General features: G+C 41.4%; 10 protein-coding genes across 11 annotated transcripts; 4 read left to right on the top strand and 6 right to left on the bottom strand.

Moving 5' to 3' along the window:
* Nucleotides 1–9,239: 9,239 nt before the first annotated feature.
* Nucleotides 9,240–45,961, top strand: LOC138593454 (cytohesin-3-like). The gene is made up of 13 exons (XM_069664468.1): nucleotides 9,240–9,563; nucleotides 25,671–25,753; nucleotides 26,042–26,106; nucleotides 27,910–27,976; nucleotides 28,133–28,251; nucleotides 31,136–31,216; nucleotides 31,317–31,429; nucleotides 34,170–34,318; nucleotides 34,455–34,566; nucleotides 38,940–39,016; nucleotides 41,615–41,686; nucleotides 41,797–41,951; nucleotides 44,668–45,961. The coding sequence occupies exons 1-13, from the start codon at nucleotides 9,545–9,547 to the stop codon at nucleotides 44,738–44,740; spliced, it is 1,185 nt and encodes a 394-aa protein (XP_069520569.1). The 5' UTR covers nucleotides 9,240–9,544; the 3' UTR covers nucleotides 44,741–45,961.
* A 1,448-nt stretch (nucleotides 45,962–47,409) lies between these two features.
* On the bottom strand, nucleotides 47,410–58,105 carry usp42 (ubiquitin specific peptidase 42). Of its 2 annotated transcripts, XM_069664786.1 has the most exons (18): nucleotides 58,045–58,105; nucleotides 56,131–56,380; nucleotides 55,469–55,675; nucleotides 55,218–55,328; nucleotides 54,892–54,991; nucleotides 54,271–54,338; nucleotides 54,081–54,151; nucleotides 53,890–53,972; nucleotides 53,674–53,785; nucleotides 53,411–53,551; nucleotides 53,110–53,210; nucleotides 52,824–52,989; nucleotides 52,027–52,722; nucleotides 51,857–51,933; nucleotides 50,622–51,731; nucleotides 48,747–49,060; nucleotides 48,602–48,665; nucleotides 47,410–48,494 (listed from the first exon to the last, which is right to left on the bottom strand). In XM_069664786.1, exons 2-17 carry the CDS (start codon nucleotides 56,369–56,371, stop codon nucleotides 48,604–48,606), a joined length of 3,660 nt encoding a protein of 1,219 aa, XP_069520887.1. In that variant the 5' UTR covers nucleotides 56,372–56,380; nucleotides 58,045–58,105; the 3' UTR covers nucleotides 47,410–48,494; nucleotides 48,602–48,603. The 2 variants fall into 2 exon arrangements, with proteins under 2 accessions (XP_069520887.1, XP_069520888.1); XM_069664787.1 differs by having other exon boundaries at nucleotides 47,410–48,665.
* A 611-nt stretch (nucleotides 58,106–58,716) lies between these two features.
* Nucleotides 58,717–70,251, bottom strand: eif2ak1 (eukaryotic translation initiation factor 2-alpha kinase 1). The gene is made up of 15 exons (XM_069664387.1): nucleotides 69,871–70,251; nucleotides 67,171–67,338; nucleotides 66,924–67,060; nucleotides 65,935–65,975; nucleotides 65,730–65,829; nucleotides 65,559–65,639; nucleotides 65,379–65,472; nucleotides 65,214–65,262; nucleotides 63,833–64,184; nucleotides 63,646–63,754; nucleotides 63,445–63,551; nucleotides 59,790–59,904; nucleotides 59,611–59,690; nucleotides 59,256–59,489; nucleotides 58,717–59,029 (listed from the first exon to the last, which is right to left on the bottom strand). Exons 1-15 carry the CDS (start codon nucleotides 70,037–70,039, stop codon nucleotides 58,904–58,906), a joined length of 1,962 nt encoding a protein of 653 aa, XP_069520488.1. The 5' UTR covers nucleotides 70,040–70,251; the 3' UTR covers nucleotides 58,717–58,903.
* On the top strand, nucleotides 60,596–63,433 carry LOC138593391 (ankyrin repeat domain-containing protein 61-like). Its single transcript, XM_069664388.1, has 5 exons — nucleotides 60,596–60,856; nucleotides 61,117–61,223; nucleotides 61,447–61,618; nucleotides 61,723–61,923; nucleotides 62,741–63,433. The coding sequence occupies exons 1-5, from the start codon at nucleotides 60,683–60,685 to the stop codon at nucleotides 63,368–63,370; spliced, it is 1,284 nt and encodes a 427-aa protein (XP_069520489.1). The 5' UTR covers nucleotides 60,596–60,682; the 3' UTR covers nucleotides 63,371–63,433.
* A 529-nt stretch (nucleotides 70,252–70,780) lies between the features above and the next one.
* pms2 (PMS1 homolog 2, mismatch repair system component) lies at nucleotides 70,781–76,277 on the top strand. Its single transcript, XM_069664262.1, has 15 exons — nucleotides 70,781–70,920; nucleotides 71,239–71,378; nucleotides 71,646–71,732; nucleotides 71,820–71,922; nucleotides 72,005–72,188; nucleotides 72,624–72,791; nucleotides 73,103–73,200; nucleotides 73,286–73,385; nucleotides 73,501–73,585; nucleotides 73,677–73,829; nucleotides 73,934–74,756; nucleotides 74,846–75,013; nucleotides 75,103–75,203; nucleotides 75,289–75,458; nucleotides 75,936–76,277. Exons 1-15 carry the CDS (start codon nucleotides 70,907–70,909, stop codon nucleotides 76,077–76,079), a joined length of 2,538 nt encoding a protein of 845 aa, XP_069520363.1. The 5' UTR covers nucleotides 70,781–70,906; the 3' UTR covers nucleotides 76,080–76,277.
* A 505-nt stretch (nucleotides 76,278–76,782) lies between these two features.
* rsph10b (radial spoke head 10 homolog B) lies at nucleotides 76,783–82,693 on the top strand. Its single transcript, XM_069665056.1, has 18 exons — nucleotides 76,783–76,985; nucleotides 77,074–77,149; nucleotides 77,619–77,687; nucleotides 77,861–78,034; nucleotides 78,111–78,196; nucleotides 78,276–78,396; nucleotides 78,497–78,673; nucleotides 78,777–78,882; nucleotides 78,975–79,090; nucleotides 79,164–79,353; nucleotides 79,448–79,547; nucleotides 80,470–80,549; nucleotides 80,719–80,867; nucleotides 80,945–81,049; nucleotides 81,123–81,302; nucleotides 81,822–81,912; nucleotides 82,166–82,391; nucleotides 82,648–82,693. Exons 1-18 carry the CDS (start codon nucleotides 76,783–76,785, stop codon nucleotides 82,649–82,651), a joined length of 2,253 nt encoding a protein of 750 aa, XP_069521157.1. The 3' UTR covers nucleotides 82,652–82,693.
* Nucleotides 82,694–82,806: 113 nt separating this feature from the next.
* dlgap5 (discs, large (Drosophila) homolog-associated protein 5) lies at nucleotides 82,807–89,070 on the bottom strand. The gene is made up of 19 exons (XM_069664753.1): nucleotides 88,978–89,070; nucleotides 87,964–88,210; nucleotides 87,654–87,841; nucleotides 87,486–87,557; nucleotides 87,366–87,402; nucleotides 87,216–87,281; nucleotides 86,993–87,085; nucleotides 86,764–86,838; nucleotides 86,616–86,653; nucleotides 86,282–86,529; nucleotides 85,993–86,166; nucleotides 85,803–85,891; nucleotides 85,503–85,663; nucleotides 84,807–84,908; nucleotides 84,434–84,680; nucleotides 83,702–84,303; nucleotides 83,454–83,619; nucleotides 83,190–83,233; nucleotides 82,807–83,067 (listed from the first exon to the last, which is right to left on the bottom strand). Exons 2-19 carry the CDS (start codon nucleotides 88,199–88,201, stop codon nucleotides 82,960–82,962), a joined length of 2,748 nt encoding a protein of 915 aa, XP_069520854.1. The 5' UTR covers nucleotides 88,202–88,210; nucleotides 88,978–89,070; the 3' UTR covers nucleotides 82,807–82,959.
* A 649-nt stretch (nucleotides 89,071–89,719) lies between these two features.
* On the bottom strand, nucleotides 89,720–102,662 carry ccz1 (CCZ1 homolog, vacuolar protein trafficking and biogenesis associated). Its single transcript, XM_069664499.1, has 17 exons — nucleotides 102,536–102,662; nucleotides 100,573–100,647; nucleotides 100,374–100,470; nucleotides 100,193–100,290; nucleotides 99,703–99,796; nucleotides 99,530–99,610; nucleotides 99,407–99,454; nucleotides 97,944–98,027; nucleotides 97,342–97,517; nucleotides 96,766–96,847; nucleotides 96,532–96,593; nucleotides 93,740–93,851; nucleotides 93,366–93,399; nucleotides 93,139–93,256; nucleotides 91,043–91,201; nucleotides 90,377–90,504; nucleotides 89,720–90,257 (listed from the first exon to the last, which is right to left on the bottom strand). The coding sequence occupies exons 2-17, from the start codon at nucleotides 100,584–100,586 to the stop codon at nucleotides 90,202–90,204; spliced, it is 1,443 nt and encodes a 480-aa protein (XP_069520600.1). The 5' UTR covers nucleotides 100,587–100,647; nucleotides 102,536–102,662; the 3' UTR covers nucleotides 89,720–90,201.
* Nucleotides 102,663–103,430: 768 nt separating this feature from the next.
* On the bottom strand, nucleotides 103,431–108,836 carry pvalb9 (parvalbumin 9). The gene is made up of 5 exons (XM_069664076.1): nucleotides 108,626–108,836; nucleotides 107,381–107,448; nucleotides 106,803–106,935; nucleotides 106,436–106,545; nucleotides 103,431–103,705 (listed from the first exon to the last, which is right to left on the bottom strand). Exons 2-5 carry the CDS (start codon nucleotides 107,439–107,441, stop codon nucleotides 103,680–103,682), a joined length of 330 nt encoding a protein of 109 aa, XP_069520177.1. The 5' UTR covers nucleotides 107,442–107,448; nucleotides 108,626–108,836; the 3' UTR covers nucleotides 103,431–103,679.
* Nucleotides 108,837–111,963: 3,127 nt separating this feature from the next.
* LOC138593124 (parvalbumin alpha-like) lies at nucleotides 111,964–113,143 on the bottom strand. Its single transcript, XM_069663985.1, has 4 exons — nucleotides 113,083–113,143; nucleotides 112,518–112,650; nucleotides 112,159–112,268; nucleotides 111,964–112,071 (listed from the first exon to the last, which is right to left on the bottom strand). Exons 1-4 carry the CDS (start codon nucleotides 113,141–113,143, stop codon nucleotides 112,046–112,048), a joined length of 330 nt encoding a protein of 109 aa, XP_069520086.1. The 3' UTR covers nucleotides 111,964–112,045.
* Nucleotides 113,144–115,083: the final 1,940 nt, after the last annotated feature.

Genomic DNA, 115,083 nt, shown 5'->3' with positions numbered 1-115,083 from the left:
AGCAGATGGCTGAAAGCAGATGACACGTTGGCATTTGCGCGTCTGCTATCTCCAGTTCCCACATGATCAATTTAAGCCTATGTATCGCTGTAAAAAGATCCTGTAGATAACTGGTGATGCTATGAATCATTCAGCAGCTCGAACCATGACATATGATGGTTTATCAGAAAATGTATCTTCGGAAGCGAGTCTGATTAGGGCGCTGCAAATGTTCCTTTCTGATCTGATAAAAGACTTTCATAATTTCATGTAACATTGTGCCACCCATGATGGCCTTTCTACCAATGTCAGCAACTCCTTACAAATTTTAAATACACAAAAATAGTCAGTATTTCTAAGCTATATCTCCATGTACAGCTGCATAAACAAAACAAATTCCACTAAATGAATTCATTTTGAGTCTTTGAAGTCTGTGCACGGCCTCTGGATGCTCCCTGCTAGCTTCCTCTTATCCTGCACGTTGAGCTGTGACAGAAGGAAATTCAGCTTACTTCAGGTTGCTTTCAGGCTCTGCTCAGTTTGTTTATTATCCAGTGGCAGCAGATGTGAAGCTCCCTAAAAATAACCTTCACTTTTGAAGAAGTCCTCAGTCTGCACTCACAGCGACATGCAGCATACGCACAGGTTTAGTCATCGCATGAAACGGGACTTCTGTGTGTGCAGCGCTGGTGTCCAGTCCCATCTATTTGGATTCTTTTTTTTTAGATGACATTCTGACTATCAGCCATGAGTTATTTCTGAAATCAGATTCGATCAGATGCACCAGAGCTGAGTCACATTCTGCTGTAATGGACATGATCGGAAGTTTTGCATTCTTCTCCCTGTTGGAAAGATGTCCCACGTGTTTCCTTTGACCTCCATTTTCAATCTGTGCTTTCTTTCTCCAGTTTCTCTTCCTGCCTGCTCCACTCTCTAAACCATTGTGTGAAAGGAAGTGTGTCACGTTACTTGTGTGTTTGCTTTAGCAGGAATGTGTGTGGGACTATTGCAGATGGTTTTCACAGGATTCAGGAATTCCTCGGACACTCGACAGGCTCAAGTCTTGGCTTAGAGTATCTATTTGTACATCGATAGATATTCAGGGTCATATTTTCATAACCTATTCCGCATATTTAATTCGCGGCCATCTTCATTAAATTTAAACTTAAGGGTGGGAATCTCAAATGCTGCTATAGTCGTTTTGTTTTCCAGCTTGTAATTCATATAAATGCAGAAAATCCAAAAACCTTTTAAAATAATTTCATCGCTTTTTGTTTGATCAGAAACTGAGAATATATTAGTGAAAATCCGGAGGGAAATCACACAATGTTTAACAGTAAAACAGCACATTTGATAACTGGAGCTACCATTAGACAACAGTAACAGTAACATGAGCATTCAACGAATTATAAGCTAACATTACCATTAGAAATTTCTAGCTACCATTTCCGTCAACTAGGAGTTTCTAACAATTCTGGAAGCTAGGAATTTGTATCGTGTTATACTGTCTACTGCCGCGAACATTTTCGTTAGCTAGGAATTTGTATCGTGTTCTGCTATCTACTGCTGCAAACATGTCTGTTAGCTAGGAATTTGTATTACGTAATACAAACAGTAATGTTAGCTAGGTAGTGGTTGAATGCTAACATTAGTTTAACGGTAAGTAGGTATCAAATATGTTGTTTTACCTTGTAACATGGCTTCATCTCCTAGTGGATTTTTTCCTTCTCCATTATTTTTTTAGTTTATTAATCAGGAAGCTTTGAAATGTTAATTTATTTTTCAAATCCCATTGTTTATATGATTTGCAACCTGAAACACAGCAGTGCAACATAAGTATAGCATTTTAGCTTCCCACCATAAGTATTACGTTGGAGGAAAATAGCCATGTGAAAATGGTGAATAGGTAGTTGGTACTTTTCTCAGTGACACACAATGTTACTCAGCCTATGAATAATCAGTGCATCTCAATAAAAACAAATCAGACTTTAATACAGAGTACTGAAGCTGTACGGCTCAGCATTTCCCTCATTATAACAGTACGGGTCATGAAGCAGGTTACGTGCTTACAAGGCTGCTGTCGCACTACAGCAGCCAAAAGATGCACTGGATGAATCCGGCTCCTCGCAGCACTGGGTCATTTCCTTGATGAGTGCAGCAAAAGTTCAGGGCAAAATAATTTGGGATGATCCTGTTTGGAGGGGAAAAAAACTTGACAACCGCAGACTGAAGAGTAGAACTTGTTCTATGCTCTTGCTGTGGGGTAAAATCTGAGTGTAATAGCAACAATTTTCTGTTTCAGGTAAGAATAAAGTGAGAATCCACATACACACAAAGAATGTCTCTTTGATTGTTTTTTGGTCTATTTAAGCTGCTGTAATGAGAAAAATTGCATCTTACACTACAATATAGGCAAAATCTCAACATGATACACCTGTCTAAATTTGGCCACTTATGAACCCGAAGAGAAAATTCACGTTACATCACCATTACCTTTTTTTGTATAACTTTAAGGATATTTTTATGTTAGCTTTTCCTTTAAGGCAGGGTTAACTGAATTCTATGTTGACAAATTGTTTTTACAACTATGTGATTGATGATTTCAGACGTTAATGTGTCCCAGAAGACGAATCTTTCGGACTTTGTTGATCTCTGACTTTTAATCTAATGCCAACATGAGGTTGGCATTTAAGGCTCAGAGTAAAATGTCTTAATTATTTGATGGATTGCCATTAAATTTGGTAAATACATTTATGCGCCCTCAGGATGAATTGTGATGAATTCGGTGATGCTCTGACTTTTCCTGTAATCGTTGTCAAAAGGAAAATTACACAGAAAGTGCAGTAACTGTAGAAAATTGTTAACTTCTGAGGACAGCGTGCATTCAAACGCATAGATGTTGTAGGGAGACGCCATCGCAGTCAACTTCCTGTCATTTCCCGGATTAGTGTATTGGCGCCCATATTGTTTCCACATTAAGACTTAAAGCTCATGAACATATCAAAGTTGGAAGAACAACTTTCCAACTTGGGAAATGGGACCATCCCAAAAACACATGTCTCCAGGATCAGATAATATTTCTTGCTTGTTTCTTCATTGTAAAAATGAGTCAAGTCATGTCGTTAGTTGACTACCCACTTGATTTTCATTTACAAAGACATATCATCCAACTGCCATAGGAGCCTAACCCTATAGCTCTCACATGCATGCACACAGAGTGTACAAGTACTGTATTCAGACTGCAGCACATGCACGTGGTCGTCCACTCACCAGGGCTCCGAGTCAGTCCATCCACTGCACACGAGATGTTTTAATTTGGCTGACATATGCTGCCTCATCGGGACCCGCTTCCAGTGAAATATGGAGTGCATCCATGCAAAGTTTCTGCTGGCTTGGAAATGGGGAAGAATAAATATAACTATTACTAGCGCAGGCAGAGATGACGTCAAGCTAAGGCCAAGTTTAGGGGTCAGAAATTAATCAGAAAGGCCAGGCCAAGAGCAAGAACTTCTGTCCTTCATGTCTATTTCCGAATAACTTGGTAGTCTGGTCTTCATTTTGAAGACAAATACTTCATTTCCAAATGTTCCTGGCAAACACTCTGCGCATTGTAATAAGCATGAATTAACTCAAGTGTTTCATTGATTGGAGGGAAAATAATTGAATTGAAGGATGGAGAGAGAGAGCTCTTGCTGGACTCCACCCTTTCTGTTCCATTGAAGCTGGAAATGGAGCCTCTTCCTGTTCTGGCCCGGACGTCTGCACTCAACAGCGGATTATTCCCAAAACTGGCGTCCTTCACTTCCATAACACACACACACACAAACACACACACACACACAAAACCCCCTTTACTTGTTTACAGGTCAGAAAAAGTCGAGAAAACTAGAGCTGGTGATGAAGACATCATGTGTCTGATCGGGTTCTCTCTGGAGAGATGAAGCCGGCTCTGTTTGGTTCCTAGCTGCAGGCGGGCCTCTGAGGGTGTGTGAGGAGGAAAGGCTTCATGGGAAAAGCCTGCAAATTAATTGGAACTACAATTCCTGTTGAGTCATATTTGTTTATGCCTCAAGCTTTTAAGGGGGGAAAAAAACATGAGACCATGAATATTCTGTTCTAGGAAAGAGAGGACGTTGGGTTTTACTGTATGTCTTCATTCAGAACATTTAAGTGAGAAGGACAGTGTTTGAGGACATGCAGAAAACAGTCGTCTCAGTATCATGATCAGATCGTAAGACTTGGACTTTATTTGGGAGTGAACTAATCAATATTTAAAGATCATCACACCGTGGCAACCCTGTGAGCTTTGCCCTTTATCATTTGACCTTTACACGCTGAAGAACTGAACACTGTGCTGTTTTTCCTCGCTTTAACCAAAGATAGATTTCTAAGCATATTACAGTAAGTCATCATGTCTTTCCAGTATCCCTGAGGTCATTTATGGCTTATGAAACAATGGACACGCATCAGTTATGTCAGCGTGTCGTACTGCCAGTAGGTGGACTTTGAAAGCAGGAGAGGTGAGCTGAGCGTGGACCACAGAGAGGAAGAAGTGTGGGAGTGGTGTACTAGTTTCCATACTTGTTGCGTAACAGTTGAAGCTTTGCATGAACATAAGGAAAAGCCAACACACTCATACTTGCACTGTATAATTCACAGCTATAATTAGACGCTTTAGCATGTACATACATGTTTATGTTCATCACTTGCACTTACAATGAATACATAAATGAGTCTAATGAACAGACCACACTGTAGTGGAGAGGCAAAGCCGTGTTGGCTGTGATGCTGCAGCTGATGAGTAGTGATGCTATCTCCTCTCTAAGTGCTTGTACAACTCGACATACAGAATCATGACTCCTAATAAGATCAACTCATTACAGTTGCGTCTATTACAGCAGGAGTCAGGCTTTTTTAGAGGCCGCAAAGGTAAATATCGTACTTCACATGGAGGACAGCAGCAAAACATATACATGTCATGTTAAAAGACCAGATAAAGGTCAGTATTTTGTTACAATGGGCTCATTTGGGTCAACTTCTGCTTGCATGATTAGGGGTACACTATGTAACAAAATAACATCAAAAGGACACTGGTTGGCCTTCAGGTCTCTTGGCGCGTTAATTGGTCTGTTGTGCCGACAGAGGTACTCATTACAAATCCTGCAATTTAAGTATTATAACCAAAATGTACTTCAAAGGAAAAGCACTTATTTTGCAGAAAATAGGCCCCTGTGATTGGTTTACTGAATTACAACTAGGGGCGGTTGTTGCTCAGTGGTAGAGGGTCGTCTCTCAATCAATCCCCGGCTCTACATGTCGAATTGTCTGTGGGCAAGACACTGAACCCCAAATTATGAATGCCTATAGCTCCTGATTGGAGCTTTCTTATCAGTTAGGTCTTTCCCATCAGTGTGTGAATCGGTGAACGTGACATGTTGTGTAAAAGTGCTTTGAATGGTCGGAAGACTAGAAAAGCACTATATAAATACATTTTACCATTTACATTATTAATGCATACATGAAGGATTGCAGGAATTTACTGTCTACTTTATTAATTTGGTTGTTTAATCTGTTAGTTACCAACCTGGCCCCTCCAGGGAGTCACAGGATAAATCTGAAGGGTTAATGAGATGATTAAGAGATGGGGAAAGATGAAAAAATAAAACTTGGACATAGGCTTATGTCATATTTTGGACTTTAATCTTTGCTTTTGGGAAATATTGGAAATATTGGAATTTCACCTCTTTGTGCTTGTGCTTAAATCATATGAGAAGTTAAAGTGGTAATCTTGAGGATCTCAGTTTCGTTATCTTTGGCGGCACCTGTGGTGATAAATGGTAATTGTGGGAGCACACTTCCCAGATATCTTAACATTGTCGCATGTGTGACGTCCACAGTTGGCTCCGGTTGTCTGAGCGTTGAATTTGTTTCTTTTTCTTTGGATTTTCACTTATTGTTGAAGTTGTATCTGTAGTCATCGATCTTTTCTTTGTTTGTTCAGCCATAGTAGATTACTGTTTACTCGCAACACTTGCAGAGACCGGAAAAGCAGCCGCTTAGCTCCGCCTACCCTCTCTGGCAGACCAACCACTGCTGGCTGATGGAAAACGCGTCACTGACTGGGCGTCACTTGTGATTTTTTCAGCGAAAGTTGCCACAGACACCCAGTCTGTAGTTCTGCAAATGATAGATAGTGACTTAACAGACATTTATCTAAATGAAAATCTTTGAGATTATTACTTTAAGAGCAAATAGGTTGTAGAAGAAGAATGGGAACTGCTAGTTTCATCTAAAACTATATGTTCTATTTTAATAATTTATCGTGTGTTTTACTGTGTAACAGTTTATTCTGAAAGTGTCCTTCTGTGTAATAACTACTTGCAAATAAACAGAGTAAAGGTACTATAATCTACACTGAGTCAAAAAATGAAATGAAGAACGAGTACATCAAATAATAAATCGTAGGTTGCAGTTCTTAAATAAATGTACTGAGTAACATTCCACTTTTGGAAATGATTTGACACAGGTCAGATCAGATCTTATAATACAGTTTTTGGTGGATGAGGGCACGGGATCACATCACTTCCTTCCTGTAACTTTCCTCCATTGTCCCTCTGAAGAGCTGAACAATGAGTCCTCAGATCACCTCCCTTCCTGATCTCTGGACCACATGCTGAGTCCTGCCTTCATATTCCTCCTGCAGCGCTTCATCACTGCTGGTGCGGCCGGGTTCATCCCTGGAAAAGCCTCAGTGAGTCATGAGCTCGGCTGGGCAGGGTGGTACGGATGGGAAGTACCGCGCTAGAAAGCTTTAAATGGTGACATCATGCCTGCGTCGCTCATCAGGAAAGAGAGGCGGACTCATGAGGTCAGAATCAGAGACGCACGATTAACATAGAGTCAACTGAAGGTGTTCAATAAAGTTTTTATACTTTAAATATTGTGATTCATTTTGAGCCTAGATCTGAATAAAAGCAAAGGCATGTTTCCTGTCCTCATCAGTTCACCTTCACATCATTGATTAAGCTGTTTAACCCCTAAACGAACTTCAGGAGTCTGACCTTTGACCTTAAAGAGGCCCTAAACACAGGCTGGAGGTCTTGGTGTTTTGACAGTTAGTTGCAGATGGATTTTCTTTGCCGCCATTTATCTTGCTGTATCACGTCTGGTTTGTTATATCCATTTTAGGTAATGAATCAAGATGGTGACCGACAACAAATGCTACATTACGACTCCACAAAAAGCTTTGAATCGATTGGTATTTATGGTCAAAGTTGACAGGCGACGGGTGTTTCACATTCACAGATGATAAATTGTGCCATTGTGCGTGAAATCCCTGAATTATAGTCTTCACAAACCAGTGGCTACAGCTCACTGTGCTGCGTCGGAGAGGTCAAAAGTTCAGCCCATTGATGTCAACAATGCCTTGCAGCCATTACAGATGAAGTGTGGAGGTATTCTTCAGAGACATGATAAATTAAGTACTTTAAAGAGGAAATATTGTGTGCAAACATTCAAAGGTCTTGGTAAAATTAAAAATAAACATTAAAGTAACCACAGTCAATGGCACATGTAGGAAATATTGGCTATTTTAACCACTGCTTAGTTCAGATTGAAGATTCATTCTTGACAAAACAAACTCGTCTTAGGGTCACATAGGAGCTGTTTTCGGGCTTTTGATCATATCACGATTGTCCTCAGATGTTCACTTGCTACTTGTCACTAAATAGTAAATGCTAGAATGTTCTCGTTAGTCTAGGAAGATGTGATAACAAAGAAACAAGGATGAATGAATTACCCCGGGGTCTTTGCCTACAGGGTGGCTAAAGAGGTCAAGTAGGGGGCCTTAAGTGACTGTTAACACTTCTTGTAGTAAAGTCAATGAAACAGCACAAAAAGACCACAAAGAGATGAAAACAAACATGCACAAACAATGACAAAAAGATACAAAATGACAACAACAACAACAACAACAAAAAAACAACCACAAAGATACAAAATAACTAAATTGTAAAGTGTATTGAGACCATTTTGCATGGTGATTTTGCACTTTAAATAAAATCGACTGATTGGACTACAAAGACAGAAGAAACAAAACGCAAAACGACCAATCATAGACAAAGAACAACTTCAAAGAGACATAAAACAACCACAAAAAGAAACAAAACAACTACAAGAAGACACAAACAACTACACAACAAAACAAAACAACTACGAAAAGAAACAAATCAACTACAAAATGAAACAAAACAACCTTAAAGAGACATAAAACAACTACAGAAACAAACAAAACAACTACAAAAAGACACAAACCAACAACACAAAGGAACAAAACAACTCCAAAGAGACACAAAATAACAACACAATGAAACAAAAAAACCACAAAAAGCCAAAAAAAAAAGAAAAAGAAAAAGCTGATGTTTGAGGGGTGAGGGGCCGTGTCATGTCTTGTGTTTTACTTGTCTTTTAATCCGTACATGGATGTAAAGCTCCTGAACAGATACTAATTTCAACAAATACTTAATGTCAATGTTGGCCTAAATATCGGAGAATCACTAATCCACAACATCAGAACAAAACATTTACAGCGCATTATTTCAGTATGTCGTAAAAACTTTATTGTTTTAAAGCTAAGTTAAGGGACTCCTATCTTTTATGATATTTTTATTCATCAGTGCTTTCTAGTGCTCTGTCAGTGCCGCAGATGCCCAGGAAAGCTGTAATTCAACCATCAGTGTAACCAAGTTATCTGAATCTAGTTGCAAATAAGGGGGAACAAATGCAAAATGCAGCCACACAAGTGCTCTGTGAAATCTATTTATAGCTAATGGAGTGGGAAATAATTAACATACACCTTTGTGTTCAACTTCCAAATTCTTGATTAGATCATTTACTTACAACGTGCCCCTTTGAAATCTGATGTAACGTTTTAGCGTTAAATGTCACTGAAAACTATACAACTAAATTAAGTTTTTTAAAATATTTTTTAATAAACAAAAAACATTTAGTAAGACACGTTTTATGTAAATGTTAGGAGAGGTTCTTAATTACAAATGTAAGCATGGTTGGTATTTTATTGGTTGTATTTTTAGAATGAATATACTTAAATTAGACTACTTTTAGTGCTCCCTCCTTAGTGTGTGTGTGTGTGTCTGTGTGGGGGTGTTATTAGGAGGGAGGGGCGGGGCTTCATGACGTCGCCGCGGTTGCCGTGTAGCTCATGTGAATGCAGACGGAGCAGCCGGAGGATGGAGCAGAGACCAGAGAGAGAGATGTCTCACATCGCGGGCAGACACATCTGAAATATCACAGCTACAATTAGGACCCTGCCCATAATTTACACCCACACTGCGGCTTTTTATTCTTCTTTTCTCTCTTTTTTAACCATCATTTAACCGCTGACACATGCGCACGAGTCCACTTCACATATCTGTCTGTCAACACACCAGCTCCGGCTGTTTGTCAAAGAAAATCCCGTTGAAAATCAGACAGTAAAATTCATTTTCCGCGAGGTTTGAGTCGGACACACCTTCTGCCGGACTGCCCTGTCACTGCTTCAATCAACATGGATGAAGACAATCACGGTAAGGCTGTTTTTCCCTTTCCACATTGGTTTCCTCTCCCCCCCTACAGCCCGTGTGCATGGATGGATGGATGTGTGAGTGAGGGGACACGGAGGTTTTTCAGGATGTACCTTGAAAAACAACCAGAGTCTGTTGTCATGATGTAAAACCTGACAATAAAGCAGCATTTCTCTGAATAACAGTGCGACTCGCAGGTGAGAAAGAGTCTGTCTTTCCCTGTGCAGGAACATGCCCAGAAACGCTGAAGTCACGGTTTAAGCAAAACAAAACAAAACAAAAACTCTGCAATATTTTTTATCATGCATGCAGCTTCACCATCTGTTTGATGTCTTACTGCAAGGCTTTGAAGTTGCTCTCACTATCTCTTCGCTCTGCTGGAAGCCTGTAAACTGGTGGAAATTGATAAGAAATCTGGCTGGCAGCCTTCCATATGGAGGATAGACCGAGCAGGGATCTACTTCCTGTTGCAAAAATATAAAAACCAATGAAATGTGCGTCTCTATTGTCCTATTTTAGAGATTAACCCACTTTAAGACATGATAAGGTCCCGGATTTACTACAAAAGCTGCAAAATAGTGCAAAATATTCTGTGTGCATCGATACAAATGAAGTTCCTTTAAGGTCAATAAGGTTTCCTAACTATAGGGATGCTATAGGTGGAGGTTAAGTCAAATAAAGTCACATTGGCTGCTATATAAAAGCTACCAAGAAATTACTCTTAAAATATACTGGAACAAAAGCATGTGGTGCCTCAAACCTGCCCGTCTAACCCGGATTACTGCTCACATGGTGGCTGCTCTCACAGTCCCGTATCAGTTATCATATGATAGTGCTGCTGAAACAAGCACACAGTTTGCTCCTGAGCAGATAATCCAAACCGCCTTGTGGACTGAGGGGCCTTGAAGGCAGTGTAGTGTAAACAAATGGTTATAGTCTGATAAGAGTTTGTCAGTTAAACTGTGAGAGATTAGCACAGACGCTCATCTGGACTTCCACCTCTTACCCCCATATTGGTCTCATGTCTGAAGAGTCTGAATATACCTCAAGCGAGACGACTTTTCCTGAATTCAAATGAAAGTGGGAAACGTGCAGTTTGACCTGCTTTAGTGATCTTAATTAATAGTTAGGCATTCAGGGGCTATGATGTAGTAAAAGCTCTTTAAGTCTCTCTATAATCCTCCTTTTCATGTCCGTAGATTATTATACACTCTACATGTTCAATGGTTTTTGGATTTCTTGAACTATGCTGTGTTAATTCACGGTCCCCAGAGGATGAGCCTAAAGCTTTTGATGGCTCTTTGCTTTTCCTTTAAAGCGGCCGTATCTTTTAAATGGATATTCTCATATTTTGCATGGGTTTCACATTTTGGGGTGTTTATTGTTCACAGTGAAAAAGTGTGACATTTTTAAAAAGGTCGCCTCTGAAATGAGCCGCTCAGAACAGCTGCAGGTTTCTACGTAGAACCTCGCTTTCGCTGAAATCGACCAATCGTCATTCTCCGTCATTCACCTCAGGCTGCCTTCTTGCACTCGCTTGTAGTCAAGTTGTTGTCAAGATTTCAACCTACCATTCCTATACCTCCTGGCGATTCCGGTTCATACATATGAGGCAGAATAACCTATGCTAGAGCAGCCATATTTTCTACACCTTTGGAGTGGGGGAGGGGCTACGCGGTCACTCCAAATACTGTCAGCCAATTGTGGCTAAGGTCAGACCTTCGCATGGCAAAACAGCTTGTTCGTTTCAGGAGGAAGGAAGGGGCTCCGAAAAATAATTAAATTAAAATATGTATGCAATTTTTAAAACGAGACAAACGTTATTGAGAAACATTTAAACAATACAAAAATTGAATTGAAATACGGGCACCGGTTTAGCTCAGTGGTTTAATCACACATCCCATATAGAAGCTACAGTCCTCGAGGCTACACTCCCACCCTCGGCCCTTTCCCACACGTCGTCCCCACACTCTCTTCCCCCGTTACCCCTACAAACAAACAAGTGTAATGGAAATATAGGCATGCAAATGAGTGAGAATATTCATGATCCCGGGAGGAAGAACCCTTCATGTTTTGGACACTTAATTGGCTTTATTCCGTTAAAACGAAGTGAACTTGCACAAGAGATCTGAAACCACAAAGATTCTCACAAAAGTACGCTACTAAATTATGGTGTTGGATTGTTCTACTTTACCTGATCCCACATTTAAAGCACAATTTAAGCTGAATCTGAGACGTTTCCAACAGTTTTATCTATATCCGAACAACTCTTTTTCTATTCATTTGTGAGTGTTTCAGAGGATTGTTGAAAGTAATAGGATTCAGAAAATCACTGTTTAGGATTTGAATTATATCCTCTTTGTAATATGGATCATAAGGACTCACTATAGGCATAAATGGCCCCTCAGAAAATAAGTGAATCACATGTTCTGCCTGCACACCCGCCATACATGAGGCCGGTCAAAGAGATACTGAATCATGTGACAGGATGTCAGAGAGCGGCGGAGGCACGCTGCCTGTGATCAGGCTGGAAACATACGACACACACTCAGACAGATTATGTGCAGCCCTGCGCCGTGTGTGAATTATTCAAATAACTTACCATAAATGCTAAAGTAATTAAGTGCTAGTTCGCTCACTGACACCCTCACTGCCTCTCGCACACACAACACTTAACATTTTCACACGCACACCTTGATACGCTGCTATCACAGCGCCGCCACTTAGAGCTAAATTTGTCTCCAACACTTCCAGGAGCTGAAGTTACACCTTCATCAAGAGAAGATCAAACGACATGAGTACAGGATGATGTCAGAGCGATTTCTTTATGACCTGAATCCAGCTAATGACAAGCTTTGCTTATTACTCCGAGGGCCTTTTTCTGCATGACAACAAATGTGCACATTAGCACGTTGTGTGTGCATTAGGGACGATGCTCTCACGCCTGCCTGTACTGTATGCATGCAAACATGTGTGCAAAGTTGGGGCTATAATTTGTTCTGCATCATTGCACGAGCTGAGAACAGCAGAGAAAAGATCCAACAGATGTCATGATATCCTTTAGGATTAATAAATTCTACAACTAGATAAATCTCCCACAATCCACCACTCCTGAGGCTCAAACAGGGACGGTGAAGTTTCAGAACTGAGAGGGTTTTGGAGATTAGAAGTGGACATCAAAGCTGCTTAAATGGGTATTTTGACATTAACAATGAACAACAATTTCATTAAGAAACATTACTCGTGGAATAATGGAGCAACGCTGCACACATGGCTCACATATCTCAGTTAAACGGAGCTACACACTGAGTGAAACTATAAACTAAAACATGGAATTCATTAGTGCATGTTTACGGCACTCGCTAATCAGACCTCTCTGCTCCGGTTTTACACGCCGCGGAGCAGACAGGGCCTGGTTGAAATTTAGCAACAGGCTCGAAATCCTACAAGTTTTTATTACTCATGGGGCTATTTTTAGCATCACCGTATAGCTGGATGGAGAAGTGGAAAGAACACAGAAGCAGAAATTGGCTGGAAAGCAGTTCGCTGAGCGTCTGGAAGGAGGCCCTGGATTTTTAACACTTGGCTTCTTGTGTTTTCTCTTCTTTATAGCGGCGTTGTGACGCTTCAGCCAGGGGATAAATAAAGGCAGAGTACAGGGCTCGACTTTTAGAAATGTTTTGCACCTGATTAAAGACATCTGTGAGGACTGAGGCTCCTAAACAAAACATGCTTTATGTTTAAAGGTAGTTACAGCCAGGGGCGTGTCCAGGAGATGCCCTGGGGAGGCACGGCCCCCTAAAATCAGATTGGCCACCCCAAGTGCCACCCCATAATCCTCAAGGACGTTAGCTATCTTCCTGATCAGATGCGCAACTTAATTTCAAACCAAGATGGGAGATGCACCGTTTTTTGTGAGTCCTGCTCACGGTGGTGCAGTGGTTAGCGCTGTTGCCTCACAGCTAGAAGGTTCCTAGTTAGAAGTGGACCTATCTGTGTGGAGTTTGCCAGTTCTGGGTTCCCTCCAGGTACTCCGGCTTCCTCCCACAGTCCAAAGACATGCTAGTTCATTGGTGACCTGTGATAGATTGGTGACCAGTCCAGGGTGTACCCCACCTCTCTCCCAATGACAGCTGGGATAGGCTCCAGCCCCACTGCGACCCTTTACAGGATAAGCAGTATAGATAATGGATGGAGGAATGATACCTTGATGATGATAGTTAAAGTAGATATGAACAGTGGATCTCATGAATCTCATGTCCCCCCTGCATGGGTTAGTAATGCAGTTGGGCCACCCCAGTCCAAAAGTCTGGATACACCCCTGCAGACGCCACCAAACGCGCTAAAATGTTTGTTAATGGTGTCCTGTGAGGTTTCCTTGACCATATTTCCTGTGTGAATGTCTTGATAACCCCTCTGTGTCAGTCAACACTCTTCTGTCTCTCTGACCGTGGGAAAGCTGAATGGGAAAGGCTTTTCCTTCAATTCTTCTCTCTTTGGGCTGAATGTGTGAGTGCGTGCTGGAATAACAAACCATATCAGACTGCAGCTCCGATGTTTTGTCTGTCAGAGGATTTAAATGGTGCACACACGGCCGTGTCTGTCCAAAGGATCATCATTGATCTCTACTTTCAATGAAACACCTCCCTTAGAAAGAGAAATTCTGCCTTTCTTCTCTGCGTTTTCGTCATTATCTCCTCACACTTAATGGTCATCTGAGTGTATGCAGTTATTTCATATCACATTCGCCCCAGCAGGCATGAAACCCAAGCTAATGTGGCTTTAGAGAAAATGTGAATAAACATACCGTGTGTGTGATTTCTTGGCGTCATTCTGAGGGGGATTAGTCGGTAAGAAGGGGAAGTTGATGTGATTAGGATACGCTCTTTGTTGTGGCTCGAGGCTGAGTGTGTGAGAGGACATGAGGCAGTCACTCGAGGCGAGATTTGGATGCTCTCTAGCTACAGTTCGCCCTGGGAGGCTGGCTAGCTGAGTGTAAGTGGTCGGTGCTGAATGGCTAGACAACAGCCGAACTGAGCTCAGACATCTGTGTCTGTCTGCATCTCTTTCATCTACCTAATGTCGCCCTGTAGACACGCTGCAGCGCTGCATACGGAGACGGCTTATAGGTCAAATGCATTACAGCTGAAAGGATGGTTAACAATTAATCAGGAACTTTTCTGGGGAAATTCACTGGTTCCAACCTCTTAAACATTTTCCGGTCTCATTAGTGTTTTATTACAGTTAACTAAATATCTTTGGGTTTGGGACTGTTAATTACACAAAACAAGCATCTTGAAGGCATCACCGTTGCGTCTTGAAGCTCTTGACGCATTCAATTTCTGACACTAACTATCTAACACTGAATCAATTAATCAAGAAAACAATTAAAAGTAAAATAATCCTTTCCTACAAATAATCATTTTATGTAAAGTAAACGTCCTTCCCTTCGTAGTAAAGTTGCTTTACAAATAGTATTTTCAAGGTCGGGTATTTACCTCCACTATCAGCTGATAGTAAAGAATAAGATGAGAAAAACAATATAAGAGTTTCAGTTACCTGTAGAAGCTGAAACCAGGGCTGTGACGGTAACCGCATTACCGCAATACCCCGGTTATGTGATGGCAACTGCGGGATTGACCCAGTGACCATCATCGCCGGAATGCTGTCAGGTGTCAAGTTAACAGGACAAAAATCAGGAGAAGCAGCAGTTGAGACACTTCTCCGTTGACCCCAAGAGAGGGAAACAAAAAAATAAAACCGAACCGATGTCCGAGAAAGACGCTAAAAGGCTGGTTTGAGTAAATGATCAGCACTAATATGTGTGCGTGGAACCACAGCACGCGAACACGGCAGCTCAGAGTTTCCGACCGTAAGTTGATCAAGATGAAGGACAAAGAAATTTACACCACAGTTTAGCGATGGTAATAAAGTTTAAAAAAAGATAAACATGTTTTCTCCGTCTCTCAAGCGAGCAGGGGTGGGGGGGCGGTGGTATGACCGCAAGGGGGTGTTAGTGTTTTACCGTGGTTAGAAAAACTACCATCAGCCTTAGCTGAAACAGGGACTTCTTTCTTGCGGTAGGTAAATTTACACCACAAACTGTCCAAACATACTGTGGAGTACCTCAGGGATCAATGTTGGGACCTCTTCTGTATACGCTATACATGTTACCATTGGGAAAGACAATTCTTCGACATCTCCGACCATAGCTTTGCAGATGATACACAGCTGTACCTGTCTTTTACACCTTCTGACACCAGTTCGTTCGCTTTTCTACATAGCTGCCTAAATGACATAAAAATGTATTTCCCAGAACTTCAGCATTTGCCGTGAAAACATCCCAGGCTATTACAGCCACTCCTCGGCCCCCTCACTCCCAACTTAACTTTAAAGTCAGCTCCAAAAAAATCTGGGTGTAATTCTTCATTGTGACTTGAGCCTGGAGCAGCACGTTAAGAAAGTAGTTGAGTTGTGTCGTTCAGTTACATACATACAGATACAGACCCTGTGTGCCTAAACAATTGAGCTATTGGGTAGCAGAATAATTTCCACATATCAAACCCATTTTGGCTTCACTGCATTGGCTTGTACAATCCATTTTAAGTGCTCTTAATCATACAAGACTCTGACTGACCTGGTGCCAGAATATGTAACTGAGGTCTTTTAAAGTTGTGTTCAGGCAGAAAGCCATACAAATTTTTGAGTTTGGTACTATTAATTTAATTACATTGGTTTAACCCTGCCAGATTAACATTTGCTCTTCCAAACACATTGTTCTAGTGTCCTGGTTCATAACGTCACCCAAAGGCACGCACAGCTTGGCTATTTTCACCGCCCTCTTCAGGGTCTGTCTCTGAAACTTTACCGCCACCTTCTGCAACTTGAAGGTGACCAGTGACCTGTTTGAGGACCATTAAGCTAGCCTGGTATTAGCCGAAGGTAACCGGAAGCTAGCCAAAGCTCGCAAATGTTACTACCACTTTATATCCTGGTTGTTTAATTCTGACAAAAACAGGTGTACAAACGACTTGATGGGTTTTTAGGGGGGTTATTTGACTGACGATTACTCAGCAGATTTTGTGACAGTTCCCCCAGGTTTATGCTAAGCTAACTTTAGCAGCTAAAGCTTCATTACCATAAAGATAGGGTCTCATTAAACTTCTGGAAAGAAGTATTTTTTAAAATAATAACTGACCAGTAGCAAAACCACAAATACATGAAAATATAAGAGTGTCTTTAGCTCTAAATCCTTTGTTTTCATGTGAATGTCGTGTGTACTTCACATCTGTTTTATTCACCTGCAATGCCCCAGAAAGAATTCCCCCTCAGGTATAAAAACATTGGGCTGGATTGAATTCACCGTTTCCAAATTTCCTGCAACACCCCAGTAGCCAGAAACAAATGTCTGCAACGGTTTAGACAAAATGTGTCTCTTATGCGTGTCGACAACCAATGCCAAAAAAATGTGCTAAAATGTGCGCTTTACAATGTCGTCAGTTGACCCGGCAGGCTGGCGGTGTTGTTTAAAGGCTTAAGGGGAGATTTGGAAAGAACAGAAATTCATTTTGACTGCCAAGATTATGGGTTTCTGTGGTGCAACATTAGAAGATTAAACATACAGTACATTATACCACATGCAACGAGACAAATACCCAAACACAGACAGGGCTGTGCAGGGATTGAGCCGAGGCTTGTAACAAAGTGCATGATTTAAGTGAGAGAGAAGACTACATATGGACCTGATTAGGCGCGAGACTGGGGAGGCTTCCCGACATGCTCCCATCACCATGGTAGTGTGTGAGTGTAGTAGTCTGTCAGTAAAGCAACATTTCTGCTGGTGAATAGAGGTACTCTTTGCCTGGAATTATTCCTGGGAGCTGTCGAGAGGGGATCCCTTTAAGTGCGAGACAGAGAGCAGATGGGAGACAAAAGGAACGGCAAATTAAATGAGCCAGAGTCAGGGAGGAACACAGACAGACTTTTAGGGCAGCGGAGATGTACCGTGTTCGAGTAATCCACACCTTATGTCAGTGGAAGGAGGGGTAAGAGAAAACAAGGTCCAGCTGACTGTTCAGACAGAGCGAGGAGGGGCGAGGCGGGCTGTAGACGAGTGTTTCTTGGCTTCTGGCTCAAAAGAAATGGAGAACCGCACCAACGCCCAGCTCCTTCTCACCTTAATAACATTCCCTGGCCATTTTTCATTTCATTTCCTGCTCTTTTTTTCACAATAAAGTATTTTCTTCTGCTCTGTTTCAAATAGACTGGCTGAGGACAGAGCAGCTTTTAAACAGAAGCTCTCTGATCCAGCAGGCAGCCATGGGAAAAACTGATATTTAAAACGATCTATGAGGAGCTGAAGTGGACTTACAGTCAAGACGGACCAATTTTGTAAACTTGTGAATGGGATCAGGGTGGTCCGACAAAGTTAGTGTTTTTACAGGCAGGCGCACAACCATCACAGAAACAATCTGGACTTGTGGAGGCCGACATGTAGTTTTACACTGAAAGGTTTGGAGTCAGTGCCAATCACCCAGGCTGACGCTCTGCTCTCTGAAGATATCAGAACTAATTTCCTCTCATTCATTGTCTTATTCAAAATGAGATGTACCAAATACAGACGGAATCTCTCCCAAGGTAGATATCCATCGCAATAACGCAGGTGTTCACATCAGATAAAGCATCACATTCATTCCGCTTCCTGTCAATCAGCTGACAGCAGCAGGAAGCAGCTGCGGTGTCTGGTAATCACCCCTCAAATACACTACTTGTCATCTTTTTACATTTATTGTCTTCCATTCATGTTTGCTGAGACAAGGATTATTTCCAAGTTAGGTACGACACAACACATCTTGAATTATGCAATTATAAAAGCAAGGGAATACTGAAATGTGCAGGTCTGTGAGGTTGCACTTTTGCTTAGAGCTAAATGCTAACGGCTAACAAGTTCCAATGACAATGAGATCTGCAAGTGTAATGTTTGCCTATGTTTAGCATGTTAGCGTGTTAGCATGACAACATTTGGTTGAAAACAAAAACTGTTGCGGTTTGAAGTCATAATCCAAAGTAGAAGACAAAATAAAAACGTTTAGCTCGTTACAATACATATCCTGTTTCTACCATAGACATGTATAGGAAGTTAACAAAGCAACTGTGACGTTTAGCAGCCTCGAGTTTGACATCTCAGCAGTCGCCCTCTTGGTTTTTTGGAGCCAGAAGTGACCATATTTGGACGAGAGGGTGCCCATTGCTACGTCTCATTCCTGGTTGACCGGTAGCTTTAGTAGTGACTGTCAATCATATGTGGCCACGCCCTAAAGCATATACTGCTTTATCTTCTTTTATTTTACTCTACATTGGACCATAATTTAGAAAATATTCATCATTCTGTATCAAAAAAGTCCTGAGTCGAGCAATTGAGACCATAAACTAAAATGTTTCTGAGTTAATAAATCAACTAAGAAGAATAAATCAGCTCTTCAGCATTGGCTACACTTGTGAAACCAAGAACGTCCAATTCTTATGAACAGGTAGTGGGTTCTACCAAATCTTATCCAGTTCAGACCAAAGTTGACGGCCGGCATTTTTGTTCCTAGCTAGCTAGCATTCTTGCTAGTGAGCATTCCTCTTACTTGGACTGTAATTACGAGAAACAGGGATGCAATAACAATCACATAAAGCTACTCTTTGGAGAATTACCCACCAAAAACTACAACAGAAGTGTCAACAAATGGTTGGCAAAATGGCCGCCATTGCTGGAACCTTAATATAATTCAATATTTAAATTAAGTGAATTAGATGAATTAACGGATCGGTTTGTTTGTCCCTGGTTTCACTTGTTTATGAACCACGCCAAAGCTAACCTACAGCTAACTTATTGGTATGGCTATTAAGCTAGCAGTGAGGTCAGCCATCTTGGAATAATCAACAAACAGTGGCATGGACTAGATATTGATATTTAACAGGTTTAAGCTCTATGTTACACCAGTATTCATCTCCTATGTGCTAAATTTTAGATATTCTAGCCCCGTGAGAGGGAACAAGCGAAAAACATAAACATGGATGCTTTTACAGCCCCCCTCGTGTAAAACCTGGATGATCATTCGCAGAGCTACTTGGACCGTACCCAGCTCGTGAAAGCCTCTCATCCTGCCCAGTCTCCAGGAGAAACAGCATCCATCTAAATCATTCTCAGGCCGATCATATCATCAGATTATGGTTGCTTTGGCTGCAGCATATGGCCGTGGAAACCCCCTCAGACTCTGCTGGCTGTGTTCATCGAATCAAATATTGACATAGTGCTGATGCTGAGCAGATGTGTGATATAAGGAGGGCAACATGTGCAGACCACCTCCTAAGCAACCACACACTCACACAAATGCACTCACAGCAGGAGGTCCCTCCCAAAAACTGCAGATTAACCAGAGCAATCAGTGCGAGGGCTCTTCAGCTCCCCGAGCCCCAGATTCTCCTCATGACCCCAGCGGTAGTTAAAAACTAGAAGCCATATTAGACCCCCAAATCTGTCTTCTCACGCGATTTCAGCCGTGAGTGTAGTCTCTGAATTATTACTGATCAGGCCTCTGAGCAGTGTACTGTGATACTGCAAGATTTCACAGGCGCAGATACTACACACAATGCACAACAGAAACATTAAGCAGGAATCTACACAACTTCAAAAGTAGTAATGTGCGTGTTAAGACTACAAACGTAATTTATTTATCATAACAATATTTTGGGTCTTCTTTATTTTGGTCTGTGAAACACTTTGGATTAAGTGTGTGATGTACTATGCAAATGAAGGTTATTTGAATTTTCTACATCTTTATTTGGCTTTTTTTTTATCACGCAATTATCTAACGAAAAAACTAAAAATCATTTGATCATTTGAGCCTTTTTTTAAAGCCAAAAAAGGCAAAGATTCTCAAGTTCCTGCTTCTGAAATTTGAATATCTGTATGTTTTAGACGACAAATCAAGCAATTTGAAGACATTTCTTTGGCTTTAGGAGATTTCAATCGTATAAACAAGCAACATCTTTCCCCGTGTTTTCTCATGTAATTGACTGAACAATGAATGCTTTACGTAATGTTTAACTGAAAAGAAAAACTGCAGATTACACTGTCAAAAAAGTTGTAAATTACAAGTCTAATCGAACATTTTCACTAGAAACAAAAATTGATCTGAATATTCATCATTCGATATCAGCTGGCCAGTATCATTGGTCCGATACAGGACCACTACAGATATATTGGTATCGGCGTATGTGTACTCATATGTGCGGATATTAAAAACCCTTTTTTACAGGATAAATAATGCAGAAAACATTGCTTTAGGTGATTTAGAAATGGTGTCACTGTGTCCAAATTCCATGTAGCAAATCATGGACTGGCTGCACGGTGGTGCAGTGGTTAGCGCTGACGCCTCACAGCTAAAAGGTTCCTAGCTCGAGCCCCTGTTCAGATGAAGTGGGCCTTCCTGTGTAGAGTGTGGTACTCCGGCTTCCTCCCACAGTCCAAAGACATGCTCGTTAGGTTCACTGATGACTCTATAAGTGAATGTGAGCATGAAAGGTTGTCTGTCTCTATGTGTGTGGCGATCAGTCCAGGGTGTACCCGCCACTCGCCCAATGACAGCTGGGATAGGCTCCAGCACCCCGCGACTCTGAACAGAATAAGCGATATAGATATGACATTCACCAACGCCTATATTTTCAGCTTTAATCTAATATCTCTACACCGTCTATGCACACGTATTAAATAAAAAACAATTTTTGTTTTAACAAGTTTTATCCTTGTTCAAACTTATGAAGTTCACCATGTGACATTTGTTTTGTTCCAGGGCTGAAAGTTTGCATGATTCCAAATGTCAAAGGGATTTTGAATGAAGACACCTGAAGTTTCACTTTATCTCTATCGCTGCATGGCTGCATCTCTTTTCCACACGCCTGTCTCCTCCTGTGCGCCTGGCCTTTCACCCTCTGTATCATAACCTCTCTCCTCTCGTTGGCCTCTCTGCTGACGTCCCAGAATTCCTGCTCCGTGGCTCTGAGCCAAAGTGCCTCTGCAGACAGCTTCACGCAAGACTCTCCGCTGCTGCACACACTGTCACATTATTTCACCCAGCATCACTGAGGCGAAGTAGGTTAAAGGCAGGCGGCGGCTGGTCGGCGGCAACATCTGTGCATATGCTGTTATACATCACACTTCCGCTCTGGCAGACTCGTGGTGGGCTTACGGAGCGGCGGGGAGGGTGAGTGTGTGGGATTAGTGCCAGCTGCCTTTGGTGTGTATGTGCTCATGTCCACATGTCTGACTGTCTGTCTGTGTGCGACCCAGAGCATGTCATCGTCTACAGTTAGGGGGATTGGGAGCGGCGGGTTTCAGATTAGAGTCTGGATCTAGAGGACGTTTCCTTGCTTTCCTTTCGTGTGTCCCAGTGTGCTGCACGGCCAACCGGGGTAACAGGGTTATCTCTTTCAAAGCTCACCCACTTTCAGAGACATTACAGCGGGTAAAGTCGCACTTTAAAGCCACTCGATCTGGGCAAATCCTCTCTCAGTCACACCAGTCACTGAAAACTGTGCGGGACTGCCGCCAGTGTAAAGTGAGCGTGGGATTTTCCCTCTGAGCTCCATGTGAATACCTCGCTGCTGGATACTACTCGCAGGGAAGTCCTCGATTAAAGTCTCAAGGCCTGGAAATACTCCTTTTTTTCTCTTCTATCTGCCATGTCTAACAAATAGTTAATTTCAACCCAAAATAACATTATAAAAGTAATAAAAATGTAGGTTGATGTAGCCTTGGGTGGGTTTTATGTATGCCAAAGCGTCCTTGCATTAGTTTAAATGCCATCAAAGCCCCTGGTTTCAGTGGGAGGCCGGGGACAGTTGTTAGTTTTGGGTGTGAAGAGCAGCAGGGGATTTAGTCCTCAAAGTAGATTTTGAGGGATTTTGTTTTTTAGGGGGGAAATTACTGGAGCTTTCTTTTTTTCTGTGGCGCACATGTTGGCGTTTTAAACCCTTTGGACCCTCTCAACCCAACGCTTGATACAGTGGATTTTGATGCTTTCAGATAGCACTTCATATAGAAGTCACAGAGGTTAAATGGTTGCAGAGATAAATCTGTGCCTTGCCAACTACAGCCACCCCACTATGAGACCCTCTGACCTCCCCAAGGTCTACTGTTTACTATGAAGCAATGACTCACACCAAACATGATTTTAGTAGATTATCATCGGAGCGTGTGTTTGGTTTGAGTCTGTATGGCGGTAACGACCGGCCCCATGACTCCCTCTGTGCCTGCTAAAGACACTAAACTCGTTTCCTGAATGAGTCACAGAGGGTCACAGGGGGAAGTGTGTTAATAATGTAATTGGTGGACCACCTCTGAAGAAGACCCCCCCTGTCCCACCCCACCACCACTAAACAAGATTAACCACTGGACCAGAGACGTTAGCACAGGTTTTATAGTCATATATCTCAGGATATCCAGTAAGAGAGACCTGGATTGGAGGATAATGGAAATCTTTTTCCATTAATGTTGGTGGGCTTTTATTAAAGGGGACATCCTCTGCTTTCATTTGATTTGTAATGAATCAAGAAAGTAATCATGCACACTGTTACAGCCAGAGGATAGCACATCTCCATTAGCTAATGCACGGCCTCAGGCAAATTGGAAACATGGAGCTGTTAGCTGCTGGCACATCATCGTCCTCTGAGCAACACATAAAAAAACAAAGGGAAGTCCTTATGTAATTGCTGATATATAGATTTTTCACATTATTGATTAACCTGCGGCTCATTTCATTTCTCGACTTAATGGTTGAGTCCATGTCAGGGACTCAATAGGCTATATATAATACCCCAAACAAAATTGTAAATTCAAAGTTGTACTTTGACATTCAAAAGAAAATAAGCTAATTAAAATAGGCCTATTTACATTAGAAGCACTGAAGCCATGTTTTTTATTAACATTTTTGACAAGCTAGCAGCGTTCAAGACTATGCAGGGACAGTGTTTTGAGCTAAATGCTAATGTCAGTAAGCTAACAGGCTTATAATGACAAAGCTAACATGTTCATTATAACAGGTAATGTTTTCCATCTGTTTTTAAGCTAGTTTAGCATGTTAGCATTCTAACATGGGCTAATTAGCACCAAACACAGCTGAGGCTGATGGGATTCAGGTGATTTCTGCAGGTATTTACATACATTTTAGCTACCTTTTGATTATTGTGCTACATGCTCGTCTAAGCTATCTCTGTTACATCAATTCATGGATGAATTTAGAAATTATACCTCAGGTTATTTTGTAGGTACTAAGATGTGTATGAATGTTTTATAGAACGTGTAACAGTGTAGTGGCAGTAGCAACCTTTCACAGTTAAAGATGTATCTCCTCAGGTGATTAACTTTCTGCCTTAAAAATGTAAAATATATTACACCTCCCCAGACTTCATCACAATGTGTCTGGTTTCTTCTGAGTCAAGCCTTTGGACATCTAATTTTAATGGCCTCTGCGTTTTAAAGAGTACTTTCATATAATTTTAATGTCCATTAAAAATGAGGCTACAGTCAGCAGGCAATTGTTTTCTCTAAGCTAGGATGTTTAGCGTAGCTTAGCGTAAAGATTGGAAATGAAGAATAGTTTGTTGGCTTGTCTGAAGGTAGTTAAAATCTTACCAGTGCTTCAGGCTCAGTTGTTATCATGTTGTATTTTATGTTATTTGTATGCTAGGTTAAGCTAACTAAGTGCTAACTGGAGCCCTATATTTACTGGATGGATAAAAGAGTGGTGTCAGTCTTCTCATTTAACTCTCTACAAGAAAGCTATTTAGCTTATATCCCTGAATGTCAAGCTACTGCTTTAAATTTTGACTCCTAAAAGATAGTGTGGGTCTCAGATATCATGTAGGACAGAGGGAGATAATTTAACTGCCTGTAGGTCCAAACTGTTGAAAACGTTACTCATGTAGAAGATTAAAGAAATGTGTAAAATAGCTGTGTAACTTTTTAAGAGCACTAATTGGCTCGAGACCCACGATCACAGAGCTCACAGTTGCATTGCGTAATCGTGTGAGATAGCCGGAGGTTAGCAGCGCTAATTAACGTCTTTATTTTGATACTTCCAGTCAGTGTGCATTTATACCCCCCTCTGTTGTCTATTAAAAACATGGCCCACAAAGGAAATCCCTCAGCTGTTTCTCCTGCTGTTTACCTGACCCTCATCACGGCGCTTCAGGATTAAATAACTGGGTTAGGAAGCGTCTTTTGTGTCTTAATGTGAAGGCTATCTATAACAATACTCCCCTGAACGCAACTCCTTTACAAGCTGTTGAAGCAAAAAAAAAGGCTGAATGCTTCCTCTTAAACCCAGTGACCTTATTTTACTTTAATTGGTTCTTCTTCCCCGCCTGCGAGGGGAAATAACAAGTGATTTTTTTATATATATCTCTGATTTAGCAACATGTAGGCTCAGAGCTGCAGCTGCGATAGTAGACGTGCCATTTTCCTGTTGAGAGATTTGCGTTTTCTGCCTCTAAGCTGGCTTAATGAAGCGAGATTGCACACAGGCTCGTCTTTGCTTCGGAAAATAAAGTGTGCGTGGGTGGAAATGAAACAGAGAGAAAGAGAGGAGTGGGGTAAAAGATTGAAAAACAAGATTGAGATGTAAAGTGAGAGGGAGAAAAAGTGGGGAAAGTCGTCCTCCACTCCTGTGCTTTAACGCCTGGAGCTCTGACACCCTCACGGCCTGGGAATCAGGGTCGTGGGCCGTGGTAAATTCACTTTTAATGAAAGAAAACTTAATCTGGATTGGTTTTATTAATAGAATTTCCCCCCTGAGCCAAATGCAGAAGGAGGGAGGGAGCAAAACACTTTCAAGTGGAATAATTAAGACCCTTCGCCTTCTCTCTTTCTTGTTAATTAAGGCGATACATGCAGCCTCTTGATGTGTGTTGCTGCAGCTGAACAAGGTGAAACAGTCAATGCAGCAGCAGCAGCAGCCCTGTCACTTTACTTTTGTCTCTCATCTGTACCGAGCTGAGTGGGTTTAGGGATGTGAGCTGTGCACAAATGAGAGTTAAGCTGTGTTTTCCCATCGTGTGTTGCAGTTCCTGAGGATCTGTCCCTGGAGGAGAGGGATGAGCTGTCAAACATCAGACGCAGGAAGAGAGAGCTGCTCGACGATATTGAGGTGCGAGTTTTGACATATGATTTAATATAATACGGTAAAAGAAGCTTCTCTTTATATACTGTGTTGATAGCAGATCATTAAAATGTGTATATTGGGTTTTCTTCTAACCTTTTGCCTATCTCCTGCAACGCTGCAGCTCCATTTGCATGCTGTAGGTAATGCAAATAGAGCCGCACAGAAAGTGATACATCTCCCACTGTGTTCAGAGCGTCTCTCTCCTCTACATCCCTTCAGGCGTTCTCCTGTACTGTATCCTCTTTTAACTGTGACATGTCTTGTTTCTCTCAGAGGTTGAAGTTTGAGATAGCAGAGGTCATGACGGAGATCGAGCAGCTGACGTGTGTTGGGGAAAGGTAAGACACTGAAGTCAAGATGTCTTTACCGTGCTTTCAAGTGCATTGCAGCTGAAAATACTAATAATAATCCTTGGCACGCTATGGCAGTCCAATGCAACAGCTCTGCTTTAATAGCAACCTTACAAAGCAGAATTTTACTAACTGAAATCATTATTTTACTAAAGGGGAAAAAATATTATGCCTTATAAAGTTATTATATATTAACACCTTTTAATGTAATTCAGCCCAGTAAAACACCACTTTTTATACAACAGTTAGTTCTGAGTAATCTGATTGGACAAGAGGCATTCCACGAGTGCTGATATAGAACACAACATCACTGGGACTTTTCACTCTGTGTATCACTCCGCCTCAGCCAGGTGTTCTAAACACTATTAATTAACATCACAGCAGACTATCAAGCTGGTACCTCTGAATCACACAGCACTAGTTGATGATAAGTTAAAACAAACAGATGAATGGACATGATCAGAACAGCTGATCTGTGGTAACCTGTGGACACAGATTGCAGGAGAATGTTTGGGTTGCTTGGCAACAAAAGTCCAGTTTCAGTCAAATTGAGTTGGTGCAAAAAATTATCTGTTGTTCATTTTTACTACTATTTGCTGCTTGTATAAGTGTTGTGATGTTATACTGAATATCAGCACGGCCATGCTGATATTACAGGTTGATGAGAGAAAAAGGTGTTGTGTCGGACGCTTTCCGAAAGTTGTAAATAGCCATGTTTGAAAAGAACAGATGAATCGTGGTTCGTAATGATTAATGTTAGGTTATTAAAAAGCTAATTCCTATTTACTAGGCTAATTCTTATTTTGAAAAAGAAAGTTGAACACTGATTTTTGCCGTCGATTACCATGGCAACGATTGAAGCCCTCGTAGTATGTCTCTCTCCCTACAAGGCAGTCTAAAAGGCTGTTTTAGAGACTTCTGCTCTTTGGCATAAATACATGTATTGTAAGGAAAAACTGAACCTTGAAAAAAGTCTAAGATGATAACAAAAGAATAATGTGTAACATAAATTTTAAGAATGTTTTCTGCTCTGCAAGTCCCTGAAATTTAAAGAGAAGATGACCTCTACAGCCCTGAATAACACAAGTACAAAGTTTGCCTTCAGTCATGAATAACCAGCTCCAGAATTATGACTCTAAGTTGACTCATTGCCTTTATCTTAGATGTCTTTAGGATTTGCGTGTCAGTTTGGAAAGTCATTACACAGGGTTGTTATGACATGCTGACATAGACATATAAATAATGTGACTTTATGTGATAGTTCATATGTCGTGGTCATATCTACCTGGTCGTTCATATGGATCCAATGTTGACTTATTGCACCTTCTGTTTGTCAAAATGTTAACAGCATCATTCTGTACAATATCCTGTATACACACAGGCTGGGTGTGTCGTCCAACACACAGCTGCATTAAGCAAACAGTGACAGTCAATGTGCGGCATGTGTGCCCATTATAAATCAGTCAGGCTTGTTCTCCATACATAAAGAGTTAGGTCAGGTCTGCTTTGTCCTCTCACCTGCCACTTTATCACCTGCATGTTACACGTACACACACACACACACACACACACACGTTCTAAGTCTGTAGACAATGTTTTTTAAGTTGAGTGTTCGTGCATATGTTTTTCAGATTAGGCTAAAGCATGTACACACGATGGGTAAAACAGATGCTGCTTCCATAAATAGAATCTATTGTTGTGTTCGACATTCAGGGAGTTATTTTCAGTGTTTTTAGATTACATAAATGGACTTCCTCATTAAATGTCTACATTTATGTGTCTGTGTTACAGCAAAACATCTCAGAGAAACAAACAGATCGCCATGGGCAGGAAGAAATTCAACATGGATCCAAAGAAGGTACCGTGTGTCCTCATGTTGTATCATAAACCAGCACAGCCTCCAGTGCATCTGCAGCCTCAACGTGATCCCTTCTCAGCCATGAATCATTTTCCATCATCCCTCCTCAATTTAGATGAACAGCCGTCCTGTTTTCTCCCCCCTCTTCCACTCCAGGGAATCCAGTTCCTGCTGGAGAACGACCTCCTTCAGCACACTCCCGAAGACATCGCGCAGTTCCTCTACAAAGGCGAGGGCCTTAACAAGACCGTCATCGGAGACTACTTGGGAGAGCGGTGAGAGAAAGCCCCCCTCCTTAAATTAGATTGATGCTCCCGCTGTGATTAAAGAAGGACATTATGGGCTGCATTTATTACATGATTGACCCCCTACTCGAGGTCGGATCTTTGAGGCAGTGCTGGTGTCCTGTCATCGGCCAACCATGTGGCCTGGTCGTAAAAGGGGAATCTCAGCCCGGACTGCTGGATAATGAAGAAGAAGGGAAGTCCTCCAGCCCGTGAGATGGATGTTGTTATGTGAAGGTCAGATTAGAGGTGAAGAGGGACAAAATGCACTGAATCAAAAAGCAGGAAAAGGGAGCTGCACATCAAAGGTTTAGTGATTCAAATTTAAAGGCAGCTTCGTCATGTCCGACTTGGTCCATCGTTTGTATTTAATTAGAAATGTTTTGTGCTGAAGTGGGAAACATATATGCTGAGAAAATCACATATTACATAATATAAAGTATTATATGGATAACATCCATGTAAAGCTTGACAGATATGTTATTTGTGAGGCCGATACAGATACCGATATGAGAGGGGAAGTATTACCGATATAGTCGCTGATATAATCAAATGTTTTGTCATTAAAATAGATCTTTTCCATGTGGATTGTGCTCCAGTTTTGCAACGATATAACAACGCAAAAGTACTAAGAAGGCTACTGTCCTAAAAAAATAATCTTATTTAAGAATATTTAGCATTATTTATAATTGTTAACCATTTTAGTATTGATAAAATTATCTATACTGACACATAGAGACAGACAACCTTTCACACTCACATATACACCAATTTTAGAGTCACCAATTACTGTATAATCCAAAATACACTACCAGTCAAAAGTTTGGACACACTTTCCCATTCACTTGTATGAGAAAATGTGTCCAAACTTTTGACTGGTAGTGTATAAGTCGCACCGGAATGTAAGACGCAGTCCGTTTTTGGGGGTATCTGAGAGGGAAAAAGGTTTTCTACAGCTATTTATTAATAAAAACGTGTATACAAGTTATTTCAACACTATTTCAATTTATTTTCCTTTGAAACACATGAAAAGACACAAATTAAATACACAGAATTTTATGGTAACCTAACGAGAACATGCAAACTGCACACATAAAGGCCCACTTCATCTGAACTGGGATTTAAACCAGGAACCTTCTAGCTGTGAGGCGACAGCGCTAACCACTGCACCACCGTGCAGCTGGCCCATGATTTGCTAAATGGAATTTGGACACAGTGAATCCATTTCTAAATCAGCTAAAGCAATGTTTTCTGCATTATTTATCCTGTAAAAAAGGTTTTTAATATCGGCACATATGAGTACACATACACTGATACCAATATATCTCTAATGGTCCTATATCGGACCAATGATACTGGCCAGCCGATATCGGTCAGGCTCTACATCAGTGCTTTTTTTCCTGCATACATTATGTCCATATTTCTCTATTTTCTTTATGTGAACACGACAAATTTAATGTCATTTGTGGCATAAAAACATTGAATAAAAGCGCTGATTTGGCAAAAATATAAAGATTTTAATTAAATACCAAATTTCTGGTGTTTTTCATGGACATTCAAAATATAAGAAAGGGACTACAACTGAACAAAAGCCGTACTGTCTGAACTCTTTCTAGGCAGGAAATCACATCAATTACAGTTTGTATTATCTTACCTGAGTGCAGGTGCTGACTGTTAATCAATGCTAGATAAACAAACGGAGACAATGAAACACACACACACACACACACTGTGAATGAGGCTGAAGGTTGGGGAGGGGGGTTCAAAGGGCTTTATTCATGCAGCGTGATCAAAGGGGCCACCTACCCGGTGAAAATCATACTTAAACACAGGCTGAGGGTTTACGCTCAGTAATTATCACTAATTGAGCTTATGCAAGGAGCAGGAAGCTATCATTACACGCTGAGCGGAGCTGGAGAGGAAGAGGAGGGAGGCGGAGAGAGAGGGACACACGGAGAGGAGAAGGAGGCAGTGAGAGGGAGAAATATAGCTGGAAGGAGGAAAGATAGCGGGAGATGGAGGCCGGCTAAGAGGGTGACTGACTCCTTAATTATGCTATTATTGTTTGTCACATACAGTACACTCCCTGGGACACATATACTGTACGTAGTTCCTTGTTATAAGCAGCAGGCCAAACTCAAGTTTCTTTTCAATATATTTTCCCTATAAGCAATAATATATAACCCTCCTTGGACAGCATTCATTTACTCTGGCTGCCAGTATAAGGTACGATACAGTCGCTGACGCTCAGCGGAGAAGAAGAACCGCCAACTACAAATAATCCACGACTGTTATTGCAATAGAAGTTTATTGTTTGTTTTCTGCAAGCCAGCTCTCTCTGTTCTCCCCTCACCTTCAAAGAAAAGTCTGAAAATTCCTGCTTTCATTTGAACAACACACAACCCAAGGACCTGGATCACAGACCTTAGAGTACAACAAACATTATCAGAGACGCTGTGACCGCAGCCTGAAAGCAGCTGTTGACTTTTCCTCCAAAACCCCCCTTTCCGATGTCCAAGCAAACCTCTGACAAAAAGGAGCCTGTGTTGGTTTCAGTTTTAGCTGTTTTTCATCAGTCAGACGCACCATTTCGCTCCCCTCAGGGCGGAGAGACACTCAGCATCGGCCAGCTGTTTAAATTGCTTCCAGACTCAGCGTCCGGTATGAATAAGGGCACAAACACGACAGGAATGCAGAGAAACAGGAACTCAGGTTGAGAAATGCTTTCATGGAGGAAATATGGTTTTCCCCTCCCTGTCTTCTGGGTTCACTTTGTGTTTTACATCTCCTGAATGGTCTTCTTTGAAAAAAAAAAGCTTAGAGGTAGAATAATATTGGAAATCTGATGTTTCTCATCCTTCTTTTTTATCACCAGGGACGACTTCAACATCAAAGTGCTGCAGGCTTTCGTCGAGCTGCACGAGTTTGCAGACCTCAACCTCGTCCAAGCACTGAGGTCAGCAGAAGGATCATCTCAAAGAAAGATGTCCCGTGCACCATGACTCCCTGCAGCATACAAAACAATTAAACCCGCCCTCCTCTCCTTCTGATTGTAGGCAGTTCCTGTGGAGTTTCCGTTTGCCAGGTGAAGCCCAGAAGATCGACCGTATGATGGAGGCGTTTGCTTCGCGGTACTGCCAGTGCAACCCTGGAGTCTTCCAGTCCACAGGTCAGACACAAAGCAGGCTACAGTCGTTCAAACCAGTCGTTCCAAACCTTCTCCATCAGACGTAACCATTCAAGCCTGTCAGGATATCTTCAGTGTGCCCTCATTGACCCTTAACCTTCATGTTTCATTTGAAGTGATTTTAAAACTCGATCTTATTAAGTATTTAACCCCCTGAACACGTCAATGTGGCAAAAAGAGCAGTCACGCCTGTGTGTTTCTTCTCTGAAACTGTCAATTAACACTCTCAAAAACACGGATTCAGGACGTCATGTATCCATTCAACCTATCTCATCAGCTTGTGGGTCAGTGCTACTGCAGAATGAGTGGTGTCAAAAGTGGTGTGCAAGACTGTTACACGTCTGTTATGCCTTGTTTTTAATTTAAAGCCCTTTTTACACTTCCCTTTTACGCCTCAACGCCGGCATAAAGACAACCCAGTGTGTGTTTTTACATTGCGTTCCTGCATTGTGGAAGCAAACCGTGCCGGCTCGGAGGCGGAACGACTTTGCCCCACCATTCCGCCTTCGTGCGTAATAATCCCGCCTTGAACTGGCCGTGTAAAAAGGGGCTCAAAACGCACAGACACAGAATGGTGGGGCGAAGACGTTCTGCCTTCAGATGCCTCTGAGTCTGCTATAGAAACACTCCCACGGGGGCGGCTTTACGTTGCTTGGTTCAGTGTAAAACTGCAAAAGTGGTGTAATGTGGCGCAGCTTCATTACAGCTCTGTTTAGGAATTGCAAAGTTAAAAGGGCTTCAGAGGTGGGGGCTTTTTACATATTTAAACCTGCTCATTCTAAATGAGGGTGAAGGTGTAGAGTTGCATCAAAGCCTGAAGAAAGAAAACTTCTAAATATGTAATTTTAAAGACCAGAGATGAGTGTTTAGTGGTTTAATGAATACCAGAGGAACTTGACATTACAAGTTAAAGTGGAAATCATAACTGTATTTTTTCCCGTACAGTATGAGTATCAATGTTATGGGGAGGGCAGGTCCATTCATACTACTGCTATTGGCAGCAGAACCACCATGATTCAGCCATTATCCATTACCTATATAGTTTTAACTGTGTATTAACCATTTATTCAACACTTTTAGCCATAAGTCCATTACTTTTAGTTAACTTTTAAACAGTTTATAAATTACTTTTAGCCTATTATTAATTACTTTGTGTTATTTTCTTATAACCCACTTTTCATGCACTCTCAGTCTCCATAGCGATGATGTTACAACTGACTTGATTTCTTTGTGTTTAAAGCAGCAAATTCAGTTGAGCTTATCTTTCCACGCAACCCATGAAAACCGATAAGCAGCCCATAGGATAGGTACCCAGGGGGTATATGTATGAGCAAAGTGTGAAATCCAATATGTCGGACAAAGTCGATGCACACAGCATAAGCTAATGTACCCACAGACACACAGCCTGAGGCTTTTGTAATGCATTTAGTGATGGCCTATTTTTTATTTAATGCATTCTAATCATCAAGCCGTAAGAGTTGCTGTAAGTAAAGCTCAATGAGGATTAACAGAATCACTGTAACTACAGATCACAGTTTACTGCAGCAGATGTGTTGAGAGTAAACAACCAGCAACAAACAAGAGGCATCCATTATTCAGGAGGAGTCCACCTGGCTGAGTGATACACGGTCGTGTGATAAACAAAGCCTACAGCTACAACAGTCACCTGTAAATAATTAAAGAGGTTATTGAGCAACTTATTGTGTACAAGATTGTTGAGGATGTCGGTGCCCCCCGACGAGGAAATAATCAGTTTCCCTGCTCAGGTTTGAAATACCATTTAATTAAAGGTACTGTACTGTAATGACTTGTGGTATAATCTTACACACTATTTTTGGACATATGTGTTATACAGACGGCAACAATATGCAGTATCTTTCAGTTGATGTGTTACTTCGATACACGTATGTAGCAGTATCCGCAAATTGCACCCATAAAAACACAACATAACCAAGGACCTTTAATTACCAGGGGCATAAGCAACCCTTTTGTCTCTACTTCATCCATCATGCTCATCAATTTCTTCATTACACTAACATTCCTCTGGCACCTCCTCCCCCATTGTGCACACTGTGTGTAAAGCTCCTCTATCTTTTTATAGAGAATGTGCGTTAGCAGGCAGACAATAGGCAGCGCGGGACAGCCAGAACCAAAGTGTGTCAGTGAGAGGAGACAGACAGAGGGGAATGAATGATTCATTTACAGGCAGCCACTGGCCCGTGTGCGTCTGAACATTAACACGGAGACGAGAGAAAAAGCCCTGCCTCCCCCCAACATGGCGTGCCAGAGTCTATAAGTGATGCACTTATATTATGAATGTCCCCATGTCTGTCTTTCTTGTCCCCTACCAGTCTGGCGTTAGATAAATTATGGAAACCTAAATTAAGTAAAATTAGGACCAGCAGGGTTACGGTTATTTTGTGTGAGAAAAAACTTTCTGAACATAAAATGTCCCCATATGCTGATGATGTCCTGTTTTATATATGAGAGTCTAAATTGTTAGACTACAAAAGCTAAAAATAATTTGTTCCTAGTCATACAAAAACTTCAGTTTAATAAAAAAAACTTAAATAAAACCTGATATGTTTAAATCTTGTACAAAAGAGGATGTGTCACTTTCCAGTAATACATTTGTTTCCTATGGTAAATGTCTTATTTTTGGTCATATTGGTAGGAAAAGGCACACTTGTAATCTATTTTACGCCCTTATTGTTCCTCTCAGATACCTGCTACGTCCTCTCATTCGCAATCATCATGCTGAACACCAGCCTACATAACCCCAACGTCAGAGACAAGCCCCCCGTGGAGCGCTTCATCTCCATGAACAGAGGCATCAACGAAGGAGGAGATCTGCCAGAGGAGCTTCTCAGGGTGAGGATTTCTCTCTAATGACTGCGTGTTAGATGATTGATCTCTGTGGCCGCTCTTTCACGCCTACCCCATAAGAATGATGCATTTCCTCCATCGTTTTCCGTTTTGATTGATAGTCTCCTTTCCTTTTCTGCAGAATCTTTACGACAGCATCAAAAACGAGCCCTTCAAAATCCCGGAGGATGACGGGAATGATCTGACGCACACATTCTTCAACCCAGACAGAGAGGGCTGGCTCCTAAAGCTTGGTATGTGCATTCACTGTCAGATCAGTGTTCTTCATTTCCCTGTTTGTGTTATTTGCCTGTGTGGGACTTGTTTATAATGGGATATCAGGCAGCCATAGTTGTCGGTTGACAGCTCTTGGGCAACAATGAGGGAGCAGACAGAAATTAACAATCAAAAATAAAACACTGCTCCACCGAAGTAAAAAGTGCTTCATTAGAAATGTGGCATGGTCTGCGTGAGACATGAATTAGTCAACAAGGACCGTTTGCAAGTTAATTTTGCGTTACCGGGTACTAATTCATGCCATTTTGGTTGATTTAACCTGCTCTCGCTGGTGATTCAGCTCGAGCTGTTAGCAATCTGTTTAGGATCAACATTTAAGCATTGGGTTAGCATGTTAAGATGTCAATGTTAGCATTTAGCTCAAAAGACTGCTGGGCTTTTCTAACACCAGTAGCATAGCTATAGACTCTTAGCTTGTTTTTATCGGTGGTCACATCAAGGTTAAACTACATATTTGATTATTACTCATTGACTACAGATGGCTAAGATGCAAAAAATACGTTAGCATCAAATCTGTTCCTTGCTAACATAAGTGTCTGCGAATTAACATTACCAAGAGCCATGAATTTATGCCTATCCTTTCGGACCGTGTAACACTATCAATGTTCCAACTATCAAAGCTAGAAAGTGGTTGAATGCTAACATTAGTGATGTCTAATGATAGCTAGGAGCATTCAGTCCCTTTAGCTAGCTAATGTAATTCAGGTTAATAGAGCAGAAACGCTATGGTTGAAAACCTTTGCCTCATAAACTTGTGATGTTAGTAGCAACATTCAATAGCTCTACTAAACCTTAGTTAGCTCATGATTTCTGCCTATGAAACCCAATTTTTGCCAAAAAGCTGCTGAACCTTCATGATGGTGCTAGCTAACATTGCTTAAAGGTCTGTGTCTATGTCTCTATTTTTGTTTGACATGGTCTCTACTCTCATTCCTCTCCTCTCACCTAAAGCCTGCTCCTTTTTGTGATGACACTTTCACCTCATGTCTCTCTGGCCTGTTGATTTTGGGCTTTTGTGTCTTTTTTGATTCCTGTGTTTTTTGTTCCTCCCTCCTCTCTTTAACTTTTCAACCTTTCAACTTCTGTTCTTTCATTCTGTTCTGTGATGGCTGTTCGTTCTTAACTCTCTGTATTAGGAGGTAGGTAACGCTCCTTTCTCCATGCTCTCAGTTCATCACAGAGTCCCTCATACTGGCATTGGCTGCCATTATCTCCTTAGCACACCTGGCCCCTGAACATGCTATCCACCTCATTTAAGTGGTTTATTGTAAGAGAGCTGTTATTGGGCAAATAAGAACAGCATAGTGAGGTGGTGGGTTATCTCATTCAAAGGCAGGGCAAGTTGGAGGTCAGTGGTCTCTCTCATTCTGCATGGGGATTGGCTGGTCTCTTGTGCCTCTGGAGGAGGCTGGATGACTCACAGGGCTTGTCTCAGTTGGTGCACAAGCAGGTCACTAATTTTTTATCCCAAGTAGCCTTTGCATAAAACATAACTGTTGACCTCATCAGAACACAGTGCCACGTGAAAGATCCTCTTTTATATCTTGCGTTTGCACAAAAACATACCTTGTTTACAGAATTAAGATAAAAGTAACATATGTTTTATTTGGAAGAGAAAATTAAGGTTAAGGTTTCTTTAATTTCACTATGACCTACTGTATTTACTGTAGCTGCGGTGCATGCAGTTTTACAATGCAGTGGACAATTATATTGTATATAAGGTGCTTTCACTTTCCAGTTAACTTCCATATTGATCAAGAAGACTGAACAACTGTTAGCAGCCATTTAGCTTAGCTTAGCACAATAACTTGAATTGTGGGGAAAAGCCAAGTTTGTACAGAGGTAACAAAATCTGCTTGCTAGCATTTCTAAAGCTTACTAATTAACATGTTTATAGTCGTTGTGCTAAGCTAACCAAGCTTATAGCCTTTATATAAGCTTAATTTTTAGCATACAGACATGAGAGTGTAGGGTATCGATCTTCTCGGCTTACTCTCGGCAAGAAAGCTAATAGAATATTTCACCAAAATATTGCATTTGTTCTCTAAAGCTCTCAAATAAATGTATAGTACAACCTTAAAACATTAGCAAATCAACTTACTGACTAAACCAAATTCTTCATAACGAAACTGCTGCATGCTTCTTAATTGTTTTCCCAGTAATGCTGATATGCACTGCAACACCTGGGGGTCAGCTGATTAGACCACCTCTCCTAATGTGTTATTCAAAACCGCCCTGCGTGTCATACAGCTCCTGTGTAGTTTATCTGCAAGAACACGTCACGCTCGAGCTTTAGTGAATAAGCTGCTTGAATGTGCGCTGTGGGAATGCCTACCTGAGTGGCTGAACATGCAGTGAAGTAAAAGAGACCCTTCTTTCTTCTCCCTGTGCTCCTGTGCTGCAGGCCTCCGAATCCCACACTCCTCTCTGCTTCTCCTCTTCCTGCACAAATCCAGCTCTCTTTTTTTTTTGCTTTTTATCCCACCAGCTGCATTTGCCACATCATTTATCTCATTAGTAAATTCCACACTAATTTTAGCTCCATCAGCAAAGTCCCTGCTTAATGAGAGAAGATTCCTCTTTAGTTTGAATGAAGCACTCTGCTGGCCTGTCAGATTGTTCAATATGACATATTGCTGCACTGCTATGAAGCTCTGTAAGCTCTCTTTACAACACAATAACAACCAGGACTTAGCCTGCTGCTATGCCTGAATCCTCCATCATCCAGTGTGAACAGCATGCAATATAATTCTTTAGACAATGTTGTATATAAACAGGCTTACTATCTAAAGAGGGGTAACATATACAGTAGCTATGTTGGTCAAGGTTTTTATGGTACAATGTGATTATTCACATGAACGAAAGTGACTGATCCTGACTGGTTTCTAATTCGTTTAAGCTTCCAGCATATAAACTGACAAACATAGCATCTAATCAATATTCTGATCAGATAAATGACTGCCCGGTTTGCAGTGTTGTTGCTACTCTGCCTACGAAGACTAAATTCATTAAATTAAATTAGATTAAATTCATCCCAGAAAATAACCTTTTGTCTAAATTACACACATGGGAAACATTTTTATCCTTTGGTCAATAATACTAAGTGATTGAAGTAACTACAAGCAGCCATTTAGCTTAGCTTAGCACAATTATTGGAATTGCAGGAAAAAGCTAAAAGCTAAAACTGGCTGGGTACAGATGTAACCAAATCTGCCAGTGAGAATCTCTAAAGCTTACTTATTAACATATTATCAGTCTTTGTGCCATGCTAAGCTAATAAAGCTAATAGCTTTATCGTTAGCTTCCTTATTACCATATAGACATGAGAGTGTAGGGTATCAATCTTCTTAGCTTACTCTCGGCAAGAAAGTTAAAATAATATTTCCCAAAAGTATTCAGTTTGTTTTCTAAAGCTGTTTGCAGTATTGTTGCTATTCTGCCTACAAAGACATGCAATTCATCCAACAAATAACCTTTTGACTAAATTACACAAATGGGAAACATTTTTATCCTTTGGTCAATAATACTAAGTGATTGAAAAATAAGCATCTAAAAATGAAAAATAGTCCGGACATCCATGATTTGAGGATGAAACTAAAAAATATGGCTAAGGGGGATAAACTGCCACATGGGGTACAGTAGCAGAATAAATCCTATATTTTGTATTCACCAATCAACAGTAGACTATATTTTATTTTGAAAATCCATTTTAGTGAGTATAATCCATTGGATGCATCTGAAAGGAAACATTCCTCATATATAATGTAGATGTTGCATTTTACTTGAGCTTTCAGTATAGAATGAAAATCTGGGTCAAGTGAACATTACATATTGATTACATCAGTAACGGCTGCTCGATGCTCGTTCTGTGAAGTCAGCAAACTTGTTATTATGGTGCACATGTTGCAGGCAGTACACTGACATCAGCCACATTATGCTTGTCTGATTACAAAGATAAACTACTCGTTGAATCACCAATAATCCCAATAATCTACTTTTATCTGAGGGTAGAGGCAGATGGAGAGATTGTGTCTGTTATAATATTATATTGTTCCCAAGATCAGATGTGTAACCGTACTCGCTCCTGCCTTAGTTGTAGCATGTATGTGGTGTCTGGGAACAGTTTTCACTGCACAGCCCTCAGGCGTCAATCTCCTGAGACTGGGAGGGGGTGCTGGAGGGAGAATCCAGCCTCTGATTGAGCCTAATAACGCAGAGAGCTGATGATCAGAACCAGATGTGGCACGTGGAGCGAGGTCTCCAGCAGGTTAGCCTCTACATGTCCCCGCTCCTCAGTTTGAACTCAAATGTTGTGTGTTTCTCTTTGCAGGCGGCAGGGTGAAGACATGGAAGAGACGGTGGTTCATTCTGACCGACAACTGCCTCTATTACTTTGAATACACAACAGTAAGTCTGCGTACTTATGTGTGCCAATGTGTGTCAGAACAGATAACACACATAACAGCTACTTTTGATTTGGGTTGTTAAAAAGACTGCACATTACACAAATACATCGTTCACAGTAAATATTTTTAACAATGGAATGGATCATTAAACAATAGTTTTGCAACAAAATAAATTAGCTTTGACACTTTTCTGGGCAAAAGTTACATATGAAGATTGATTCCCTTTTCAGGTCTGTAAAATGTGAAGCTGAAGCCTGGAGACAGTTAGCTAATTGCTATATACTAACCGGGACCTTATGTGTCTCCTTGTTAACATATGATCTGTTTTTATGCAGCTATTTAAAAATATAACAGTGAAAACGACTATTTTGTTTGTTTTTAAGGTGTTCTGTGTGAGCTGATATGCGTTATTTCTTGGAGTATCCACTGGTTGCACCTGGCTAATTAAATATGTAGCACACAACCCCCCTATAATATAGGTGCTATATAAATATAAACCATATTTTACATTAGTTTTTTCACATTTTCATATTTCGAACATATCTTTGCTAAGCTGCGCTAACGAGCTGCTCGCTTTGGCTTCACAGTGTTATTATATTTTAAAATGTTACAATATTTGTAGACTAGCTAAGTGTCTGAAAAAGCTAATATGTAAATTTAGTAGTATGTTTAGAAAAATGAAGTGCAACAGGGTTACAGGTAAAGTGGAAACATAAAAAGTTAAGGGCAACTGTGTGTCTCCGTCACATACTTAATACACACACACACACGCACACACACACACACATATTTTAAAGACAGTCTGAGGTCTATGCCTTCCAGCTCTGCCTCTTTAACAGATGCAGCCCCTTTGACCTAAATGAACCTCACTCCAGCAATTACCATGAGGCATCATGGGAAACATCTGCAAGGTCTACATCACACATCTGGCCCCGCTAAGCCGCAAGCCAAGTGCCTCCCCCAACCCTGCTGCCTGTCACCCCATGCCTTACCCCAGAACCCTGCAAACCCCCCATAAAAAAACACCCCACATACATACATGCGCCGTCCCTCAGCACACGCAAAGGCACTATAGAGTGGACACACACACGCGCACACACACATATTTGAAAAGGCACACACACAGCCAGCTGTGAGCAGCTGTCCCAGGGCACTTCCTCCCCCTGCTGTGCCCCCTCATTAGTAAGAAGATGACAAGCAGGACACGGGGCTGTTCCTCAAGGAACCCCCCAACACACACACACACACACACACACACACACACACATACACACCCTTCACATCTGGCCCCGCAGACACACAGCACTCACTGGAGGAGGATTGAGGGTCTGGGTTTACGTCTCCCTCGGGTGCTGTCCCCTACGTGACCAGGATATATAAAAATCCCCGGTGTGCTTTTATGACCACCTTGTTTTATACTTTGATGCTGTCGGACTGAATATGTTATTAAGATGATAATTTAAAAACGTAAAGGTGCTGAATGTAGGATCCAAAAAATTTAACTGTATCAACATTAGTATTTCTAGTTACTATTTTGTTGCTCTAAAAAAGCCCCATTTGAAATTCACCTGGAGGGGAAATAGTTTCCTTTCAACAGTCACATGTTGAGAAAACAGTGTGTTATGTAACAAGAAATTTACAGTATATTTTAACACTATATAACAATAAAATATATATTCAGCTTGTCCTACATGCATTTACTTAAATCTTGTCCCACCAACAAACAAGCAAGAGTCTACGGCCACATAAGCACAGTGGAGCTAAACGCTAAAAACAGGATGCTAACAAACTCAACATGACAATTCTAATATGCAGACACTCGCTTAACAATGATAACATTGCAGTAGCTAGCAGATATATTATTAACCATATTCACCACTTTTTAGTGTCCTTGCATTTGCTCATTGGCACTAGACACAAAGAACAGCTAATTGCTAAAATCGGAATGCTAACACACTCAAAATGACAACGCTAACATTGCAGATGTCTAGCAGGTATATTATTAACCATGTTCACCATTTTAGTACATTTGTGCTAGTATCCAAGCATGCTAGCAATGCTAACATCAGGACACTGACAAAGACGCTTCAAACATGCAGATGTTTAGCAGGTTTCATTTTTACCATGTTAACAAGCTAAGGTTTTGCTTGTTAGCATGCTAGCATTTGTTAATAAGCGCTGGACACAAAGAAAAGCAGAGTTTTGTAGATATTTAGTCATAAACCAAAATATTGGACACAATAAATGTTATACCCGATGCTATTTTAGTTTAAGATCCACAGAAAAATCTCCATATTGTTCATTATTTTCCACATAGAGGAAGATCTTTCACTGGGAAAGTAAATGACTTTTTGCGGACGTGCATTTTAATTTAGAGAAACACCAAAAATAGCGAGACAGAGCTGTTTAAGTTTTAAGAGGCTAACAATGATTTCAGTCATGAATATTTAGAACTTTTAGAGCTGGTTTGAGAATGATCGGCTATTTAAGGACACTTCAAAGGACAGTTTCTTCACTGAATTGAGTGTGTGATATCATCTTTTCTGGTTCCTATCTTAGAGAATGAAGCTGATTTCTGTCTCTGTCTGCGTGTTTTCAGGATAAAGAGCCTCGTGGGATCATTCCTCTGGAGAACCTCAGTATCAGAGAGGTGGACGAGCCAAGGAAACCTGTAAGGAGCAGCTCCAGACCTCCCTGAATCCATCTTTATCTCTTTAAATTTATACAAAGAACATAAACTTCTGTATAATTTCTATTTTCCCTCTCCTGATGTCTCCCTAGAACTGCTTTGAGCTCTACAACCCCAATCACAAAGGTCAGGTGATCAAGGCCTGCAAGACAGAGGCAGACGGGCGAGTCGTGGAGGGGAACCACGTGGTGTACAGGATATCAGCCCCCACGCCGGAGGAGAAGGAGGAGTGGATCAAATCCATCAAGTAAGAGAGCGTGTGTTAGCGTGGATCCATTTACACTGAGAGGGCACTTAGCCAACGCCGGGCCGCTCCCATGTGGGACGTTCTCATGTCTGACCTTGACTGTGAGACCCCAAAACACTCACACAGACTCGGACACACTGAGCTGCAAGCTTAATCAAAACCACACACACACCGCTGACTGTATTTCTCACACTTCCACACAGATAACACTCAGAGGTGATTCCTGCTCCGCTGGAAGAGCTCACTTCCCTCTGATTAGCAAAGACAAACACGCACACACACACACACACGCAGTTTGGCAGCCTTTACACCTGATTTGTCGTGTCCAAACGCTGCCTTGTTAACCAGGATCAGAGTGCAGCAGTAAACTGGACCCAGAGTGTAATTGATCAGCTGGCTGGTTATCGTCCTCTCAGCTGCAGCCTCACCAGCAAATATGATCAATATCACAGCAGAAATCATATTACACAATGCTTCCATGGCTCTAATGATATTAATAAACCACTTAGCATTGACATATGTGCATCCATTAAACAAAGTGATGGCTTTAAAGCACAAGTTACGGGAAATCTTGCCAGGGTGAGGCGGCTTCATGTACGGTTAAAGTGATAAAGAAGAGGAGGGAGGTGGTTGGACATATAGGTAGCTGACCTTTAGACGACATGCTGTCTGTATTACACTTCTCACACCTCTGCTGCAGCCCCACGAGTGCTTTTAGTGCAAAACGTGTGAACCAGGAGTGTTTTAGTCCACTTACACGTCACTTCCTGTCACTGTTGGAACGGAACAGATCACAGATTGGACTCAGCAGGTCAGAGCTGTGCTGCCTCAAACACGCTCGCACTTGACTCAGCGGCCGGGGCGGCAGACTATCCCGTGGTCAGCAGATTCACACACACACGAACACACACAGAGTATCAACAGTGTCCCACCTGACTCATCTGCAAGGCTAGAAACCGCTCTTGCGGTAACTTCTGTGCACACACATGCGTAAGACTGGTGCTCTCAGCAGGTCCGCTGTTCCTCTGCTGGGAAAGCTGCATGTTACTCAGAGTTATTCCCGTCCTCAGTGTGTGTCAGTGACGACACTTCAGGGTGTGAAGCTTTGATTTTCCTATAGGGAGCATGGAACGCTGTGGAGCTGCAATAACACACACAACAAATTGAACAAATTAATATATGTTATATATTATATATAACATCATTTACACTTGACTCTTCAGTTCTCCCCTATCCTTACCCATCTCAAAGCATTGTTTTGCAGTCTGCAGAAGGAAAGGGTCGTTAGCAAAAAGGCTCTGACAACAATTCACTGTATGCTACGTGCCTAAAGAACATACGTTTCCCTTTGGAGTCGGTGGAGGCCAAAAATAGAGCAAAACGTTCCAAAAAGAGCCAGAGTTGCGTCATAGAGATCGGCGGGTGGAGCCGCAGTAGCCACTTCCGCTAACCAGAACACACACTTAACTTACCGAAATAAAGGTCCCTCACGTCGGCGTGTTTAACAGCAGAACAGCTTCTTGTGTTGGTCTGAAACAGACGTTCACAGATATGGATTCTTCAGTGACTGTCGTGATTGTTTTAGTTACGTCTCCTCTCGCCGTTCCTCCTCTACTCTGCTAATCAGGAACAGATCGGCTGCAGGAGCCAGATTCGTCAACAGAGCTGTCAATCGTGCTTTTAACAGCATCAAATTTAAATTAAACTTAATCTAAAGAAAAATTAACACTTGGACGTTAAATCAGCATGATATGAACTAACTATAATGACAGAAACCATGTTTGAGAAAAATGTATTTGACATGTATTTTGATTTTATAGTTTGACTCATGTCCCATCTGTTAAAATGGAGGAGGCGGGCTTTATGACCTATACTGCAGCCAGTCAGCAGGGGGCGATAGAGAGGGTTTGGCTTCACTTTTAGGGAGCTGTCATGTTGTCCATCTTTTTCACAGTCTGTGGTGTAAATAAGCAACTGTTTGCCAACATGTCAGTATATAAATTTAGAGGTTGATAATATGTCCACAGCTTATTTCCTCTGTGGCCAAAATGCAGCAGTTAGCTAACAGACTGTAGCGCTAAAGATGAAATCCAACATGAAATGCTGTTAAAATTAGAGGTGTATGATTTGTTTCAGTCAAAGTGGTCATGTATAAAAGACTTCTCTGGTGAAGATATTGGACATCTCATCCTGAAAACGTACACATATCGAGCATTGTTGCACTTTCCCATCAGTTTGATTGATGACCCTCTCCTCAAAGCTTTAAATGGACTACTTGACAACATTTTTGATGCATTACTGGCTGCATTTTGTCGCTTTTGTTCTGTGGTTGACCCAAATATTGAGCTGTCGAGAGGATCTTTAAAGTACAGCGAGTGTAGTTTGATTGACGGCCAGACGTCTTCTGAGGTGTAAGGAATCACTGTAAATGTCAGGTTTTGGTGCAGAAAACGCAGAATCAAAGCAAACAGGGTTGTTTCTAGATCCCCCAGAATGCACTGCAGACATAAGGCATGATGTGTTTTTGGTAGGATGACTGATGGAGACGAGACAGATTAAGGTCAAGTTAGTACACAAAGAAATGCTTGGATCTAAGCCTGAAATGCTTAAAAATCAATGACGTTTAAAAGTGTTTTTCTTCCCTTTGACTTATAAACTAATCCTCCCATAATTTGGACAAATTAGTGACTCATACTTTTGCGTCCTCTTTCCACAGAGCGAGCATCAGCAGGGATCCTTTCTACGACATGCTGGCCACCAGGAAGCGGAGGATAGCCAATAAGAAATGATGACCATCCACCTTTAACCACACGTGTGTCGCCACCATGCCTGCGACCAGCGCGGGCCTCCTGTGTGTGTTAGTGTGTGTGTTTGTGCGTGACGGGAGCCATGAAGACCTCCTGTTTGTTCTTTCAGGGCTGGAGGGCGAGCTGCGGAGACGGGTGGGAGTGAAACGGATTTTCTGCACCTCTGGTTGAAGTGAATTTGAAGGTTGTTTAAATCCGGCACAGACTTTTGGACGGACTTTGTGCGCAAGAATCTTTACCAAACTGGATGATAAAAGGAAAAAGGACTGGATCTTTGCTTTGCGTGGCTGTGACGAGATCGCCCTCTGCTGGACGCAAAAGGAATTATACCTTCACCTCACACGTTTGAAAACTGCCAACGTCTTGTAGCTCTGCTTAGCTACATAAAGCCTCAAGCTTTTAAATCAGCGGGTCTGATTGTAAGCCATCAAGTGACTGTATCTGTATATGCAAACACAGATTTACTCTAGCAAATGAAACATAAGCTCATATACCTTTTCATTTAGAGTACGCTCCCTTATTACCTCCTTTAAGGCAAAGATACATTAATGCAGGTTAGAAAAAAAGTGTAATGACCCTTTAAAGATCCACTTGTGATTAAATTCATTTCTTTTGTATTTATTTTCTTATTTGTTTAACAAAAAGAGGCAGCCCCCCCCAAATTACATTATGCATGTATAGTCGTATATAGTGTACATACTGTTTTTTTCTCTGTTGTGTTTATGTAGCATGTAAATCATAACGGCCGTAGCCTTTACCCGTTCACCTTTTTAGTTCAACAGCTAACAGTTTACAAGAGTGGAAGAGAGGGGCTCTGTGCAGCAGCGAAACCTCCTCACGCTGTGTGATTCCTGGAGATAATACATGATGTTATATGAACTTATGACAAGAGAGTACAGGACACAAGCGGGGTTTAAAATACCTTTGAATACTGTGCGACTGGAATCTGAGGACTGTTTCTCCCAGACAGATCAAACCACCTCGCAGACTCATCTTTCATAAATAGATGCAGCTCTGAGGTTTAAAAATAGTTTGATCTTAATTTGGGAAAACGTCTACTGATGATGATTTTGAATAAAAATACATGCTGATTAAAAAACAAGATGTGTGTGAATGTGAGTTCAGTGAAACTTACCAGGGGGCTATACTGCGAAGCGAGTTCAACATACCCAGGGTGTCTTTTCCTGACCTGGCTTCACTTAACCTGACGGAGGACAGCGGCGCGGTCACACGACGCTGGTTATTAACTCAATGATACCCCTTTGCCCTACCCGCGGGTTTTTCAGACCCGAGAAGACCCGCTAATTATAATACTCTTTGGTAAGCAGCATGGAAGCCAGTAAAGATGTTACGGGGGTTAGGTCTTTATCGTATCCCTTACTCATTCAGTCTGAGCATCGCGCCGGAAAGGGCGCTGAGATTAGCGTGTCGACACAGGTTTTGTGTTCCCATCATTGGCGATCGGAGCCGAGGCGGTAATTACGGGTCTAAAGACTCTGCAGTAGACCCGGGTCTGAATGCCGATTTTAACCTTTCCCACTCAGCGGGTGTTAGTGAGTTTTTTGACCAGTAGGAAAGGGGCTTGTGTCAACTCGGGATTTCTATGACCAATCACACATTAGGACAAACCTGCCGTCAGCTGATCGGCATATTTAACAAAATCTGAGTGAACTATGATTTAAGAAAGATATGAAGAAGTTAACCAAGACTTAAATCCACTCAGCTGCAGCTGCTGAATGCAGGAAGGACAGCTGGCAGAAAATGACTGACTGCGTAAATGTGCAAACTAAGTGTATAATATCACTGCTCCATCATTAGAGCACCATTGACTATAATGATGCTAATGTACAATATTAAATTAATATGTTGCACAGATGTATTTTTGTTGCGTCTGGCAGATTAAGCTGTATCCGGATCTATAGAGCAAATAAAACTAAATATAAAACCACAATTTAAAGCAGTAAGAATGCTCACTTTCATATAAGTACAAGTACAAGGCTTCAGTGCTGTGATCGCTCGTTCTCGATGTAGATCAGTAAATTTCATTAGAAATGTTATATAAAGAAATCATACGGTAAAGCGGAAGTGTTGCCGCTCTCTCTCCCTCCTCCCTCTCACAATCAAGCTCACAGAGCTCCTGAATCAAGACACCTGATTGGTCAGTTTGTAGCGTTTAGTTCCGGTTGATCTCTTAACTTCAACATAACCTGCTTCGGAGCAGATTAGGCGTGGTTACCATGGTGATCTACCCCGGTAAGATACGTGAACTACCTTTGTAGTACTGAAAACTCGGAAGTTAACCCTGAAGTTAGCTCGATAACGTGCTTCGTAGTATACCCCCCGGGTCTTTGGTTTTTGAAACATGGGGACTGTTGTTGTGAAATATAAAGTGAGCAGATGAGCTAGAAAAGTTTGTGAATACAGAAGAGCTCTCTGAATGTGTCTACATCCTAATTTAACTGAAGTGTGTTAAACAAAAGGCTCGACTACAGTCAGTCTATTAATAGAATATGAAACAAAGGCAGACGGGAGCTTTTAAACATCCCCGTCACCTCGTCAGTCATCTCGAGCCGCACTTTTCATTCATCTCCACGCAGCTTGTAAACAAAGACCAAGAAAAAATTACAATTTCTGACATAACAAATGTATTTTAAGGCTTTTTACCTTATACAATGTATAAATTCTGACATGCTAAACTAAAGATATAACAGCAGTGTTTCAACTTCTGCCTAAAAAAAACAAAACAATCAAAAACAAAAGCAAACCACACTACCAGACGTGTGTCCAGAGAGTACGGTCAAAATGAACATGAGTGTCTCTAAAAACAAAGCAAAACAAAACTACTGATAACCCTGATACAGGATTCTTACGTATAAAAGTAACTGATAGTACAGTTCAAAATTAAAATTCACAGTATTTTTTTATGACGCTAGAAGACACAAACTGTATTTTTCATTAAAAAGCAAACACAAAATGGTCCACAGCCATGATAACAAAGTTTTCAATGCGTTTTTTTTTCTTTAAATGTTTAAAAAGAAAAAGAGTGAGAGAGGAGGGAGAGGCATGATCCAGAGAGAAAAAAAAAAAAACCTCCACATGTTCGGTGAAAAAGTTTAAAAATTACAGAGTGAATCTTAGGCTTCAGAGAGAAATGGAAACTTCAAAAGAAATTTAAAAAGCTGGGAAATGTTCTCAAGTCTGTCCAGGGTTTAACGTGGAGGTATCAGTCAGCCTCACTCAGAAATATCTCCCTCCGTTAGTTTGTTCGCTCCAAAAAACACCCATCCCGGCTCTGCAGATATGGTGACATCTTAAACCCCCACAGTTTCTCTCCGAGGAACACGTTTCCCTTTTGTTTCGTTCCGATCCGAAGCGGGTGGATATCTGTGATGGATGTTAACAAGTTTTCAAGTCCTGAGTTCCACTGAGCAGCAGCTGAGATGTTTAAGCTCCAGGCTTTTGTTTGTGTTCATACAAGTATATATTAATATTTCTCATCATAAATGTTCAAGGTGACAGTTTTTTTTTAACCATTTTTTTTAAGAAGAATTACGGCAAACAACTCAATGCCTTTAAAAAGAAAATCGGAACATTTAAAACAAGTCAGTTGCGGTAAAAATACATTTTATTCTCATTTAAGGAGCACCACTTCAAAAGGTTGTCGATGTCATTCCTCTGCTGTTGTTGAAATGGTGGCGATGGGTCTGAAACCAGAGCGAAGAGGCCTCCACAGTATCTGTTTGAAACAGAGACATTTGCATCTATAATAAGAGCTCCCACTGTGTATTAGCAGTGACTGTGCTGGAGCATTCTGTTATGATCATAGGAAGGACGCCCACTCACAGTCAGTGCTTCAAGCCACTGGAGAAGCCGTGGGAGTCGCCGTTGGTTTGGCTGTAACCGTTGCCTGCAAAACACCATCAACATTAAGTGAGCATTCATTTAGCATGTAAGTGATTTTTGCCTGTGAAACACCTCATCGTCCTACCTGTGTGCCCGTTGAGATGGCGATGACATGAACCGTTTGTGGGAGAGGCGTGATGGGAGGGGGGTTGATGCTCGCCGGCGTCATCAGCGTAGTCTGTGCGCCGGCGTTTTTCTGGTGAAAATCCGTTGTCGTGTTTGGTGTCCTTGGGTTCATAATAACGTCTCTTGCGGCTCTCCCTCTCCTCGCTGCTTCTGTTCTTGTGGCCGCGAGCTGCCGCCGGGCTGTGCTGCTCGGCCTCGCTGTCCCGCTGCCGCCGCTTTTTCTTCTTCTTCCTTTTTGTTTCGGCGGCTCTGTCGGAATCAGCGTCGGAGCTTCTAGTGGAAGACAGACAACACACCATAATTAATCAATGTACAGGTAAATCCAGAAGTGATTGATGTTAGTCTTTGTCATCACCTAAAGAAGTATGATGTAGTAGGGTCGTCACGATACCAGAACATTAAAGCTTGATACGATATCATCAAAAAATTATACATGATACCTCAAGAAGAAGAAAAAAAGTTCCATCTTTTTCTCCTTTGAATTACAAACCTGCACACAGTGCAACCCCCAACGAGTGTGAGATTTCCCAAAATACACTGTATACCTCATCCAAAAATCATCCCGCGCAATCATCACTTATGACTGTAAACCTTTGGGCACCGCTGTGGAGCGTCCCACCATCATTTCCTCTCTCTCCTCTGTTCTTCCCTGTCTGAAAACGACCCTTCAGGGTGCCTTTTGCGACCGAATGAGACACCAAACGGCTGTGACAAAGCATCAGTATTTGAGAGACCTGCCCTGTCATGGCCGTATTACGGCTGGAAGAGTGACAGAAGTCAGAGGGTCACAAGTAGCGGGAAAGCTTGCTGCATTTACAAAAAAAGCCGATACCTTTCTACGGGGTTGTGTTCAGAGCTGTAAGTTTAAAAGCTCAATAATGTTTCATCTCTGATTCAGCTTGGTTTCCTATAAAGTCTTCTGTCACTCTCTAAGTCATTGAGTCACCGCTGCGCTCTCTTTTCTCAAATCACAGCTATTAGTTGAAAATCTGTTAGAAGATCTGTATTCATTAACAGCTTTGGTAATTTCCAATAAAATATAATCTGAATGAAGATTGTCTAGTTTTAAACACCTGGAAGCAGAACGTATTCATGAGTTGGAGAAAGAAGTTGAATGTGAAAAAGTTTGTTAAAAACTGAAAATGAATGAATGAATTGTGATAAAAAAACAGATTTATTTGATTATTCAAATTAATATTCGCTGTGAAAACAATTTCTGCACTACCGCAGCTGTCTCTCGCAAGCTCTCACGTGTTTTCATATGTCCTTGCACGCACTCACTTGGTTACGAGGTATCTTTGCATGCACACGTCACTTAATAATATGGCACGTTAATAATTAACTCTAGTCTCGCTGAAACGAGCCACAACAACAACCGTGTGGCGTGTGGTAATGATGGCGGAGAATTTAAAGCCCAGCCTGGCTGGAGAGACAGAGACTCTCGACCTGAGCATAACAGATTGATACGGTAGGTATGTTGATTTTTTAAAAGACATTATGTTTAAATAAGTACACCTGTCACAGCACAGATCGCTTGGAGCACTGAATGTGTTTTTTTAGATGGAATAATCGGCATTTTTAGTTGTTACAATCTTTTAGATATGAGAAGCTGAATACAGAGACGCGTTTGCATTTCTCAGTTTCTATCTCAAAAAATTGCTCAAACAATTAATCCTTAAATAGTTACAGATAACTTTCTGGTTATTGACTAATCGCTTCATCTGTAAAAGGATGGGAATCAAACTATTCACTGAGTGGAAAACAATGGTATCCCAAAACACTATTTTCAGACAGAAGCATCATGCAGCATCGAGGCAAAGATATCGTGACTCACCCGCTCTCACGGTGTCTCTCTTTATCCTTTGACTTCTTCTTCTTCTTGCTCTTTTTGTGTTTCTTTGAGCGACGGGCCTCAGAGCTGTCCTCCCTCTCCTTGCTTCCACTCCTCTTGTGATTTTGATCCTCCCTGTTTGGAGCAGATTCAAACGGGGAGAGACGATCCCGAGCTGGCGAGCACTTGGACTTTGAGGAGTTTTCTTGCGCCGCGGCAGACGAAGAAGTCTCGCTCTCTTTTGATGGATAATAATCTCTCTCCCTGCCGTTGCTCTTGTCCTTCATATCCCGGGATTCCCGACTTTCCTCCTGCCACCTTCTGCGACTACTAGACTCATCCCGGTAGGGATAACCGTGTCCCCTCCGCCCTTGCTCCCAGTCCTCTCTGGACCGGTGGTGGTGGCGGCGGTGGTAATGGTTAGAGCACCTGTCACGATCACGCTCCCTGGGATGGGGAGGATGTCGCTCCCAGCGGCGCTCAGACTCCCAGTCCCTGTAGTATCGATCTTGATGAGGCAAACGATCTCTGTACGAGCGGTGGTGATCTCTGTAGTCCCGTCTGTAACGGTGACGATCACCGTCGCTGTCTCGCTCTGAGCTCCTGTCCCTGTAGTGTCTCTCTCGGTCTCTGCTCCAGTCAGAGTGCAGCCTGTCTCTCTCCCTGTCTCGGGAAGATTGCCCATCACTGCCTCTAGAACTGGGCTTGGACTGGTGTTGCTCCTTAGCATCTGTGTGTCCATCAGACCCTGATGACCCACCATTAGTCTGCGGTAGATCCATTGCTTCCTCTCCAGCCCTGCTTGCCTTCTCCGGAGCAGCGGAGGGCCCGTTGGTGCTTTGGGAGCAGTCTGACAGGGAGGATAAGGCCGAACTGATGTTGCCGTTATGCGCAGAAAAGGACGCAGAGTCCGTGGATGTGACAGAATGAGTCTTTGAAGCTGTAGCTGAGGATGGAGAGCTGACAGTGGAGGATGGCGGATGCTGAGGAGGGGGTTCAAACACAGTTTTAGCCCTTGTGTCAGGAGTGGAGAGGTGCTGGCTTTCACTGGCAGCAGAGTGGATGCTCTGTGAAGAACTGGCGTGTGAGGAGGCAGCAGTATGATCCTCTTTGCTGGGAGAACAAAGGAATAAAAACATGCTTTAAATCACATTTTCAAGGTGCTATTAGCTGCTTAATATGTGATTGGCAAGTGCAAAGCCCTTTTCTCCAGGGCAGTATTAGAGAGCTAATATTACCTTGTATGACTATAGTCACTGTCCAGTCCGTTAGCAGTAGCCACTGAGGTTGAACTGCCATGATTAATGCCAGAGCCCTGAGAAACACAAACAAAGCATGATTATTAATTAAGACACAAAATTTGCTTCATGAAGTTGTTTAAAAATAAAGCACAAAGAAGTTAATTTACTTTATCAGGGTTGTTGTGTCCGTTCACTTTGTGGTGTCCATTATGGTGCCCGTTTTGACTGGATTTAGAGACCCCATAAGTCGCTCCATTTAATCCGTTTCCATTATGGTGCACGGCAGACTCTCCATTTGTGGCTTTAGGAGGATTATTAAAGACCTCTCCAGTTCTTTTGTTGCCGTTAAGGTGAGACTTTCCTAAACAGCCGTTTTCCAGCATGCCACCGTTCTCCTGGTCCGACTCCTCTGAGGACTCTTGGCTGTACGGCACCAAAAAAGAAGCTCCGTTCCCTCCAGCGTGGCGCTCTCCGTTACTGCAAGATGTGCCGTTAATGCGGTTAATCTGACGTGGGACAAAGCGAATGTCTGAGTGGGCGTCTGAGGTAGACTGTGAGGAGGATAAAGAGCTGCAGGAGTAGGAGGAGCTGCTGCTGCTGCTGGCAGAGGACGGCTGACTGTAAGAGGACGAGGAGGAGGAGGAGGACGGGCGGTTCTGTTTGCCTTGTCCGATGAAGAATGAAAGCTTCTGCCGTTTGTCGTGATCTGGGATCATTGTGGGCCGGCTGATCGAGTGGGAGATGGATGACGAGGAAGAGCCCAGTCCATGGTTAGGTTTTCCCACAACACTGCTGCTGGTGCTGGGCTTGGAGCTGGTGGGATAATCCCTCAGAGATCCGTTTCCATTAACGTGGAGAGAGCTCTGAGAGGGACAAAAAGATGTCAACAAAAAAGGCTTTAGAGTCTCAAAAACTGTCTACATGTTTGATAATCAGTGTTAAGACGTGAACAAGTCTGCAGTACCTTGGTCATGTGTGGTGGCAGCTGCGGCCCGATGAAGCCGATGTTGTTGTGATGGACGCTGGTGTTGATGCGTGGAATCACCACCGGCCGTGGAGACGACTGACCAGGGATGCCGGGGTTGTGGCCCATGTGGCCGTAGTCTCCCGTTTTCTTCACATCACTGGACCTAGTTACACAAAGAAAACGGACATTGGCATTTTAAATTACCTTTTACGCGAGACGCTAAAAAGTTTGAGACTTTAAAATGATTCTTAGACAAGCTCACTTTTAAACCTTGAGAACTTACTTGATATAGAAGAGGACATAGGCCTGCTGGTTGAGAACAGACCTGATGTCACTGACAGACACAGAGGAGTCGTTCATCTGATACCACTGACCATTGCTTGCCTGCAAACACAACAAAAAGAGTTTGAAGGTTTTTAAATAGCTGTATTTTCTGGGGATGGACATTTAGAGAAAAAGCTGTGTCTGCATCAAACTGTTCTTGAAAGTTGTTGAGAGGTGTTGGAGAGACAAATGTGAGCATGTGTTTTGGCAACTGCAGCGTCCTGACAGATTTTAACAGTAGTCGGTAGCAGTGCCAGTACCTTAATATAGCAGAAGTAGTGCCCAGCATGACAGCTGAATCCAGAGTGGACCAGCACAGCATACAGCCCGTAGACCAGGGGCTCCCCCTGGGACTGAGACATGAAGGGCCGCAGGTCCAGGTACTCTGGATATTTCACATCCTGACGACCAAAAGAAAAACAGCTTATGATGTCATATTGCTTTGACATGAATCAATAAAAGCCCTAAATTACATGTGCTAAATTATAGTTTAATGGTGTTTTTTTAAGACTTGTTATGGTACCTTTGTGATTTTGCCTCCACTAAAGTTTGCAAAGCGTTTGAGCGACAGGGTGAGCACGTTGGAGCTGCGGTGGATGGTGAATCTCTTTGAGGCTGTGACCATTTTTTTGCACCTAAAGGGAAACAAATTTTCAGTTATTTATTTGAATTTAACAAACCACAGAAATCTAGTAAACGAGAAATCGCTGGTGTTTTTATCCAACTGTCAAAAACGTACTTGGTGCATTTGTAGGCATTTTCTCCATCCAGCTGTTCTGGCTTGACAAACTGCTCCAGAGCCTTGGAGACACTGGGAGCCGTCTGCATGGAGAAATAAAGATTTTTGTATTGTTCAGAAGATCATTGCATGACATGAGTTTGATGTCAAAAGAGTAACAAACACAAAGTTATAATGTTTTTGTTAATTACCTTAATTTCCAGAGTAATATCCAGAAACGGGTCAAATGTGTCAGAGACTGCTTTGCAGTTTAAACATTTCACTGAAAAAGAAACATTGTGTTTATTCTTTAGTCTAGAAAAGCTGTAAAAGAAAAACAACAACAACAACAACAACAACAACCCCACATTACGTAGAAACAAATCCACACTAATAATTTACCTCTGGACCTCAAGTGCCCGCCAAATACTTGGTGGATGAAAGTGGTTGCCTGCGTTTGCCTGTCCAATCTGCAACACAGATAAATAGGAGGATGAAAAACAACCAATAAGGTAATGGCATAATAGACTAACTGCCAACAAACAAATGATGTCATTTTTACATAGTAAAAATATAACTACAGTAATCTGAACTGTAAAGTCAGATACTACAGCCAGAGAGCAGGAGTGAGACAGAGAGGAATTAGAGCGAGAGTAATTAGTCAAAAGGTCACATGTTACTGCAGAGTAAGAATGGACTTGATACTTTTTGTTCCTAAACAAAAAACTAAAAGTGAGAACCACAAAGGTCAGCAACAAGTATCTATTAAACATGAATGTAGGCTTTTTGTATGTTTACGTAACCTACTTGGCAGTGGCCCTGTACTGACATCAATAAATCTACAAACAGTTATTAGGTTATATTTAGACTAGAGGGCCTTTGCACAGTGTTCAGTGGATCAGTACAATACAGAGCACAGAGAATAAAGCAATGTTTCCAGACCTAATTAATATTAAATAACTCCCAAAGTGATTTTGTGTTATCCTCAGCTGTGTGGGGTTTTAAAAGGTGGGTGAAACTCACTTGGTTCCAGGTAAGCAGGACTTTTGCATAGCGTCCACTGTGTACCGCAGGAACTCATGTGCATCCTCCTGGCTTCCATAGCGGAAGTGCTTTGCAATCCCTGTGTGGGGAAAAACACACAAAATGGTAAGAAGCCGGTGATATCACACTTGCACATCGATGTAGAGTTGAAAAATATTTTCAAAACTGACTACAAAGTCCCATCAGAACATTTCCCTCCAAAACTGAAAAGGTAAACAGCCGGACAGCGCCTCCTGTCACTCATTTCGGGTAAACATTTTGTAACAACGTACTCAAATGTTTTTGCGCTACAGGCAAGAACTTACTTTTGAGCTCATTGAGCACACCGATGGGCTTAATGACATTCCCAGAGTTGGCAAAAACCTGAATGATGTGGTTTTGCATGGTGCACATCATACAGAACCCCGGCTCATGACCTGCAGCGAGACAGATGGACAAAACAGCAGTTTATAGGTACTGATTAAGAGACTGACATTGGTATGATCACAATTGCATGACTGCACAATTACACCAGTACTTTCTCGGTGTAAAGATCCATTATAAAACACCCACTTACATGTTTTGGAGTGCTCCCTTGTCAGCATGTAGTTTGCAAACGGAGGGGTGTAGGTGAGACACTGCAGGGCTGAGTTGAGGAAGCAGGTGTTCCCCATGTTCTGCAGGCCTGCACCAATGCGGTGAACCTGGGTCCACTTTAGGTGGAGCCGCTCTGGAGGGAAGAGGACCTTCTGGGGCAAGTCGATGCCGTCATCACAGCTTATCACTGCACACACAGCGCCAACATCATTACAAAAAGTAGATTCAATGCATTTGCCATGTCAAGGACATCAACAAGTATCTTAACATGCTGTATTGCAAATGTAAGTGCAAACTGGCAAACAGTAAAGGGACATCAGTATCCTACAGTCATTTATCAGAGTAAACAGTTACATAAATGACTGCAGAGGAAGAAACAAGCAAGAGGAGGACAGACAACACAGAATTTGCTGCCTCTGTTTTTCCTGCTAAAGTCAGGCTGCTGATCTTTATGTCAAAAAAATTGCATCACAAACTCAAGTGATTGATCATACTCTCACTTCAAAACTGGCATGGTTATGTAACTGGATGAATGAAAGTAGAGCGGCAGCAACAAAACAACGCCCACAAAACCAGTTGTGTCACTCTCTCATACAGAAATAGCATTAAAATGTTCCTCTTGATTAGTGTTACTAAACAAACCTTGCTCCTTCGGCCGTTCCACAGAGGAGGGTGTACTGTTGTAGACTGCTGCTCCGGGCGTTGGGCCCAGGCATCCTCCTGGAGCCTTCAGCCTCGGAGAGTCACTGGGCATGGTGGGACCCACTGCCCAGCTGCTGGAACAGCTGCCGTCCATCCCCACGTCTCCACTGGTGAAGGGAGATCGCTTACACCCGACTGACTCGTGGTCAGACTTCTCTGAGGATCTGTCAACTATGGTCATTGTTCATTGCTGTAAGAGGGGCAGAGACACAAAAGTACATTCACAACAAGTACAAGTTCATTGGCAGCAGACAACACAGAATTAAACCTTTTACATGTAGACACATCTGTGTATGGCACATAAAATAATCGAAATGTCTTGGCCTTTAGAAGCTGTATTTTATTACAGTGGTGAAGTTTTCTCTAGTCTTTTGACTGTTTTGAATAAGTGAAAAGCACTCTAAATTAAGCATGTCTTATTGTTATCACAGACCATACTGCCCACGACTAATTGAGATAGCATTACAGTACATTTAGATTACAACCACTAAATGCAACAGCCAAGTAATCAATATTTATCCCCACACAAAACATTTTCAGATACATTGTAGAATTTGAATTAGCTTGTTTCAAACCGAGCTAGTGCCATCATCTAACGTAAACAGTGGATGTTTTCACTCTATTTGAAAAACTAGAGTACTAGAGAGAAAGTTTCTGCTCTGTCCAGGTGATGTCCAACACTACCAGAGCAAAATAATGCGAGCAAGAGAATAAAGATTATTTATATACAGTATCAAAGTAACCACACTCTGTGAGCACTGAATTTATGACTATACCTTGCATCTAGGATATGACTAAACAGGAGACCATATTGGCTTGATGTGGAAAAAAAAGCTTGGCTAACTGATCAACTTTATCAAATCTATATATTAATAAAAAGCTATATATATATATATATATATATATATATATATATGAAGTAAAGCAGGGACTATAGCTGTGTTAAGACAGTTGGTATTCAGCCTCGGCTTTAACGCAAAAACAACATAAGCATAGCTCTAGGGGATGTCCACTTTTTGGCGCCTTGCAAGCTCTGCATTAAAAGCCAAATTTAGAAAACGCTCGGTGTTTATTGCATGCTATTTGACATATGTTTAAATCTACCAACTTCTGTGATCTAACATAAAAAATACTGACCCTTGTCACAGAAACAAAGTGGACTGTAGTAGTTTAAAATTCGGAGGAAATGTCCTGCTTGGTCGGAAGCACGTTTACAACAACAGCTGTTCCCTCCCACCTGCTCTAGCAGACTGGCTCACATTGGCTAACAGACGGCAGCTAGGCCTTTAACACGCAGTGCCGCTAAACCTCAACAAAACTCGCATTAAACCTTCGTTAGCCCCTGTGGGAGACAGAGCATCGATTAAAAGCTCACCTTTCTTTTCGAAGAGTGGAACAGAATGATTGACAGCTAGTGTACGTTCCGCGAAGACACCGACTCCATGGAAACCGCGAACGTAACACACAGCCCCAGAACGGAGCTAACATTACGTGCGGCGGCGCTCGTGCGGCAATACAAATGCTAACGCTGCTAGCTAGCTTGGCACGATGGAAGCTGACTGACATGGCGGAGAGCACTATAAACATATACTATGTATGTCAAAAAGCAGTGTTCAGTTTCCCCTTCGAAATACATTTCATTTAAATGCGCGGACATGAGTAACCGGGCGTCTAGCTAGCTTAGAAAGGAGGGGCTCGACACCGGTGGCTGTGTGTGCTCACTGCGCTGCTCTCCGACATGACAGAGACCCGGTGTAAGGCTACTACAACAAATCTCAGCGGTTCAGGCCTCCAAAAATATTACAGCTGCACAGTTAAGGTGCCACGTGACCGTAAAAGCAACAATACACTCACCTGGAATCTGTTATGAATACGTTAATAGCTGTTGTAAATCCATTCCTTATTTCCAGCGGGTGTCCGGCGGTGAACAATGACGTAGCTAATTGCCCCACGGGTACATCCGGGTACCTGCGATGAAACGAAGTCTCTGATTGGCTCAATCGGCCGTTTCTCTGAGAGGAACGTGTGTCGGGAAGATCCGTCGCATGTACACACCTCTGACCTTCGTGTACATGATGTACAATCAACATAGTGTACTTTATACAAATAATGTCACTCTAAGAGTTCCCAGCATAAGTGTCTGACTATTATTCTGCTTATTATTAGGACTTAAAAATAACTTGACAGCACAGATTACCACCTAATGGCTGAAATACTGTACCTATTTATAAAGAGATTATTGAGTTCTCAGAATATGAGTGTACTTCCTGTGGCTAGTAACTCATCCCCCAAACCACAGTCAGATACATGTAGCCTACTGGCAAGAGAACAAGGAAATGTGTACTATTGCTTTTCAGTTTTGAGACAATAGGCAGCTTAGCTTCTTCTTCAAGATCAAGAAGCTGCAAAACCATAATAAACATGGTCAATTTAGCTCATAGGTCAGTTTTTCCATTTGTTATAAGTGCAATACATTGAAAGTAACATCTCAAATGTTCAAAAATCACATATTGCTTCTTCACAAGGCACAGTAGAAATAGGTTTAATTAGCTAAGTGAAGATGAATAATTACACTCTTACATCCAGGTGTACAAGACACACTCAAATGCTTACACACACGCACACACACACTCCACTTGTACATGTTAAAATAAACATAGTACAGCAGTGGTTGAATAAATCAAGTCTGACAGTCTGTGTTGTTCTTTAAGGCTCATGTGTTGTCCGGCTCAGAGAAATTAACTGTGACTTGTGAGCTCTGAAGCCGACTGATCTGTCTCCTCAGCTGCATGATCTCTTCCTCCTGCTCTTCAACTCGTCTTTGCAAACCATGTATCACCTGGAAGCGGGAAAAACATTCTTCAATATACTTTAAATGAGTTTGCAATCATGTTATAACACAGAGTACTTTCTGGTAACACGTGGTAGTACGTAAAATAAATTCACAATTGTTTAGAGAAATTAACACAATAAATAATGTAATAATTACTTCTTTTTTTTTAGCACAAAAAGTTAACTGGGGGTTTAGTATTTTAACATCTAAAATATATCCATATACAACGTACTATGTCTTTACTGAAGAAGAGTTCACTCTGTAGAAGCTGGCCGGCCGTGGGTCGTACACCAGGCTCTTTACTCGTCAGGTTCAGGATGTACTTCGTCAGGACTGGCCACCTTTGGCTAAACGAGTCTGGGATTTTCCCCTCTCTTAGGTCCCCCAGGGTCCGGACCCGTTCCATCTCTGTCCCAAAGGGCTGGAAGAGCTCCAGAGCCAGGACTCCGATGCTGTACATGTCTGACTGGAAGGGCAACAACATTACAAATAAACTTTAGCCTGATAATTGTGGGGAAAAAAAGTAAAGCGAGAAAATATGTGTCTTGTTAAAAGCCAGTAAGCTGTCATACTATTAATAGGTTTACCTTTGAATCATAATGTGAGCCCTTCAGCTGTTCTGGTGCAGCGTACACAAACGTGCCAACACCTGTAGTATGTGAGGAATCTGCAAAATACACCAGATATGTGACTTTAAAGCAAATAGCTCCCTCTAATGGTCATTATGTGCCATAACAACACAACAAGCAAAGAGGTGAAGTATTACCACTGCAAAGAGAGGTGGGGCTTTTATGACCGTCCACTATCATATCCCTGCAGGCCAATCCAAAGTCCCCAATCCGAACATGGCAGTCATGACCGTGGAGGAAAATGTTCCTCGGCTGTGGGAAACCACAAAAACATGAAAAATTGGTTATCTGTGTGTAAGGAAGAGGATGTCTGAGGCTTTTGCAAAAGAGATAAGTGTTTCATAAAGAGTATTACGAGCATAAATTCAATTTTAAGATGTCAGACTATTGAAAATTATGTTATAAACCTAAACATTTCATATATTTTTATATATTTTTGCCATAAGAGCTTTTATGGGGATCTTTAGTACATGACTATCAAAATGTTACTGAATGAAGCCATTATTAAAAGTAGAGAAGGCTCAGAATAATCCAGCTGCTTCACAGCATGTAAACTTATAAAAAGCAAAAATATCTGTCCCTTAATAACTGCATATAAACAGGTGGATTGATAGGCATGAAGCTTTTGCAACGTGATAATGAAAGTAACTCTGAAAGTAAAATATTGAACACTGGAACAACCCGTAAACATCTCAGAGGGGTCTCTCCTGCCCCCCATATTTGGCCCCGTACACAGAAGTTATCAGTTGTAACAGGAAGGCTGTGCATCAAACTTACACACGTATTTCTCAAGCCTACATGATGAAATCGGGCTGTAAACACCCTACACAGTAAACAGAAGTAGCTGATAAAACTACCAAACACAGAAAGCAGAAGGAGCTAAAGAAACTATCAAACACAGGAAGCTGAAGTAGCTGCCAAATTTACAGGCATCATCATGAGTGCTTGTTTCAGCAAACCAGAATAACCAGATTCAAAGAGCACAGACCTTCAGGTAGGCTGAACGCAGAGAGCAGTTAAACGCAGTGTGATGGAGGAGAGCGAAGAGCGCGAGGGGAAGGGTGGTAGTATCACGCTTTACAACAATGAATTCTATAACGCTATTATGGACGAAGACTTGGAGTATATGGAGGGTGTGTCAAGAAAGCATGGGAGCAACTTTCTCATACAGATACAGGGATCACCTGGAGATGTTTTCTGGAAGGTAACTCCACCATTGTTTAAAATAGTTTGAACTGAAAGAAGTTGGATGTAAAATAATAAAATAATCGAGGGATGTAAACTTTGTCACTTGCGCCATATCGTACACAAATTGTGTATTTATCGGTAACTTAAAGATGTGATCTTTCAATGTGTGAAAATTAAAGAAAAAGGTTGAACAAGAAAGGACTTCCTGCAATGTTTTAAACATATTTGGGTTTTTAAGTGTTCCAGTTTGTCTTGTCCTGTCTTGTTTTGCTTAAGGGTCTGGGGTTGGGCTCGGCAGTCATTCCTCTTCATCTGGCCGCCTCTTACAGAAGAGTAAAGAGCATGCAGATGCTGCTGTCAGCTGGGGTGGACCCTGAAATTAGGTGTGGACAAACACACGCCCTTACGCAAACACGTTCGTACATGAGGTTGTTTTTCTAGTGATATAATATAGTAGTGGTTAGAGCCTCCTTTTAGTTTTGGTGACTTCACAACTTCCTGTTACAACTTCTGTGAATTAAACTCAAAACTATGCAACAAAACACATTTCCCTCGTCCATCATATGTCTAATATTAATCTGTTTACTGTCTCTACCTCCCTCGCAGGGACCAGCTCGGTCGAACCACTCTGCACTTGGTGATCGCCAGTTGGCCGAGCATCTGTACTAGATTGCCAAATCCCGGATCCAAATTCCCGACGGCTATGATGAGTGTGCACAGGCGGGCAGAGGCCTGTCTTCAGCTCCTCTGTGAGCACGGCGTGAACGTCAATGCAGAGGTAAATACAATTCGTGTTTAGCTATATGAAATTCAACGGATTAGAAAAACATGTTCTCATTTCTCTTTTGCCTAAGGTGTGTGTTTCTTGTGGTTCCTCGCTAGGTGGAGGGAGAGGGTCACGAGACGGCTCTCCACCTAGCAGTACGCTACACTGCCCTGTCTGCTGTCCACATTCTGGCCAGCTATGGTGCTAATGTTAATGCTGTGGACAGCAGCGGGATGACGCCTCTGCACATGGCTGCTGGGATGCTCCATAAGGACCTTATAGCCAGCTTGATAAAGGAGGGAGCGGATATCAACACGGTTCGTGCTACTTTGTTGGCATTTGATGTATTTTTTTCTTGCCTCAAATTTTCCAACAAATCACAAAACACCAACTCATAAGACTCTTTTAAAGTGGCAATCTTAGCATCTAATAGTTTTCAAAGCACAGCTGTAATAAATTACAATTAAAGGGCCACTTCGCCGATTTTCAACCTCAGTCCTATCATGCTATTATGGGGAGCTAATGCTATTTCGCTCTGTGCCTTTGGAGGGCGCTATCTGCTTCTCCAACGGACCCTGGAAAACCTCAGCCAGACTACGTAAAACGTGTCATCTGGTGGAGGCCAGGGAGCTCGCTGAACTACACTTCCTCAATCTAGGACGCCCACCTCCGATGTCACGTCTCGTTCAAAATCGTCAGGTTAGAAATGTAGACTGCAGACCTGAAGATTTTTTAGACGATCCACCGGTATATTCTTGTCATATTTCGGATTCTGTACCGCTCTGAACCATTGCCTGCAGCGATCAATGTCCTCGACTGGGAAAGGTTAGTATTTCCCTCCAGCAGTTCTTTCAGAGGGAGCGGCGCAGTGCACACTGGGTGTTGTAGGAATGTAGAATGGGTGAAACCACGAGCTGTTTGTACAACTTTCTCCACAGCTATGGCGCCAATTTCCAATATTATTGCTTCTATTGATTACAGAGAACACCAGCTTGATGTTTGTAACAATGTGCATTTCCTGCTATAGTAAAATTCCATAGTTTTTGCAGTGCTCTTTATCTTGTTAAAATACGTGCATAAGTGTTCTATATCTGTCCTACAATAAATCCAAGTGAATTCTCTGCTGTTTTTCAGGGAGTGCACCACTCTGGGATCACCCCTCTGCACCTCGCTGCTGTAGCAATGGCCATGAAGACCACTAAAACCCTGGAGGACGACATGAGCTGCGTCTCTGAGCTGCTCGAGCAAGGAGCCGAGGTCGACGCAGTGAACAGCGCTGGTTTGACACCTTTACAGGAGGCGTGCAGCATGAGCAACAAGGAGCTGGTGGAGCTGCTGCTCAGACATGGAGCTAACGTCAACAAGCTGAACACAGCGGGGGAAAACTGTCTGTTCCTGTTCCTGAACCACAGGCCGAACGTGAGGAACAGCTCTCTGCTGGTGAAACTCATCAGTCTGACGTCTCCGCTCACCGTCTACAACCAGAGTGGCCGCCTGCCCTCCACCCTTATGCTGCCGTGTTTCTTTAAACAGAGAGACCAGCTCCTTAAACTCAGTCAGCAGCCAAGGAGGCTGCAGGATATCTGCAAGATTGACATTTATCTAAAACAAGCTCAACGCAAGAGAGGCGAGGTGAGAAAAATGCTGCCGGAGAAGCTTTATGACTTTGTGTACAACAGCTGGGAGAATTTACACAACATTTCCTTTGAGACGGATGATGAACAAGAATTATTTAATGACCTTAGTGGTGTTACTCCGAGCTGACACCCGTTTGTTAATTTAATGAGCCTCAAACATACAAACACGCTGATGAAATAAAACCCACCAAAGCACCTTACCTTCAGGTCTCTGTGCATGATTCCTCTGGAGTGAATGTACTCCACTCCTTCAAGTATCCTTCGTAACAGGCTGAGTGTGGGTTCTGCATCGACACACCAATAAGGACCTAAAAATATAAAAGTATAATGTGTTTATATTTAACAAAAGTGTATCTAAATCTGCAATGCAGCTGTTGAATAATGCATGTGTTAATCATTTACATCTTGAGGTCTGTTCGTCTTTGGGCTTGTTGTTCCTGTCAGAGATCCAGTCCTTCAGCGAGCGCTCACACAGCTGCATCTGGATGTAGAGCATCAGGTGGAACTGGACCTGCAGGTTCAGCCGAGCCAAAACTTAACATCAGAATATTTTCCAAACAAATGCTGAAAAAAAATCAGGCCTACGTACCTCTTTAGAAGGCTTTGTTTTGCATTTTTCATGTCGTTCCTTGTCCAAGCAGGAGTTGTTGTTCAGTTCGATGCTGCTCCTGCTGATCTCCTCCTGAGCTGAGCTGCTCCAGTCTGTAGCGGGACATTTGGAGGCGTTCATGGGACCCCGCTGTCCCAAAAACACGCAGGGGACGTAGTTCTCAGGAAGGCGGCGCATCGTCTTGGGACACACCACCTGGCCCTTCTCTTGGGTTGGGACTAAAGCTTTGACTGGCTGAGGTTCTGGGGGGTCAGGAGCTTCTGGCGGTGCCTGACTGAGGCTCTGAAACACTATGGAGGAGCTGCTGCTGTGGTCTGGACTCTCATCAGAACTGGAAATAAAAAGGTAGAGGTAGATGTAGTGTTATTAGACAGGATTATGACTATAATGCTGTTATTAATTCTTATTTGAGCCGGACAGATAAAGGATTCTTGAGGCCGATACTTATACCAAATTTAAATATGATACGATATGGTGTCAGATATAGTGATTTTTTCCGCTAGAATTAAAATAGATATTTTCTATGTTCATTGTGCATCATTTTTGCACCAAAATGAATATGCAAAGGGATTTTTTTGGAGGCATATAACTTTATCAAAGAATATTTAATATTATTAAATCTGGATCAATGGACCGCTGCAGTTCGGAGACACAGCTGGAGTCCAGGCACTAAGACGTGGATTTGTGTTTGCCACTTTATGTCAGGTATGTTGGCTTTGTGGGTGAAATTATACCCACATTGTACTGACTATAAATCATTTAAATACCCAGCATCTTTAATTTATATTCTGTGTAACTGAAAAGTTAGCATTTATTAAAAATCATCTGATGATGAGCCTTGTGTTCTACAAACTAAAGGGGTAACGGGAGGCTCCACAAAGCTAGAATCATTTCCCCTTCTGAAGGCAGCCATGTTGCAGGATGTTTTGCCACCCAGTCCGACTGAGGGGGCATGTTCCGGCAGGAAATTGACCCTAGCGCATACCCTCTATTTTAGTATTGTCCGCGGTCTGCTCTCAGCTCTGCTACATGTGCTGCAGACAGTGCTGAGAGGATTGAAAATAATGGAGGCAGTGTACTGGACATGTTTTCTTAATAACCCAAAGCAACCCTTTTCTGCATTAATACCTGCCCCTGTAGAATAAGTGTTCATATCAGTGCTATCAGAAAACATGTAAGCTGATACCAATATATCTAGAATAGGCTGATATCAGTGTGATAATATCGGCTGTCCGATATATCGGTCTGGCTCTAATTATTATTCTGATTAGTGACAATAAAATACTTTTATTATTTGGAATCAAACAATGACAGAAAAAAAGATTTCAATAATGTGAGATGAGTTAACGCTGGATCCCACCTGTCTTGAGGTCCGGGTGATTCAAGTGCAGGGACAAGAGAATCAGCATCTGCAACAGAGAGGTTTTTCACTTACAGCTTGTCTTATTATAAAAACGGTGAGTTAAAAACACAGTGAATAAAAGCTCCCAACAAACTTGTCCTTGGAAAGCAGTTACATACTCACATGTGGCAGGCTGAACATGCTCCATCCACGCAGTGTGGTAGCCCACAACATTTACATGCTGCAGGCTGGACAACACTTTGACTTCCCTGAGGACCTGCAGCAAAACATAATAATGTCATTAATCATCTTTTGTATCTCTTCAGTGAGGTGTCGAAAACAGATTAGACACATATGCCGCACCTTCATGCAGTCATCCTTTGAAACCTTTTTGATGAGGATTTTCTTCACAGCATAACACTGGCCATCCAGCTTGTTTGTGACCTAAGAGATAATACCATTAACCATTAAGCTCATGCTCCACTTTATAGGATTTTGTTAGAATATAGTTTGGAGTAAAATGAATAAAATTACTTTATAAACATTTCCATAGGATCCTTTTCCAAGTCTACATGTTTCCTCAAATTCACCAAGATACCGGGACGTCTGCGCTTGAAACAGTCCCTCCTTCGGTCTGTGGGGAGGGGGGAAAAAACATCTTTTAATCAGTACTTACATTCTGGTTTAAAGAAAAGTAACATAATAAAACTCATTTAAAACTGCTCACAGCAGAGCTTACCTTACAGCAGGATTGTGTGTGTTTGTGCCGAGATGTTGACCCTGCAAAAAGAGGATAAAAACTGTTACCACGAATATTATTGTTTGAATTAGTGTCCAGTTTTACATAATTTTCAAGCAAATAACTCACTTTAATTTTTGTGTTCAAAAACTTCTGGTCATTCAATTCACAGGGTAACCTATGGGTGAATCTATTCTCTACAATAGCAGTGAGAAAGCAGTTCCTCGCATCATTTTTGCCCACTTTGGAGTGTTTTCATCACAACAATTGCAAATGCTCTAGCAATGGTAACGCTGCTAGCGCTAATTCTTCATTGCATTGGAAGTCAGTGAAACCTTCCTTATTTAATGGGGGGGGGGGATATTATGCTAATTTCAAGCTTCATATTTCACTCTGTTATACCTGTGGAATAGCTTAGCATAATTTAGTCAAAAAAGCTCCTCATTTTTCTCACACTGGTGCTCTGTGCAGACCCTCATACTGAAATGACTCAGTCAGCTCTGTCCCTTTAAGAAACCCCGCCCCTACAAGCCCACTTTCTTCTGATTGGCCAGCTCTCCAAAGCCTGCTGAGGCTGCACTTTGTGACGTCACAAAGTCTGAAACCTGTCGTTCACAGCAGCCTGCAGACTGAGCTGAGAAACCTGGAGATTACTCCAACATACTTTTACCTACAGATTTAAAACTTCACCCACGTTTAGTCTGGACATCCAACATTGTAACATTATATATGTCTTAAAATGTGAAACAGCATAATACCCATATTTAAGCAATTGGTTATAAAACTCTGGGCCCCCTTTATAGAAATTACTGAGAAAAGTGAGATAGCTAAGTGGATCAAGTTATGCCTAATGTTATCCTATGCTTCAATTTTAAACACTACATTCTTTTGCTTTATTATATTTCAATATATTGTTTTATATATTATTATTATAGTTTTTACAAACTACAAAAGCAGCTAGTGGACATATTGCTGCTTTGTCATGCTACCTGTGGGTATAGTGAGGAGCTGGCAGCATGTAGCAGCTCAGTGAAGGCCCGGTTGTGCTGCAGTCTGACGGTGCTGAACTCATCACTGATGGCCAGAGGGGAGAGGAGGTTGATGGCTGCTAAACGTTGGCCAATGACTGTCAGAGGGACGACAAAAAATATTTTAACACAATAAAATAAAAATATATACAAAAATAAATAAGAATAAACTCAAAACTTCCCACAGCCTAATTAAGGGACGGTTTACCTTTAAACAACATGCGTGAACGAGCCGGATTGCTCTCGTAGACGAAGCACAGGTGCTCCAGCAGAGACCCCAGGAGAAGGTGGTTGGGGATCGCCGTGGCAAACTCCTGGATGGATGTGTAATGTTTACCAGCCATCATCACCTCACCGTTGCTTTTTGTGTCAGAGGCTGATTGCAAAAGACAAAAGAGGAAGAGGAAGCTGTGGTAACTTACAAGGAAAGGTTTCACTGTTTTGGCAAGTTTCACTTTTGTTAAACCACCACTTAAAATCAAACACACATGTAAACATTTCTTCTCTTCAGTCTTACCTTCTTCAATAACCTTTGCTATCATTTCAACAATGTTTTTGTCTCCTAGGTCCATTTTTTCTGAATAAAAACACTTGGTCCAATATAAAGCACCCAGAGCAGCACTAATGATTCACCCTGTTCACCCCCAAGGCAAAAAATGATCTTGTTTATACATAAAGGGGCGTGCACGGCAGTACAGCTTATCTGCCTGTTCCAGCGGACGCCAGCCTCCTCCACCTACTGAGCTCTGTTAACATAAAAGAGAACTGAGGCACTCGGTCAGAGTTACAGAGGGGAAATGGGGAGCTGCGCGGTGCTTCTTCTCTTTCATTTCATCTTACAGCAGGATGTGTGGAGGGGCAAGTCCTGACATGTTCGGATGCATAAATTAATCCACTCCTGGAGATCCTGATGATGTCACTAGACCCATGCAGGCTTATTTGAAATATTATATTAACAAAATGTAAAGGAACACTGCACAATACATTAATCATGGAGCTTAATACTCAACCTGAGAAAACAGTTGAATAAACTCCACTGTAGTGAAGAATTACTAAAAACTGAGAAAATAACACTGACGATGTCATCAGGGTAATCCCGAAAAGATAGCTGGAAGGGAGGGTCTAATGGAAGATGCTATTCAGTGGCATTATGGGAAATGTAGGATCAACTGATTTTAAACCTTAAATTATACAAGGGACGACAAGTTTCGCTATCCAAGCATCTGTTGATTCAATTTCTATTTTTAAATCTTTCTGGCACACGTCCTCCAACTATCACGTGGCTGGATTGCCCCTTCAAGCCTGCTGGACTCCAACTTTCTTCTAATAGTAAATAACACAACAGTATAGATAAATAAATATACTGTGGTATAACACAATAAATGCCAGGTTGTAGATGCTTTTCAGAACAACACTAACAAATCTCCTGATCCTTTTTGTGAATTAAGGGGCGTGACTTCCTGCCGCCGCATCTGTCACTGAACCGAAACCGACGGTTTCCATAGAAACGGCCAACCCCAATCCTCTTTTCGGTCGGATGATCTTTTACACCTCAAATGAGATAATATTATCATACCACTGCCTTGTACTATCGAGGGATGGGAGGAAGACCTTAAGAAGTGGCCTCAGATAACGTACACTAGCATAATTAGCTACTTCATTGACCCCATTGCTCAAACGATGAAGCTATAAACGATCTGAAAAGCCTTGAGGCGTACTAGTACTTCCACAGCACGCCTCACGTATCTCAAAGCAGTCCTACATCACTGGGCCTTGGGTTTTAGTTTCAGCGTCATATGAAATACAGCTAGGTGCGGTGTTGCAGGACCAGGTCGACCTTGCAGCCTACAAGGTATAAATGTTGTCTCCTGATTTATTATTGTAATGCGTTTTGTAATGACAGTTTTAAGATGACTTCTGCTTTGATTTAATTGCTGAATGTATTTTATAATGGGCAATTTAGTAGCCCAGCCACAATGTAGGATTCAGGTCGGCTTGTTGTCAATGAAATGAAATGAGCACACATAAAAAGTTGTTGGTGGTCTCTTCAAGTTCAGGTTTTTCCACCACATTCTTTTGGCTTCCTCATCAGAAGGTAGGCGATGGAAACTGTACCAATGGTCACAGCAACAACCCCTTTTTGTACTGGGTGCATGTTCAAAACACTTTAGATCAAGCCACAGATTTAGCTTTGTCTGGTTATCAGTACAGTCACGAACCATGCAACAGGTGCCAGAGCTCCACAAGAACATTTTAGTAAAGCCAGTTCTTTGTTTAAAGAAAAAACAGAGTTGTAATCACTTAATTCGAAAGAACTGGCGTTGTCCATGAGCCAGCAGTAACTAGCTTACTACTATTACTTCCGCTATCACACCGGAAGTTGTACCCATAATTTTATCTACAAAAGCGCCCCTCAGAATAAGGTGGATAGAGTTTTTAAATGGTAGATGGCTGATCAATGCAGGGATACTATTTACAGCCCCAAAACTATAGCTAACACAAGTTGTGGATGATTTTGATGTGAAAATGCAGGTTGTACTCATGTAGACAGAAAATAACTCGGCTTTATTAATAATAAAGAAGATGTCACCTTGACGTAGAAGCATAATTAAGCAATAAGCTGTTATTGCCTATTTAAATGTTCAGGATATGTCCGAAATGTATATGTAGACAAATGTTTTTCAAAGCTGGGGTAATGGTCAGGTGGGTATAGAGGGGGGCTTAAAGTCATGTTGTTCGCATGGCCAACGATTCATTTTCTACGCCCCTGACAGTTTCTAAAATCAAGACAGTCTTAAAATGTTCACAATCTGATGTCTTACTCTGAAAACCTTGTTTGTGGTTTTAGGGCAAACACAATAAGGATCATTACACAGCCGTTATACAAACAAGAAGAAAAGCTGCTTACTGTCAAACAGAACATCATCGTCCTCTTCGCTCGCAAAACTTAACAGACTAACGTTAGACTCAACCTCACGTCTCCTCATGTGGTTAATGTTTCGGTGGACAAGAAGGTTACTGCTGCTGCCAGAACAGTCCTCCCGCAGGGCTCCGTTGTTAGATGTTGAACTGTACATTTTAATGTGTGAGAAAATGATGACTTGACAAAACAAAGTACTTATTTAAAAATGAGCTCCGATTAACAACGGCTAACCCATATCGGCAGGACGATACGTCGAACCTCGCGTTATATCCAAGTTTCCGAAATGTTTACATAGTATCAAACTCTAGGGAGAGACCGTTAAAGCTTGTCCTGACAAGTCCATACGGTGTGACTGTGAACAGGCAGCCATGATTCCATAGCAGGAGTAGAAATACAGGGACCGTCTGACAATGTACCTGCTTGACTTGACAAGTTAACGCATATATAAAATGTTTTACATATTGAAACAATATATAATACGCATAGTTTTGTTTATTATAATAGATATATATCACTCTTTGGCTTAAAAATATTAAAACTCACCCTACATCAAAAGGCGATTTATTCGTTTTTACAGTATAGGGTAACTGAACATGCGCCCTAACATCTCCTTAGGTAAAAGATTCCGGTTGGTTTGATGATGTAATCCTACACCGTTTTAGGCAACGGGTTTTAAAATACTACAGCAATATTATATGTTTTCATTTTTTTATCACTCTTTTATTTTTGCGTTAGTATCGTGGGGTTTGTGCTTTCATTCTCAATATTTTATATAATTACTTTAGCGATTCCAACTGCGCAGTTTTTACGCACAAGTGATGCTCGCGAACAATCTACAAACACGCGCGGTACTGCTACACTTATGTGTTTACAAGCCACGATGTGATGTTGTGAAGCAAAACAATATATCATTTGCATGCCTGGCAACATGTTAGTTGATGTCTTGTCCCTTCTTTGTTGAATATGTTGTCATTTTTCACAATTTGAATGACTTCCTTCTGAAGCTCTTCAGCCCTTGAAGATGTCCGATGCTTGGTAAGTAAGCTGCCATGGCGTTTATTTAACTTGCCTGCAAATATTTGTTCTCCACACTGTGCACGTCTTAATGTTGGGCTCTTATTACATTTTAGCCCCAGTCTTTTCGTTGTTACTTAAACTTGTAACGTTACAACACTTAACTGAAATAATGTATGTATAGTTGTATATCTATTTAAAGGAATACATTTGCTGACTTCCTTTATGTTGGACCAGTCTACAGTTTGAAATAGCAGCCAGTCCAACTACTAAATATGTCTGCATTCAACATAAGGCAAAGTTATACATTATTCCTAATGAGTACTTTCTTCTCAGCAGCTCTGAACCTGCAGGAGCCATCAAGGCCATTGACAAGCACTCAGTGCATCAAATCTGCTCTGGGCAGGTGGTGCTGACTCTGGCCACTGCTGTCAAAGAGCTGGTGGAAAACAGCATCGACGCAGGGGCCACCAATGTTGGTATGTTTTTGATGCACACTAAGACTATTTGTGAGAATTGAGTAATACGATATGTATCATGATACAGGGGATACGATTTAATATATATCGATACTGTACACAAGGCAATGTATTACCCTGTTTCATAGGCCTGTGTTCCCGTGTTTATGTTTCTTACCATCATTTTATTAAGTGCTAAAAGTATGGACAGACGTTTAAGGACTTTAAAGAACCATAAAATAAACCTTTTATGGGGAAATAGCAGCACAACATTGTCTCATGTTCCAGATGTGAGGCTGAAGGAGTGTGGAGCTGAACTAGTAGAAGTGTCAGACAACGGCAAAGGAGTAGAAGAGGCCAACTTTGAAGGACTGAGTAAGTGTCAGCTTTGTTTATCCATTTTGTCATTAAAAAAAGGTGTGCCAAATCTTTTTGGTTAAGGGGAATTTTTTTTAATCACAGCATTAAAGCATCACACGTCAAAACTGAAGGACTTCTCTGATCTCATCCATGTGGAGACATTTGGCTTCAGAGGAGAAGCCCTCAGCTCTTTATGTGCTCTGAGGTAAAACACAGCCACATTGATTTCGCTCATAAACTTGAATTACTTGCCACCTCATTAATTCCCTTCTGACCTCCTGCTGCAGTGACCTGGGTGTAGTGACGTGCCATGAGTCCAGCCAGGTGGGGACCAAGCTTGTGTTTGACCATAAAGGTCACATGGTGCAGAAGTCACCTCATCCCCGGCAGCAGGGCACCACAGTTAGCCTACAGCAGCTCTTCTACACGCTGCCTGTTCGACACAAGGAGTTCCAACGCAATATCAAGAAGGTTATTAGGTTCTTATTGCCATTTATATTTTATGAAATTGTCTTACATTGATTTGCATCAACAGTGAAACATTATTATTAAATGGGTAAGAGTGGTGGTGCATTCTTTATGTTGTGGGAACATTTCATAGCGTCACTGCAACTTTCTTGAGATAAGAAGCTTTCAAATTCACATCATACTTATGAAAGAGTCTTAAGTTTTCTTTAAGATTTGATTTTCTGACACCCAAAGTTGTGACAGCATCAATGTTGTGTGGATGTTCGAGATTTCCATCAGCACATGAACACACCACCCTGAGGGCTTTTTAATCACAGTCTATGCTTACAGCTGTATCATTACAAAGTTATGACATATTCTGAATCATTGGATAATTAATCTATGATTGTCATTTTAAAAAAAACAAAACCCTAATATTTAATTCTACTGTATTTTCAGGAGTATGCCAAAATGATCCATGTGCTGCAGTCCTACTGTGTCATCTCTACAGGGGTGCGTATAACCTGCTCCAACCAGAACGGGCAGGGAAAGCGCAGCACAGTCCTCAGCACCAGCGGCAGCCAGAGCATGAGAGACAACATCGGGGCCATATTTGGACCAAAACAGGTTGGAACAATGGATTTATTCTACTTCTGACTGTATTGTAAATTGAAGTCTGCAAAAAGTGTCAGTCTGACCATATTGATGCTGTGAGATGACTGTCTTGATTTTTTCAAAGATACTGCTAAGAACAAAATAAACATTTTTTTTCTATCTTAATGTTCATTGTTGAGTTTTTTTATGAGTTTAATTGATTTAAAGAAACCCCCCAACCCTTCTTGGGACTGTGTAATCCCTTAATTAATGCCAATATTTTATCAATTGCCTTATTGGGTTTGCTAAATATTAACTTTAAATTTCTGTTGTTTCTTCTGCAGATTCAGAGTCTTCTGCCTTTTCAGCAAGTGTCTCCTACAGAAAATATTATTGAAGAATACGGACTCAAAGATTCAGATCTACCCAAACAACTTTTTACGTGAGTTAAATTGCATGGACGTTATGTGACTGACTTCTCTAGAAACAAATGACATTTTTATATATTTTAAACTCTTCTTTGGCAGCATCACAGGGTATGTGTCACGAGGAGATCATGGTGTTGGGAGGAGTGCCACAGACAGGCAGTTCTTCTTCATTAACAACAGGCCATGTGATCCCCTTAAGGTAATTAATGTTAGGTTTAAGTCTCCTTTTAAGCATTTTACAGATGTATAGCTTTTAACAGTTTACTATTTCAGTTTACTATTTACTATTTCCTCTGATTATCTCCAATTATCAGGTGACCAAACTTGTGAATGAAGTGTATCACATGTACAACAGACATCAGTATCCGTTTGTCGCCTTGAACATAGCTGTTGCCTCTGGTAAGAAACAGCTGATCTGAAGTTATTTCTAAACCACCGCTGTCTTTTTATTTAACACATGTCATGTTAATGTTTCTCATTGTTGTTTCAGAGTGTGTGGATGTGAACGTTACACCAGACAAACGACAGATTTTCCTTCAGGAGGAGAAGCTCCTGCTGGCTATTCTAAAGACCTCTCTGGTCAACATGTATGAAGCTGGAGTCAATAAGATCAGCCTGAACTTTACACCCACACTAGGCTTAAGTAAGAACTGATCATCTCATTGAGTCTGATATATAAAATGATGTTGTAGCTGAGAGATTTTGAGGAATAATCTTTTATTTTGACATCTTGTCTCTTGTCTCTAGACTCAGTGTCTTCATCAAGCATCTGTAAGGTGGTTTCATCTAACGAGAACATGCCAGAATCTGGAGAGGAGGCAGAACAAGTGTCGCCGAGTCCAAAGGTGTCCGTAAACCTGGCCGGGCTCAAAGCGGCTTTTTCAAGTCAACAACGCTCCACTTCTGGGAACAAGTCAAGTGAGGTGAAAGCTGCCAACTGTGGCCCAGCACAGAAAACACTGCAGTCTTTCTTTAAGGGCTCTGTCAATCCTCCTACCTGCACTTCAAGTGTCAAATCTTCAGTGAAATTTACAAGAGACGTAGCTAAGAGCTCTCCAGCGGGAAAGTCTGTGCTGGATGGATTTAGATACGGAAAGAGCAGCAGTAACACAGACTCTAAAAGAGACAGTGCTGTATCCAGCAGTGACATGGAAACACCAGACGTTCAATCTCCTGAACCAGACAGATTCACTGTAAAGAACGAAACATATGAAGAAATGTCCGACAATAGTCACACTGTTCTCAAAGAACCAGAGTCACAGACTGAGCCGTGCACTTCCAGCGAGGACTCCGCTGCGAGCCCGGATGCCAAGAGGGCCAGGAGAGAACATGAGTCAGACACTTCATCAAAGTTCTATGAGAGATCCTCCTCATCTGTGGATGCTCCAGTCTGTGTACAGAGGAGGGCAGTACCTATACAGTTCTCTTTTGAGGAGCTGGCGGGGAAGATGAAGAGATTAAAGGACCAGCAGAAAAAGACAGGTGAGGATCTGTGCTACAGACGCTTCAGGGCCAGGATCAACCCCGGAGACAACCAGAGTGCAGAGGAAGAGCTCAAGAAAGAGATCAGGTAGGATTTTACTCTACTACTGATTCAACTTGCCAATATCAAAGTGAAATTTCCACAGTAATAGGCGATCATTTCTTCCTGTCTTTCAGTAAGGACATGTTCAAACAGATGGAGATCATCGGCCAGTTTAACCTCGGCTTCATCATCACCAAACTCAACTCGGACATCTTCATGATCGACCAGCACGCCACGGACGAGAAGTACAACTTTGAGATGCTGCAGCAGCACACTGTGCTCCAAGGACAGAAACTCATAGTGTAAGAGTCTAAAATAAGATGATAGATGTTTCCTTGTGTTGTTTATAATCACTTTGCTGTTAGCTGATCTATTTTTGTTTGTTTTCCAGCCCTCAGAAGCTTCACCTCACTGCTGTCAGCGAAAACGTCCTCATAGAGAACATCGAGATCTTCAGGAAGAACGGCTTTGAGTTTCTTGTTGATGAAGATGGTGTTAACTTTATCTCAAATTCATAACAGTTGTTTTTCATTTTCATTATATCAAATACTGACCCACCTTTTTATTGTGTCTGCAGCTCAGGTGATGGAGAGAGTTAAGCTGGTGTCTCTGCCCACCAGTAAGAACTGGACATTCGGCCCGGGAGACATTGAAGAGCTTATCTTCATGTTGAGTGACAGTCCGGGGGTCATGTGTCGACCGAGCCGTGTCAGGCAGATGTTTGCCTCCAGAGCCTGTCGAAAATCTGTGAGTTTACACTGATTATAAACACATACTTCCCTGGTCTCTATAAATATATATACTTATACTTCATAAATATACAGTATATCGGTCATTGTCAGTATGTTATTTTTCCACTCATTTACTAGTTAAAGGACGAATATGTAACATTGACAGCCAACGTCTGAAAAGGGTACTGCAGTCCAAATGCAAAACACTGGAGAGTCTCCCTCCGCCTCCTCCCCAGATTCGAATGTTAGCCTTTCCTGCTTCAGGAGATGCCACTAGCTCCGGGGCTAACTCCCATGACTTTACACACACAGCAGTGAGCAGGAAGCAAGACACGGGAGCACGGCTTCAGTCTTGAGGAGTGTGTGGCTTAATTACAGCCTTACTGTACAGTCGTTCTGTTATTTTAAGTTAGCGATAACTTTTCTGACCAATTGAATAACATTGCTGTGGTCCTGATACATTTTGTATTATTTTGGTTATGTCCATCTTTAGGTGATGATCGGCACTGCTCTGAGCGTCACTGAGATGAAGAAGCTGCTTCTTCACATGGGGGAGATTGAGCACCCATGGAACTGTCCTCACGGCCGGCCCACCATGAGACACCTCGTCAACCTGGACGTCATCTCACCAGACTGACCACGTCAAGGAAGGAACTGCTGAAAAACTAGCTTTACACTGGCTCAATATAACTGGGATGTGCTTTTACTCTAGTTTATTTTTGTAAATCATCACCATTGCTAATTCTCCAGCTGACTCCAAACCATAAATACTGTATATCTGTATTGTTTATATTGTTTGTTTTGTTCATTGAGTGTTTTTTCTGTAATATCTGTTTAGATAACTTCTGATTTTATTTGTATTTTTGCATCAGAAATAATTTTATACAATGTACACCTCATTAAAGCAGGTAATAAACAAGATATATTTCAACATGTGTTGCCACTGTCTGTTATTGTTACTGTTTAATGCAGTGGTGAAAGAAGTAATAAGGTCCTTTACTGTAGTAAAAGTACCAGTTATATCCCACTGTAAAAATACTAACAGTACACTATGAGTCAAAATCGTGCATGCAAACCCCTTTGTAAATAAAATAGCCTATGTCGATATAAGCAGCAATTAGCAGAGTTTTATAAAAGTAGACAAATTAAAAAAGAGGTTTCAACGAATTTTTACGTGAGTACACCAGTCTACATGTGTACATTTCCTTTAAATGCACTTGGTTTATTTAACAGTTTTACATTTTTTGGGTGATACAGGCTGCCGTAGTTGTAGCGTCCTTTCCTGTTACCATGGAGAGGATCCGAGGTGGCAAGGGAGATACATAACTAAACTGCGCAAAATGACACAAGGCAAAGAAAATAAGAAAACTACCATAAAATACGATAAACAGAGATACAAAGAGACTCTTACAGCGGAGGAAAGAGAGAAAAATAAGTTAGCCAGCTGCTCCGCAGGTTGGAAGGGGAATTCAGCGGATGTGGAACAGCCGGAGAGCGACGACTTTCATCAACTCCCCCCACTCATTAGCTTAACTGTACAAAGGTAAATCACTATTAATAACAACTGTTATATAAATATTTTTTTGAGTACTCACACGGTAGTAATAACCAGTCTGGTTTGTCATTGACAGATATGAAGGAGAAACCTGTGAAGGCCAGTTTCATGGAGAAGGGCTCGCTTGTTTTGTAGGAGGCCATGTGTACAAGGTACAACTGCAAATAAAAATACATCTTAAAATCACTGTGAAAGACAATATTTTTAATTTTACTGCACACTAAATAAATACTTTATGAGCATTAAGTAATACTAAGCCGGTTTCAGGCCATTTTGTAACACAAATTTCAATATACTTACATGTAAAATCCATATATCTTACTATAATCTAAGCTAATAAATAAATACAATTAATTTATTATTTACACTGGAAACATTTCGATAATAAAATTTATTTTTCAAATAATCTTCAACTACATAAAATTGTATTAGTAATATTTTCTTTTAATGAAATCTGTTGCAAAGACAGAAAAAAACATAAATCTGTGTATAAAATGCATTCTGACAATTCACCAGAAATATATTCAAATCTTTTTAGGTGCCAAAAATGTGTCTTAAAAATGTCATCACCATAAGGATATACATAACTATATAACAAAGTCACTATTTTTGTTTCTCAAGGGGATGTTTTCAAAAGGACTCATGGATGGACGTGGTGTTTTCACACGGGCAGGTGGTTTGAAATATGAGGTATGGTACAATTATGATACAGCATATTATAAAGACTGTAATAAATTAAAACTTTGAAGTGCTTTGCAAACATGCATTCTGTACACATACAAAATAAAATAAAACAGAAAAATGAAGGGTTCGACATGTGTAATACATTTTCTCAACTAATCTTGTGATTTCTTACCCTGCAGGGAGATTTTATCGGCAACCAGCCCATGGGCGACGGCACCTACACCTGGCCTAATGGCAGCTTCTATAAGGGCAGGGTGTACAACGGTATACGACACGGCACTGGAACTTACACATGTGCTGACAGTGGTGTGACATACACAGGGGAGTGGGATCAGGGCAAGAGGCACGGAAAGGTATGATCCACCAATTTATATCAGGTATTTTAGTTTTTTTTAGATGTCTTTATTTAATTGGTTGTGTTTGTGTTAGGGTGAAGTGTATTACAACCAGGAAAAGACCTCCTGGTACAAAGGAGACTGGGTGAGGAACAACAGAGAGGGATGTGGAGTGAGAGGGTATGTTTGGAGTACATGATCTAATCTGAAATCTTTGCTGCCTCTGAACTGCTCCAATGAAACATCTATGTCTTAACAGCTACCCGTCTGGTAACATTTACTCCGGTGAGTGGAAGAACAACCTGAGACACGGAGAGGGCGCTATGAGGTGGCTAAAAAGTGGAGAGGAGTATGTTGGGATGTGGCAGAATGGAGTCCAGGTATAGAAGCACACCATGCATACATACCAAGTTATTCTGTGGTATTATTTTAGCTCCTTAAAGTGTTGTTGTGCATCACATGAGCTCTCCTCTCTTACAGCACGGTCGAGGCACACACACCTGGATCCTGCGGCGAGCAGACAGATCCCAGTACACCCAGAGCAACCAGTACACAGGGGACTTCATTCAGGGTCAGAGGCACGGACAGGGAGCCTTTTACTACGCTGGTGGTGCGATCTATGAAGGGGAATGGAGGGACAATAAAAAACACGGGAAGGTAAATCAGTGATACAGTATTGCATACAAATTATTCTGTGGGCAACATTGGAATGGCTTTATTTCCCTTTTTAAACTCTCAATACAAATGTGTGTATTTACAGGGGAAATTCACCTACAAGGACGGGCGTGTTTTTGAAGGAGAGTTTGCGGACGATCAGATGATGACAGATAACCCGAATGGGAAAAGAGCTCCCACTCCTTTTTGTGGTAAACCCCTTCAGTACATCAGCTCTATTCGAAATGCTACCTGCCATCAAGGAGAGTACTAACAAAGCTCACAATGATGAATCTTTTTTCAGGTCCATCTCCCCTGCCTGGTGGTGGTTCCTCCATCTTAGGACCGGATATGGCTCTGAACATTGAATGTCTTCTGGATAAAATCCCAGAGCGAAACCGTGACACAGAGCGCAAACAGGTAAAACATGGCTTCACACTGTAAAGCTGTAAACATGAGATCTCTTCCCTAACACTTGTCTCATGTTTAACAGGTGGAGTTTGCGGTGCTGAGGCTGGCCACAGAGCTCAGGTCGCTCTATAGTTTCTACAGCAGACTCGGTCAGGCCCGCTCCCCTGACAACACCTTCCTCCTGTCCCGCCTGCAGCTCTGGCGCCTGCTCAAAGACTGTTACATCCACCATCAGGGCATCACTCTGACACAGATCGACCATTTGATCAGAGGTAAGAAAGACTAGCATTCACTGTGTCTCCTCTAACATACAGGCCAGTATTTTTATGCTTAATGTTTTAACTCTGTGTGTCTCATTAGGTGCAGATGCAGAAGAACTACACTCTCCTTTTACCCCCATTCTTCTTCATGGGCTCCTCAGGTGTCTAGTGGTCGTGGCCTACCACGTTTACCATAAGGACATGGTGTAAGGAATGATTCCTATAACTTTAGTACCAGTGGATGAAACACTTTAATCTCTTACCATTAGTGTTTAAGTATCAAAGTAAAACTTCTTTTTTGCCTATGCCTTTATTGAGAGAGCGAGGACAGTGGATAGTGTCAGAAACAGAGGGAAGAGAGAGTGGGGCCCGGGGCTGCCGCAGCGAGGACGGTAGCCTCTGTACATGGGATGCATGATTTAACCATTGAGCTAAACTGGCGCCCCCAAACTAAAATATTTTAACTGTTAACTTGAAATTTTATGGACATTTATGTTCCCCAGAGGATAAATCCTAGTGTCTCTTGTGATCCTCTGAGTTTAATTCTGGCACTACAAAGCTCGCAACATTAATGACTCTCCCATCAGCCACAGCTGTACTTTCGTAAATAAATGTATTATCACATTAGCACAAAGTCTTTGCAATCCTTAAAGATGAGCACACTATGACTTGCCAAAACTTGCTGTGTGATGTTCAAGGTGCAATGCTTTTATGCCAAACTAAGTTGTTGAACATAAACACTATAAATGCTTTGTCATTGTTAGCATGCAGTCTTTAGCATTTTGCTCAAAGCACCGCACTGTGGAGGCTCGCAGGACTTTGTTCCCTTGATGACAATGAATGACCAACTTTGTCATTCATTCATTTATTCATTCAAACCTTTATTTAAGCCTCGAAAAGCCCTCATTTGCAATGATGTTGAGAAACAGAAAATGACATTTGCAAGCTCATATTTGAACCAATTTGGAGCGCTGAGGAGAACATAAAATACTCTCAGGCTATAAATGAGCACTGAAGATGGAAAAGATTTTCACTCAGAAAGCAATATTTAGGATGCTTAATAACTGAGGACACAATTTGTGTATGAGCTTTTTTGGCCTCTGTAACGTTTTTGTTCTCTTCTCACAGGTCACAAAAGAACCTTCTGGCTGCCTGCTTTTCCAAACTGATGACAGACAACATCCTTCCTAATGCTAACACTGTAAAAGGTGCGAACAATATACTATTGTAGGGCACTGTGCACATGTATAAGATGACAGAGGAACCTATAAACTCATTTTTAACAGTGTTTTTGTCTGGTGTTTTTGCATGTTTGTCTAAGACTACACAGAAAGAAATGTGCAGTAACACCTTACTTATTAACCTTTGCTGATGCAGGCTTCCTCTTCAGGCAGCCAGACTGTGCAGTGGCGGCTCTGAGCTACTTAAAGAAGTGCTGGGAAATCTATCAGACTTACTGCAAAGTCTTTGCAGCCCCCAGACATGAGCAGACCATGACCTGCAGACACCTGCTGTGGATGTTCAAGGTGCAACAGGCTGAAGATTAACATGCCTAATGCTGTCTAACCTATTTATGACATACTGTTTTTTCAACCCTGTGCAGGATCTCCATCTGCTGGACAATAATCTGACCACAGGGAGATTACTACAGATCATCACCTCAGAGAGCAGTGACTCCAGCAACGTGTCCTCCTGTCTGGATCTGGAGGTTCGTCTGAATGGACTTTTTTTTGTGTGTATTCCTTTCCCCCTCTGTGACACCTTTTTTGTTGCTGCTGCAGATTACATTCCTGGAGTTTTTCGAGGTTCTTCTGGGCTCTGCGGAGGTGAAGTGTCAGCAGGTGTCTGCAGGCCTGGAGGAGCAGTCAATATCCAGCCCTGACGCTGAGGACAGGAGAGATCTACCTGAGGTGGAGGCCGGCGAGAAAATCCTGCAGACAAACAACAGCCCGTCCCAGTCGGTCAGAACCTTTCTCATGCATCTCATGAGCATGCAGCCCTCAAACACTTTATGTAAACAGTGACGTTGTTCCAGCTGACGGTTAATAAGTTGTTCTTAGAATAAAAGTGTTTTTTATTATATATTTCTTTAACATTTAACAAGTTAAATAAATTGAATCATTCATATCAATGTGAAAAGATAAGAAAGACATCCAAATATCCAATATTGTTAAATCCCTAGGAAAAAGAGGGATATCGAGTGCTCACGGTAGGAAGGTGTTAAGCTCCAGGTGAATGCCAGGTGCTGTTGAAGGCTAAAAGTTAACTGTCAAGGGAGGGATATCACTGCGCTTCCTTCAGGCACCTCTCGTAAAAAAGATCAAAGAAATAAACGCCTAAAGTGTGTGCCTGAAGAAAGCCCAGTGGCTTCCCTCTCTCGATTGTTACATCTCTGCTGTTACTAACAAACAAAAGTGCAATGAACCAGGCTATACGGCTATGCTAAAATCTTTAATAATTGGATTTCAATCCTCTGACAGACAGGGAAATCTCAGGAACCATCAACTGCTCAAGACACGGAGAATCAACAAGATGTAAAGACTAAAGTCAGCGAGACAGCTCCGTCTGCAGGTTTGTTTGTTGGATTTGATCTTCTACTTATTTAAAATAATGTACGGTACATGCATTAGGTTTGTTTCATATGTATAAATTGTAGAACAAGAAAGGACTTCACCAGACTTGTGTATGCTTGTTCAGAAAGAGCAAGCACACTTCACTGCTTAGTGAATATGCACATAATAAGGAAATATTTTTCAAGATTTGACTGCACATCTGACAATTTGACAAAATCTGTAATGACTGACAACAGTTATATTTCCTCCAGTGCACACAGGAGAGAGTAGAGGTGAGGAAGGAAAGGGACTGCAAAGCATTGAGACGGGGGCCAAAGGCTGTGAACAGGAGCTCTGGATGCAGACGGTGCATCAATTCTTCAACCACTTTTTCTTCCCGATGTACGAACACAACCAGTTAGTGTCCAGAAACATGAAGGAAGAGAGGATTCGCCAGGAGAACCACAAATGCGTCACTAAGGCCGAGCAAAGAGTCGGGTAGTTTAAGATTTGTTCATTGAAAACATTGATATTTATTATATTACAAGTGAATGGGTAAAATGTTTATTTATTGAAGTGCTACCAACATTTCTGGGTTAATATGAATATTTTCTCATTTTGTGTTGAAAATCAAGCCATGCTTCTTATACATAAATACAACCACCAGGTGGCATCTCTCTACCTAAGTCCCAAGTTGTACTGCTCTATTACTCACATGATTGTGCCACAAACACATCACCTGTTTGTGTTACAGGTAGAAGAAGCATTCAGAGGTTCAGCTCAGAAAACCTGGACTCAGGATGAAGCAAACCGGTACCCGAGCTATCCAAGCATTCAAAAACCTTTAAATAAAGTGAGTGATAAAAAGTGTTCTGGTTTTGCTCTTGGATGTTAATGAAGACGACAAGCTGTGTCACTGGTGTAACTAGAACTTTAATAAAAACATCTTGTCAGACAAAACTATTTTCAATCTAAAAAAATTACCTCAGAATCACTCAGATATAGTAAGATACAAAAGCAGTTAATACAAAGCGAGATATTTTGAAAGAAAAACTCTGCTGCACATTTAGAGGGGAGGGGTGAAGACCATGAGGTCACTCGGACAGACGGACTGCCGTATCCGGTCCTTCAGGTCCGGGGTGAAGAGGAGCATCTCCGACTCGGCTGCCTGGACCTGAAAAACCAGAAACAGGAAGATTATTCGCCAGTGCAAAAAAATAAGTTATTGTTAAGAGCCATGTTAATAGTTTTTAAAGTAGATATTGTGACGTAAAGAAAAAGTGAAAAAGCCCTGACCTGTGGTGACTGAAGAGTTAACAGGGAAGGCACCGCTGGCAGTGCTGTGGTGAGAGTGAGCAAACAGTGAGTAAGACAGTAAAATGTGTTAAATAACATCACTTTAAAATAAACCAATACCAGTATAAACTCCACCCTTAATAACACTCTTATTCTCCTCTTTTAAAGTCAAGTTTTGTAAGGCTAATTTCAAGCCTGCTGCAGCTTTAGTTTCCATCTCTGTTGTGAGGTAGAAAATGCAGCACCTATGGGCCCCAATCATACCTGGTTCCTGCTGAGTAATCATGTCTTCTGATTGACCTCTGGGACTCTCCATCTCTACATCTACTGCCATGGGTGACAGCGTCTCTACTGCAACCGCCATCCCCGGAGACACGCTGCATCTCTGTGAAGGCTGGAGGTATCGCTCGAAGTCCAACCCTGGAAGCTCCTGAAATTAGAAGAGAAAAACTTGTTTATGTGTGGCGAGGAAATGTGTTTTTGATAAAAGTACTCTTGGAAATGTGTTTTACCTCAATGACTGAGCTCTCTGGTGATTGACACGCAGACTCTTGGGCCTCCACAGCAGCATTGGAGGAGATGGGAGGCTGGCTGGGAGTCACGCAGGGCGACAACGTGAAACTGAGAGAGGATGAGGGCTCCAGGGCTGGAAGAGGGGTTTTGCATGGAGAGAGGGAAAGTCTTGGAGATAGAGGGAGGTCATTATCTTTCTCAGCTGGTTCTTCCTCCTCCACTATGGCAATAGATGGAAGTGGATGTGCAGGAGTTGCCGTGCTTTCCTGTTTGGAGACCGGCTGCTCAGGCTGCGTGTCGTCTGAAATCACTTCCCTGACAGGTGTGAAGCAGAGAGAGACGTTTACAGTGTCCCGTCTTTTCTGGGATGACTTGGGAGTGCCTCGCTGAGACTTTGCCATCTGTGCTGGGGTTTGGTCGAGGGTGAGGCGGAGGAGACCGGGAGTGTGGGCGTACTCAGCAGGAGAGGCAGCAGTGTGAACAGGGGTCTGTGCCAGTGCGAGGGATCGTCGAGTGACTCTTCTGGGGGAGAGGTAGTTGGAGCAGGGGGAGGCCTGAGGGAGGACGGCGGCACTGAGACGGCTGGATCTCCTCACTGAACCTACAGAGACAATGATATGAATATTGCATGGTTGCTTTTCAAAATATAAGAGCTCAAACTGCTTGCAAAAAGGGGCAGAAGAAAACACTGATACATGACATTAAGTATAAATCCTTAAGTGATCTCTTACCTGATGGTTTGGCTGGGCTCTCCACCTGGAAGAAGCCTCCGTCAAAGACCACCGTGTCAGCCTCAGCTTGGGGTTGTGGTTCCTGATTGTTTAGATTCAAGTTATCCTCATTATTCTCAGCATCCTTTGCTGCTTTCTCGGCCTCGGCCGCCTGCTGTTTCGCTTTCATGGCCGCTTTCACTGCAGCCAGGCGAGACTTTGCTGCCGCTTTGGTTCCTGCTGGCTTGGCAGGTGCAGCTGACGGTTTCTTTAAAAGGACATGACAGAAAAGATGGCTTAACATTTCATATCATGGATGAAGCTGCCTGATTAAAAAAAGAAAAAGTATATTATGCAGAGTCAGTCTGTTTTTAAATGCTTAAACACTGCTCACCTTCACTACTTTCCTCTGTCTTGGTGGTGGCTTGTGCTCTTCCACCCACCCGCGGCTCTCAGCTTCCTTTAGAGCGTCAAACTTCTTATTGACGTCCTCGACCTGAAAGAAGAAATAAATTAGGGATAAATCGTTTAATCCACGCAATATACACATACACGCAGGACGTCAAGCGGCTATACCAGCAGCGCACACACACATGGCGTAAGGATGTGTGTGCCGACAGGAAGTAGGAGACGGTGAGCTTTTGTTTCCAAAAGTTACTGTCCCCGGGCTGATCACACATACATTTGAACAGCGTAAGCAATGGTAGATGATATACCGTATAAATAACACAACTGCAGCCCAACAGGTCTGTTTGGGTTTATTTTATAAAGAAACGTGTCGCTCCACCTGAACTCTCTCGACCATTTCATGCGGGTGTCAGAGTCGCTAAAACAAGTCTGGCAAAGTAGGAGAGGGGTTTTGTTTTGTCCCCAAAAAAGTGTGATCGTTAATTGTTTATATGTACATAAAACCACACTGGATTTATCTGGTATCACTTCCTGTATTTTTTTTAATGTATTGCAAAAAAAAAAATCACAGAACAAAAATGATCACGTCACGTTTTTCAAATCGTGCAGCCCTAAAACAAATTGGTGATCCTCTTCTTTATGTGTTTGGTGTCTGTAACTTTGTATCTTACGAGGCTCTCACCTGGTAATACACCATGTCCCAGAATCCCTGCAGGTCAGAGCAGGTGGTGATCTTCTCCCCAAGGCCCAGCTCGCAGTTATCGACCAGGCCGCTGAACTGCTTAAAGCGCTCCTTCATCAGCAGCCTCGCTTGGCCGACCACCGTACGAATACTGTCTCTCACTAAACAAGAGAGCAAGAAACACTATGAATTTCAAATTGGCATTTCCTCTCCATTTAAGAACACTCTTATTTTATATCACACATTTAATACAGTCAGATTCAGGATGTTACTCTGCCCTTGGTGGAGAAATACACTCACTCTCTTCTGGGATGGATTCATCCTCCACTTTCGGCTCCCAGAGGTCATTCAGAGCCATCAGCCTGTTTGTCTCATTAACAATTTCTGATCTGAATAAGATACAAAAAGGAAAATTGTTTTAACATTTTAATTAACAAATTCATCAGAAAAAATGAACAGTAGATAGAAAGACAAAAAAAAGGTATGCCACCTGAAGTATGGCACGTCATGCTTTTCTTCCACTGGGCCTCCTGGAGTGGGAGGGGCCACTGCGGGAGATGTTTGAGGAGGAGAGCGGCGAGGGGATTTAGGAGGGGAGGGTTCGCTTATCTCAGCCTGAGGCTCATCGTTGAAGGAGGGGGCTGCTGGAAGACTGAAGCTTGGGCTATGTAGAAAGAAGAACATGGCGTTTAGATCAGACACACAAAAGCAAGAATCATTCCACATTTACTTCCATAATTTCCAGGATACAAAAAATAAAACAGGAAAAACAGACAAACCTCGGTGTAAGAAAGGCGTCTGCTGAGCGAGGAGTGAGAGGCTCAAACTTGAAGGACGGCAATCCAGTGGGAGCCTGGAAGATGAAACCATTTGGAGCAAAAGATGGCGGTGCATCTGCGGGTTCGTCAGCAGGGGCGGAGTCAGCTGGAGCTTGGTCCACCACCATGTCCTCCTCCTCCTTCTCTGCAGGACAAGGGGCCGGGTTTGGGGGACAAGGTTTTTCCTCTGGCTCTTGTAGCTCAAGCTCCTACACAAGACGAAGACAGAACTTATGAATCAACACTCAACTGGTTGAACGTTAGTCATGAGGTTTAAACTCACAGGAAGGCTCACCTTGGGTGCAGCAGGCTGGACGGGGGTGTTTACAGCTGCTTTATATTTAAAAAAAAAAAAAGACAGATACACAAAAAAATGAGTAAGAAAAATACAACTGTTCATGTGGGAAATGTAAAACCGATCAACAAAGTAAAATCTAATTTACCTTTACAGTTCCCTTTTCTGTCAGAAGGGGGAGGCATCGGGTTGACAATAGCTCTGCTCCTTGTGGTTCTCACCTCTGAGGGCGAGCAGAGGCGTTTAAGATGAATAAAAATAGTTTCATTGAACAATAGCGACTTTGCTTTGATGCTCATTATTCCAGTGACTATTCTAAACATTTAATGCAAAATCATTTTAAAATGGTTTCACTACATCGTTGGCCGAGTGCGTACCTGCAGGCTTGTCCTTGGGTTTGTCTTTCACCACCGGAGCTGCTGTAACAGGAGGCCTGTTGGCTGATCTGGAGGCTCGTACAGCCGGCTCCACTACAGCAGGATGACATGACACAGAGGCACAGATTGAGGTGCAAATAAGGAAACACAATAGGGCGACACCAACATGATAGCCTTTCTCAAAGTCCTGTTATGTACGAGGATTTTTCTTTTGATTAGTTACCTGCACAGACTTTAGTCTTGGTTGTAGCTGCCCGGGTCCTGTTTGATTTCTCTGCAGCAGGCTGAGCTACAAGAGGAGCGAGAGGTCAAATCTAAAATACAACAGAAATTGTCTTATGTGAAATATAAAAGGGGCATTTAATTTATTTACCTTTCTTTGCAGCATTCGGATCCTGCATCTTCAGAGGCTGTGAGAAAAACAAAGAGGTTTTAGTTGTAATTAAGTTTATAGGAGCGTATACGAGAAAAGACATTACAGAAAAAGTAGTACCCTCTGCACTTCCTGCTGCTGCTTCATTGAACGAGTGACTCTGGTACTCTGAGAAGCCGTGTTCACTTTAATCTGAAAAACAAAAAACATTTAATGTTGTTCACCGCAGGCCTTCATCATCACATTGCCACAAAGAGCTATCCTTTAGTTAGAACTCATAACCCTCACCTCCTTAGCCCTGGTTGGGGCAGCTGGCAACACAGGCAGGGAGACAATGGCAAAGGCGTCTTTAGGATGATACACGCCAGTCTTAAACACTCCTTTGCGCTCCTTCTCTCTCTTTTCTTTCTCCTTCTCAAGAGCCTTACGCTCCTTCCAGCGCTCAAGCTGTTTCAATCTCTCTTCTATAGCCACGTCTGTGGAAAAACAGGTTTCCGATGAGACACAAGTTAGTTAGCAACTGTAACCTAAAAGCAGGGTAGGAGCCTTATTGTTTATGTGGTTTGTTTTGTAGTTGGGATGAAAAACGAAGCCTTACTTTTAGCAAGTTTTGTCTTGTTCTGCGTCTTCTCCTGTATTATCGACATGTTGGCCATCGCGATGGAGGCATCCAGGGAGGAGATGTCCATCTCTGGGACTTTGTCAAGATGTCTGCGTGAGTTCAGGGCCCGATCTCTGTTCTCTTTCTGGGACTGAGACCGCCTGCGGGACATTTTCACCCTCAGCATCGACACACTGGCATCCCGCTGACGCAGGTTAGCAAATTTAGAGTCCATGTTTGGTACCTGGAGTGATATGGAAGAGGAAGACAGGATGTATTATATAGGAGGTAGATTGTGGACAGTTAATGAATGTATTAAATCAGTTGGAGAAAAATGAGAAACAGGGTCTAAATAGAAAAACAGGAAAAATCTAAAACTGAAGTTGTAATAAACGTTTTAACATGCGTTTTTTACTGTGGGCAGCTGTAACTCAACTGGTATGTGGTGACAAACCAAAATAAAAAGTAAATGGGATTGACAGTGACTTTTATTGTCTTTATATACATTTCTTTTCTGTAAGTGTAAGTCAACAAAAGTCACAATGATACTGCCAAATGACCATCAGAAGTTACATTTCCTTTATTTTTTGGAATAGTTTCTGAAATTTAAATAAAATAACTTGTTTCAGTCGTGAATTGTTTTGTCTATAATGTTTGGTAGTTCGGTAATAGTTTGCCTGACTTGGTGGATTAAAATAACAATCAAAAAGCCAAACACGTTTTAACAAATCTTGGTCAAAAATGTGAGTCAAGCTTGTTTATAGACCATGTACACCATAACGTACACTACAGTAACTATTGCTATAGATAATGTAATGAAAACTGCAATACGTCGAATCGACTTCAGTGTAAAATGAAATTCACCAAAGTTAGCCAACGTTAGCTAAACTCACCACCACAGTAAAACAAGATAAAAACTACGGACAAGATAACGTTAGCATAACTGTTACGTTAGCCGCAATATGTCTAAAGTGGCTATTTAGGTGAATTATTATGTCATATCACTCTTACCGTTCTCTTTTTCCGAAAACACACCTATAAAAACAAACTTCCTCTACTCTCCGTCCCGTAAAAAACACACACTTACTACACAACGGACTAATCTAAACCAGTTAAACCTGAGACAACACAACAATCATGGCGGGTGACTTTTGAAATTCCTCTAAGGCGACGCTGATTGGCTGCAAGTCAGGCACGGACGGAGAGCGCTGATTGGTTCTTCTTCTTCGGATTGTTTTTTTGTGGTGACTAAAAGATGGAATGCCACCTATCGGTCAGGACCGTGAGGTGTAAATTTAACCGTTTTTAGTTTCTATATCATATGGTTTTGTTTTGTTTTGTCGCGATTTTTATTCCCGACAAATACAACATAGAATAAATAGAATATAAAACATAAATAAATATATAATTAAGATATATAATATGGCTTTGGATGCCATTTATTAGAAAATAAAATGTCTTGGTTCTGTGGTATATGAGGGTAATTTTGCTTGGTAATGTTGTTGAATTGATTAAAGATCATCTATAATTTCTGCATATTAAAATCCATGACTCCCATAAAATTCTCCAACCCGCACCTAAAACAGTACATAAACAGTATAAATTAAAATTAGTTCCTTACACAGTCTTTATCCGTGTCAAATTCAATTTATGTCCCATGGACTTCAGATAAACATAATAGCTGATCCAACATATTAAAGGCTGTTCAAAGGTTTTTAATTGATGTAAAACAACAAAAAAATCTTACACTAAGTCAAATTAATTCTTAATTTATTTAAAGTAAGCGCAGTTCTTTACAAACTACAATACTTTTGACATGATGACCTCTTGTTTCAAAACTATCGCTGATCATTGAGGGAACCTGGAGGAAACTGTTCTGTTCATAGTGGTTAAATTAACTTTGAGATGTTGTCATGTGTTCAATGACAAAGAAAGCACGAACAAATTGTGGAAAGAAATCAAAAGTAGCAGATAACAAATCCTACAAATATGTACAAAGAAAAAAAAAAGAAAGAAATAAAGAACATGTACAGTAAAAATCTGGATTTACACGTAATTACAAGAGAAAATTACATTTTTTTTTAGGTTAAATAAAAAAAAACTTGGTGAGAAAGCTTTTTATTTTTTCTTATATTACAATGCAATTATTGCATTACTCTGATGCTGTCATGATACCCTGCAACACTGACAGTTCTTTAGTGTGCTGAAACAGTCTGTGAGTGTGTGTCCGCCGCATCAGTCCAAGAAGAAGATGTTGTTGAACTGCGTCGCACAAAGCCTCTTAACCTCCTCTGTAACGGAGAAAAGACAAAAGGGCACGAAGGGTGAGGCAGAGATTAAGCAACAAAGGAGAGTGTCTGTTGTGGCTGAAATGACACAGATTTATTCATGGCCAGGTCTGAAGACGTACCGTTCACTTCGATCAGGTTGGCGTTCTTTTGATTCAGGATCACGTACAGTTCTCTCTGGTCCGACTTCTTGCCGACTACCCAGTAGTCTGTCATAGCTTTTACAATGATTTCTTCATCTTCATCCACCCTGGCAGACAGATAGAAAGTAGTAAGCACCATGAAATATAGGAAAGCTACCACATTTACAGCATGTTTTTTGTATTTGAGGGTGACTGTAGTTGAATTATAAACACCAAAGAGATCCACATTAAATTACCTACATTCAAATATCTACTCAGACAGAAACACTGTCAGGATTTATGTGGTATGCTTACAGGCATCTGCACAAAAGGAGGAACTGATACTGATACTGGAATACACGCTATGAATGTCACTTCATGTCCCGCAGACTGAAAATCAGGCTGTCACATGATGGCTACAGTCTCATGACTGCTTCAATAGATAGTGAGTTTACAAGGTTAGCAGGGCATCACATTACAAATGAAAGTGACACGGCTCTGCTGATATTATGTGAGAGAGATTAAGCGCATTTTCTTCAGTTGTGTCTACTCTTTGGTTTTTAACTGGAAGCCACCGTTTCATTCGTGGTCCCTTTAAAAGCTCTTGAACAAATGTCTGGAGGCACATGCAGCTACAGTTGTTAACGAGAGGGTTGTCTGCTGCACCTGGCGAAGTCACAGTTGATGTCTCCCAGGATCTTCATGAGGTCGGGATGGACGGAGGTGAGGCAGACGCTGGCGGTCTTCCTCATGTGGATGGTGCTCTTCTCCGCCAGGTTCATGTGGTTGAAGTAGATGAACTTAAACTGGGGCTCCTTCTCCGGCCTGAACAGACAAAGACAAATCACTTTGAATGACGACATCGACAGAAAAGCCTGTTTAGTTAAGCCGGCGACATTGTCCTCCCATTTTAAGCGGTGTAATCACACCTCTGCACGTGTTCAAACAGCCCACATCACTGATTTTATCTCTATTATATTTAGACCAAATCAGGGCACAGCTCTGAGTGCCAGCTGACGATTTTGGGACGACATTATTTATTCAGAGGATTCTTCACCGGGGTGATTAAAAAGGAGCCCATCAAATTGTCTGGGCCGGGGAGCCCGGTCTTGGATTACAGGCGCGGACGTATCTGAAGCTAACTGCTGGGGTTAAAGGAGAGCGGGCCAGGATGCCAGTCTGAGTCTTTAAAGTCTCGCTGCTTGAGTTACAGCTAAGTAGAGCCCCGGTGATATCCAGTGGTATCAGAGTCTCATCTATCGCTGCCTGCCAGGCAGAGTTGATGCAAAAAGAATTGACTGCAAACTGATACAAACAACAAACAATTTCACTGATATTGTTGCTGGTCCTGCTGTCACATCTAATCTGAGCCTTGTAAATGTTCCGGAAACAGCTGTCTGTGTTTGATGTAGTACGAGAATGAAAAACTGGTTTGTCCTCAGGAGGGCTCATCTGAGAATTATACACAGCTCCAGAAAAAAGACCACTGCAAAAATGTTCTTCTCTGTTTATAGGTTTATGTGTAAAATTACACTTCCCCCGACTTTCAAATAAAAGATGGATTTGGAGTGGCGACCATTTGAGTGTCGGATCCTTGTATCCTGCACTGTATATGCGTTTTATTTTTATTTCTTTTATTGTATTTGTTATGTGTCCTTTGTTATACTGTATGTATATACAAATGAGGAAAGAACAATAAAATGGATTTTTAAAAAATAGCAAAAATTGTTTTTCTGTAGATCAAGAAAAACAATAAAGTTGTTATTTTTAAAGTAATTTAAAAGTTGGTTATCGCAGTATGTATCAGTTGATGGCCAATTTTTTATATTTTACTGAGACTTTCTACAGATTGATGGGTAAAAAAGAATTGATAATGAAACTAATCATTAGTTGCATTTATAATATTACACAAGCAGCAACAAGAGATACAGGAAAACACAAGACAAGACTGTAATGGTAACCTTAGAGCCATTTTGGTGTATGATGTTGTGAGGGGAACATGTTTTCTTTAGAGATACATTTTTCCTTCACATATAAAGTTACACCAGTAAAATGTTATTATTTAACTGTTTGTGGACAAGCATCAATTTCGGACCAAGAACTATTTATTTCATATGCGTTTAGGAAAATTATAAATAGCTGGGAAGTGACGTCTCCGGGGAGGAGGTGGAAAGCGGAGGAATGCTGTTGGGTGAGGTTGCGTGGATGTTTTGTATTTACTGAACCGCGGCGCCTCGCTATTCTGCCAACTGGACCTCCATTGACTGTATTATTTTGTTTTGGACATTATTATTTAAAAGCTTTTATTTAATGAACTTTGGGGACTCGTTGGAAGCTTTGGGACTGAAACATTACTTCTGATTGTCGTTGAGTGGATCTTGTTTGGCGTTTACACATCTGTTTACGTTCTTTGTTCTGTTTGGAGCCGACTGGGTCGGTTGTTCTAAGTTAAAATATAACAGTAACACTCCAGTTTGTTTCCACTTATGTGCCTCTTTCGTTAATTATTAATTTTTTCCTACATTATAGTTGAGTGAAGAGGAAGTTTTGTGGTTTGTTTTGACCACACAATTTATAAATGAGGTGAATTGTTAACAGATGTAGATTAAAACCCAGGAAACCTTATTGAGCACAGCATGCAGCTGATGTAATGATGTAACCCAATTCAGATAAAGACAACATATTCAGGTCTTATATATTTGGTCACAATGAGGGTAACAATAAACAAAGGGGTGGTAAGTTGTCGTCGACTCTTTACTGACCCTGATATCCTGCGGTTAATGGTGAACTGTTCACATATGTCAGAAGCCAGCAAGGTAAGCTGAGGGCCCACCAAGCCGTCCAGCTGCTCACAGAAGTCCCTCGTCAGCTCCACAGAGGCTGCAAAGAGACAGAGGAGGAAACAATACTGAATAAATAAACGTTATTCTAGGAATTTAACCAGGAAAGTGAACTCTGTTGTTTAAGTAGATGGCTGATGCTCACTTACCACTGATCATAAAACAAGCGGCTGCACTCATTGCCTGCGAGAGAACAGATAAGTGCAGTTTAAATGCAGACTGAAGGTCACACAGGTTACACGTCACATTACTGTGATGGTAGGTATTGTGGGATCTGCTTCATCATTTTAAAACTCAGCTCTTTAATCCCCAAAAAAAACAATAATATTTGATAGAGAGAGGGAGTATATCATCTTAAATCAACTGCTCCGACACAAATCCTTCAGTCACAGATGATGAGAACATCCTAAAAATGGACACCAACTTCCAGCCTCCTTTTTTAATATATTAGACATTTGCTGAAAGGCCTCATGAAGCCTGTAGAGTGTCCTATAACAGCAGATCACACTTATGGTACTCTTACCTTATAAACAATCAGATGCAGCTCCTCGTAGCCGTCCTCCGTGCTGACAAATATTTTTGGAAATCGGAATTTGGCTTCTGGATCTTTTAGGTTGGTCGGTCCTGTCAAAAACCTAAAAGGGGAACGGATGTAGACAAAAGTGTTCACGCACATTCTTGGAATATTTACAGGATAGGAAGAAAGTTAAGGCTGTGATGCTGGCAGTGCTGACGAGCGTTTGTCCTGATGGTGGCGTTAGAGGAAAGGCCATGGAGTGATTACAGCTAAGAGTTTATCCTCTTTTTATTTAGTTATTTAACATTTAATTAACCAGGGATACCAGGGAAAGGAGCAGCAGACACATAATACAAAATCCAGCTTAGGAACAGCAATTGCACTCTTCTGTTACAGTGTGTATCTGAGCTTTGAACTCTCAGAGGTAGACAATATTATTAAGCCAAAGTCCCCAAATATGTGAAAGCTGCTTGTCCAAAATCCTGAGTACCTGGTAAAGCAGCCATCTAGTGGAGCGGAAATCATAACAGCTGTTGGTGAGTGAGAGGAGATTACACAGATGTGATGGACTTTACCCAGTAAGGCTTTGTAAACACAGAAATACCAAAGCTGTGTTTCTGCTGAGGCTTAATGAAGGACGGGGAAATTAGTTGGACATAAAACACGACACGCTGTGATACACAGAAACGAGGCAGAGGACTGTGTCGAGGAGGCAGCATGCTTTTCAATAATGTCTAATAGTCTAAAAAACTTATTTAAACGTAGCCTAACTGCTGAATAAAGGCAGGCTCTATGCCCAATGTAAAATCCCAGCCTCAGCTTCAGCTCTCTTACAAGGTTCTTAATTTGCCCTTTAAAAGAAAGTCTGTCATCCACTCAATTAACCAGGCACTTGGAGGGTGATAATCTGGACTTAAAGAGGAATTCATCCCTGGAAAAAGCCGCTGTCAGTCAAAGCTGGTGTTCTCTATTATCTATAGAAGCAATGAGATTAGGAATTGGCGCCATAGCTGTGGAGAAAGTTGTACAAACAGCTTGTGGTTTCGCCCATTCTACATTCCTACAACACCCAGCGTGCATTGCACCCCTCCGTCTGTAAGGAACAAGCGAGAGCGATGGAGTGAAATACTACTACTAAATATTTCCAGTCAAGGACATTGATCTCCCTGGCCTCAGCCAGATGACGCATTTTACGTAGTCTGGAGGAGGTTTTCCAGCGCCCGTTGGAGAAGCGGATAGCGTCCTCCAAAGGCACAGAGCCAAATTGCACTTTTTTTCCTACCATAATAGCATTAGCTCCCCATAATAGCATGATAGACTGAGGTTGGAAATTGGTGAACTGGCCCTTTAAGAACCAACTTCAGAGCATGTGATTCGAGTACTTACAAATCTAATGCAATTCCCTTCAGGCACATCTGTACTTTGAGTATAATACTGTGACCATGGTAACAATTACACCGTCTAAACATCAGAATGGTTTGTCTTTGTCAGAATGTTAGCATGCTTTCTTCTGTGCATAAGGGACGCTAGCATGGCTGTAAACTCTTAGTCCTGCTTATATAGAAGTGGAAATGTGGGTCTGATTACACACTAGGGGGAAGGTGAGAGTTGTCCAAATCAAAAAATCCTGATCCTGAATATATACAGCTGACTAGATATTTTGGATCCCATTGTGAAGAGAAGAAGAAGAGATTAATTTTCTCAACCCTAAAGTGGATCAGGGACTGTTCACTACTCTTTCCTTCATGACTGATCTAAAGGACGGGACCCTCTGCTCAACAAAGACTTCACTGTTGTGCTGTTAAAACTCTGAATTCCAAAGATGCCATTTTATATTGAGTTTGTGTTGGGAGGCATGTCTGTGTGTTAAATTGGTTTCTCTGGTGTAGCGTGGATCTCGAAGATCAAATGTAACCTCTCATATTTTACTTAAAGAGGGGGTATCATGCTGTTTCACATTTTAAGACATATATACAATGTTATAATGTTGGATGTCCAGACTAAACGTGGGTGAAGTTTCAAATCTGTAGGTAAAAGTATGTTGGAGTAATCCCCAGGCTTCTCAGCTCAGTCTGCAGGCTGCTGTGAACGCCAGGTTTCAGACTTTGTGACGTCACAAAGTGCAGCCTCAGTAGGCTTCAGAGAGCTGGCCAATAAGAAGAAAGTGAGCCTGTAGGGGCGGGGTTTCTTAAAGGGACAGAGCTTACTGAGTCGTTCCAGGCAGAGGCTGTATGAGGGCCTGCACAGAGCATCAGTGTGAGAAAACTGTAAATTATGCTAAGCTACTCCACAGGTATCACAAAGTGAAATATGAAGCTTGAAATTAGCATAATACCCCCCCTTTAAACCAGGTTGTAACTATTTGTGTGCTATCTAATTAGCTCTGTAAAGCTGTTTTCTGTCCCATGATAGGTCGCCAGGAGTCAGACTTTGCTCCACTTCACCTCCAGAAACTCTTCAACCAGCTGTTTTGTCAGACAGCAAACAATCGAGCAAATTGTCTCTTGTTACATCTGTATGTAAATATGAGTCTGCAGTGATACTTCACCTCCTGCTCTTACATAACAAGTGTTAACCAAGGGTGTTACCTGCTTAAATCATTCGGTTGAATGCAAGCTAACCTCATTACAGTCAGTGAGTCGAAACCACATGATGCATGCAAATGCGAACATGCATGAGCACATCCAGAATGTGCAGGACATCGCACCAAGACTCATTCAAACAAAAGACCTGATTCTACTCCTGTTATTATCAGACTCTCTGCAGGAGAGGGGTACAAACATGGATCAGGGACTTACCTCCCATAGTGCAACAGATTCCCTGCAACCTCCGGCCTCAGAGGAGAGTCCCTGCCAGCCAACTGAGAGGAGAAAAGAGGTTTGAAAGTAGTTTTCACAGCTCCTTATCAGTCGTCTTATAATGCATATCATTTCATTCCCTGTTTTAGAAGCTCTTTTGTTTCTTATGTTACATCATGAGTTCATCATTCGGCTACTCATGTATCTGTCCCTCGTGCTCTCCCACCTCCTCACCTCTGGTTCGGAGTGTCTGGGGAACAGCGAGGTGGTCAGGTACTTGTACAGGATCCTCATGTCATCCTGTTCAAGTCCGCTCCTGCAAGACAAAATAAAAACACGGTCACACGTTATGACCTCTGCACCACATCCTGCAAATATGCAAAGCCCAAACTGTGTGGCTGTGTCCACTGTGTAACGCCCTCTGAGCTGGATGTTAAAATTAAGCGTCTCCTTGTGGTGATTACTGTGGTTGTAAAGGCTCTATGATGAACGCTGCACAAAGTACAAGCACTTAATTTGGGCAATAATTAAACAGCTCTTCAGATCGCGCTGCTTTAGAGTAATTTCATTAGCAATCATATAATCCCCCCTGTGCTTACACAACGAGCCCAGTGGCAGGTGACATGTCAGGGAGCACATTAACTGCAAAGAGGATTACAGGTCATGTTTGATGCCACTTCTGTTTACCCAGCATGCATTTATGTGTTTCTAAGTGTCAGTGCTGGGATTTTACGCTGTTATGTGATAGTGTGAGGCTGTTTGAGGTCACGCGGGGACAGTTAGAAACCCAGAAGAGGTTTCGGTTTGTACCAGATGAGCTGGTCGTTGTACAGGAAGGCCGTGTATTTGATCTGACTGAGGCTCTCCTCCACCCTGTTGACGAACGACTGGATCTTCAGGTAGGTCATCTTGTCCAGCGGGAAGAAGCTGATGCCTCCAAACACGTCCAGCAGGTCGCAGGACTGCAGGTGGAGAGTCTGCAGATACTGGAGAGCCCAGGAGACACACGAGAAGGGAAAGAGAAAGGGGTTAGTTTACGTGCTTAGTGCTTGCTTACAGTGCAATAAAGACAGAGGAATATGAAACGTTGACTGATGCTGTGTAGAGACGCTTGCATCATCCTCAAGCAGAGAGGCGGTGACATTCAACCTCTGATAAGGACACCGCAGCTTCTCTTTTTCTCTACGTCTTCTGGTTACAGGGCGGAGAGGGAAGCCCGAGTTCACTTAAGAAGGGTGTTCCCTAATTAGAAATTAATTCTTTATGCTTTTGCAGGAGTGCTTAGGCTGCGTCATTACAGCAAATGAGGTAAAAAAGGCTATCATTCTGTCAAAGTAATGTCAATTGAAGCTATGCATGTACAGACAAAATTATTATACGTTTTTATGGGGACTTTTTTAACATGATTTTACCCTGTAGAAGAACTTTTCAAGCTTCTGAATGAGCAGCTCCACTCCGCCGGCTTCCATCGCTCTGCCAAACGTGCCGTTAAAGAGCTGCAGCACAAAGAAAAGATGATGGTTACAAGATGATTCTTTTTGCAGTGTGAAAGGCCTTAAATTGGTAGTCTAAGGCAGTGGTTCTCAACCTCTCAGAGTCGCGACCCCCCGGAATAATCAAGTTAGTGTTCGCGACCGCCCCAACCCCCACCTGTCAGTCTGCTTGAGAATGTTTTGGGACTACTACTGGAACATATTGATGAAAAGCTACCAAACTCACACAGGATGACCACTGCTTTGCCAGCAGACAGAACAACAAATCATTTCCTTTTGGCTTTAATTAGTGTTTTTTAGATTTATTTAAATAACAACACCTTCACTATCAACAGTCAACATGTCTGCTTTCCTGCGTTCCTGTTAACATGTATGAAAACAGAGTATATAGCCTTACGGTCTTACAGGCCTTAGTTTAAGAACTGCTGTCACTTTTTCTGAGAAGCCATCGCTCTATAGTTGTTCCATGAGATAGCTAGAAAAGGCAAACTATGTATGTACGTCTAAAATAAGTTATTTTATGTAAAATATGTTATTTTATTTTTTCTCCGCAACCATCTGGTGACTCGCTCGGGGGGTCGTGAACCCCAGGTTGAGAACCGCTGGTTTAAGGTACTGTAGGATGGAGTCATGGGACGGCCACATTTCAGAATAAATCCGTAAGAAATAAAAATGTAAAAAAGAAGAAATACAATTTTTAAGAATTCTTCGACAAATTAAAAAGTTTGCAAATATACATTAAACCTACTGTATTAAACCTAATATACATTAAACCTGCACATCTGTACAACTCTTTAACTACACCTGTACATATTTTGTATTACATTGCTGTTTTATATCTCATTCTTGCCCTTGTCTATTTTGAGCTCAATTCTATTTAAGGTCCCTGTCAGCAGGAGTACGACTGTTAAATAGCTTTTTTACTTATTTTTATTCCACTATGTATTAATTGTTCTGCACCAAAACATCAAGATAAATTCCTTGTACGTGTAAACCTACTAATAAACTTGATACTGACTCTATAAGAAGTTTAATTTGAAGACAATATAAAGCATTTTCAAATGTATTTCTGTGTGTATATTTTTATTTTATAATGAATGTTTATTTGTTAAAAATTTAAATACAGACGATCAACAATTAAATTAAATGCTTCAGAATTTTTGGATATTTGTGTTTATATTTCCACATTCATTAAATTTACGAATTTACTTTTTATTTTTCCCTCTTTGTATTTCGACATTCACACATTTTTTCATGGCACTCCTGTAAAGGTGCTTTATAGCTTTTAGAACAGGATTTTAAGAACAAGGCATTAATACAGTAAATACTGCATGAAATAATGAACAATTCATTTTTAACATATGAAACAACATGAAACATACCTTGTACATACTGTAGCATTGCCTCACGACTGCACCATAAACTGTGTCCTACAGACACAAGAGGATGTGGTTAGTAGAACTTCAAACTGATACAGATGCTTATGAGTATGTTTCTTTACTCACAAGTATTTCCTCTTCCTGATATTCTACTGTGGGAGGTTTGCCGTCTTTGTTTGGTTTCTCGACCATTGGGTTTCGAACCACCTGAGGAGTGAATTTGAAACATTAACAGCTGGTAAAATGAAATTAGAGGAGCTAACGAACAGGGTGTTTAGTGACAGGTGGTGCAAAGATACCATGACTATCCAGAAGTTGTCCTCAGGCTCAAAGAAGAACTGCCGGTTCTTCTGTGTGTGCAGGGATTTAGCCGGTTTTGTCGGGCAGAATGTCCTGGAAGACGGAGGACGTGACCATGAAAACAAAGAAGACACACCCAAACCAAAGATCAGCAGCCCATTATTTATTGCTTCTGTGGAATTAGATATTTATCTGTGTGTATCTGGCCAAGTGTTGCATCATTCAATTATTCTTATTTACTTACAGATAGAAAAAGTTATGTTTTTCAAACTAAACCATTTCATTTAACAGTTATAATGGTATCTTTGCATATTTGAGGCTCTAAATGACAACTAGGAACAAAAAGTTTTAGAAGTTAAACTTTTTAAATCCTTGCCAAAAAGGCTAAAACACACAATCAAATCCACACAGACAGTAAATAATAAAAAGGGGAAATGCTGCTGTAGCCACACTCTGCTACATTTTCAAACTCAGTGTTAAAATGGTCACCTGGTGAACTGTACAATGGCTTCACAGAGGCCCACATTTCGGATCTTCTCGTTCTTCTCAACATCGCTTGGATGGTAAAGTAAAATTTTCTTCTCTTCCTGAAACATTGAATTAGCAATGCAAGTTAAATATAGGAACATTAACTAGTTTAAATATGTACTCATCTAAGAATCAAGCTCACCTCTCCTTCCCGTGGTCCAAACGTGGGGTTATAAATGAAAAAACTGAGCAGAGACGGCGTGAACTGTTTCTCTTGCATTCCTGAGGCCATTCTGGGACTGCAACAGACACGAAGAGAGCGCTGCCAGAATTAGATAAGACTTCTAGATTCCTTTAGATAACGTTAATGTCTTGCATCATCAGAAACAAGCACACATTACCTAATCATCAGCATTAGTGTAGTTTGTTTCTGGGTGTCTTCGCTCCAAAGCCACTTTAGTTAGCATGCCGTGTGCCTGCAGAACAAACACAAGTAGCATCACATACTGAAGTCATATTAAATGATAGTAATCATCAGCTTCTAACTATAATGTCCAGATGTTCAGAGTAAGGTTGATGCATCAAGGCAAAGTGGATGTACAGAAGGTATGTCATCCAATAATGACCTTATTAGGCCAATCAGATTCTTTAACAGTTGAATTCATTCATTCACATCGAACAAAACTTCAATTTGGGTTAACTGGTGAACTGCTGTTATGGGCAGGTACCTTTAATCAAAGCATTGAAATTGGTATTGTCGGATCGGTGCAAGCTAATTCATGCATAATCAAATGCTTTCAGATACCGTCTAATATTATTATTTGTTACAGAACATATAATGCAGAAAACAACATTTGGGGTGATTTTGACAGATGTCATCACGCAGGTCTTCCTGCAGAGCGTTCGTTGACTCCATAGTTAACAATACTCTCAGCACTGTCTGCAGCACATGTAACAGAATATGACTGTCAAGCAGGCGGGTGTCCACACAAGAACAGGCGGGTGTCATATTGGCGGGTGTCCACACAAGAACAGGTTGTTCTTTGTGTATTTATTCAATGAAAACACCTGCTAAGTCCATTTGCATAGTAATATTGATTAGGGGTGGGAATCACATGCATACATACAGCGATACTGCGATACTGGTATAATAGATATATTGCAAGGCAATCATATAATGATACATCATGATATCTGATAAACCTTCTCTTGGGCCACCAAGTCATGTAATAGTGACGCGATAATTGTATTGCACAAGTCAGGACGATGATATATTGCCGTATCAATATTTTTTCCAACCCAAAATATTAATGTAAGGCAAGGCCATCGGTGTGTGAATGTGATGACTGATTGACAGTTGGGCACTTGATGTAGCAGCCTCTGTCATCAGTGTAGGAATGTGTGTGTAAATGGGTGAATGTGACAGGTAGTGTAAAAGTAGCTTTGAGTGGTCGCAAGAATAGAAAGGCGTTACAGTACAGTGCATTACATTTATACTATATCCACTCGGTGTCATATTGGTCAGGTTCTCAACAAAAAAAGTAGGGTTAGGATTGTGTTTGACTGGACAGATTCAAATTTTCTGCTCATTTTTGCAGGGCCTCAGCTAACTTATAACTAATACTGCATTAGTTTCAGCTTGGTGAACATCATAAAACTGTATGCAACGTTATTAAGTTATCAAAAGCAAATTTACTCAATTAGGATTTATGAATGCATTAATATGCGAGTAACATTTTCACGATTTTCTGGTCCAACAACTTAATACAGTGAGGTAGCTTTACCAAAGCAAACAAACGTTTACTGAGGTCATGCAGGTTCAGGAAAGTTACGTTGAAATGTTTACTTGCACAAGATACAGCAGCCGTAAGAGAAATTCAATGGATGAATAACTTGTGTTTAGTTTTACTTCAGAAAGTTACAGTACCTGAGCTTTCCATTGATACTCTCACCTCTGCATCCCCTTACAGGTACATTTGCTTGCAGCGTGTTTACAGGTTGTCACAGCCGGTGTGTTCACATTGGATACTTTAAATTTAGCAACGTAACTGCCTCCGTTAAGCCGGTAAAGTGTCTGCGAGCTGAAACCCCTCGACGCTCTTTCACACTAGTAGTTTCTTTGTAAATTATGACTTAAGAAATAAAACACGAAAATGTGAAGGCTGAGACTATGTCGGCTACGAGTAAAACTACAAAACATTACTTGTTAATAAGCAAGCAAACCGCCGTGGTTAAGTCAGTTTGAGCAGCTAGCTAGCCGGCTATCTGTCTGTGCTAACAGTTGGGTTGTGTTTGCAGAGATTCAGGCGTAGAAAAGCTCAGTGAACAGCGACGTTAACAGAACAACACGACGGAAACACTCACCTGACAGAGCATAAACCCGACACGTCCAGGTGCTCGTGGTTATAGAGTGCGTAAATAATAATTTAAAATGAGGAAACGAAATCAATGATGTGAAGAGATGCCGCATTATACTTTACATTCTTAACTTCCTGCTTTTGACAGCGCGGTGTCACATGTTCTTCTGTTCGGGTGACATTGATTTCAAGCCGAATAAAGGTTCCTAGTCCACACAAGGACTGTAGAAAAACTTTAGTAAACTTATTGTAATTACAGTAGGAATTATTTTGTGTACTATACACATTTGAAAGCCCCGTATCATTCGTTTCATCTCCAACTTTGTTAAATTAAAACACAATTAATTTTATATGAAACCACTTTATTTTTAAAGTCCTTTCTTAAGGTCTGAATTAATAAATAAAGACCTGACCAAATTAATACCTAATTTAAATAGCTTATAATTTTTGTATGAATATTAGTTTTTGTTGAATATTAGTCTATATATTAATTACCTGCATTGTTACCAACATTATCTCCCAACTATGTCTATGTCTGTTAACATTATTGTCTTTTGTGTGTCCTCTTAAGTGATGATATTGTGTATGTATTTGAAGAACTTGAGATCATATTATCAATATGTACTATGAAAAAAAAATTCTATTCCCAGGTCAGAATTAAGTTCTGCACAATGAAATCCCAAATTGGAAAAAAATAAATATAGCATATAAATAATACCATGATCCCTTTAATCCCTGCTTTTGTGTATGTGGTTTATGCTTTTGAGGATAATTGGTATCCAACAATATATTTATGCATTATTGTGCTAAATACATCTTTTTTTTCTGAAATATGATTTGAGGAATAATTTCTATATAATTTGTTTTTACACATTTTAAACAGAGAAAATACAACAGTGATCTATGTTTCCACAAGTTTATTCATCCCACTGATTGTCAGAGGTGGGTTGTGCACAGAAAAGAAAACATGGAGCAACACATTGGAAAGACAAATTAAAAGTCTATACTTCTAAACGGACAAAAGGTCATTTAAAAACTCTCGAGGACACAGGCTTGAGTAGAAAAAAAAAATCACAGGTGATGGAAGCTGGGACCAGAGATGGGGAGAAGACAGGCGACGTGAAGACTTGAGCTCTTTCCGTGAGTGAAACTCAGGACAGGACCATCGTCTGGAACTCTAGAGAGAGAAAATGATGTTGAAACAGTCATGAGTCATCTGCAAACACTGTCGGTGAATGTCACAGTCAGCACACTCAACACAACATCGAGCAAATTTAAACCTTATGCTGAACTGTTACATGTATGATAGACCGCGGGATCAACTCTGAACCTTTAAATGACCGACCACTGGAAAACATAAACAAATACAGACTAAAATAATCTCTTTTGGATTGTCCAAATCCTTCATCCTATTATGTAAGACAGCTGAGCTCAAATATTGCTCGTAACTAGAGGACGGGAAAAAACAGGGACAGGATTTTGGAGGTCATGACTGCATGCAGATGTTTTCTACTCTGATAAACCTGAAACAACATGAATCATCAGAAATCCTCAATAAACCAATTCCATGTTAGAGTCTGCAACAAACAAACACTGAAAAAAAAGTATTTAATTTCATATTCTTTTATAACTCTCGGCTCAAAAGTTCAAATCTCTCCAGCCGGGATGTTAAAGTAAATGCTCTTTTGAGTTGCTTCTACCAACTGAAGATTAAACCTGTTCACACACAAACTTCCCCAATGGATGCACACGTTCTTAAACTGAACATGAAGAGCAACACTAACGCCAATCATATGTCAAGTGATTTCTACACGTGTATTATTACTGCATGTGTTTCTTGTGTACTCCCTCCGCAAATATGCCCAAGACAGTTCACAATGATGACATCCAATATAGATATTATTTTAGCATTGGAAGCATATGGCCTGAAAGTGTAACTAGATCCTTCAAGTCAATTGTGTTTAACAAAGTACTGGCTGTGTTAAATGTTGGTGGCAGAAATAACCTCAGTGGTTTGAGTTGCACCTCAGAGGCCAAAACTAAGAACAACATCTGAATAACGAAACCCTGAATTGCAATAGAATTACAAAATTCAGTATAGCCTATATAGTTGTTGTTCTCATAGTATCCCATAGCAACAGATACAAACTGCCAGCTCCAGTCATGTTTTAACACATATAAAATGCTCTGCTTGAAATAATAAATTGTGTCTGATCAGATTTTTCTGCAAAATACGTTTAATTACCTTGTAAAGAATGCTCCCAAGGCATCCCCTCCTTCTCCCTCATTAAAAATTCCTGATTCTTCAAAGCCCACCATGCCCTCTATTCAAACTTCCAACTGGCCCCTAAAGACACGTCTCTGCCATCATTTAGTGGCAACTTGTTGAAACTTAGCTAGCTTGAAATTTAGTAATTAGTAGTCGTAACGTTAAAGTAACAATTTCGAACTTTTTCTATTTAAATAAATGTCTTTTAAGTAACTATCTATTGCCGAATGAGGTAACACAATGGTGATTGAGCCTATGGCCAACTGACGAAAGTCATTTGCAGTATATCGTATTATTATGGACTGGGTGTCTGTGGCGACATTCGCAGAAAAAATCACAAGCGGCGCCCAGTTAGTGACGCGTTTTCCATCATCCAGCAGTGGTTGGTCTGCCAGAGAGGGTAGGCGGAGCTAAGCGGCTGCTTTTCCGGTCTCTGCAAGTGTTGTGAGTAAACAGTAATCTACTATGGCTGAACAAACAAAGAAAAGATCGATGACTACAGATACAACTTCAATAAGTGAAAATCCAAAGAGAAAGAAACAAATTGGACGCTCAGATGAAGGCAAACAGTCTAAAAAGGAAAGCAACAGTCAGCGAGGAAAATCAAGAGTCACAACCGGAGCCAACCGTGGACGTCACACATGCAACACTGTCTGGATATCTGGGAAGAGTGCTCCCGCAGTTACCATTTATCGCCATAGGTGCCGCCAAAGAGAACGAAACTGAAATTGGCAAACAGTCTAAAAAAGAAACCGAGGAAAAAAGAGTTAGAACCATGACAAAGGGAGCCAGCCGTAGATGTCTGGTTAAATTGGGAAGTGTGCTCCTATAATCACCGATCATCGTCAGTGGGAGGTGCTCAAGAGCACGAAACTGAAATATTCGAGATTGCTACGTTAACGTCAGTAGTGAGTTTGCAAAAATTACGAAGACGGTTACAGCTGGCTGGCACATCGCAGAAGTGGTTGCCATAGGTTACACATAAAGATATGCAGAGTTTCACCATGTCCATTAACGGGATTGGCTCCTTAGGTTTGTGACGTCGAAAACCTGCCAATCTGAAAACATGTTGTTCAGCCTGTCCTTGGTACACTGCAGTTTAAAAGCAGTCAGGCCCAGCCATGGAGATGACTGCTTATGTTGTCCCTGATATGTCTTGTAGCACATGAAGAACACCACATGGAGATGTTTACAAGGTCAAACACTTGATTTTCACTGGAGGGGAGCTTTAAGAATTTTTTATACTTACTACAAGGTACAAAATTGGGCAGCAAATCCAAGCAAATCGGAAACACCGCCATTTTCTTGTTAGCAGTACAAACTAACCCGGAATACTTTTATACCTTAAACAATTAATATAAACTTGAAAATGAATGACTGTTATTTTGTATCAGGTAAGAATGAATGATGCAACCTTTTTGCTTCATCACTAACTATCCACATGTAGTTTGCTCTACCTTATAGTTCATTCTACCATGGATTAATCTTACTGTAACTTAAACGTGCTGTAAGTTGCATAAAGTTGACACTGTTTGTGGTCGTCTGACTCTGCCCGCTGAGATCAAGTCTGACCGATGAAATCATTTCTGCCGACATCATGACTTGGTACAAATTTGATCGAAGAAATCAGATACCGACCCTCTACTCCAATTCTGCCGTCACTGTCATCGTCGGCTGCTGAGATGAAGCTCTTCATTTCTGCCTCAGTCAGGGTCCGCGCCCCGGGGACAAACCTCTGCAGGAAGAACCTAGACACACACACACACACAAACACAGAACATCTGCTGTAAGTATTTGACTGTTCACTGACACACGCTGACACACATTTAAATACACATAATACCACTAATTCCTGAATTGCACGCAATAAAACAAAGGGGAATTATGTCATCAGGGATTACTGGGAGAGGCCTGATGGTGCCTTCTCAATAATACCACTGTGCTGAACACACACAAATACACACTAAATATAGACTAAATGTGGCTATGTATCTGTTTCACTCACTTGAGCTCCGACTCCTCGATGAAGCCGCTGTTGTCGCCATCGAGGATCTGGAAGACATCTTTGATTTCCTGGGGCGTCTTCGAGGACAGGCCACACAGCTGGAAGAACTTCTTGTAGCAGAACGAATCAGGAGCTGAAAAAACACAAATACATCCAAGATTAAAAAAAACAACAAAAAAACAGTACCAGGAATAGGGTTAGAGCCGGTCCACAAGTCCACCAGTGTGGGAGCTGCATGTGGAGATTAAAACGTCCCATGTTTTTATCTTTTAAGTCCAGGAGACACATTTAGATTTAGTCTTCATTCAGTTAAAGCTGGATCTGACTTTAGAGCGGGGAGGATGTACTATATCGGAAACATTACACTGCAAAGAAGATTATACGACATTTTATGAGTGAACAAAACAGTGACTGAACACAGCACAGATTAAGAGGTCAATGTATCAGTCGTGGAGCTGTATTACTGTGCGTCATTAGGTATGAACAGTTTATTAATGTGGTTACATTTTGTAATCCTGTTAAGGTGTTATCATTATGTCCATGCAGGGATAAGTCGTGTGTGTGTGTGGAGTTGCTACCTTGACAGTCCTTGACAGCGTTTTCAATGGCCTCAGCAGCGAGGATGGAGGTGAGCGACATGTTGTTCCTGCAGGTTAAGAGAACAGCTCTGTAACTCGTGTCACACCGTGATCAATCCGCCTCTCACTCTTTCAGACAAAACAAAATCCTTGTTTACTTCAGGCTTTGTGATTCACCTCTATTTTTGTGTACCGATGGATTAACTTTTATCTTTTTGCATTTGCTGATGTATTTGGGTTAATATTATGATCCCATAAAAGCTCCAGTCGTGATTTTATTTTGGGCAAATATAATTGAAATGTCAGAAAGAAGAAGATATTATTCTTGCTGGCTGAGAGTTTACTTGTAAACAATAACTTGATAATAACAATGTAATGATAGTCCTTGTTGGATTTCCCCTGGTGGCTTCCTGATTGCTGAGACAACTCACTTCCTCTGAACTAGTTAATTGTGTTGTGCAGGGCTGTGCAAGATGATTGGCACTAAGGGACTGTACAGAAATGATCGCGTTTAGAGGTAGGGCTCGGATGGGGGAGCGTATATTTGTTTGTTGTTGTTTTATATTTAAAAAAATACAACCCTTGACGACAATATTAATAATTTTGGATGCTTTCAGTGAGCAAAATGCGGAACAACAGGCAGTTTCTTCTTTATAGTAAATAAAGAATTGCTTCAAGGCCAATCACAGCCGTGGAATGAGTTGACTTAGCCCAGGCATCACCTCAGTTGGTGCTGAAGTACATGAGCAAACAAGATATTTCAAATATATATAGATCTGTCATCAAAAAAAGTCAAAACATCCTCCTCAGCTCCCCTTACTTGAGCAAAAATGTAAAACACCTCTCTGACTCCCTGCCATGACCTCCTAATAATTTTACCACAGTCCCTTAAAGCCTTAGGAGTTTAAACAGTATACATTTATGTTAAATGCTTTTAATGTTTTATGTTATGTCATTTTTTAGAGGTAGCTAGCAGTAAATAATAGTTTTTAATTGAAAACAAATTGTATTATTAAACTAACGAGTCGTTATTCCCAAAAATAGTCTTTTGGTGGCTTTTGGTAGTAAATGAAATTAGGCTAAGCTAACAAATGATTTTCAGACGAGGTAAGCAATGTCTAAAAAGTGTATAAATGCCTTCATAAAAGAAGTAATAACCTTCATAAAAGAAAATATTGGTTATGGCTCCACTGCCGGCACGCAGGGAGCCCACCTGTATTTCCCTCGTGCAGCTGTGGAACTCACCGCTGTAGGCTCGGTGTCCTCTGTGTCCGGGTCCAAAGCAGCAGCAGATAAGGCTTTGTGGTGCGGTCTGACAGCTGGCTCACTGTTATATATACGCCGGGGAGGATGCTTGGGTTTCCAAACTACCCTCGGATCAAATGTTCCCGCAGCCAGCCGCCTCCTTCTCGAGTTCCTCACCTGCTCACCTGCCCAATTAACCTCCCTACTGTTAATATCCACTGCTCTCTCTCCCCCTCTCTCCCTATGCTGTCATCAAACGGTGGTTTGAGGTCCAATCAACTTTTCCCCTGTGTTACATTGCTCTCTCTCTCTCTCTCTCCCCTCCCTTTCCCCCTCATCCCCTCTCTCTCCATCTCTCTCTCTTTGCAGGTGCACGTGGAGGCTTACAGACATCTCAAATTTAATCTGGCCCCTTTTCTCTCTTTGGTTTTAGAGAATAATCTCCTATATTCAGATGACCATAGAGAAAAGCAGGTCATAAATCATCTTATGACTCAGCATGGGTAGGGGATTGTTTTCCTCATCAGTAATCTTACATTATACTGATATTGCAAGCTTTGTGAGTGTAAAAATAGAGGGCTGAAAACCCCATGTCTGACTGTGTATTTTATTTACGTATAAACAAGCTGAAAGAGAACCAAATAAATGTCAATAAAACTTTTCTATCTTTCCCATAAAGTGCAATTGTGATATCAAATTTCAAAAAGAGGATCCCATGGGGATGAGGAAGTTTAAAAAAAGGAAATAGGCTACTTTGTGGAATAAATTCGTTCTTGTGCACTAAATGCAGAACTGTGTTTTCAAAATAATGTACCGCATTGCAAACGAACTTCAGTCACCGTACAGGATAGCTAAGTAGGTAGGTAGGTAGGTAGACAGATAGATAGTCTATATCAAAATTACAAAACTTGGGTTACACACAAAGTAATTCATGTATTTCGATGGTTTTCATCTATGCCGTTACACACAAGTGCACTCATGCCTTTAAGCTGAAGGGTTGGATGGGAAAACAAGCCATAGTAAACTGACTGACTTTGTTGTCTACAAAGGGATGCCTCTCAAACCATCTGACACAGCAGCGTCTCTGGTGAACCAAGTCAGCACTAATGACGTCAGCAGAAAGGAGAGGATGCTTTTTGTAACGAGAACCAAGGGAATAAATCTCATTATTCCTCAAAGTATCACATGCTCTGAATCTTTGACTTAACAATTCGTGAGTGTAACCCATGGTTACTTGTTATATGATAAAATGAACTATTTTAATCACGTGAATGGTGTTGCCATTCTTTTAGTTTTCGATGTGAACCTGTGAAGCAACTGAACTCATTGTAACTTATTAACAGATCATAAACGCCACCTTGTGGCTGATACCCGTCAATGATGAGCCATTTTTACTTCAGGCATTTTGTAATTCTTTTAACATAAAAACTTACCAATTTAATGTGAACTCACAACACACAATTTGCCGTGTTTAATTCAGTGTTATTGAAGTTTGGAAATTTTCATTAGTGTTTATTTTTATTTAGTCTTTAATTTTGGGTTTTGATTTCAGTTTAGTTTTAGTTAGTTTTATGAGTTCATGAGTAGTTTTATTTTTATTTTGAGGAATTGACTAGTTTTAGTTTGGTTTTTATTTAGTTTTGGTTTTTCAGGTATTACGTGAAAAGCCTTGATTTAAAGAAGCTGAAAATGGTAAGGATGAAAGAATGCATGAGATCAAATATGATTTTCATCAGGCCTTTTATTTGGCCAATGTCTCTCGAGACGTCAAACAGAGCAGGACAAAGTGGTAGCTATAGCAACCACAGTGTGAAACGAGGGGGAAAACGAAAACTAAGCTGATTTTACCTGCAATTCTATTTAGTTTTAGTTCGTGTTGCATTGTTAGCTCTTTTTATTCCACTGCTAGTTTTAGTATTGGTTTTCGTTAAGAATAATAACCCTGGACTTTCAATTGTTCAAGTTTTCAATTTCCAGCAGTCAAGTAACTGATGGCATTGAAATGTATTTGCAGATCGGAGGCGCCCTCTTGTGGCCGCTGCCCGTCAATGCAGAACCATTTTTACGGTGGGCACTTTGTGAGTGGCAGCATTTTCACTATCTCAAGGTTAGTTAAAAAACTAGAATTTTAACAAATTCAATTATCCGAACTCATAAAACAATTTACTGTTTCCATTATTCAAGTTTTCAATGTTAAACTCAAGCAACATAAATCATATGTAGCGTACTTATTAACAGATCAGAGGCGCCCTCTTGTGGCTAAATCCTATCAATGCAGAGCCATTTTTACTTGGGGCATGTCGTGCTGGGAAAAACAGCTTTAACCACATACTGTACAAGATAAAAGCTGGATTAAGTAGGGCTGGAGTTTGGTGTATCAGGGTTAGATTACGTATGTAATATTATGGTTTTTTTTTATTAGAGTTACATCACAACAGCTGGCGGAAACAGTCCAACATCCTGCTTGAAATGTAAAAGCTATCATGTAAATAACATACTCTTCCTTTTACAAATGAAAAGTTGAATTCACAAGCAACAACATTGCTGTGTTGGTCAGTTTGCCACCATCACAGCTTTAGTTACTGCAGTCTTAATTGTAGTTGGTATATCCAGTATCCTAGCTTGTGGTGGCTAATGTTAGCTAGTTTAGGTGTACAATGCTGTATTATATAGCTTAGTTTAGAGTTATTTTGCTGACTTACTTTCAAACTCTTTTCCCATTTGGCATAATAAGAGCTACCTAAGCATGCGAGCTAGGTTAGCTTTGAGCTTTTATCATAATTAGACATCATTTTGAAGCTGAAAAATGTATATAACCCTTTGATATATTATCATATCTTTAATGTTGACTCAGTGGCATGTAAATGAAATGCCTTGATTAATCAGGTAAGTTGTCTTCCTTAGTGTAAAAACAAAGGTGTCTAGACCAGTTCCTGTGTTATTTCTGTGTTATCTTGACTGTTTAAAACTTTTCTTTGTTTGATTTACTGATTCACAACCGCTTTAAAGACCAGGCAAAGACTTGTGTTACTGAAAAAGAACCTTTATTGTTTCTCATCGTCCGTCCGTTTGTGCATATTCTTTGATCTCACAGTAAGCAAAAACTCACATAGTTAAAACGACGACAGAAGTGAGAGAGAGAGAGAAAGACACAAGTCAACCACGCCATACACTAAGTCAGGTACATTCATCGTGGACAGCAAAGGGGTGAGCACTGCCAGAGAAAAGAGAGAGAGAGAGCGAGGGGTCGCAGTCTGTTTACAGTCGGGTCAGGGGTGAGAGGTCAAGTGTATAAAAGTGGTATGGAGAGTTGAAGAGAGAGAGAGTGAGAGGGAAGAGGAGAAGAGGAGAGGAGGTGTTTGTCTTGGCTCAAGTTGTTCCTTTAGAGTGTTGGAGTAAGATGTTGGTCAGCTTAGTCATTTAACCCTTGACCATGGCAGCGAACTCTGCAGGGAGAAAAAGGAAGATTTGAGTGTCAAAATTTAGTTAGAAGCCACTAGTTTGAATCCAAGATGAAGTAGACATTTTCTCACCATCAACTCCGATCTTGCCGTCACCATCAGAGTCACCGGCCTTGAGGAACGCCTTGGTCTCGGCGTCGGTCAGAGCTCTGGCGGTGGCAGCGAAGTTCTGCAGGAACAGCCTGGAGAAGAGGATCACAGAGAGACACTGAGTATTACTGTGGCACAGGGAGGTATGTAAATGCTGCTTCTGCTGCATCATGGTTACAAAGCCATTTGTCGTTAGAGGTTATATTTCGGTTAAGTCTATTTACTTCTGAATATTTTCAGATTTCTCAATAAAAATGCTTTTAAGTGTTTGTTCTATTTCTCTGTCTGCTCTTTGTCGCTCTCAGGGAATCGTGAGGTGTAATCTAAGAGTCAGTGCCTACTTCAGCTCATCCTCCTCAATGAAGCCACTCTTGTCCTGGTCAATGACGGCGAAGGCCTTTTTGATGTCATCAGCGGACTTGCCAGCCAGGCCGACCTTAGCAAAGAATTCCTTGTGCTTGAAGGAGTCGGCAGCTGTGCGGAGACAGAGACAGGCTCGCGTAAGACATGGCAGAAATGTAACACACAATTTGAAGTATTTGATGCAGCTTAACTCGATTATACTAGTCCCCAAACTCTGTTGTAGCTTAATTTGCAGGTGTTTTTATATTAAGGTAGCCACGCTTTTTTGCTTAGAAACACAGAAATCACTTTAAAGTCAAATTCTGTATGCTTCCTAAACTATTAAACAGCCCCAAAATGTGTTAAAAAAGATAATCCTGCAGGGTTAAATGCAGGAAAGATGCAAGATGGAGCACATCCGAATTGGCTGTAACTCTCTGCAAATGAATAAAGTAGAATCCAGGTCATTCCCTCGCAAAAGCAGATCTGAAAGTGCATGTGTCGCTCCCGTCTAGACTCTGATTATAATGCAGCATGCTGTGTCATTTTTATGGCGGGGTTTACCCTGGCAAGCCGCAAGGGCTGCAGTGATGTCAGCATCAACGAGGATTCCGGCGAATGCCATTTTTAGCTGCAGGAGGAGAGCAGAGGACAAGTGATCAGTTCAACAAATCAGACAGGAGGGAGCAGTTTTTAATTTGCAATGAATACAGCACTCAAAGTTAAAGGAACGACTTGTAATCTTCACTATGCCATGCAATAACTGTTACAGCTCCTCTCTGTGAGTATTCCTCTCTGGAAGCCCCAAAAAGGAAGACACAAATGATCACAAAAGGTAATCCAATTTTTTTCAAAACCAAGCCCTCCAAGGCAAAAGATCAAATATCCTTTGCAGCAGTGGTTGGTTTTCAAATAGACTTTTTCCCATTTGGTTCCTTAGTTAGTCCAAAGATTTATATCCCGTTTGCATGAAGTTGAAGCCCCGAACCCCTCTCTGAGTCAGCGCCTTAAAGGTCTGCAGCTCCTCAGTGAAACTCACCTTCGGGTTATCTCTAAGGACTAGAGTGAAATCGCTCAGATGAATCGGCTCACTGCAGTGAAGCCCTGGGAGTCTCCCGCCGGCTTATATACCTTCACTCACCCGAAATATGATGCATAGGCTATGTAATGGACACTGTGTAGAAGCAGTCAAAGCAGTCGGTCGAAAAATTTGTCCAGTAGACAGAGCTGTTCTATTTATACGCACATAAATGAAGATGCTTAAATGGTAGGCTAAGTGTAGGCCTATGCAAAAGTGCTTGATATTGCATAGGGCTAATAATATACGCTGCTGATTTGGGTGAAACAGACTCGGTAGTTTTGAACCGTGCAGAGCGAGACGGAGGGAAGAAGGAGGTAAACTTTTTATTGTGTGTTGCAGATTATTAGACACAGTTTACTGATGACACTAAAGAGACTGTGACAAAATATCTGTCGCTTAAACATTGTATGCAAGACTTTTCTTATTAGAAACATGATGTTTTACATTGTGACACTTTTCTATGATTGATGCGCAAATTCTGTGTACATTATATTGCAAAAGTAGCGAGACTTGATAATAATAAAAATCCCAATTAAAATACAGTGCAATTGTTTCTGCTAATGTAGCCTACATAACATCCTATTTATTGCTGCTACACGTGACCTTTGAACTGGACAGTTTCGGGAAAACGAGCTTGGCGTGCGTGAAATGTCTGCAATGGCTTCACTGGCATTCCGGTCTCTGAAAGGTCAATTTGTTGTGATTGACAACGGTCAAGTGGGGAGCGAGTGATAAAAGACCTGAACATTATTTAATGTATGTTCTGTTTTATTCAGATCTCACCAAAACAAGCAACATGGCGGCTCCTGCGGACGTGATGCTGCGTGAAACGTATTTGATCCATTGGGATTTTGACGAACAGATAAAACCTGCAGAGACGTCTTTGCCAGAGCCTACAAGCGATTGCAAAGCCAGTTTACCTCATTGAGCCGCTTTAATTCAAAAGTACACGATCATCATTTACTACCATGCAGCTTCGGATCCGTCTGCCAGCTTTTATTTTCGGTCCTCTTACAGCCATTCAGACCATTTCTCCTTAAGGCGATGAAACTATTTGATGCTATTTTGGGAATCATTGAAAACTAATATCATCCCTATCATCATCATATTAACACTCGGCTGCACCGTGTGCTTGTAGGTTAATGACACTGGGTTCTCACACTGAGGCAAACAATGTAATTAAATGAGGAACTGGAAATGAGGGGTCTTTCCATGCCCATATTTGATTCGGTGCCTGTTAAACATTAGGGGGCAGTGTTGGGATGATTCAAACTCTTATCTTAAAATACTTCAAACATGTTGTCTAATTCGTCCCTTCCTTTACTCCAGGTGTGTGGTGTCTAAGCAGACAAAAAGAGCAGTTAAATCATATATTTACTTTCACTCTGTTTCTTCTTCACTCCAAAACTTCTTAAAAGCTCTGCAAAACTTATCTCCGGCCTGTTACATTTGCCGTGGTCAAATGAGGTCTCTCACCTCAAACG

The sequence above is a fragment of the Semicossyphus pulcher genome, unplaced genomic scaffold, assembly GCF_022749685.1.
Source record: "Semicossyphus pulcher isolate SPU_LCO1_2020_fin unplaced genomic scaffold, fSemPul1.0.p SCAF_16, whole genome shotgun sequence".
NCBI classification, from domain to species: domain Eukaryota; kingdom Metazoa; phylum Chordata; class Actinopteri; order Labriformes; family Labridae; genus Semicossyphus; species Semicossyphus pulcher.
The sequence above is the reverse complement of the archived record's forward strand: the minus strand, read 5'-3'. Positions and strand labels throughout refer to the sequence as shown.

Bases quoted from the DNA above. Each gene is read 5' to 3' on its own strand.
- LOC138593454 (XM_069664468.1), top strand. The intron at 25,754-26,041 runs GTGCGAGTTTTG...TGTTTCTCTCAG, and splicing joins AGCTGCTCGACGATATTGAG to AGGTTGAAGTTTGAGATAGC. The intron at 41,687-41,796 runs GTAAGGAGCAGC...ATGTCTCCCTAG, and splicing joins TGGACGAGCCAAGGAAACCT to AACTGCTTTGAGCTCTACAA.
- usp42 (XM_069664787.1), bottom strand. From the start codon at position 56,371: ATGACCATAGTTGACAGATCCTCAGAGAAGTCTGACCACGAGTCAGTC. The intron at 54,992-55,217 runs GTAAGTTCTTGC...TTCCCCACACAG, and splicing joins TGTGCTCAATGAGCTCAAAA to GGATTGCAAAGCACTTCCGC. The intron at 48,666-48,746 runs GTAGGACGATGA...GGTGTTTTGCAG, and splicing joins CCATCTCAACGGGCACACAG to GCAACGGTTACAGCCAAACC.
- LOC138593391 (XM_069664388.1), top strand. From the start codon at position 60,683: ATGGAGGAGAGCGAAGAGCGCGAGGGGAAGGGTGGTAGTATCACGCTT. The intron at 60,857-61,116 runs GTAACTCCACCA...GTTTTGCTTAAG, and splicing joins CTGGAGATGTTTTCTGGAAG to GGTCTGGGGTTGGGCTCGGC. The intron at 61,224-61,446 runs GTGTGGACAAAC...CCTCCCTCGCAG, and splicing joins GGGGTGGACCCTGAAATTAG to GGACCAGCTCGGTCGAACCA.
- eif2ak1 (XM_069664387.1), bottom strand. From the start codon at position 70,039: ATGTACAGTTCAACATCTAACAACGGAGCCCTGCGGGAGGACTGTTCT. The intron at 63,755-63,832 runs GTACGTAGGCCT...CTGAACCTGCAG, and splicing joins AAACAAAGCCTTCTAAAGAG to GTCCAGTTCCACCTGATGCT. The intron at 59,490-59,610 runs GTAAACCTATTA...TTGCCCTTCCAG, and splicing joins GCTCACATTATGATTCAAAG to TCAGACATGTACAGCATCGG.
- pms2 (XM_069664262.1), top strand. The intron at 73,386-73,500 runs GTAATTAATGTT...TCCAATTATCAG, and splicing joins GGCCATGTGATCCCCTTAAG to GTGACCAAACTTGTGAATGA. The intron at 75,014-75,102 runs GTAAGAGTCTAA...TTTGTTTTCCAG, and splicing joins CAAGGACAGAAACTCATAGT to CCCTCAGAAGCTTCACCTCA.
- rsph10b (XM_069665056.1), top strand. From the start codon at position 76,783: ATGACACAAGGCAAAGAAAATAAGAAAACTACCATAAAATACGATAAA. The intron at 78,035-78,110 runs GTATGATCCACC...TGTTTGTGTTAG, and splicing joins AGGGCAAGAGGCACGGAAAG to GGTGAAGTGTATTACAACCA. The intron at 79,091-79,163 runs GTAAAACATGGC...CATGTTTAACAG, and splicing joins GTGACACAGAGCGCAAACAG to GTGGAGTTTGCGGTGCTGAG.
- dlgap5 (XM_069664753.1), bottom strand. From the start codon at position 88,201: ATGGACTCTAAATTTGCTAACCTGCGTCAGCGGGATGCCAGTGTGTCG. The intron at 87,403-87,485 runs GTACTACTTTTT...TTTTTCTCACAG, and splicing joins AGCAGCAGGAAGTGCAGAGG to CCTCTGAAGATGCAGGATCC. The intron at 87,086-87,215 runs GTAACTAATCAA...ATCCTGCTGTAG, and splicing joins CAAGACTAAAGTCTGTGCAG to TGGAGCCGGCTGTACGAGCC.
- ccz1 (XM_069664499.1), bottom strand. The intron at 100,291-100,373 runs GTGAGCTTGATT...TCAATGTTTCAG, and splicing joins TTGGACCACGGGAAGGAGAG to GAAGAGAAGAAAATTTTACT. The intron at 93,400-93,739 runs GTAAGAGTACCA...GTTCTCTCGCAG, and splicing joins TGCATCTGATTGTTTATAAG to GCAATGAGTGCAGCCGCTTG.
- pvalb9 (XM_069664076.1), bottom strand. From the start codon at position 107,441: ATGTCGCTCACCTCCATCCTCGCTGCTGAGGCCATTGAAAACGCTGTC. The intron at 106,936-107,380 runs GTAGCAACTCCA...GTGTTTTTTCAG, and splicing joins CGCTGTCAAGGACTGTCAAG to CTCCTGATTCGTTCTGCTAC. The intron at 106,546-106,802 runs GTGAGTGAAACA...GTGTGTGTCTAG, and splicing joins ATCGAGGAGTCGGAGCTCAA to GTTCTTCCTGCAGAGGTTTG.
- LOC138593124 (XM_069663985.1), bottom strand. From the start codon at position 113,143: ATGGCATTCGCCGGAATCCTCGTTGATGCTGACATCACTGCAGCCCTT. The intron at 112,651-113,082 runs GTAAACCCCGCC...GTCTCCGCACAG, and splicing joins AGCCCTTGCGGCTTGCCAGG to CTGCCGACTCCTTCAAGCAC. The intron at 112,269-112,517 runs GTAGGCACTGAC...CCTCTTCTCCAG, and splicing joins ATTGAGGAGGATGAGCTGAA to GCTGTTCCTGCAGAACTTCG.